The sequence below is a fragment of the Lepisma saccharinum genome, chromosome 23 (genome assembly GCF_977018435.1).
Source record: "Lepisma saccharinum chromosome 23, izLepSacc3.1, whole genome shotgun sequence".
Taxonomy (NCBI): domain Eukaryota; kingdom Metazoa; phylum Arthropoda; class Insecta; order Zygentoma; family Lepismatidae; genus Lepisma; species Lepisma saccharinum.
The window spans coordinates 42,280,932-42,390,931 of NC_139251.1; the positions used below are offsets into that span (position 1 = coordinate 42,280,932).

The following is a 110,000-nucleotide window of genomic DNA, read 5'->3' on the forward strand; positions in this document are numbered from 1 at the left end:
TTTGACAAATAATTATGTCAACTCTTCTTCTATGGAGTGGACTCTCCTAATTTTATTCGTATATCTTAAGCCATTCTGTGACTGGCAGAAATCAGTATCAGCATAAAGAAAAACCCTGATATTTGGGGTTTGTACGCTTCTGCTCAAAAAGTGATGGCGATAAGCGGCCCAGAGACCTTGTGCCGCGGAAATGGGGTAAGGTGAAGGAGACCTCTTATATCGTTCGGTTTCGTACCATAGCCATTATGGAAGATTTTTTCATAATGTAAAGAGGGTACAACATTTCCTTCTATAAAACTTGATATAAAATATTAATGATGACACTGTAATCCAAGAAGTCATTGATCAATCAAGGGATTCCTATTTGTTTTTCGGGTGTCAAACACATGTATTTCAACAACACAATATTTTGCAAAATGATTAACGTAACCAGTAGGCAAACATTGTCTGTATTGATGCAAGAGTCTTTCATTTGAAGCAAATAGAATCCATGGTGGAGTAAGGGACCCATGTTTTTAATGTTTTAGCAAGTAGGCCTACAAAAAATGTATTACAAATTTTTACACAATTCATCAAAGTGTAGATAATATGTAACCATTATTATTTACGTAATTTGATTTTTCTTGCATAACACAACACAATGGTGTTGTTGGATTCTTGTTAGATTCCTTTGTGAATAAAAATCTTCATACTGAAAACTAGAGGGAATCATTATGAAGCATGATATATAAAGGGCTCCCTTAATCAGTTCTGCGGAGAGGCCCAAAGCTGTTGGTACATATTAATGTCTATTGACATTATCCACCTGTAAATATCAAGTAGATACAGTCCCTATTAGCCTATTTATGTTAAACTTTATATTCCCTGGCAATCTGGAAAGGTCATTATCGAAATATTGCTTTTTGATGTTGCCCGAAGTTTTTTTGTTCGTTGGAGTTTCAAGATATCATTCCTTTTCTGTTCCTTATCTCTTTTGGGGGAGGGGCAAGTGTGTAACCTGCTATACTGCCAATGCGACACAATATATTAAAATTTTGCCCCCTCTAGGATTGACTTCGCCCCCCCCTACAAAGAAATCCTGGCTTCGGGCCTGGGGGGAGGGGGTTAATTGTACTTTTTAGTAGTCATTCCTGAAATCCTCATTTTGCAATCTTTTCCTGCCTTGTCTTTCTTTTTCAAAGAATATTGAGCATAAGCAGAATTATGATACTCACCACCCCTCCTTGAGCATGCCACTGGTTCAATCGCCTCAGGCAGCTGGTTTCCCATCATCCATAGCGGCAGCGTGGCCGACTTGAGATTGGGTGAGCTTCGGCTATACTTCGGCTGTGCTCGGAACTGGAATGTTTTGAAAATGTATGATTTTCTTACTCCGGTTATTCTTAACCTTATGCTCTGTAAGATATGTGTGATATATAGTCGTATTATCAAAAAATCTCATCTTTTCATTGATGTACGATACGCACCATAATTTTGTTTCATAACTGCTGTCTCAATAATTAAAGCTACCCCTTCCAAAGCAAAATAGCATTGAGTTGGATACCAAGAAAACAAGTTCTCTCTCTGCGAGGACTCAGTCCTAGCGCGTCGTCTGCTGTGATGTCACCACTAATGGACTCCATTTGTTCTGACTGAATTCTAATGCATCTTAATAAATACCTAACAAGAACTCTTTCTTAAGAACCAAGTCGACCTTAAAGGAGCTAGCAGTTGGAATAAATGTTCATATTAGTTCTTCTTTTTTGCAATATGAAATTTCCATGGTTATTCTTATGTGTATGTAATGCAATTGGAAAATTGAGCATTCTTTTGATCAACTAACCTTTGACAGTGTTTTGTTTGTTTATCACTTTTTCAAGTGGTGTGGATCAGATTCTCTGTTTAACCTAATTTGATGCTGTTTTTGCATGTATAAAGGAAGAACATGATGTCAATTTATGACTGAAGCAGCATATTTTTTCATTTTCTATAAGTGTGTTAATCACAATGAAGCTATAGAGTTAAAAACGTGTTCATATATTTGAAAAAGTTTTGTATGTGAAAATTTTTCTAAGTTACAAATTCCACGTGCTTTACCAGAGATTTATTTTAGTTGTTTTATATGATTTATCCATTGCATTTACAGTTGTATAGATAAGAATTTTTCATAAGCAATATATTGAAAACAATAAAATACTTTCCAATAGAAACCAATTCATTACAATTGACCAATTAGTTCTGATAGACCAATCGGTTCCGATAGAGTGTCTAAAAACTCATATTGGCTATCAGAACCAATTGGAAAAATTTCCAGCTGGGAAACTTTAGGGAAAGATTATGAAAACTATACATCACTAATTAAAGAGAATTTGAACAGATCTACAATTCCCCGTCAACGTGACTTGAAAAGAAAGATTGCTCCGGGGTGGACGACAAACTTCCAGCAATTGATAAACGATAAACAAAATGCATTTCTCAAATATAAAGATAACCCACCAATGAACCATTTCTTGAAGTACAAATAACAGCAGCCAAAACTCAAAGGTACTTAAGGCAAATTAAGGCAGAGTTTTGAAAAAAGTTTTGTTCCTCATTAACAAATGAATCATCCTTAACCACAACATGGAAAGTTATTAACAGAATGTCTAATGCCAATAATATTAGTAGATAATAATAATAATAATAATATCATCTTTATTGAGAGGGTGTGTTTCAGCTTCGCGGGCCGTTCTTAGAACAAACCCTTAAAAAAAACATATTACAATTGAGACTTTCCACTTCTTGAAAATCATTGTTGCAGTAGAAAGAATAAAAAAAACAAAAATAAAATAAAAAACATTCCTACTTATAATGTAAACAATTAATGTACTGAAGGTACAGAGTTAAATCTAAAACCACAATTAGAATACAATTATTACAGCTAAAACTACAACCAATACCTCATTCCCATTCATTACAGAAAAGACAAATCCAGGCACTATTGTTTGGACAGTAGATGCTTCTTTAGATTTATTTTGTGTGTTGCAGGGTGGAGCTCCCCTGAGGTCAGGAGGGGACGTAAGCAGTAAATGGATAACAGAATTTCATCAAACTCCAGCGACTGTGATTTTAACGCCATATTTAATTTAATGAATGAATCTACACCATCAAAATTAGAATGTCCATATTCCAGCGCAGAATTAAGAAAAGTTATAAGTAGGGCTAGTATTTTGATGACCTTAAAAATGCCAAAAAATTACCTTTAAAAACTGCATTTATGACCTAACACATGCAAGAAAATGCCCTATAAACTTATAAAAATTACCTAAAAATTCTGAAAGATTTGAAACAAATTTATAAACTATCAAGAGAAATTCTAATTACAAATTAACGTTACAGTATCTATCACATGTTCATTGCGCATGGTAGTACAAGTGAGAAAGTTCACTTTTTGTCATCTTTTACACTTTTACACTTTAAGTTGCAGTACACAACAAAAATCATATGCAAATTTTCAAAAGTGAATGATTGTCGGTTGTCGGACAAGAATTCCCTGTACATGGAAAAATTTATCTCAACTTCCACCAACACAAGAGGAGCATACTTGAAATGAACAATATCACTTGCTGTTAAGTCACTTTTAATTCCATGGAGTGCAACTAAAGAGGAATTTTGAACAATAATCCGTTCGGCGACAATGTATTTACTGATGGAGGGGGAAATCGAATTGTTTGAGCTGAACTGTTACACAACAGCTTGTATCAACAATACTGCATAGAATTTATTTGTTTCTTCAAATACAATCGTTCAGAACTGCGCTGAAGGTAATGAGACGAGAGTCGGGAACCTTTCTCTTACAAAGGGTTACATTTGCATGTAAAATGCCCCTTCTTTCAACAAAATGTAGAAAAATGCATAAGATGACTTTTAAAAGACCGAAAAATGACAAACGGTTCAAAAAGTTTAAAAAATGACCTTTACTCCAAAAAGGGTCAAAAAATTCAAAAACTGCCCTAACAAAGGCATCCCAATTTATTCAATAACATGTAAAACACGTTCCTATCTACTTATGCAACGTTTCTGCCTTACCAAAAAGAAGATGCATTTGCATCAAAATCCTAGCCCTAGTTATAAGTGAAAGGACACCTTCGTCGTCACCAGGAACGGATGGCATATCATATGAATGTATACAAAACTTACCACAACTGGGAATAGATAAATTATTAGAACTTTATAATGTGATATGGACTAGTGGGAAAGTTCCCCTTCAATGGAAGGAAATTGTTATAATTCCAATCCTTAAACCAGGAAAAACACCAGGATGTTCTAAAAATTATTGGCCAATAGCACTAGAGCCATGCTTATCAAAAATTTATGAATATCTTATACTTAATAGAATTACTTGGTGGATTGAATATAACAATATATTACCAAAATATCAAATGGGATTCAGAAGAGGAATGGGGACAATAGATGTTTTGATATTTTGGACATATGGTGTCAATTGTTCGTCGCAAATTCTGTAAAGTTGTTTTTCTGGATCTTTCTAGTGCATATGATGCAGTCCTTATAGATTTGCTTGTTAAAAAACCAAAAAATCTTAATCTTCCTAGCCAATTTATTAGAAGTATAGTGGGATTATTACTACAGAGAAAAATATATGTTCCTTTCGAATGTTCGCACAACTAGTCAAGGACTTCCGCAAGGTGCAGTGTTAGTCCATTATTAATTTGTATACTTATGATCTTGGTAAGCCAAGTATTGAAGTATGCTAGATTATTGCAATATGCAGATGATATTGTTTTATACAAAATCAACAAGAATCTATCTGATGGTATAGAGAAAACACAACTGGCTCTAAACGAATTATGCACATGGTGTGATAACAATGGCATAAACATTAATGTAGAAAAATCATCTGTAATTATGTTCCATAGAAGAAGATTACAAACTCCAGTTGTGTTAGACATTAATGGATCACACATAAAACAAACTAGGACACACAAATTTCTTGGCATTATGTTGGATGATAAATTGAAATGGAAAGCCTAGAACACATGGAAGAAAAGGCGCTTAAGGTGTTTAACATTATAAAATGCCTCACAGTCAAGAAAAAGTAGGGAGCAGATCCTACAGTACTCCACATTGTTCACAAGCAAATGCTAAACTCAAGATTAGAATATGGCTCTTTCTTGATTAACAATAATCTAAATTGGGCATTTGAGAAAATATCTTCAATACAATATCATAGTTTATTTAGAATCTTTGGTCTATGGAAAGGAACATCGAAACAGGCTACGTTTGTTGAAGCAGGAGAACCACCATTTCATCTACGGGCACAATATCTTGCGAGAAAATTCTTAATGAAAAAGGTGTCTTCCATATCCAGCCCGATAATACCGAAATTATCACTTTTACAATCCTTAATGTCATCAACCCGTGCAGCTAAATATAAATTAAATTTTCCAATCTTATTCATAGCATACAAGTCCATTAAGGATTTCATACCAAAAGTTATTAGAATTTCAACGTCTCCGTGCTTTACAACAAACTATTTTAAATTAGCAACAATACTTCCCATCCACTTTCCTCCATATCCAGATAAAGATACACGAATGTCAATGCCAAGTATAGTGAATAACATATTCATGGAATATGTACACTCTGTAGGGAATGAAGATTTTTATATATATACAGATGCATCAAAGTACGCAGCTGGCAACACTGGAGCTGCAATATATTGCAATAATCTAATGGAATACAAAATCTACCCCTTACCAGCAGAATTTTCAATATTCACGGCGGAAGCGTTTGCTATTCGTCAAGCATTGTTGAATATACAGGAGAAAAACCTCAAGAGGGTAGTGATCACCACTGATTCAGCGTCAGTCTCACACTCCCTGGGGTCGATAACAGCTGATTACTATGTACACCGGTATATTGTTAACATTGTATCACAAACTAACCAACTCGGGTTACAGTATTTCTTTTGTATGGACTCCTGGGCATACATCCATAGAAGGAAACCACATAGCAGATGCATTAGCCAAGTACGCAGCTGAAGAATCAAGTCACTGATCGCTTGATTAAATTTTCTGCAAAAATGCTAGAGTCACATGCTAAAACAGAATTGTTGAAAAGTTGGCAGAAACAATAGACAATTACAGGGAAGACTAATGGGAAAAAATACTATTCAATTGAACCACTTATACCTAAAGAACCTTGGTATCAAGATATAAATATTTCAAGAAATTATTTAACAAGCCTTCTTAACTAGATGTCGGCTAAATTACACTCTAGCCCCTAAAGACTTGTACACTAGGAAGATTGTGCAATCCCCGATCTGTCAGTGTGGTGCAACTGAAGGAACACCTGATCACATTATATTTGAATGTCGCCTTAATGTAACTACATGTGAGTATTTCTTAAGAGAACTAAAAGAAGCAGGATATAATGAGGTATACGCCTTGTCAACACTTTTCAGGAACCCGACTAAGAAAATAATATATGTACTTACCAACTATATTGTAAGAGAAAATATTGTATTATAAATTTATGATTGTAAAATTATGAAATGTAAAACAAATGTAACTGGTGTATAGCTGAAAAGCTACAACCAAATATACATTTATTTATATATGGGGGCTAAAGGTGCATCTACCTCAAAGTCCAAAAAAGGAGTGCTTACTACCCTTTAATCAATTTCCCCAAACAGTATTTATACATGTGTATTATATGTAAACTATTTTTTTAAAAAAATGTTTCGAGTAAAAAATACAAATGACCACGAATAAAATATTTGACTGTGTGAAGCCTCTTCCAAAAAATTATCCTGTCTGTGCCACTGCAATGAAGCAAGAGAAAATATTTCTAATTCCTTCATATGGTTATTGATCAGAAATTTAGATCATTCTGTTTTTGTTTCGAGAAACTACTTCACTGATAGCCTATGTCGTTAGTTAATTTGATTTGAACTGGGTGGGGTAGCTAACTATTGTGCATCTCGATATTTTTTCTTTTCACTAAGGCTTGCAAGGGAAGGGGGAAAGGAGGGCATGCCACTGACTGGCAATAAGATGCGAGGGAACCTTTGTCCCCAGATTCCCAATATGAACCAAAGACAAGTAGATGTTCTAATATACCTCGCTTTTCTGCCACTATTGGGTAATCACGAAGAGGATGAATTGTGATAAGATGCCAGAGCCTTGTTCGTCTGCAAAATGTCATTCATAGTGCACTTGAACACAAGTAAAACCAGATAAATAGAGATTTTATATGATTTTTCTCCTTTGTGGTATATTTAGTGAGACTATGGGCCTCCTTGATAGAGTAGTGGTAACACTGTCACCTCATAATCAAAGGTTCCCAGATTCGATCCCTGATCGATGCACATAGTGGTTTCAACACCACTTTAAACTGTAGGTCCAGTTCCAATTAGCCTCTGTGCATTAAGGGGAATGTTGGTTCATTACTGGGATATGTACAAAAACCATTCAGATGTCTGGGAAATTAATTTATGGGAATCTCTCGCAATTTTTTCCCCTTTCTACTATTCCACCCAATTTATATCACATTACAATTCACAGGGTTTTCTACATGCAAGAGGAAATATTACACAGAAGTCAGTGTTCCCAGCCCTTCTGGCTCACCTTCATTTCACTATCATCTATATGCAACATTTATTTGTCTCTATCCCGGTGGAGGCACATAGTGATTCGGATCTCACTTCAAACTGTAGGTCCAGTTCCTTTTAGTCTTACTGTGCATAAAGTAGACTTAAAACACCAAATCAATTAACAAATTATTTGTGTGTGTCTTTTACATCATATATTTATATATACTACAAGGCCATGTGTGAATTTATTCAATGAAGATACCAATACTTCGTGCTCAATGAACCTTTCCATTAGATTAGTGTCACCATGTAATCATAGGTTCCCTGGCTCACTTCCACGTGGGGACGAAGATAGTCGTTTGGATTCCATTTTAAGATGTAGAACAAGTTCTAATTAGTCTATTAGAACATAGAAGTGGACTTAACAAATCTCTTACTGAACTCTGTGATTGGCTACTTTCATTCTTTCTTCCCCTCTCCCTGCAAAAGAAAAAAAATCCATTTTTATTTGTTTTTGTACTTAAAACTTCGCTTATTATTGAATATTTAATATAATTGCTTCAATGGTAGTGTGGTTTGAAGCCAGCGATCACTGGTTTGTACTTCATCATTAATCCTCATCCTTGTGATTAACCTACAAGGTATGCAAAGTAAGAAAATTATTACACAGGTAAAATGGAAGCAAATAATCAGACGAAACCAAGACTGGCCCTGTAACTCAATTGGTAGAAGGATGAGACACTGGCTTATGCAGCGGGGATGCGGGGAGGCTCTCTCTACGGTGTAGATATACTAGGTACTGTCGACATCATCTGTGTTTCAAAGGCAACAGATCCCGTTGTGATACCACTGACAGGCAAATCAAGGTAAACCTGGGCACACTCTGTAGCTTAGTTGGCAGAGCAATGGCACAGTATGCCAGATTTGAGTCCGGGTTGAGGCTGAATTTTTCACTTTTCAGTGTAATACATACACCTACACCTCCTGCATGTGCCAAATTATAAAGTTCTCTCTCCTAGTTTGGGGATGGTAAGTGGGTAAAGATGTTTATGTGGTAATTGTTGAATGCTTTTTAAAATAGCACCAATACATAAAACATGAAACCTACAATACAATCTACTACTCAGAATGAAAGATTGAATTGTTGTTTCAAGTCCTCTTTATGCACAGTAAGGCTAATCTGGACTAGACCTTTAGTTTAATGTAGAAACCGAACCACTACGTGACTCCACCAGGTATCGAACCCAGGACCGCTTGGGGTGAAGGTAGTATTGCATTCACTGCCTTGTTTAGTTTCCAAGGGGGGGGGGGGGGTCCAATTTATGTTCACCATTTTTAAGGCACATCACAAAAATAGTACATGTTGGGTCCATAAGTCCAAGGTCAACTAAGTTATACCTGCCGCAAAATTAGTTTGGTATTGACGCTTGAGAAGCACGTGGAAAAAATTGGATCTACGTCACTGCGGGAGGGTGGGTTGCTGGCATGCGAGCCAATCGAAATCTTCCAAGTGCTTCACCCAAGCCCTGGTTACCTAGCAACAGTAAACATTTATCTCGGTGTTGCCGCTTATCGGCGATTCTTCCTGCGATCAGTTTTCATGTTGTTTGTTTGTTGCTTTGCATTGCTGTGATATTTTAACCGGTCAGTTTGTTTAGTGTTTATTGAATTTAGAGTATTCTTTGTTGTATATAGCGTGTTGTTTTAGTGTTTTATTTTTTGTACATAATTTTCTGTTCTGCTTGAGTGTGTCGTGTGCTTGTGGGAATAATGCCAAGCACAGGAGGCAATACTCGAGATGAGAATGTACCAAAGAGGCCATGCACTAAAAGAAAAAGGAATTCTCTCAAAGGCCTAATGCGGGAGATGGTTTGTTCCGAGCGCAAATAATTTGAGCAAGAGAAAAACAATGGGGGTCCAATCATTTCTGTAAATAAAGTTCTGGACAGGACTGCTGCTGCTGTCGGCGTGTCTAAGAACAATCATAGGGAAATAAAAATATAATGTGGTAGAAATATATAAATAAATTAATGCGAGGCTTCAAAACTGCAAACCCCAGGAAAGAGGATATCAGTAAACGTGTGACAAATTTAGATACCTTTCAGCAAGATGCTATCCTTCGCCATATTTACTCTTATTATATCATCCCACTGTTGGGAAACTGCGCGTTTCGTTGAAAGATTCGGGACTTTTTCAAGGCGGGGAAACATCTTTAAGGACAGTTATAAAACCTCTGGGATTCTCATACAAAAAAATTAATGGACGCAAAATAAAGTAAAGTATGGAGGCATATGGGGATGTGGAGGTAGGGCTCCACACATTCTCGACCTCAGCCATATTATGGAGGTGATGTGGTTCACCAACCACCTTTACCTCAGGTACTCACTTGGGCTGAGTCGAGCCCGGAGCCGCTCGGGATATTTGAAAAAGTTCCACAAACCACCGCGGATCTCCCGCGTGAAAGTAGGATGCCCCAACAACTGGACTTTGTGCAATTCAGTTGCGGTATAATTGAAAGATTAGCAGACTTTAACGGCGACTTCGGAAGGAAATGATTATTGAAAATGTATATATTCAATATTTTCAGAATGGATTGAAAAGGTAACCTGTAAACAATGCTCGTTTCGTTAATTCGTTCATGTTGGAAGGGAAATGGAAATGAAGAGAGAACAATAACACATTTCACCATTGTTGTTGCATCCAGTTTTCCTCGAAAAAGAATAACACATTTCATCACTGTTGTTCCTTTCATAACACATGTTCCTCGACACAGCGTCAGATGGCTGCACTGCATACCATACCGTACCGTATCGCATGATATGGCAACACCGTGACCCGTGTTCCTTCAGCTCTCAATAACAAACCAATTTTGCGGCAGGTATAGTAGTAAGGTGTGTTTTATACAGAGTACGAGGGTCACACTGAAAGTTTTGAGAATGGAAGCCTTAAAATGAAAAATATATATTCTTTCCATTACATCTTCTCAAAGTACTCTCCACCACACACTATACAACGTGCCATCCGTTCAAATCACTTTTTGAATGCTGAATGCCATGCATCATGCTACAAAGACACTGTTCATATGCAGCCACCGCAGCTTCAGGTGAGTCAAATCAACGACCACAAATGTTTTCTTTCACTCTAGGAAAAAGAAAAATCACATGGGGCCAGATCTGGGCTGTATGGGGGGATTGTGTAATGTTTTGACTCGTGACTTGTTCAGAAAATCTGTTGTCTCCCTTGCTGTATGAGCAGAGGCTTTGTCATGATTAGAGCCCGGAAGTTTGGCAAAATGCCTCTTTTTATCTACTGCATATATTGATAAAAAATTTTCCGGATATACGGTTTTTATGTTGTTTCAAATGTTTTAGAAGCCTTTTCATTTTGCCTATTTGGGACCCCACTGCCTATTTTCAATTATAATGCCTTTTTTTGCCTTTTTCAATGAAATTTGACCATTTTTGTAACACTGTATCGACGGACGGGTCTTTTAGGCCAGGTTTCAATTTTTATACCAGTTTAATTTTTTAATGCTGCAAATGAATGTGTTCTCCTTCCGTGACTTTTCGTCAATTTCAAAGGCCTTTGAAATCATTTATTGTAATCTTTGGTTATTTTTTAAGTTTGGTCAGAAATTGTATTATTTGCGTTGCGGGCGGACAGATGGGTCCTTTAGGCCCGATTCTAATTAAATATATAGGCCTATTTGTTTCTACTACAGAAATATCCCTCTTCGCCTCTGTGACTTTTCAAGAATAGTCACAATCTTTAAAAGCGTATTCCTGTACCCCGTGGCTGACTAGTTAGCACATCGCATTGTGGCGTCAATGGTCCCGGGTTCGATTCCCCCTTGGGCAAAGTTCTTTGTAAATGTCCATTCAACAATTTCATCATTGATCCCCATCTTCGCAAATTAGCCAAGAAACACAAACCGCGAAGTAAAATAAAACAAATCAATCAATTGATATCGTATACAGTACCATTTGCCTGTTCAGTTTACCCAGGAAAAAGAAATATCCTAAGTTGCAGATGGATACTGCAGAAAAGGATTTTTTTTTGTTTGTCGACAACAGTCTGCATAACCATCGTTGGTTATTTCAGTTTGTTGGTTTCAAAGCACAGGTGCTGCAATTTTCAGGAAGTTTCTGAACGAATCTGCATGCACAGTTTGTTTGGTGCAGAGCATCTGTGTAGTTTGGACGACGAATTTGTTCTACGAGTTCTTGTGTATAATTGAAGAAATACAATGGCTCGCGTACCAAATACACGAGAACTTAGGTCTCGTGTCTCGTCTCCAGATAAGCTCGAACCTATAAGAGATGTATTCGAGACTTGCACTGTTTACCTCCGAGGAGCGTACATTTCTGGTTGCAGCATGACTGTAGACGAACAACTGGTCACTTTTAGAGGGCGATGCCCCTTTAGACAGTGCATGCCGTCGAAACCTGGTAAATACGGAATCAAGCTGTAGCTGATTTGTGATTCTCAAACAGCTTCTGTTTGGAAAGCTCAAATCTACAAGGGAAAGGAAGCTGGAGTTAATAGGGAGAAAAATCAAGTAGAGAGAATAGTGAAGGACTTAGTGAAGGAAATCGAAGGTAGTGAAAGAAACATCACGTGCCATAATTTCTTCACAAGTGTATCTCTTGCAAGGGATCTACTTGTCAAGAAACTTACTCTGGTCGGCACTATGCGAAAGAACAAAGGAGAGCTGCCGCCAGAGTTTACTGCCACAAATCAGCGAGTGTGTTGCTCCAGTTTGTTTGGATTACAAGATGATCTCATGATAGCATCATATTGCCCCAAGAAGAAAAAGATGGTGATTCTACTTTCTAAGTTCCATGAACAGCCGAAAATCGACGCTTCCACAGCACATCTAATAATACAAAATGGTAAGAAACTACAGTGTGAAACGAAAAGCTCAGAGATGGCCATGGTTATATTTCATAACATGATCGACTTCCGTGGACTAAATTAATTTGTAACATACTGGTAAGGTGCGGATTACTCACAATTAAATATAAACTTTAAGCTAAAAGATTAAAAAATCGGCAACTTACGTGTGTGAGTATGAGGTATTTTTCGTACTACGTTTCGGAGGTTACACTACCCCCTTCTTCAGGTTGAAACGTTGTTATTCAGACACCTGACATGGTGCCTCGTCGTGAAAGTGAAGGTTAAGGATTTAGGTTAAAAAGTTGCTAGAAGGACACTTTCTAAAAAAGAGTATAAATTACACATCTAAAACCGCGCAATACTATAAAAACAAAGGAACATCCAAGGCTGAAGTCGGCGAACTGCCGACCAATGCACAGGGTAGACGAATGCACAGTGTCAGCCCGTACCTGGGGAAAAGGAACTCCCCTCCTCAAACCTTCCAAACTGGGGCTCGGGAGTCACCAATCCAAGGAGAAGTCGACCTCCACCTCGGCGGCTTTCCTAACCTCAGGAGTAACATGGAAGCCCATTTCGTCCCTAAACATTGCGGCTTTATCCCATTTTTTAAAGAAATTAACCCAGCCGTCTTCTAAATTCCCATCGTCCCTATTAAGCTTATTCCAATTTTCCGCGCATATATAAGCAGCTTCATATACGTTCCTGTCCAATTTATTGTTAACCTCCCTAATAATTTCCCTTTTAGCAATCCTATGTCGGTTAACCAATATATGTTCAGACAATCCGGTTTTGGGTATGCCTTCCTTTACGTCCTTATCATGCTCTCCCCACCTGACTTGCATACTTCTCCCCGTTTGTCCCACATATTCCTTTCCGCATTCACACACTATCCTGTACACCCCTTTCCGCTCCTCAGGGTTATTGCGTCTATCCCCCCTCCCTTTCTTATATGAAGTAAAGTGCTTTTCAATACTCCGGGGCGCTCTTACCCCACATTTTATTCCGTAACCCCTCACGGACTTTTCAATTTTCTCTGAGACCCCCTTAAAATACGGGATCCCCACGAAACATGCGTCTTTTTCGCCGTTTTCTGTCCCAGTTTTTTTACCCTCTATGTCATATTGCGATGTTTCTTGCCTAACAATCCTTTTGGCTCTCCTAGCTACTTTTTCCAGGTCGCGGATAGTGTACCCATTCTTTACCCCCACTCTCCTTATCCATTCCCCTTCTTTCCGTTTCTCTTTCTCGTCATTGCACAGTCTTTCGGCGCGAATGTAAAAGTTAAGAAAAACATTTAATTTGGTCCTATTCGAATGTTGGGATCTCTTATGGAGGTACAGCTCTCCAGCTAACGGTTTATAACCGTTAACCGTATAGCGTCAAAAACTCTCTTATGGTCAAAGAAACCATCGAGAAACTCACCATAGGAGAACGGGACGTAATTTGTAGTTTCGACGTTATTAATCTGTACCCCAGTGTCCCCCGGGACAAAGCTGGGGATTGTTTATATAGATGGTTGATTGACCAAAACGTTGAAATCTTGGTCGCCTGGGAGTACGTCCGGTGGTTTTTTCTCATTACGGGGTACAACTACTTCTACGTTAACGATAAAATCTTCCGACAAAAAGAAGGGTTGGCCATGGGCAATCCCATCTCTGGTCTTGTGGCCAACATCTTCATGCACTACGTCGAAAAAACCGCTATGGAGCATGTAGGGGGGAGGGGGGAGGTAAAATATTATGGGAGATATGTAGATGACATCCTCATCATAGGGGATGAAATCAAACTTGACAACATTTTCGACCAATTGGGGAAGCAGGACCCCAGGATTGGGTTTACTAGGGAAGATATGGTCAACGGAAAGATCCACTTTCTTGACTTATGCCTTACTAAAACCGGACAACGGATCGTTACGGGGGTCTTTCATAACCGTTAGCTGGAGAGCTGTACCTCCATAAGAGATCCCAACATTCGAATAGGACCAAATTAAATGTTTTTCTTAACTTTTACATTCGCGCCGAAAGACTGTGCAATGACGAGAAAGAGAAACGGAAAGAAGGGGAATGGATAAGGAGAGTGGGGGTAAAGAATGGGTACACTATCCGCGACCTGGAAAAAGTAGCTAGGAGAGCCAAAAGGATTGTTAGGCAAGAAACATCGCAATATGACATAGAGGGTAAAAAAACTGGGACAGAAAACGGCGAAAAAGACGCATGTTTCGTGGGGATCCCGTATTTTAAGGGGGTCTCAGAGAAAATTGAAAAGTCCGTGAGGGGTTACGGAATAAAATGTGGGGTAAGAGCGCCCCGGAGTATTGAAAAGCACTTTACTTCATATAAGAAAGGGAGGGGGGATAGACGCAATAACCCTGAGGAGCGGAAAGGGGTGTACAGGATAGTGTGTGAATGCGGAAAGGAATATGTGGGACAAACGGGGAGAAGTATGCAAGTCAGGTGGGGAGAGCATGATAAGGACGTAAAGGAAGGCATACCCAAAACCGGATTGTCTGAACATATATTGGTTAACCGACATAGGATTGCTAAAAGGGAAATTATTAGGGAGGTTAACAATAAATTGGACAGGAACGTATATGAAGCTGCTTATATATGCGCGGAAAATTGGAATAAGCTTAATAGGGACGATGGGAATTTAGAAGACGGCTGGGTTAATTTCTTTAAAAAATGGGATAAAGCCGCAATGTTTAGGGACGAAATGGGCTTCCATGTTACTCCTGAGGTTAGGAAAGCCGCCGAGGTGGAGGTCGACTTCTCCTTGGATTGGTGACTCCCGAGCCCCAGTTTGGAAGGTTTGAGGAGGGGAAGTTCCTTTTCCCCAGGTACGGGCTGACACTGTGCATTCGTCTACCCTGTGCATTGGTCGGCAGTTCGCCGACTTCAGCCTTGGATGTTCCTTTGTTTTTATAGTATTGCGCGGTTTTAGATGTGTAATTTATACTCTTTTTTAGAAAGTGTCCTTCTAGCAACTTTTTAACCTAAATCCTTAACCTTCACTTTCACGACGAGGCACCATGTCAGGTGTCTGAATAACAACGTTTCAACCTGAAGAAGGGGGTAGTGTAACCTCCGAAACGTAGTACGAAAAATACCTCATACTCACACACGTAAGTTGCCGATTTTTTAATCTTTTAGCTTAAAGTTTATAAATTAATTTGTTTTGCCAAACAGTACATCCGTAAGAATTGGGATCCAAATCGTGTAGACGAAGAAGGTTCTTGCAGTACCTGGGAAAGGAGCTCAGTGGCAAACTAGTAATGGACGAGCAAACCTACGGATGTTCAAATGAAGAGCAAGGTGTACAGAAGCAATCTATGATAGAAGGAGACGTCATAATAATTGTCCATCAAAAATCGATCGGAAAACAAGAACAGTGTGCTCGGAATGTATGCAAACGTTTGTACTCAGCATTCACGTGTTCTATATAACACATGTTAATCGATGTTGTAAGTTATTTTTTACAAAAAGTAGATAATAGAAATATGTAAATTCTTACAAATCATTAATGATAACTGGACGTATGATAGAAATGTTCCAAATGTAAGAAAACTATTATACTCAAAACCCAAGGGTTTCTTTGTAACATAGCATGTTACTCAATGTTTAAAGTTCTTTTGTAAAACATGTTACATATTAGAAACATGTAAATGGTTAAATGTCATTAATAAATAAGCTGAAACATTATTTTCTGTCACTGATATACAATAGAAAATTTGAACGCCTGAAAAAAAGTATAATATTTCCCCGGGTCTAATAGACCCGATCCGACAATAACGTATAGTCATTGTAGCCGTCGTTATAGTGTTAAAAAAAATGTATATAAATTATTTTTCTCCCAAAAAAACGTTGGCATTTATTTTTCTTCCGTTGATTAAGTGAATAATTTTCGCCTTATTTAATTAATATTGAACTCACACATGTTTCAACATTGCTGAAGGAGAAAAGTGTGAGAAAAAAGTATTTTCTGCTGAGTTAAGATATTGCCTTTCGGTTACAATTTCATTGTGCATGATTGACTGCTGAAAACCTGTTGCAGAACACCTGCACAATTGCGTCATCACGTCCAGCACCCATGTCAGGAGGTTATTGACAAGAAAGACAGCACTAATGCCCAAGGGCCTTTGCATGGATTCCAAAATCAAGTTCTCTATCTTTAGTTTAGTTCTGCACTTTGGAGGGAAAGGATTTGTAGTTGTCATCATGCCGAAATTTAGTGTGCCATTAAGTGGTAAGTTACATGGTTACGTGCGTGAATTTGGTGAAAGCACATTTTCGACAGACTGTACTATTCTTCTCTGCAAGATATGTGAAGAAACAACCAACCATGAGAAAAAATACTTTATATCTCAGCATGTGTCAACAGCCAAGCATAAATCTGCAGCTGCTAAAATGATCGGACAGAAGAAGATATCCCTAACTTCAAAAGTGGGTACTTCATCCAACAGGCAATCTCAGTTTTCTCTTGAATTGTGCAAAGCTTTCATGGAAGCAGGAACACCTTTCTGGAAAGTGGAAAACAAGTCACAGAGGAAATTCCTGGAGAAATACACTAAAGAAACGGTGCCGTCGAAATCTATGCTGCAGAAAACATATTTAAGCGTCTACTACGAAGAAGCTCTGCAAAGAATTCGTGCTGAAGTTGGTGAAAAGAAGAACTGGATTTCAATAGACGAAAGTACTGACTGTATGGGACGCTACATAGCCAACGTCATCATAGGAACTATGGAACCAACATACGGAGAACCCTCGTCATTTCTTCTCACGTCGGAACAACTAGAGAGAGCCAATGGTTCGTCAATAGCTCAGTTATTCTCAAATTCCTTACTTCTGCTCTGGCCACATGATGTACATCATGATGACGTGTTACTTTTTATTAGTGATGCAGCTCCCTATATGAAGAAGGCTGCCATAGCAATGAAAATTCTCTTCCCGAACATGCTTCATATCACATGTGTAGCCCACGCAGTGCACAGAATCGCCGAAGAAGTTAGTGTGTTGCATCCAGAAGTGGACAGGTTGATTTCAAACACAAAGAAAATATTTATGAAGTCTCCATCTCGAACCCGAAAATTTCAGGAAGTTGCGCCTGAGCTTAGTTTACCTTCACAACCAGTCTTGACGAGATGGGGAACCTGGATATCAGCAGCTATATATTATGCTAACAACCTTGAAAAAATCAGTGAGGTCATCGATGCTCTTCCAGAAAATGAAGTAGCTTCAATTCGTGAAGTGGAAAGAAAAAAAAAAACTCCTGTGCTATTCAGAACTGAAGAATGAACTGTCGTTTATTTTTGCACATTATGGTGCATTGCCAGAGACATCCATGAAAATCTTCGAGGAATCTATACAGCAGATGATGGACGTGCCAAGAGAAAAGGGGTCAGGTGTTGCGGAAAAGTGCAAACGGGTAGTGAGTGCAAATAAGGACTTGAAACAATTGAAAACAATTTGTGATATTCTAAAAGGTGAAAATGCTGTTACCGAAATGAGTCCAGCTACATTAGCTTATTTTATGTATGCTCCAATAACTTCTGTCGAAGTAGAAAAATCATTTTCTATTATGAAAAACATTCTCTCTGACAGACGACTATTAATGAATGTTGAGAACTTAAAAAAACACCTTGTAGTTATGTGCAATCAAGACGGAGAAAATTGAAATGGTCTTCCCAATGTAGATTTTAACATTTTGCCAGAAATTTTTTTAAAAAAAAGTGACTTCCAAATCTGCCTTTTTTCGGTTTATTTTGCTTTTTTCATTTTTAGTGCCTATTTTCCACATTATAAATGCCTTTTTGCCTGCCTATTTTAACGAAAATAAATGCCTTAACTTCCGGGCTCTAGTCATGATGCAGCATGATTCAGTGCAGGCCTGTCTTTGGATGGTTCCTCCTCAACGCATCGAACACTTTGGGCAGACATTTTGTCGTGTACCATCTGGCAGTGACTTTTTTGTTCTTCAAGTGGAACTGTCACAATGTGCCCACTAGCAGGGAAAAAAGAACATATCTTTTTGCCAACACTTCTTGATCTCTTCACTTTTGTTGGAGGATCCTCCCCAGGGAAAACCCAGACTGTTGACTGCCGCTTCGTTTCAGTATCATATTGGTATATCCAGCTTTCGTCACCTGTTATGATGTTAAAAATGTTTCTCGATCTTCCTCCACTGAATTTGTCCAACATATCCTGGCACCAATCTACTCTTGTCCTTTTCTGCTCATTTGTTAGGTTGTGGGGGTTCCAGACACTGCAAATCTTCCCGAAATGAATTTTTTCATCCAGGATCTGTCTAACTGCTGCCGATCCAATATTTAGGCTTGTCTGAATCTGTACATAGTTGATCTTCTCTAAACATTTGTTCAACTTTTGCATCTACACATTTTCATCTGTTGTGGCTGTTGCAGGTTGCCCTGAACGATCTTCATCGAGTCCCTTCCTTTCTTAAATTCTGCAAACCAGCGATAGATGGTGGCTTGCCAAGGGTAAAGATCCCCAAATGCACGGTACAATCTTTCACGACATTCACTCTTGCCTAAACCAACTTTGAAGTCATAAAAAATCATAGCGTGGAAATGCTCTTGTTTCAGATCCATCCTTGCTCGAAACGAAACCTCAACTGCTGCTGTGTAAACTATCATGCGCAGAGTTTGCTATTGAAATGCCAATCTAAATATAGAAACACCAGCAGTGTGTTGCATTGGATTATTCTTGTAGATTCTCAAAACTTTCAGTGTGACCCTCTTATATTGATACACGTGTAGGTAGGTTGAATTATATCTTTTGCAAATATTTTGTATAAAGAAAAACTACCGGAGTTAAAAATTAATTGATATTAAAAATTTTCACTAAACATTTGTGAGTAGTTCCTTACACATCTTACTTGATTTTTTATTCAATACTATGAGGGAGAAAACAAGAATGAAAACCAACATTCTATTAGGTAAGACAGTTTTATTATTCCATACAGTACAATGGTCTCTTACACATCAGAGGTCAGTACATTTAAAAAAAAATGAAATGATGCAAAAACCATTACTCAGTTTTTGAAATGGAAATAAATTATAATAAGGATGTTTTGGGAAAGGTCAAAAAGTAACATTGTAAGGATCTTTAGAAACTAAGCATCAATGATTAATAAATGTGCAACTGGAATGACAAAGATACACATGTACAATAAAATGTGCTTGAATTCACTGTAACAAAATAAAATGTGCTTGAATTCACTGTAACAAGATCAAGTGCAAATCAAATCTGTCACACAATTATGCCTGGTGAATACCTTTGCTCATTCACGTTCCAATGAAACAAAGCAAATGGACAACTACTGTCCTAAAAAATATTATGCATATTGTCTAACATATCAGTATTTCAAAACTACAATTCAGAACAACCACTGAGGTGGTGAATACATGGACTACATTATCAAGACAAAATTTCACACCATTACACCAAGTTGCTGCATTATTCTCATTTTGCATGGACATTTATATTTTTAACTTCTTTACATGATTTATATTCAGTCAGCCTCTGCTTCTACTTCCTCAGTAGTTTTTACCACCGCAGCTTCATCAACTTCCGGTTCAACATCTTCTCCCCCCTCCTCCATAACAACATCACCTTCCTCCTTTGCTGCTCGGAAACGATCATACCTACCACCCTCAGCACGGGAATCCTCATCTTCATCAGATGATTTGTTTCCATCTGTGGGCTCTACCTCGCGTAACAATTCACCAAGGTCCTTGTCAACATCTGCCCAAATTTTATCATCCACTCCTCCAGATTCATCATGTTCTCCATCCATGGATACATCATGTTCGCCTTCTTCGGCTGCACCTTCAGTCTTGACTGGTACATCACCTTCAGTCTTCTCACTCTCTTTATTTTCATTATCCTAGTTGGAAAAACAGCAACAGTCAAGTTACTTGTTAAAATTAACTCTCCTTAAAGTTTAAACAAAACAACCACTGCTCCCATAACATCCACCACTTCTTAATGCATTAACTGACAAATACACATAAAACTAGAACTGGCCCGATACAAATATCGATGCCAATGTATCGGTATACGAAAGTATGAGTTGGAATTTACTGATACTGGTCAACAGTTTTCCTGCACTTTTTGTGATTGCGAAGCATGCATTTTAATATTCCGATGTACCGTATTTATTCATGTATAATGTGCACTTTTTTCCAAACTTTTTGCCTCCAAAAACTGTGATGCGTATTATGCACGGAATAATTCGGACAGCCAACTTGAAACCGTACAGGGCCATTCCATGATTTTGGGTGACTTGCAATTGATTTTCCATGATTACAGAACCGTATCATGTTATATATCATTGTAAAGCTTAAATCCTACAGTTTCTGAATATGCAACAGGTGGTGACACTAATGTGAAATGTTGTAGAAATAAGTTCATCACAAAATGAAGGAATGTTCTGATTTTTATGGTACTTTGGATGCAAGAAAACAATGATAACACACCTATGATTCAAAAGAGTTATCTATTTAGCTTCCTCTGAAAAACCACCACAAGGTCAACATGATACATCCTCATATATCGGGCACTCACTCGCAGGCTGTAATGCCCCTGAGCACTGCAATTTGAGATTTTCTACTCTTGAATTGTTATCTCAATGTTAATTACTTAAAAAAATACTAATTAGGCAACTTTACATAGAAAAAATCTGTTATTTAAACAAGTTACATGAAATAGAATAATTAAGTTTCCTTAATTGCAGTGTACTACTGGTGGTTGAAATGGATATACATTTATACAGAAGCAATGTGAATGTGAAAGTTGTATAGATAGCTAGCTCAGTTGGTAAAACATTAGCATGGAATTTCAGGTACCTAGGTTCAATCCCTGCTGAGTTACAATTCCTTTTCAATAAGGTATACTAAATAACAGTGTTTGTAAAAGAGAGACCTCCTGAGCACTTTAAACCAAGTATAATAAAAATTTAAATTAACAGAAAATACTGGATTGATTGCCAGTTCATATAAACATTTTGGTTTAACTGAAACTGCACAAGCAGGTCTCTCTTCTATCTACAAATATATTTCTGAAGGGGCTCTCACAGGCTTCATAAGTTATCACATTATTATTATTACATGAAGATCTTAAACGACAGTAAAAATAAAGATTTAACAGCAAGACATTTTCATATATCTAGCTTATGCTACAATTTTGAATATAAAAACAGCTGTTCTGCAGGAGAAATTAACACCAAACCCAACAGAAAAATTCAAGGCATGCAGAATAACAAAAACAACGTTGGTGCCAGTTGTCAAAAAGTAACGCCCTGCTGATTATGCAGTAACTTCCATAATATAGAACTCAAGTCATCCCAATCCAAATCTTTATGGAAGTTGAACTTTATGTTACAAAAGTAATGTCTAATTTTGGTACTTGGTAACAATTCCTCAGTATCAGACAACCCCTTCTCGTTTAAATACACTTTACAGTGCAAGGAAAATATACACAAAAAAAAAAGATTATCCACTGACCTTTTCACCTTCTTGCTTCTCTTTCTCCTTTAACTCCTTTTCTTCCTTCTCCTGGACTTCTTTGCGATGTATTCTCTCTGCCTCTCTTCGAAGAGCCCGATCATCCTTGTGTCGGACATAGCGCTGCAAGTGGAATCTAGTACGGCAATGTATAGAGAGCACCTTCTCTGGTGGTTGGTCCCGAAGAGGCAGGTATCGACGGCACAACTCGCAAAAGTACACCTCCACCTTCTTCACATAATCAGCACCTGCAAGAGAAACAAAATATGGAGTATAACAACAATAAAATGTATTGTTTGGAGCGCACAAAAAAACTACATGACGTCAAAATGTTTCAAGACAACCCAGTGTATAATGAATTATAATTAACTGTACAATATTAATAAAATCATCAAAATTACATAAACTGCACTTTAGAAGGGGGACGGACATCTTACTTATAAAATTAGGGTCTGTACAATCTCTTTAAAAAAGTGAAGGTTTTCCAGAGAAAATTATTAGGGGAATTATTGTACATGGACATGTCTGGAAGAAAGTTACTATATTTAAGCTCAACACTCACACTTGACCAAGTTTTAGAATATTAACTTCACATGTAAACTTAATAACGAGAAGGAAAACTGAACTGTAATTGACTGTAGGGTAGAGGGAGGGAGTTTCTATGTAACACTTGGAACATATTGACTAATAACAAATTATTCCCCCCCATAACAATTACAGAGTAAATAATATGTAGTAAAATTTGGTTAATATATTACCCTACCACACAGTCTCGAAAAATTTGCAACAAGAAATTGGTAAATGGCAGTAGTCACTTATTGTACATAATAAAGGGTTCAAAACATGACCCCCTTTCCTCAAGTATTTAATACAGTTTCTGCTCTATTACTAGTAATACTCAGTACGTCAAACCAATGTATAGTATTTGTCCAAAAAACATTTAGAATTTTTTGCTTGTCCTATTACTACTACTTTTAACGCACTACTAGAAAAAGTTTTATGATGGATGCGGTAAATGTGGTTTTACTATTAATTAGAAAACACATCAAATTAGGAATGTGGAAACGCAAAATTTGTCATATACAATACAAAATGTTTATTTCTTCCAGAAAAAGAGTACATTTCCAGATATCCCCAGAAAAAGTAAATTCCATGGTTTGTACAGGATTTTCAGACTGATAGACATCATGATTAATGGGAGGACGTGTAAGGCATGAACTTTCACTATTACAGAGCATGTTACAACAAACACCAGTTTCAATAATACCACTACCAATAGGTTATTTCTAGGAATGTTCTTTTCAATTATAGACAAGATAGATATGGTAAAAGTATAACAACCTGGACTTACCTAACTGTACCTCTGTGCGTTTTGTTTTCTCTGCTTCGCCTTCTTTCTGCTCACCTTTGGCACTGTCTGTATCATCATCTTCACCTACAATACACAATTCAATTTATTTACAGTTGGGACAAGAAAAAAATGCTGCTTCAGAACACCTCAATAAAATTGTGATACTACACACTGATCAATCTGTAACATTCATTTATCCTGCAGAGAACAATTCAGGTGCTGTCCACTTCTTAAAACAGACAATGTTATATATTGTAAGGCAGAGAAAATAAAGGTAAAGTTCCCTGTGCATATAACACAGTGCCATGAGAAGGTCCATTTACAGGCTATGGGGGTAGGGTCCAACATATTCTCAATCTGTCATTTTGGAGGTGATGTGATCAGCACCACACTCTGGCCACCTTTACTTCCAAGGGTTGCGCCGGATACCCATTGATTAGAGGGTGGGTGAGCCACAGAGCTGTTTTATGCAGGGACGAGACAAATTCTGACCTTAGATCAGCCACCCTGGGAATCAAACCTGAAACTCCTACACGATAGATGCCCTTCGCACTAGGACTAGACAATAGTTATTTTACATCACACACAAAGTACAATAATACTTTCATTATTTTACTGAATTCGACTTTCATATGCATATCACTTTGAGAAGGAAATCTCCCAGTTTGCTTTCATATCATGTTACACATTCGATACGTAACGCACATGTAGGGCAACACACATTGATACTAATCTCCCGCTTCCCTTCTTAGCACATCCTCTGTTATCATGGATGCCACTTAATGTAAGAGTTCCTTCCTTTTTGTGACCGACACATCAGTCATTTGCAGAGAGCCAAATATGATTACTAGAGGCTTTCGTGGGGTACTTGTCTTGTTTCCCAGCACATGTATTCAGGTGAATATGAACAGACATTTAGACAGAAATGTTTGTGTATTTAATACCTAACATAACTTTTAAACATTTTAAGTAATTTTAAATAATTTGTGAATTCTTACGACGTAATGAGGATTAATAGAAATGAAGTGGTTATCCATCTTTACAAGTAATGTCAACCATGGTGAATGGCAGAAATATGAACTTTCAATGTAAAACAAGAACCCCATTTGAGTTTCTCTTTCACAAAGTTATATCATTTGAAGGCTTTGTGCAATACATTTAAGTGTTAGTGGACTTTATGTTCATAAGTCTTGGAATAAAATATCATTTAATGAAGAGATTTGAATTATATGTCTCCTGCTTGCTAGATAGAAAAGTGACTTACTTTATAATTTTTTAATAAATATTAGAAATCTAATATATCTTATAATAACATATTATAAGATATTATCTGAAGATACAATAACAATGCTAGTACTGAGTTAACTAAAAGTTATTTTCCACATCTTTGTATTTTTCACGCTAATCTATAATCAAGTTTTCAAAGTATTAAAGTAATTAATTTTTTTCACTATAGAAATTTTATAGTACTCTAATCTGTTGGCTAACAATATAAAGACCATGCACAACCACTCTCACAAGAGTATATACTATGGACCTACACAAATATTATTTGTATCTACTGTGAATTTACTGTCTAAATTGTTTCAGCATAAGTACTGCACTGTGGGTGTGTTCTAAAGTCATTTCAACAAGTTGCAGCAATTGGCTGTTCCTTGCATCATTGCACGAACATTGCGAAAGTTTATGATGGCATTTCTAAAGCAGAATTTTTACAAAATAAAATCTGAGCAGTTCGTTTTCGTACAATGTGTACAGGTCGGGAGACTGGTGTGTATTACTCAATTTGGAAAACAAAGTTTAAGAGGACTTTTGTTCAAATCAAACTTTCGTTATGACTTAAGGAAGACACCCTTTGTGAAGAACACTGAAAGAAATAGTAATAAAATCTACGCTTGTCGCAAAATAAAGGCATGCAAATATTAAATTCTTTGTGGACTGAAGATGAGAGCTTCACGAAACAAGATAAATTCCGATCTAACCTGGATAATCGCCCAAGACCACCTGTGTTATCAGCTCCTTGCAAATATGCTCAGGAAGAAAACTACTATCAATACTATTAGCAAAAAAATTGATTACTTTTCGACAAACCATCTACATCTCCAACAGAATCCAATGTCATGAAGTTCTCCATGTTGACTTCCTTCCCTTCATCACTGCCTTCTTCATTCTCATCTTTTTCCATGAAGCGTTCTTCTTGACGAGCTCTCCGCTGAAATAAATCATTAATACTTATATAAAATTACTGGATGGGAGAAGACTAATTGAAGCTAATCATACTAGGCAGGGATCTGATAACATTGATTGCTTGTTGATAATGGATGGAACATCCCTGTTCACAATCAACACAACTCTTTCCACTTCAATGGAGATAGGGACAGAAACGAGACAAAGGATTATAATTAATTAACATGCACATACTAATTACTGGCCAATTCAATTATAGCCTACCAATAACGTAGCATTTTAAAAGTTGCACTTCCTACTTCATTAAAAAAAACGTTTTGCAGTATGTAACATCCCCACAGCCAACCATGACATATTGAAAACACCAAACAAATACAGTACAAACTCCAATTTTATATCCCCTTTTATCAACCTTGATGGTCCCAACATGGCTAAATAGTATAAAATTTTCCTAGATTTGGCATTTTCCTGCTTTTTAAATTTCACCAGCTTGGTCATCTCGAAAAAGTAAAAATCTAGACTCCACTGTAGTTTTCCAAATATTATCCTCCAATTCAAAATTGGGAAATGAGAGACATGGTAATAGATAAATACAGAGAAAATAGTACAGTAGTGTCTCCCTTATCAGACATAAACGGGTCGGAAAAAAAGTCTGAAAAGCGAAAATGTCTGATAATAGGGAGGTGTTAAGAAAAAGCCTATTAAACGCATACAATGATAAACTGCACTGCACTGAGTAGCGAATGACACACACATGAGTCATAGTGTAGGCGGTTGCGCCACGCGGTAGAGTCTGGAGGAACTCAAAATAGACTACGCTCACAACTTGCAGTTCTTGTTGCCGATTGATGATTTCTTTTTTCCGGTGGTATGTCTGATAATACAGAATGAAGGATAAACGAGACTCTACTGTTCTAACTTTTTCTGCTAAACTGTTTTCTTTGTAGTTCTATTAATTTCAGTGCCCACTGCCACCATCCTCGGAATTTGTTGCACTGTTGCTTGCCGTGCTTCTATTGCTCATAGTTCCCTGGCTGCCGCTAGGTGCACTGTTGTTAACCGTTCATCTCCATCCGTGTCGTCTGCTATTGTCCCCACGTTAACTATTGTAGTAGTAGTAACATCGATAGAGGGCAGGCACCCACCCTTAGATTCGCCTACTACAATAGTTAATGCCGGGCAATAGCAGAAGACACGGATGCAGATGAAGGGTTGACAACAGCGCACCTAGCGGCAGCCAGGGAACTATGAACAATAGAAGCACAGTAAGCAACAATGCAACAAATCCAGAGGATGGTAGCAGTGGCCACTGAAATTAATAGAACTACAAATAAAACAGTTTCACGGAAAAAGTGAGTACTATTTTCTTGGTATTTATTGTACTCCAAGTTTTTATTTTATTCTACAAATTTCAAGATTAACACAGTGAACAATGATTATAGTGTTACCAAAAAGTGATGAACAAGATAATAGGAGGACAAGAAGAAAGAAGTCTTCAAACTGTTACATTTAATCATTTTCAGTATTTACAGAAAGCCAACAATTAAGAAATGCTATCATAACAGGGCTACTTTGTCAGAAAAATGATATTTACTTAATGAGGGGGGGCAAATGTCTTATCTTTACGGATCCGCTAAACCTTTGGCCAATGACAGGGCAGCTGTTTTAAATTTTCTCTCCTTTTCAAAAGGTGCTATCACTTTAGAAAATCTGAAAAATTACATGTGCTTAGAATTCCTTCTAGAGCATTCATGTAAATTATTTTGTGGTTTGTTTTAACCGGTGCCTAGATACTCTCATTTCTTTTGTTTTTCCCCATTTATTTTTAATTAACTACTTTTGATTCAGTTTCAATGTCTTTCAATTTGTTTTCCATATCCTTGAAGGACTCGAAAAGGAGGCAAACATCATCAGCAAATTCGAGGTCCTCGAGTCTATCCTAAGAGTTCCTTCTAGAGCACGTAACGGCGATGACTTGAACCTGTCATTTGTAGTCCCGCTTTACGTCATCCCATTACATTATGTGAAAAATTCCCACCAGAAATTTCGCATTCATAAAATTCCCTTAGAGGTTATTTTCCTCATTGCTATTTATACCGATATGTGTCTCCAGTCACCTTTCACTTTTCCTCCTTCACAAGCAACGAAAAATTTGCCAACAAAGTAAGTCTAGTTTCTTTCAAGGTTCAACGTCATATTAGTATTTCCTTCTCAACTAGGTCAAGCTTTTATATTGTATCGTGTGCAACCTTTTATAATCGTTAGTTGAGACATTGTGAACTTTTGGCATGTATTATAAAAGTTACGTGTTGCTAGTATGAACTAAAATTGATAATTGCAACACAGAATCGTGCTGTGAAATATTAGTAAGAAAATTGTGCATTTGATCAATTTCGAGAACCAACTAACTTCCATTTTTAAAACTTGCGATCGACATTTTGTTGAAATTTGCCACGCCCAGTTATTTTAATCTTGTGGTACCATTTTAAAAATAATTTGCATGACCAGTATTTTATTTAATATAATTATGTGAGAAGTATTTGGTGTCAAGTGAACTTAAGATTTGAACTTTTTGGCATTGAACCTTGAACAATTTTTGCTCAGATACGCTCGCTGGAGTTTCCGCACGAGCACGTGTCTACAAGGAAGTAACAGAAAAATATTACGTAAATGCGATGCTTGAATTTGACTATCTATTCGACGAGCAGAACATTACAAGCAATCAGGCTATACACTACAAGAACTTATCAAAGGTATGTAAGAATACATGTCTCATGGTGAAATTGAACTTAAGTAACGAACTCAAATTCATACGTGCCTATTCACCGCAAAAAAGAGGTTTTTGAACAGTACATACTTTTACTATTCATGTGAATTCTTTGATACTCGTGCTACTTAATGACTGATAAATTGTGAACTTTAATATACCAGCAATTTGCAGAAGTGATTTAACATTAATAAAAGATGTGATAACTGTTGGTGCATTTTGAATGTACCATACAAATAAATAAATATCGTGAGTGAAACATAGAAATGCACTTGTTGTGTGTACTTTGTAATAGTGCGGAAGTGCGTTACCAGAGCAAGCAAATTGTAATCAATCCAAGTTTAACCTTGATTGCAATTCAGTGAATAACCGCTAGACTTAAAAATTGTGAAGAAAGATTTATTGCAACGTCAACGATAAACGAGACGTATAAACTCCCAATAGCTTTATCTAGAAATTCCAGAGCATCTAATTCTCTTAATACAGGCAGAAATCTAATTTTTAAGTAATTGCAATTTTACGTATTTGATAATTTATCAAAATTCATGTGTTAAACACTAAAATGATGAAAACATTGAAATGAAGTAAATTTTATCGTGCAATATTGCCGAAGGTAAAAAGGCGTGTTAATTGAATTGTAATTTTGATGATATATTCTGGCTAATACCAAAAATGAGAAAATTTGTCTGTACGAACATGAACTAGAATTTTATTGTTAAGAGTTACTGAAACTAGGAAATCACTGAATGAATGTTGAAGCACAAAATTACGAAATAAACTTATATAATTGAACGTGATACTTTTCATTGGTGTGAGGCACGATTGGCAAGGGTAGAAAATATAATAGTTTGTTGTATAACTTACTAATTTTTGGAAGGGCAAAAAGGGTGCGGACATATACATGTATGTTCAAACTGTTGTTATTGTGGGGATTATTCCATATATCGGCGAACCCCGTAACAAGTTGGAATTGTAATTGTGGTTCCTCGAATTATCACTGTCCACGTTAACTATTCCTCTGCGCGTATTGGTCTATGTTTGTTTCTTGCTTCCATTTTTTCGAGACATCGAGGAATGGCATTACAAGCAGCTGCATTGAGTATTGAACTATTGATAATATGCAGACAACGAAAACAAGGCACACGAAGATTCTCGTGAATATTCTAGAAGGAATTCTAAGCATATAGAATTCTTTCTAGAATATTCACGAGAATCTTCGTGAATATGTAATTTTTCAGATTGTGTAAAATCATAGCAGCTTTTCGAAAGGAGAGACTAATATACAGATTACAGATGAAACTAAATAACGCAGCTTACCTTGATATGATCCAGTGAAGCAATATGATTTTCATACAGCATTGGAGCCTTGAAAGCATAACGACAGATTTTGCAAAATGGCAGCAGGAACTTCTTCATGAGCTACAAACAGAATATATATATTAATGCACATGGTTTATATTTGTCAACAAGCCTAGATAAAATTGAACTATTACTCTTTATGATTATTCCATAATTTACTTAATATTTAATTTTAAGAATATGTATTACTGTGTCAAGTTTTAAAAAACTTAGAAAAAGGCATTAGGACCAAGGCATAGACTTTTAACCTTTACTAGACAAGAGCCTATCCCGCATATATAGCATCTTTGCTGTTCAAACTTGCCAGAAAAAAGAAAAAAAAATTGTGCACAGATGAAATTTGTTTCTCTTTCAGGCTTTCTGTAATGACAGGGCTTTTACCATAGGTAAAACTTAAACACTGTACCTCCCAAGTTAAAGGAAGCAGAAAAATTAACTACATTAAAAAAAAAAAAAAAAACCTCTGAATGCCCCTTTGGCCAGCACAATGGACCAAAGTCAATGAAAAAATCTAGTATGACTACAACCATGCAAAGTTGTGTTGAAAAAATAAGCTGATATTCCTGACAATGTATAAGAAAACCGTGTTGCCAGCTTGTGGAAAAATCCAGAAAACCACTTCTGGCATTGGCCATATGGATGCTGGATGCCCCAAATTTGCAGGGAAGCACCACAAAAGACCATTTTTTGAAGACATGTAATGTGTTTCTGCCATGTTTGGAGGGGAAAAAATTAAATCAGCAAAACTTAGAAGAAGTCCACAGGAAATTTTGAAAATTGGACATTTCCCGTTGGATCCTAATTGTCACAAGTTGTGAACAAGTTCTTTTATGGGCCATTAAAAGAATAAAATATGAAGATCCCATTCTTTTTATATGTACAAAAAATAACCTTGTTCCCATCCCCCTTTAGATACAGCTGGTGTGTGGACCTATTGATCGATTGATTTAGTTTATTTTACTTCGCATTTTGTGCCTCTTGGCTAATTTGCGAAGATTGGGAAGAGTGATGAAATTGATGAATGTACATTCACAAATAACCAAGCTCGAGCAGGATTCGAACCCGGGACCCTTAGCATCGCAGCGCGATGTGCTAACAACTCGACCACAGGGAATATGGACATGTTATCTACTATATGGTTCAGTCAAGTACAAGAAATTAGCACTTGGTACTTCTAGAAGAAAATATTTTTTGACGAAAGAATTCATTCCTTGCCTACAGCACTTTGCCTCCAGCTCCCATGGTCACTACTACAATCAATACTAAATTAGTATAAAATTGGACTTGCTTACGTGAGTGAGAATGAAGTTTTGAAAAGGACGTTTCGGGGTACAACTGCCCCCTTCTTCAGGTTCTTATTTTCTGTAGGCACCAATCATTATGCCGTGTCACGAAGTGTTAAAAAGGATTAGGTTAGAGGTTGGATGAAGGAACACTTAAAATAATCACTGCCTACATTCCTGTCTAAAAACCACCAGTTAAAAATAAAGTTTTAAAAAAAGTTCCCATTTCCTGTGAGACCTCTTAAAACCGGAGTCCTATAAAATCGGTAAAACACGTTCTGTTGCCCAGCCAGCACTGCCGATTAACTCCAGTTCGAGAAGTCGTGAAGGTTATTTCCCTTCCTTTGATGTTCCACTTTCCCCTCCATTACATCATCATTCCAGCTTGAACTCTCGTTCCACCCCGACTGCTCGGACCACTTCCACTACTCACGTAAGTCTAATTTTATATTAATTTAGTATTGATTATACCGTGCGTTCATTTCGATCTTCAGCCGAGAGATCGGGAGAAGCATGGCGGGCGGCGCTGACGGAGATGCCGACATTTGCAGCCTGTAATGCCTGCTTATTTTTATGGACATATGCATACATTCATATAAATATTGCAAAACGAGCACTAACCTGTGTTATAAGGGTACGGTTTTAATTTTAGTAGCTTAGTAGCTGTATGTGCTGATGATTTTGGCACGTCCATCTCACGGCGTAGAGGTTTGTTTGGAGTACGTTCTAACGCTGCACCAATTTCATCGAGTTTTGCTTCAGTTAGAATACGTCGTTTTTGCTTAGGTGTTTTAAAATTTAACAATCCAGTTTCTCGTAATTTAAGGACAAGATGTCTAACAGTATCTCTATGTGGAGGTGAAACGCCTAGGAATTTCTGTACAAATTGCCTACACACGTCTCGACTCGAGTCTGTTTTCACGTAAGTGTCATACATAAGAATTCTTTGTTCTAACGTGAACCTTGTGGCTGGCATTCCAATCATCTCGCTGACACAACACACATACACACTGCAATAACACAAACAACAGCAAGTAACCAAGAATATCACTCTTCCGCACAGTACGAAATTAACATGCTCTTGGTTTACATCTGCTCGCCACTATATTCACAGCTCTGTCTTCATCTAGTCACGAAGGAACAAAAAACTCTAGCTCTGAGATTTCGGATTGCAAGGAAGCTCACGAAAACCATTGACTTAACGGTTTTGTCTGCAGCGTAATCTTGATACAGTGTTGCACATTCGAAACCTCCAAACGATCGACACAAAACTCTTTCAAGTTTATAAACTTAAGCAGGATGTTACTGGTCAAAACTATGATTAAAATGTTTCATTATCTGTGGCTCTTAACATCGTTTCTAAAGAGTATTTTTTTGTGTATATAAGGGCAGAACTTGGATGAATTACAGATGATGAATTATAACACAGGTTAGCGCTCATTTTGCAATATTTATATGAATGTATGCATATGTCCATAAAAATAAGCAGTCATTACAGGATGCAAATGTCGGCATCTCCGTCAGCGCCGCCCGCCACGCTTCTCCCGATCTCTCGGCTGAAGATCGAAATGGACGCACGGTATTATATAGTGAGTAACACACACCACACAAAAATATATATTTCACTACTACAAATAAAATTAAAGATCTCAGAAGCGTGGATCAGGTAACAAGGAAGGCTGCGCTCATTACACACATTTCAGTAATTAGAAAAAGAAATTATGAATGTTATTCTTTGACAAAAAGAAATTAACTGACTTGGGACAGGGCATTTAAGGGTTAACCTGAAGGATCAAGAAATGTGTATATGTTAGGTTTTCTCAAAGTTACTGTTATAACTAGGGAACGGATTTTGAGGTGAAGTACCTTTCCAAAAATATAGCTGTTTACATAACAATCCTTTGATATTTATTTTAGGACATGAAATCAAGTAAAATGAACACACTTTGTTGCACCTTTTTGTGAGATTAGCACATTTATCCCCTCTTTGATGTTTCAGCACCTTTTATTTCCCTTTTATTTCATGTTTTGTTAAAAAAAATTGGGACAAAAAAATATTTCCACTCTCCTTGAGCAGCTACATAAAACCTATAGTCTCATTTTGTAGAGCAAGAGCTATAAAATGGTACTGACGCTTCAATAATGTAGCAAAACCCGTGAGAAAAAACTCAGACTTCAACAAAACCTATTCGGCAGAACCACAGTTCTCTATGCGATGTATATAGGGAAGGTGCAGAAAGAGAGAGCATTGAATAAAGCCATTTTAATCAGAATCTTTTATTTTCATCTTTTTTAAAACATTTTCAGAACCATTTCCCCCCCCCCTTCCTGACCATAATTTTGCACCTTAAAATCCCTTCTAGTTATAATACTGACAACATATGGTGTTATTCCCTTACTAATATCCATGCATCTGGCTTCAAATTGAGACTTATGCTTACCATGTGCATATCTGATCCAATGTGAGTGGTCCTTGGCTGACGATAATTGAGCTTGCAGATATTACAGAAGTTTGCACGCATCTGTAGGGATTCTTCCCCTTCCTCCATTTCCTTCTGCATTTGCCTCTGCTTAGTTCGCATCCGTGTCAGCGACTGCTTATGCTTCAGTGCTAACCTCCTCATAGAACTGTTGTGTTTTGAGCCAAACAAATGAATTGCATATTCCTAAAATGAAATTTAAAAAAAGCTCTGCAATTACCCGCTGCATTTCTCTTAACAGAATGTTCCTAATACAGAGCCATAATTTCAAATAAAATTTGATAAGTTTTCTCAAATTTAAAACCACATTATAAGGGAAGGCAAATGATTGAAGTAAACTTAACCACGATCAGCGGTTGGTGGAAATTGCTAGCTTGGGGGATGCTTGCTCCTATGGTTTAACATGGTGACACGAAAGCTGGGGGGATGCTTTGCAAAAATTTTGCTAGCTGGGGGATACCATCCCATACTGGCAACGATAAATTATTATGGTATATTTACTGGGATGTCTTCGACACGTTGACACCATACAAAGAGTATTCCTTTATCTGCAGCTGAATAAAGCTAGCCAAAAACTAACTTTAATTCTCTATGCCAAGCTGTCACCAATAATAGAATATTTAAAAACATTTCTGTGCATTTGAAAAGCCCTCGCTTTAAAATTTATACTGCCTAAATAATGAAACCAGATGACGACAAACTTCCAATGTTCATACAGAATTTTAATTTGAGTATGTGTTACACCTTCATATGTATTTGAATGAAGGCTAAACACACAATTGAAATTTTGTCTAGTTTTGGAGAAATGACATTTGTTAAATAAAAAAAATTAAAATAAAGGTTAAACAAAGATTTGAACAACTGTGCAATGTGTATCCACTAGGTAATAACCTGGGATCCTTTGCATTGTTAACAATTATAATGAAAGTCAATTTAGTTGCAACAACCTGGAAGTTTTCATTACTGAATATGGGTACAATTAAATATGCTATAATTAAAAATCAATGTACAGAGCTTAGCCGAGTTATAAGTAGATATTTCAAAGCTCTGTTTATATAGTAATTCACCTGTAATATCTTAATTTCGGGGGTTCTACATGTGATTAACAGTGATTAATAATATAATTCTACAAATTTTAATGCTTGTTACACAAAAATCATTTCAAATTTTACTATTGAAAATTAGTTCCCTTTCACTTATAAACACACACCTTGAAGGTTGGGTATGTTATCCTACAATGTGGACAACGTAAGCGAATGAAGCGTCTTCCTCCAAAGTGAGAGGTTTTTGGACCTTCGCTTCCAGCTCTTCCTTCAGATTCAACTTTAATTTTGACCTGCAAAGAAAGATTGAAAGATGTAGCAATATGCAACGTAACCCTTCAGATAACATGACTTTAAAATCAAGGTACATAATAGATATTCACATCTTTGTAAAATTAACATGCCATAATTAAGTTTTTACGTACAATATATGAGGGCATGTCAAATATGAATTTATTTTAGCTGCATGGGAAATATTATTGAAGGGTAGGTGGGACCACGTAAGGTCATTCAATTCATGTTTGGCACTACACAATTAGTATGTAGTAAAAAAAGTGAGCGACACAAAGTGCATCTCAGCATGGGAACAGCACATTATATGCAACACAGAAGAATGCAAATGGTCAGAAATCTGTTCCAGATTGAAAAGATAGTACAGTGATGAAAGAATATAAAATGTCAAGTGCGGATGCGTGCACTGCAACCATGTTGACTGCAACCATAAATGATGGTATTCCTCCAGTGGCATTGATGATGATTCTGATTAGCTACAAATTCCTTTTTAACACTATTTCTTTCTTTTAAACATTATAAATTCACATTAGTACTTGTGTCCCATCTATTGACATCCATTTGCATAAAGGAACAGCCCATAGCACCAATAGCAATCATTGCTTTCATCATCACAATTACTATGTTAATATAAGGTTGCTATTCTTTGCTTTCAAATTTGATGTGTTGCTCACTGATGCAGTTGTTCGTTTGCAGTGTATATCAGCCTGTGTATTTACAACAAAAAATAATCTTATTCCATTCCTACTACAGAGCATTCGAAAAGTAGCCATTCACACTTTCACAGTTTGCTAACAGTGTCTTTTGTGCACGCACAGCCAATCGCTTTGTTGGAAGCATATCTTGAGTTTGTCATGTGAAAGATGTGTGGAGAAATTGAAAAGTATTTCACAATGATCCAGCACCAGGTAAAAGTGCAGCGTATCATCTTGTATGCTGATTTCGTGATTTGGTTAGGTGCAAGATAGACAACAAAAGTGGAAGACCGAAAGCAGTAACACAGGAATTCCTTCACAACTTTCAGCAGCAAATGGTTCGATCTTCATAAAAACATTTAGAAAAGTGGCACGTAACATGTGTACTTGTCTACACCCTGTCTGTTATCTCTGTAGCAAGAGAACGAAAACGAGTATCTGTGCACAGCAGTGAAGCAAGATGGCTCCACCAATGAACATGCGAGAGGGAACGATATTGCATGTAGGATGCGGAAGGGATTAGAGACTGCAGTTACCAGCCTTCAAGCAGTGTATACTGGTTGTCTCTGCCAACTCTATTCCAAGCCTTCTCTGCTGCTATGCGTGGGCTTACTCCAAAGATTCACAGGACAGGGTATACACACCATGCGTGTGGACCTAAGTTTACAAGAAAATGGCAGCCATCTTCAGCAACTACTGTGAACAGGAACTCTAAGAAAACGTGCCAAAAGTGGTTTGCCATATTGCAGCGTTACTCACATTTAGCTTATAAATTATATTGTGTAATTCAAGATACAGTTAACAAATGTTGTATTCATTACGTTGACAAGTTCAATAAATTACAAGCAAAAAATTCAACTTTGAGTGCGGGAAATTTTCAAACGCTCTGTATAAAAATACATGACAAGTCACATTTCTCTTGATACTAAAATTATCTATTTATTACCTTCTCCCCAGTTTTGTCTTCACTTTTCTCATTTTCATCTTCATCCTTTTCTTCATCCTCTGCTAGGTTTCCATCGGCTGCCTCTTCACCATCTTCCTTTTCCTTGTCATCTTTTGGCTTCTCCTTCTTTATCTTCTTTTCTTCTACTTTTCCACTTCGATCCTTCTCTTCAATTTCCTGAAATAGTATTTACAAGCATTTCAGAAATATGAAACGTGAAACTACCATGTTAGGACTAATATAAATACAGTGTGGATCAAAAAGAATAACCTGGATGACACAATGTATAGGAATGTGTTTCATTTATTCTTGTTTTCATTATTTGGTTTTGATGATAGGAGTTAAATTATTTTTGTTGTCAAGAGATGGCGTATGTAGTCCATGTATCAGCTGTTTGCGTGGGCACCAAGCAGAGAGAACAGTTAGAGAGAGAGAAGCAACATGGCGCGAATCGCGGTGACATGCAGTTGGACATTAATAAGAACAATCGTCGTCTGATGCGATCAGTATTGCTTTTCAGTTATTCTTCAATGTAGTGCTTTACAGGTAGAATATAGATATCTTAAAAGAATCAGTGTGTACATTTGTGATTGTGTTTTCTTCAGAGAATCAACGCAACTCCCTACACACAACAAGGCACAACAAGGAGTCAAAGAGTGCGGACGTGTTTTCTTTAGGTCCTAGCTGCGGGGTGCACTACCTGACATTCGCGGAAATGGATGTGTCATTGGCCGTCTACCGAGCATGGATCGGACTCTTCTGTGCATCGAGACCTTTCCTCAAGACCCGACAAGAATCCTCCAGTGACAGTGTTAAACCGTCGAAATGCTATCAAACTCATGGCTTGGTGATACTGTCGATATTAATTGTTGGCGGCGTCGAGGTAAACCCCGGTCCCCCGAAAGTAGACAGAAGCGAGTTAAGTGAAATCCGTGATATCCTCAAGTCTCTCCAAAGTTCGAACGAGGCTATTATGAATGAAATCAAGGAAATGAAAGATACTGTCACAAAGCTGGTGGACAGAGTCACAAGCATGGAACAGGATATGGATAAGTGGGCAAACGAAGTGAGTGACTTACAGGGATATTGTAAGTTTATAGAATGGCATGTTGAGGACCAAGAAAACAGGGCAAAATCTCATGTTTCATGGCATCGAGGAAGAAGATCGCGAATCGTATGCCATGACAGAGGCAAAAATCCGGGAACTGATCGAAGGAAAGCTCAAAGTGTCCCTCGGTGAGCTCGATCTCGATCGTGTGCATCGTCTCTGGAAGAAGCAAGGAAACAAGAACAGACCTGTGATATGCAAATTTCTGTTGGACAAAAAGAAAGAAGAAGTGTAACGCAACAGCAAAGAAGTGAAAGGAAGCCGTGTTTATTTGGAGCAGGACTACTCTGCAAAGGTTCGAGAAGAACGGAAGAAGCTGCAGTACCACATGATCGAGGCCAAGAAACAAGGAAAGTATGCGTACCTGCAGTTTCGGTATCTGTTCATCGACGGGAGGCGTTACACACTCTGCGACCTGGAGAGTATACAACCGGACGAAGTGCCTGTCTCTCATCAACGTGACAAAGGAATTCCACCTACCCCTTCTGCGCCTCCGTTGGAGGCCACGACGGCAGCTGGAGCAGCAGGAGGGCAGGGACCGAAGCAACGTTTGCCATCCACATCCACCCTCTCCTCCCGTCGGGACCCGAGGGTAAGGAACAACAATAGGGAGAGAGGTCATTCCACCCAATGATGGACAGGCAGTCAACGGTCATCCCCAGAAAAAGGGAAAGAGCTGGTGAGTAAAGCATTATTTAATCTAGCATTTCAAAATACCCGAGGACTCCATACGAAAATCAGGACTTTCTCTCAAAGCGTTTTTGCCAACTATACTGCAGTGGTTGTAGTCGAAAGCTGGCTGGTATCTGGCATCAGGGACAGTGAACTGTTTGATGACAGATATGACATAACTAGATGTGACCGGAAAATGAAAACCTTGGGGAAAAAAGAATGGAGGGGGGGGGGGTTATTTTAGGAATACAAAAATTCAGATCAACCACCATAGAATTAGCTGACCTATCAATTGAATGTGTCCTCGGAAAATCTGTAAATAACGATATTATGTCTCTGTTTATATGCATAGTATATTTCCCACCCTTGTGTACTATTTCAATTTATGAAGCAATTTATTCTGTGTCTTCCCAGTTCACGTATACTCCTCGTAGGTGATTTTAACTTGCCATAAGTAACAGGTTCTAATTATGATTTCAGCAAAGGCTCGCAAAAATCTAAAACTCTCTCCAACTTTATGTCTTACTATAATTTAAGTAGTGTAAACAATGTGTTAAACACCAACAACAAAACACTAGATTTAGTTCTGACTTAACAACCAAAACGTGTGTGTCTGTAAAGAAACTGAAACGTTAGTAACGGAGGATGTACATCATCCCCAACTTAGCATCGAATTCTTTGTTTCGAAACATGTTAAAGCAAATAAAGAGAAAACAATTAGCATGTGTAATTTCCAAAAAGCAAACTTTGAAGTAATGTACCGTGAAATTGCTACCATCAACTGGGAAGAAATATCCAATCAAAAGAATGTAAATGATGCGCTTGATATCTTTTACGAAAATCTTGATCAAGTTTTCGAAGTCACCGTCCCGTACAGAAAGAAATCCATAACATCACGATATCCTAGTTGGTTCACCAGTGGCATAATTAAAAACATTAAAAGCAAATCGCACCACCATAAGAAATGGAAAAGCGGAATTGGTAATACAAACTTTCATCTTGCACAGTTTGAAACTCTCCTCAAAATAACCAAAAGGCAAATTGAAAAAGCTTACAGGAATTACATATCAGAAACAGAAAATTATATAAAACTTGATTTTAGACAGTTTTGGTCCTTTGTCCAAAATAAAGGGAGGAAAAATACGTCCATGACCCTCAAATATAATGAGACTACACTAGACGATGACGAGGCAATTGCTAATGCCTTTGTTCAGCATTTCCTTTCCACCTATAAGAGCACGCCCACGAATTACGACTGCAATTTAATCGAAGACCACGAAAAGATAGATGTAGGTGAAGCATTTGTACTAAATGCAGTCAGTATTGATGATGTTGAAAAGGCAATAAAAAGTTAAAACCAAAGAAATCCTGTGGCCCTGACGGCATTCCGCCCTACGTGTTAAAAGGTTGTGCAAGCTTATTAGCCCTACCCTTAATGAAAATATTCAATATTTCCCTAGCTACGTCTGTATTTCCCAGGAAATGGAAAACATCTACAGTGCGTCCCGTACACAAAAATAGTGGCACCGGTAACATTGAAGAGCATAGGCCCATATCTTTGTCTAATCAATGAATTACCAAAGTACCTGTGTGACTCATTCAGACTCTTATACGCGGATGACTTAAAATTTGGTAGGACTATTTGTAATATTGATGACTGCAAATAGTTACAAAATGAAATCAATACAGTAACAAAATGGTGCAGAATAAATGATCTTAATCTGAACATAGAAAAATGCTGTGCGATGACATACTCACGCAACAGAAAGCAAATTGAATTCAATTACAAAATAAATAACACAAAAATTAAAAGGGTTAACGAGATGAGAGATCTAGGAATTACATTTGATTCAAAACTTACATTTGGAACACATGTTGAAAGGGTCGTAAATGAGGCACACAGGAACCTAGGGTACGCAATTAGAATGAGTAAAGAGTTTATGAACAAAGAAATAATGAAAATAATATTTAACGCTTTAGTCCGAAACAAAGTAGAATATGCAGCAGAAATATGGGCTCCTCAGGACAAAAAATACTACATGCATAAAATAGAAATGCTACAGTCTAAATTCGTAAGGTACGCCACTTATAAAGAAACAGGCATATATCCCCCATACGAATCATACACTTCCCTCTGTAAACACCACAACCTGTCTTGTCTCAGCAAAAGAAGGAAGATGCAATTGCTCTGTTTCTTATACAAAATCATGAACAATAATATTCAAGCGCAACATCTTCTAGAACAAATACACATACGTGTTCCTATCTCCAAGACACGATCCAAAGGGGGCCTCTTTTACTGTAGTAACAGAAGATCGAACATTATAAATAAATCACCTATCAGGAGAATGTGAGAACTCTACAACAGATGTTCCGAAAGGGAACCAAAATTAGATATATTTCACATGCATATTGGGACATTTAAAAAAGTTATTCAAGGAATGGAAGAATAAATGTCAACAATGTAAACAAACGCAATTTTTGTAAATATATATTTCTTTTGTAGTTTATACTCAATTACATATATGTACGTACTTTCTAGTGTGTCAATTATTTACAGGTCATTTATTACACACATAATTAATATATTTCTTTAATGTAAATAGCTTCTATCCTTGATTTATACTGTGTTTATTTTAATTCCATATTTTATGTAATTTATAATATATTATATTAGTATATATATTGTACATGGTGGTAAAGATCTGAAATACTGAGTGTAAAGATAAATACGTTGTGCATTGTACTTAATAATTGAAATATTGTATTCATGTAGGCTATTTTTGTAGATAATAGTTAGATATTTTATTCTAATCTCTTCAATTAACATGTATTATTATAACTCTGTTAACTGTTGTATACACATATAATATAGTGTTGACATGTTTTATGTTTATTTACATTTCTGCACAATAATATTTCTTACCAAACAGTAAATTTACAAACTCAAAGCAAGAAATGTAGAACACTGTAATTGGGCATTCGCATGTTGTGTTTACATAATAAATAAATAAATAAAAATAATAAAAACCTTATATCTGTGCAAACCATGCACTACCCATGAATGAAACTTGTACTACTTCAACTGCCACGGCCTCGAGTTTAAAGATACCAGTATTAAATAGATGCTAACATTAGTTGTTCACAAGATGGCATTTATGTAACAAAAGGGGAAAAGACAGGGTGACTACGCTGATGCATTTGGAACAAATTCAGCTATCGTCTTGATGTTAACCGTGCAGCAGCAGGTGGAGGACACACAAAAATATGGTGAAAGTCTTGACTTAATAGTTTGTAATTTGTAAGGTAACTCTACACACTCATTAAATATAATTATTTGAAATTGGGCCCATTCTATTTTTAAACACCCTGTACTTTGTACTGGATGCCATTGAAGCAAATCAAGTTTTCATCACTAAGGCTGAACCGAGCTGATGCTCTTACCACATCCCACCAATACTGATACATGAAAATTGTAACAATTGAAAGTAGTTCAGATATTTATGAATTTTAATATACAAAATTTCCATTGCAACTACACCATAAACAACCTACCGGAGGTCTGCTTTAAAAATTCAACCAAGTTAAACAATCAGAAAACCCATTTCACCACAAAGTTCTTGCAGGATATGTATACTGTGTGTCACGTGGCATTTTTGCAGACACACATCCACCACCACTCCCTCCACCTCAGTATGGCCAATGTAGAGAAGACTTAACTTCAATTGACACAAACTGCAGTCTTTCAGGTCCTGGAGGATCCTCCCCTGTAGAGAGAGCTTGGAAGTACTGTGAAATAATTATGAACCTATCCCAAAATTAATAAACATTTTAAAAGAAACCTATTCCAATTTTCCACCTACTTATACATGTTCAAGAAGTCAACATGAAGAACTGCAGCTTCAGTATAAAGATTTTAACAGATACTTGCTTTAATATTAAAATGCATTCATAGTATTTTTGGTAAAGTGTTGTTCAATTGCAGAGTTCAGAACCACATGTGATATCCTTATTCTTAAATGGTTTAAATTCCATGTTGAGCAAGCAGTAATAAAACTGCACATGGTACTAGAAGTGAAGTATATTTGTGAGAATGTTCAGAAAGTTCTGTCAGACTGTTAAATACAAATAAAAAGAACACGCATTTATCACAAATTGATTATGGTCAGCATACTTACACAAATCTGCCTGTTTTTTTTAACATTTTAACAAGTTCTCTTGGACCTGTTGAAATACCTTCAGTTTCCCCAAATTGAAGAGAAAAACAGCCATATATCTTTAGTAGTAGTACACACAAAGGACAGACTAGTTCCAAGTTGAGAAGCACCTTGCCCCCCCCCCCCCCAAGGACGGGGGGAAGATGGGAGTTCTTGCCTTGAACATTCTTTTCTCAAACGGTCACTAATCATTCAGTAAAGTCCTTTCTTTCCTCTATGTTGGCCGATGCACTGACCATACCCCGAGGAAAGCTGAATACTTCATAACAAAAACAATATGACATATTCAATCTCTGTTAGTTTTCTGAAGATTCATGTATGCAGTGTTATGTGGCAATACTAACTTCATTCCTGTACTGGTCATATAACTTACTAGGATATAAGGGGCCAATCTATGCAGAATAAAATGCGGTACAATTTCTAATATATAAATTCACATTTAGAGATAACATTTCCGGTGTTCAAAGTGTTCATTCCGCGAAGAACAGCTCCGGTGTTCAAAGTCTTCGTTCTACGAAGAACAGCTCCGATGTTCAAAGTCTTCGTTCCACGAAGAACAGCTCCGATGTTCAAAGTCTTCGTTCCACGAAGAGCAGCTCCGATGTTCAAAGTCTTCACTCCATGAAGAGCAGCTCCGATGATCAAAGTCTTCACTCCGTGAAGAACAGCTCCGGTGTTTCATGTCTTCATCCGCGAAGAACAGCTCAGGTGTTCAAAAACTTGATTCAGTGGAGATCAGCACCAGTTTTCAATGTCCTGGTTATGTGTCAAACAGCCTCGGAGTTTAGCTGATGCCGTGTCAAACAGCCTCGGAGTTTAGCTGATGCCGTGTAAAACAGCCTCGGAGTTTAGCTGATGCCGTGTAAAACAGCCTCGGAGTTTAGCTGATGCCGTGTAAAACAGCCTCGGAGTTTAGCTGATGCCGTGTAAAACAGCCTCCGAGTTTAGCTGATGCCGTGTAAAACAGCCTCCGAGTTTAGCTGATGCCGTGTAAAACAGCCTCCAAGTTTAGCTGATGCCATGTAAAACAGCCTCCGAGTTTAGCTGATGCCGTGTAAAACAGCCTCAGAGTTTAGCTGATGCCGTGTAAAACAGCCTCAGAGTTTAGGTGATGCCGTGTAAAACAGCCTCTGAATTTAGCTGATGCCGTGTAAAACAACCTCTGAGTTTAGCTGATGCCTTGGAAAACAGCCCCATTGTTTAGATGATCCGGTGTTGCTACTTTTAAATTTACAACACACACATGATCAGCACTATGCTCCAGCAGCCTCAAAGTAAATAATATGGTTAGCACAGAAACTACAGAAAAAACAAATTCTATGCAACGCTAACTATATATTCTTACCTTCTCTTCCAGTTCCTTATCCCAGTCCTCTTTCTCTTCAGCTCCACTTTCTTCCATATCTTCATCTTTCGGCTCTTTTCCAGGTTCCTTCTTACCAGCTGCAGTTGCTTCCCTAATCCTACTACAAACATTCAATGATTACATAACCACAAACATGAAATTATAAGCACAATTATAAATACCCACGCATTCATTCAACACTCACTTCACCGATCCACTTTTTCCTTCATACAAACATAGAAATGTGGAATAAAATAATATAGCAACTTCCCCAAAAAAGTAACTATTTACTCGTTACAAATTAGGGGATTGTGGCTCTTAGGCCCGAATTTTGAAAATGTTTGCACATGTCAGGTTTTCTTTTTATTCTTTCTTTCTCAAATTAATCCTTTAAAAAATTTCCTTCTGTTCAAATTATGCATGCAAATAGAGATTTTCTCATGTGAATTTTTTTAAACTGCTTTTCTTTTCTCAACAAGCAGTTGCAAAATTCTCTGCATCTTATGCAGTAGAATGCTTGGATTTTATTAGAGGAGATTTCATTTGCAGTGTCATTTTGCCCTTTGCAATCTCTTTTATGTTGAGAAGGTTCCCAACACATTGTCTTCATCTTTTCTTGGGCAAGAACCTTAAACTATGTGACACCAAGTGCAAAAACCATTTCCAGCCTTGTGATATTTTTTCACTGGATATTAGTACCCTGGCAGCACATAGTTTCATCTTTCTATGTCTCAAGTGCTCTTTTTTGCTTGTTTACAAAGTAAGTCTAGAACTATATACTCTTTTCTTAATCCCTTCAATATTTCAAATATTAATAGCTTTTTATTAATATTACCTCCGTAGTTTCTGCAGCCTTAATCTTCTTAAATAATCTTGCTTGTTAGAGAGAATCTTTTTGCGAACAGCAAATGAATCCATGATTCTCTTCTTCACAAGAATTCCATCAGCTCTTCTGACAAGTACCATTCTTGACGTTCCCCTGATAACTCTACGAATTCGTCCTCTATCTGAAACTCTTCCTCTGAAGGATGAACGAGGAGATGAACGTCTTGGCGACATTATAACTTCTGCCTGGACTCTATCTGAATCAAGCGGGTCCTTCCTGTGCGAATAGTCATCTCTGGAAAAAGCATTGCGATCTCCATGACCGCTATGATCCCTATACCCTCGCCTGTCATCACGGTATGCTTTTCTTTCTTCTCCATATCCCTTATCCTCTTGGTAACTGTAGCGATTGTAATCGCCATAGCTTCCTTCATGACTGCGACGGCTAGAGGAGGCCTGCATGCAGAAATGCAAAGACACCATTACCATTATTCATTTGTTATTTACAGCCATGTACATAATAATAATTTTCCTTGGACATGTCTTTAAATGAAACAAAAATCAATTGTCACATGATGTTTGATACTTACATGTCAACTGTGGTCTGCCCATCATTCTTATAAATCCGTACTATGTGAAGATTGTCAAAAATCCATAATCTTAGTGTATCCTAAGGTTTAATCATTCTGATCAAAATTCCACAAGATAAACCAAACATCAACTGCAGATTTTGTTAAAAAGCTTCACACATACCAAATGATTATCAGAGTACATCAAAATTCCATCTGTGTGTATGTTAACCTCTGATGGTCATTATTTCTTGTGTGTTTTCAATTACTTCGATACACTTAAGGAAACATCGTATGTAGAGTACACGCACATGAAACAAATTCTACCTTTTTGTATGAGGAAATTATTCTAGATTCCAACTTCTGTGTGTTAGAAGTACATAACTTAAATGTGTATCTAAACTTACATTTCTTGTTCCAATGTTTTATATTTTGCATTCTGCACTTTGCTCCGTTTGGGAGACGTAAGATAAAACATGGTGAATTTGCTCCATCTGCATAAAGGCAGGCAGGTTTCTTTTAAATAACTGCATATAGGTAACTGAACAGTCTTCAGCAATAAATTTAGACACACAAAGAAGTGTTTTCTTATCACTGAAAATGTAGTATATTCAATTCTACAAGTAAGCATAGCATATAATCAGTACTTAAATTATTCATGAACTTTTAAAAAGTTCTACTACATTCAGGAGAAGGATGGACAATCCATGTATCTTATGGATTTTTAAAAAAACTAAGTTCTATGCATCCAGCATAACAGTACTTTAGCATGATAGATCCAATAGATGTAATTTATCTTAATACTAAGTGCTGTTGTTTCAGTAAGAAAATTTATCACCATCTGGATTAGGATAAAACTATATACATCAGATAGAATTTTCCAAATCTATAATTTAAGTTCTCATACATGTCTTGCCTGTATTCAGAATCAGTTATATTTTTTCTGGCATAGTATATTTAAGCCTGCTGAGCAAGGGAAATAAAAATTAGTGTTCACTCTCAAAATCATAAATATTACTCTCAAGCTCAGGCAATTTCATTATCCTCCATTTTTTCATCTGCTCTCAAGTTAAATATTGAAAAATATGTTATCATATAACATGAAAGTAATTTCCAATTACATGCGTTATTCCTGTATCAAATTTCAAAATTCAGATATCTCCAATGGATGCCCACATATCATGCCATTTTAAAATTAATGCTCTCACTTAATTTTAATTTAAACTAGACAGGTTTACAGTAGGCTAGCAGGCTAGCCAAACATATTTCGTGTACTTTCCATTCTCTTCCTATAATCCAAAACATTTATGGATGCATTTCAGTTTTGTGATACACACTCTTACAAACCAGTAATCATACAGTCTGTACTTCAATTTCAAAGCCTCCTCATATGTTATCATTGAACAATTTGCATCTGTCATTCTTAACTAGTTACGTTAACAAAATGATTCTCTCTCTCTGTCAATATCCTTGTGCACATGCTTTCGTGTGGGTAACATTTTTGTTACTTGGGATTAATTCACCATCCTTCTAGGATTAAAAAACATGCAGAATCATTTAAGACTATCATTCTGCATATTTCTAACGTTGTGCAAGTTAAGGCTCTGGTACAAGTTGACCTGCACAGTGAAACGTTAGTTTCCATTTTCCTACCATTACTATTGGTAGCTTATGATGTCTGACCACACACAATGTCCATGCACAGAAATTCATTTTAGAGACCCTGTTAACTAGGAAGGCAGGTAGCAAAAAGGTTCCTGTTAATCCACGTGGAAAAGAGGTGAATAGCAATTGAACAAAGGCACTGCATTACATTCTTCATATGTCCTCAAAGCCTACGAAAAGTAACATTTAGTAGACCGAATTCTCAGACTATTTGTTTGGTAACAGTGTGATTATTCTCCAATTGGATGGCAGAAAGCTCAACTACTTTCCTACTTGACAGTGGCTCTAAATCAATAAGTGCTTTAGGTATTTGCAATTGAGGGTGGTGGTGGTGGTGGAGGGGGGGGGGGGGCAGGTGGTTGAACATTCCCCCTTCACATTTCAGACTGCAGTGACCATTATAGATCAACTCTCCCTAAGCATTAACATTCCTAATAATGATATAAGTCTGGGTATTTTGAAATCTTCATGTTTGTTTATATGAACTTTTGACCTTATATTCTACCTATACAAAAAGAGGGGGAGGGATAGACAAATGCATATGGTACAGTCATGGACACTTCTGGATTGTAATAATCTCATTGAAAGTTAATGGGATTGTTACAACCCAGAAGTGTGACTGTACAAGCCATTTTTCTGAATGGATGACTGAAGCAATGATTCTCAAACTTTTTCTTTTTTGCCAATTTCAGGACTTTTTCATTCCCCTTTAATCTGTATTAATTCAAAAATAATATAAATTTGGGATTGATAGATATTAAATTTTTGCTAATACAGATCAAATACCAATATAAAATCACAAGTATTGTATTAGCTCTTTAGTATGTTTCAATATCCGAACACTGAGCATATTAGTAAAATTATAAATGTTACATGAAGAGCCACTTTAATTAATGTAAGTAACCAAGAGACTGGCATGAATTTTAGAGAAAGCATTTCCAAATTTATACATTTACTTTACAAAACCATGGTGAATATATATTTATTACTTTTCCAGTTCAGAATTTTGCACACATTTGTAGAGCTGCGGTGGTCTAGTTGTTCGGGTGTCTTGACTGCCCCATGGGATATTCAGGTCCGATTCCTGGGGTGGGTGATCTAAGGTCTGAATTTTTCAGTCCTGTCTGCACATAAAGCAGCTCTAGGGCTCACCCAGCCTCAAATCAATGGTTGCCTGGGAATAACCCTGGAGGGTAAAGACAATCTGATCATACACCACCTCCAAAGTGGTAGAGATCCAGAATATGTGGGGCCATACTCCCACATCCCCTTAATTTGTTATATGCACAGGAAACTTTGCCTTACATTTAAAATTATCGGTACTACTTTACTATACCGGAAACACCTATCAATGATTTATTTCGCAATTTTTTATATTGCTAATGTACTATTCTGCATTGCGGAACATTTCTTTAGGTGAAATAATGAATTTCTAATGAAAATAATGTCTATTTCTTACAATAACGAGTACTTACTGTTGTTCCTTACTTCCCACAAACCATCCACGGGTAGCCCCAAAAATTCACGATAGCCCCACGAACCATCACGTGGACGAGGTATGCCTACTAGGTTAGGTTCCATTAGCACTCCTTTCGTTCAATTTAGCATATACGGACAATACGAGAGCGTATTGTGCTCTCGTTCAGAAAGCAAATGGCGGCAGCAGCAATAGCACGTCGGAAATAGATTATCGCAGAAAACCACATGCATTCGCATTAAAATGGATCAAAACTACATTCCCGAACATCACCAACGCTACAGAAAATGATTTGCGTAAGTACCTTCTCCTGTAAATTTGAAGAAATCCGTCTCCGGTATAGTAAAGTGTTACCAAATTATGTTTGTATATATTCATTAATTTATAGATTAATTCAGGACAAAATAGATAACAGAACAATCAAAAAATTTAGAAAAGCATTAGTAAGAAAAAAACCAACAATCATTTCACATTCCTGAAGCAATATTCTTTAAAAATCTTCCCAGTCTCTTTCCCAGTTTGACAAATTAACATTGAAAGCAGCCTTAATGATCTGAAGAACACCTTATAACCTGAATTTCTGTTTTTCCTTCTTGTTTATTACACTTATTGTTTGAGAAACACTGCACTCTTACACTAGAATAGTTCACAATTACTTACATATCTATCTACAACTTTGGTGGTGTGGAGAAAATTAGCAAAAATGGCATTATGAATTAATCTTAATTCATTTCATGGTGGAATTCAATGACAGCACAATGATTTCCTTCACGGTTAATTCACTATTCAGGGAATATCTGAATGTTAGTGTTGTGAGGTATATTGGATTTTAGAAACAGTTTAGCTAACCTAATGTAACTCAATTTAATTTCCTGAACTTCAAAAAATCAGCTTTAAACTTTAGAATCTTCAAAAAATATTTATCATTTAAGTTTAAAATTGTCAAATATACATGCATATATCTGTAATGTTCAACTAGAGTAAATATAACTATATTGCACTTAATCTAGTTGCACGATAGTATTTCAATTGGAGCATAACTGCCCATCTCACATATTCTTATGCTACAGATTTATTAGTAGGCTGAAATAAATTCTTCGCTGAAACTAACTACAGTACTATGTTTACATACAGATAAAAAAAATATTTCGTCCACATATGTAAGCTGTTAATCACATATAAAGTGACTTCTACAAATAAAAAAATATATATCAGACTGCAACTAATTGTATTTGCAATAGAAAATATAATTTGGTGACAGTTCATACATAAAAATGACCAAGAATCAAGTGTAATGACCCAATATAAAATAGCAAATTTGATGCAAATAAACATAACAATATGCTGGGTCCTTTAATTATTACATGGGAGATAATCACTTAATTTTGTGACAATAACAATATGGAGAAAGTGTTCACTGAATCACACATTATTAATATAAGAGATTTGTAAAATTATCATCAATTTACTGATGCCTGTATTATTAGCCCAAAGAGAGTAAAGGTTTCTAAACAATTCAATCCCTACTATGTATTTATATGAAAATACAGCGATTACACACTACTAGAATAAAGAAAACAGTCCAGAATTTAGTTTCCCTACTGTACAAATGCTTTAGAAACTCAAACATAAAATTTCAAGTTTATTTATTCTATGGTCTGAAAAATCCCAGAACACTGATAATTTCTGTTGCAAAAAAATGGGACTTCTGCAAAGTTGTATAAGAATATATATAAGAAATAAATTCCTATGAAATTGCCAAACTAAATATTCCAAAATTTACATACTGTAGTTTCATGCTATAGAAAGTCAGATTATTTGAGTATTGCAGCAACTGGCGCCCTTACATTTTGTGATATGTATATATTATTAAGTACATCATACAGTTTTGTAATACATCAATATTGTGCTAAAATTGCAAATAAATCCATATATATATATATATATATATATATATATATATATATATATATTTAGTAGTAATAATCCCTTACTTGGTAGAATGAATCAATCATTGGTGTAAAGTTATGTTAATTATTTAGACATGCACAGCATGACACATTTCTACTTGCAATAATGAGGTATATGGCATAAGCTTATTATTACAATGCTATAAGTTTGAGTTTCAGCTTCTGTTTTAAATCCACTTTATGCACAGATAGGCTAATTGGGACTGGACCTAGAGTACGATTCGAACCATTATTTCCTTCCACTGGGTATCAACATTACCACTATGGCATCAGGGATATAAATTTATATTTACCGAGTGATAAAAGTCTATGTAGTTTGTAGAGGCAGTGACTATAAAAGTGATGTTCTAAGTACATGTTAAGTAACGAGAAAATTATTTTACTCCCCTAATGATTTTCTCCATGAATGCAACAGAATTGCATGTAACAGTTGCGGCAGTGAAACGAGCGATTTGGCAACCCTGGAAATAGCAAGTTATGTAAGGAATCAGATAACGGGAGTGGTGCCATCTGGACAACAAACCTTTGCCATTGACACTGATATTGTTGTTCAGTCGAGATGGCGTCGTGGACCGGTGAACAACGTGCTTTTGCCGTAAAGATGTTTCACAAAAACAACGACAGCAACGTGGCCGCGCAGCGTTTTTGTAAAATGCCTTTACTGGAAAAGCGCATTGTTCACAGGTCCACGACGCCATCTCGACTGAACAACTATATCAGTGTCAATGGCAAAGGTTTGTTGTCCAGATGGCACCACTCCCGTTATCTGATTCCTTACGTAACTTGCTATTTCCAGGGTTGCCAAATTGCCAGTTTCACTGCCGCACCTGTTATTATATTGTTAATACAAGGGTTGCCAAATCGCCAGTTTCACTGCCGCACCTGTTATTATATTGTTAATACAAATTTTGTCATTTAGTGGATTTCATGCTGAGCAAATGAATGTCAAAGCTAATTTCAGGCTTTATACTCCAAGCATTATTGTTAATGACACGATCTCCAATGGGTAATCATATATATCATGTATCACTGCACACAGCACAGATAAAGGTTAGGTACTAAGTATAGAACAAGCGTGACTAACTTAAAAGTTAAAGCTCACTATACTTTTCCTGTGGACCAGTAACATTTTGAGGATGCAAAATCCTTCGATGTGTTTGAATTTTTTTTCTGTTAAATCAATAGAGAAAGAAGCTGGAGAAACTTGTAGAAAAAAGTTTAAGGAGAATGCATCCTAAATAACAGATAGAAAAAGACTGGAGGGTTACTGTACACTCTGCCAATCTCCTACAAACAATATCAACACAGTCATGCACATACATAATCACCACAGCAATCACTGAAAGTAAGTTTTAGAATTAAAGCTGCTATGCTGTTGATATTCCACTTTCAGTGGCAACATGATAACCATTTCATCACATTTTATGAAATCAATTCATGAAGTCTTCAACTTTAGGCAAATCTCAAAGATGAGAATGAGTGATATGATATAAAATGATGAAAGGACACTCTCAAAGAACAACCATGACGTGGGAATCCTGGCATCATGAAGTGATGTGCTAACCCACTTTGAAATAAATTTCAAATATAGTGTCTCTTGAGTCAGGTCAATGCACTTTTATATTTTATATTTTACAGTACACTGTTTATCTTATATAAATGTTACTTGTATATGAATGTACCTTAGAAAGTTAGCATTTGCTTTTATGATTGAATGATTCAAGTAAATATGATATTAAAATATTTACGTATTTATTATTAGTATCTTATTTCATAATATTGGACATTAACTTCACTGAGTGAGAGATTAATGACTAGGGAACGGAACTTTAGGTAAATAAATGTTCTTTTCTGCGATAAGATACACACTCGTTTTTGCCAAAATTCTGATCATAGCCTTGTGTGTCAACACAGCAAATTTTATTTTACATAAAAACACATTTTCCAGTTTTCTGTATGTAAATACATATTTTGCGAATTTTCATTTTAAATACATAAAATCGCTCATTGGTTTCAGCTACCTCGAAATCCTCGACGGAAAAATGTTTATTCTCCGCACCTCTTTCACATCTAGTGTGTTAGGTTTGTTTTGTCTTTGAACATGCTCTCTGGCAGACTTCTGGCACCTCGCCTAATATCCTATTGGGAAAATATTACCCCCACTGAATCTAACGCACAAGTGCTAATGTCTAAATGTACAGAAATTTTTGGGAAAACACAAGGTTTTCAAACTTTGTGCCAAATTGCACGTGTTTTGGAAAACTTCAGCGTTAGTGGCATTTCGTGCTTCAAATATGCAAGAATTGTTTCTTGTGATGTGGAGCGATCTTTCTCACAATATAAGATACTTTTTAGATATAATCGTCACAGATTTACAATGGAGAATTTGAAAAATACTATGGTGATCCATTGCAATTCTTCCAAAAAATAGCTCGCTAAGAGGAAAGCATTTAGAAACTGATTTCAGGTGTTTAAAATGCATGTAATATTTTGTTTTTGTTACCAAATGTTTTTTTATTTTTGTCACATATTTTCCTGTTTTTATCACATATTTTCAACATTTATGACAAAAAATATTTCTGAGTTTTTTTAGTACATAAAGTTCCGTTCCCTATTAATGACCATCTCTCACGAGTTTAAACAGACAGGACAGAGAGTGGCGTTAATTTCATTGCAATACTAGTGTTGCAGTAAATTTGAGGTTGGGAGTATGCACTTGCCAATTTTTGTAACGTTCACCAATGCAGATTTATGTTTCACTTTTTCGTGATAGTATTCAATATATATTCTGTTTTGTTGGATTCTTCTTGATATCTAAGAATAGTGCAATGTCATTGTAAAAGTTTGTTAACTTGTGCGAAACCAGTAATACGTCAGGATGATGAAAGAAAACCTTCGTAAGCACTGCTACATTAAATAAGGTGAAGTGAGCCAGAAGAGTAATAAAATTCCAGGAGCAAATTTGCGATATTAGACAAAAATCGTATGTATAAATGGAGCCTATTTGTTTTCATGTTCCTTCAGTTTGTCTAACAAAATGCCTTACTTCGACGTCCGACAACTATCGGACGGCGACATCTGCTCCCATCCCCTCCATCTGTTGACAGTTCTGTTCCCTTACTACTCCCATACAGACAAGATAAAATTATAATTCAATGCATTTTTCAAGTAATATTTAGAGGCTTAACACATTCTGCTGCCCCTCCGGAACACTAATAGTTGAGGACGAAACTTAGCAACAAGATTTCCTGTTCCCATGCAGTTCCATAATGAAGAAAAAAAAAGTCAATCAAGACAAAATTTCCTGACTTTTTTTGACACCTAAAATTCCCTGACTTCTCCCAGTTTTCCAGGTCTGTCGCCACCCTGATGTATTACTGCCTCTCACCCCCCTCCCACACACACACACACAAATATATTAACAATATAAAGGGTATATGTGATTCAAATTTATAAAAAAATATAATTCAATTCAATTAAACAATGTGTGCATATAATATTTTAATCTAAATTGCGGAGTTTACATTTGCCATTTCACATACTCAAGACTCTAAATACATTCACAAACATAAGTCACAAATGTTACGGGATATAGTAACCTACGAAAAATTGTTAATTGCATAAAAAATTCAAATTGAAATTTACATAATCAACTTCAAGATATCTTGCAATAATCTTCCGTTTGTTCAGCAAAGGACACTAACAAAGCAAACTAGTTGAGAGAATTAAGTTTGATTTTTCATTCAGCTTTCTTATCTTTTGTTTTCCTTCCTCGGTAAAAATAAAAGCTAAAATAAAATCTTGCCTCAAGGCATTAATAAATATGTATAAATTCAGTGGGATTTGTATTAATGAAAGTTGCAATTTTTCACGTCTACGGAGAAAAAATCACGTAGAATTCATGCATAATTCCAGGAGCCAACAATTCACGCATAATTCCCAGAATTCAAGGAATTCCCGGTGAGTAGCCACCCTGCTATTATGACCAGATTTTTATAAAACATGCATTTTGCAATTTACAGCATCCTCCATGATTAGCACTTACTTAATAAAAAAAAGAAACACTGTAAAGAAGAGCAATCTGAAAATACTTATATAGGATTTTTTTTTTTTTTGCAGCAACTCAAAATATAGTAGAAGGTTGAACTCATATTGTGTTGTAATGGTTACCACAAGAGGGAAGAAAGTGGAAACTCAAAAGCATCCTATAAGTTTCAGTTATAAATTTCAAACTCATTGACACCTACAAAAATGCATCAGAACTCCCAATCTTTAAATTTACACCAACACCCTTACACCAATTGTTTAGCCAAGAAATTAGCTGGTTGGGTTCATGACAGTAGCATGTTATACTAAATAAACTACAACTTTGATCTCATGCTGTTGTACTATTATAAGGAGACTAATTGCTACAAATTTAGAATGTACATTCCCAACTGTCTTTACAGCCACCCAAGCAATATCCAATATGAACACATAATGACTAACATGCCGTTTACAATTACTCCAAAACTACCCCCCCCCCCCAACCTTTTTTCTGGACCTAGGATTCAATCACGTGACAATACAGGACAACAGGGGGGGGTGAGGAAACAAAAGCGATTGAAACCAAGAACATAGGACCATCCCACACAGAGGCACAAGTTCTACAAAAGGTAAACATTATCGGGGAACCCATCCTCTACGCTACAAGCAAACTTTACGTAACTGCGGTGACAACTAAAAAGAAAGACAGCCCCTGTACCTGGTCATAGCCAGTCCTCATTCTCTTGCGTGGGGAATCAGAAGGTGATCTGTGATGATTATGTTCCCGAATAGGGTATCCTCCGGAATCCTGCAAAGGCAGAAAGGGACGTGTTGCTATTCTTGAAAAGCCTAATGCTGAAACTAACATTATTACTTTTTTGATAAAAAGAAAGCATGCCTGTTTCCATTATGACAGCCTTCAACAAGGACATTTTCACAATATCCATGCATGAACTTAGTACATCTCTTCACTTTATGAATTGTACCTGATTGGAAAAGACTGGCCTAAAAACTTGCAATATTTACTATAAACAAATAAATGAAAAAAATCAGGTCCTTTTGATTTATTTTTGGGGGAGCTCGTAAGTGGAAACTTGTGATAAATGTTACTATTTCCTCCCCACACACAACAGGCTGACAAATGATACTGAAGAATAACAATATGGAAAGTTTCAAGTATTGATAAGTATTATCAATCTGTAAAACTTGAAAGCATCAAGTTTTCCCAAAACTTCACCAATTCATATGCATTACTATTACTGCCTATATTAACATTAAATCGCGATCACTCAAAAGTAGTAACTAAAGAACATAATTCTTAATCTTTCAGATTAAAAAAAAATTAAAATGTTACAAGATTTGCACTACAACTGCACTAACCTGACGATATCTTCTAAAACTTGAATCTTCACCACCACGGCCACCTCTGCTACCATATCTTTCATTGCCTGTAAATAAACACAACATAGTTTGCTTATTGGGACTTATGTAGAAGGATAAGCACTACAGATTAAGTATCATCACAATCTATTCAACATTTCATATTGATCAAGTTTGAGTACCATTATGCATTTATGTTGAAATATTATTCGTACATTCAGAAATTAAGGACACGAGAACCAACGGGCATTTTATCTATTCAGACATCATGCCTTCATGCCAGCTTATTCAAGTTCCTTTAATAGATTAATGAAACTTTTGTGCAGTGAATAAGTTTGTTTTAGCCTCAGATCGGCTAACCAAGGCTGCACCTACAGTTTAAAGTGAGATCCACACTACTGTGCAACGTGCTTCTACTGGGGATTTAATGTGGGACTCCTTGATTTCAAGGCAAACATGTTAACACTACACCTAAAGGAAGATCTTTGGTGGGATAGTAATAGTCACATTTATTATATTGCTACACATCACATGAAACGTGAATATTTGGAGTAAGTTTGTTATTTGTTTGGTGCTTGCCGATTGGTTGGATGAAGGACTACCCTCACGGTGTTTCTACCTTCTTGAATTGTTTTCTGGTATAGCATATGAACAACTTTGAAGATGGTGCAGTCTGATGCTTAAATAGCACAAAAGCACTCTTAGAAGCTAGCAACTTATTTTTCTGAGAATTTGGACACAAAGGAGAAATTGGAATGAATCTAGCACTGTTTCACAATTATTAACTTTAAAAAAAATTAAATCATCAATATGAAAAGATAATTCAGTAATCATTTCAGACAAAAAATCAAGACAGCAATATTATGATACATGAAATAATTCTTGAAGCTTTCCTGGCAGCAAATATTGAAGAGGTTTACTCGGGCAATCAGCCAGGGATTTCCAGATAAGACTTCTGGCCTTTTGAGAGCTAACGTCACTCATCTTTGGGATGTTCAATCCTGAAATCACCTGGCTAATTCCCTGAGAAAACCTCTTCATTATGATACTTGTTTGACAACACACTGATCATCATCTCAGTTTAATTTCCTAATAACACAGGGTTAGGGTTCTTTTGATTTTTTCCAAATTCTCCTAGGCAGAAAGACTAATTATCATAGAATTTTGGCAATCATTGTCACACAAAATTTGAACCTTCCTTAAAGTAATTAGCGGATTTTACCTTATGCAAGCATGCGTGCTACCAATGGAAAAGGCATTCTCCGTTGATAGAAGGTTGAATTCAAAACTTTTGGCCACGATCAGTAGTAGAAAGCATTTACCGATCTTATTTTAATGCTAAGAGAACTAAATCTGACCCACCCAACTACGAAAGCATGTATTGGGAAGTGACAAACCAGTGTCAAGGAAACATGCAGTAAGTAATCGCTAAAACTCCGCAGTATGTGTTAACAGACTTAAATCGAAATTGAACCATGTAAAAGTTGATTACGTAGCACAATGAACTTGCAGTAAAACAAAAGGAACATGGGCCGAACACAGTATCAAACCATGGATTGAAAACAGGATTCTTCCTGGATTTCAGTCTGCACTCCTCTCCAGCTACATATTCAAAAGTCATGTTAAGGTCTAAAGGCTTTGGTGATGAACTACTGCACTAATTAAACTTGTACTTTTCTTCTGTAGTGGCTAAACTTATCATTACTTAGCTATGAAATGTGATCTTAGAACATTTTATTAATAAAGATTGGATTGAAGGTAATTAATTCTTGGATGGAAGTGAGCTTGCTAAACAAGGCTTAACTGGTAACAACATGAATAAGTATGCAATATATTTTAATATATAGCTGTCTCTACCATACTCCTGCAGATTTTAAAATTCGGCTAGCATACTTACATTATATCATGATATACATGATTCAGAAAATAGACCAACACTATAAAACACATACTGTACTTGTTATGTAAAAAAAATGTAATGGAAACTTCTGTAATCCAAACTCTACATTTCAATTTTTTTTTTTTTAGAACTGGAGTTAAAAAATTCAGCCACGAGGTGAAAAATTTCTACCCCTCGTTGTAGCAGTCTTTTTTCTTCTTTCCACCAGATCAGGGCTAAACTATGTAGAATTTCTGAAGAAAAGATTAGTGATGAGTCCAGATAAAATTTACTGAAACTGAAAACTAATACGAATATGAGGCTTTACTTTCTTGGAATACAGAAAACAGATTCTGTTCCATGTTGGGATATATTCCAGTTTGCAATTGGCATTATGTAGATGAATATTGCTCCATTGCATTGAGAGTCCTAATTAGGATGTCAGAGGGAGACTTACAATTCTCCAAAAGTTATTTGATAGCCCTGAAAGATTTCTAAGTAAGAAATTGTTGTTAATGTTACAACATATCAAACTTTATAACTGATTCCTTTGACAGACAAGATTTACATTCTTGATTATCACATTAAGTCACAAACTATACTAATCCAATATATTAATAGAGAACCAGGTGTAAAACTCAAATATGAGGAATACTGTTACAGAATATTTATGATTCTGCATGTTGAAATTGGAAGCAGAGAAACTTTGCTTCTCAGAGATCATATCGAGTTATTTTATTGCGAATATTTTTGAGTGATAATATGATGAACGGACACTCACAAACACCCACGCCCAAGCCGGGATTAGAACCTGGGACCCCTGGCATTGTAGCGTTGTGTGCTAAGCACTCCACCACAGGGGCTGGCTTAACTTTTAGTATGACATTGAGATTTGGTATAGTGGTAATATCATGGAGTTCCTTTCACAAAAAGGACCAGGCCTTTGATAAAATGCTTATTCATGTCCCTGGGAAATGTAGTGTATTTCTTTCAAGAGATTGTAAGGTTAAAATTCTAGACATATACTGCAATGATAGCAATCAGATAGCATGCAAAAGGCACATAAACCAGACAGGTAGCATAGTGAACACATTCCTTATTTGACCAATTACTTTGTTAGATTCTGACAACCACTTTACATACAAACTTAGCAAACATAAATGATAATTACTTCTCCATTTGAAAACCCACGTAACCAGCAAGTGCAAGGTACAGTACTTTGGTAGTTCCACGAGATCCATTAATGAAAATACAGAAGCACATAACAGGTGGAAAAAAATCTCAGCCCACCACCAGAATTGTTGAACACATCAAATAAAACTGTCGCACAAATACAAATGCAACCACCAGAAAGTCAGGTGGAAAGTCGGGATAAACCCAGGGTCGTCTTCCGCTGCCCCCCCAACATCAAAAACATCTTGGTCCGGAACACTCCCACCCCATCCACACCACTCCCCACAGCTCACAGGTGCAACAAACCCAGATGCAAGACCTGCCCCATACTCATCACCTCCCCCACCCTCCCGATCCCCACAGTGGCAGGCGAGTTCACCCTTCACCCTAAGGGTTCAACCGTTTTATTTTTTATTTTTTTTGTTACTTACTTGTTTTCTGATTTTACTTCTGCTTTGAATATAGTACCCTGCTTCGGCTTGCGAGCTCTGGGTTTATGGTACCAGACCGACCAGTCACTCGTAAGTCTTAAGTTAGCTAATTTGTGAAACAAGAAATAAACCACTGATATCTAATTTTACCTTGTATTGGAAAAAATACACCTTAAAATCCAATAGTCACTACATTTTACAAAACCGTGATATCAACTTTTCTTCTAATGCTGTTCTTGTGCCAGAGAATGTGATGAGGGATTAAAAAAAATATTTTAGCGACGCTCGTATCAAGTTTTAACAATCGCGGGAAACTCGCAACGCGAAGTCCGACGGCACTACTCCAAACCGAGGAAATCTCTTTCGCGCCGAGAAAGTTAATGTTACTCCTTTTCTGTTACCCACCGCACTGTTCTCGTCCTTTTAGCATCACTCGCCCCATTGCAACTTTAAGACTGTGATTGGTCTTAGCATAATCACACCAGGCAATGTTGACCAATAGCATTCAAGTTCTTACCCGCCTAGCGACAGCTTCTATTGCGCCACTATGCAAAACCCGCTCACTGAAATCCAACACTCTTCCTACGCACTATTCCTGTTCCTTCAAATCACCCTTTCGTCCTACGTGTGCGTTATTTTACGTGACCCAAAGTAATCGGTCACAATCTGCCCCTCCCTGGGCAAAAATAAAAATTTCGAGTCAAATGAGGAATTTTTATTTCTGTAGGTTGGTCCTAAATGATCAGCTCTATTTACTTTGGTCACTTGACTTCCTCGGTTGGTCATTCACTTTTTGAACATTCCTCGTATAATCACTACACACGCATCATCATTCTCTATCACCACATTGTGTTGGCAAAGTTTATATTTAAATTTGACATTTATTTTATACAGCACAAAATATAAAAGTATAAGCGATAATATAAAAGTACAAGAGATTATACAATATTAGGTAAATCCCTTATTTTCCACCATCCTTTATCCTTTGAAGTAGTACATTGTTTACCTAATAAGAATTAATACATAATAATATATCAAGTTCTTATGAAACACATTTCTCTAAATACATCAATAATATAACAAATACATAGGAACCTATATTCCAATTTTTATCTAAAATATAAAATTATCTTCTTCTTCTTTTTTTTTTACATACAATAAGTCGACAACACCCTTCCTTTCATTACACTTAAAAAAAGCATTTCACATTTTTATCCTAAAAATTAACCTTTAAACATATTAACATTTATTCAAGCAACTACACTACACTTTTCTAATCAACTACTTACTAAATATTCTTCGAATTCTCATTGAAAGCTCTAAAACTTAGTACCTTCTAAATTCAAATGAAAAGTATGTTTTGGTTTTTAAAACCTAGCCTATTACATTGGTAACATTCAATTTTTTACAGTACTCAATTTTCTTTTCCCTTGAACATCTCCATAACTTCAGGTTTTCTACATGTTGGTCAGTTACCAACTCCTCAGTATCACAATCTAATAGATCAAAAACTCCATTTCTAGTTTGTTTCATACAATAATAAGGCCCTCTAAACAAGTCAAAATATTTAGCAATCTTTTTATCAATTAATGAACTATGCTTATGAGTCTTCAAAAATACTAAATCACCTTCTACAATTTCAGTTCTACCTACTTCTTTTTCAGCATGTCTATCTACAAATTTCTGTCTTTTTTCACAAGTTTTGACTTTCACCATTTTTAGTTTATTACTCCAGTTGACATTAATTTCATTTTCCATTCCAAATGTAGCTTTCAAATTTCCATCAATCTGTTCATTTAAATGTACTGAGACAGGAGCTTCTCCTAAAGTTTCATTTATGGAATAATTCAATAAGTTAACAATTTTACTAACATACAACGGCCAATCTTTATGCATGTCTTCACAATATATTCTCATGAGTCGGTTAATCTCCTGGTGAGCACGTTCTACTAAATTGCTTTTAGGATGATAACTGCTACAGTAATATATCTCAACACCAAACTCTTTCATTTTCTGTTTGAACTGTTTACTAATAAAACAAGACCCTCTATCGCAAATCAATCTTTTCGGTATGCCCAAATGAACAAAGTAACAATTAACCAGCTTATCCAGAACTTTTTCTGTAGTAGCGTTTGGTATAGCGTAAGCAACTAAATACCTAGAAAACCCATCCAACACTGTTAACAAAAATTTCTCTCTACGAGGCCCAGTAGGCAACTGGCTTTGCAAATCTACAAATACTTGCTCCCTTACGGTATTAATGACATGCATACCCAATTTGGCTTTAACAGGGTGTTTATCTGGTTTAGTTTTAGCACAGATAACACAAGTCATTTATCCAATTTCTCACATCCTTTCTCATCCCTCTCCAAACAAATGATTTTATCAGTCTATTTACTACTTTATCAACACCAAAATGTCCACATTGATCATGATAAACCTTTATCACATTAGCTACAAAAAATTTTGGCAAACACAATCTCCAATTTTCCAGAAAATGGTAATTTCTAGTCAACAGAACACCCTCTTCTAGTTTATAAAATTTATTTACATTTATTATTCTTGATCTCATAACATTTCCCTCTACATTTTCCAAAATACTAATGATTTCCCTCAATCTCTCATCTTCCCGTTGCGCCTGTTTTAATTGTTCCTTAGAAAAAGGTAAATTTTCAAGTTTCAAGTTACCAATTGTGTTAACAAACACTTTTTCTATTTCAAATTCCGGGTTGTTTCTTGACAATAAATCAGATAAATTATTTTCCACTCTTCTAACATAAGTTACTTTAAATTTGTGTTTTCCTAATTCTAACGACCATCTACACAATCGCAGATTCCAGTGTTTAGCGGAATTCAGCCATTGTAGTGCTTTGTGATCAGTTAAAACCTCAAACTCCAGACCTGATATATACATTTCAAATTTCTTGATGAAAAATAACACTGCTAGACATTCTAATTCAGTAATGCTGTAATTTTGTTCAGCTTTAGTCAATTTTCTACTTACATAGTGTATCACCTTCTTACATTCACCCTCCATTTGAAACAAATAACCGCCAATAGCGACTGAAGATGCATCACAACTAATATAGAATTTTTTGTTAAAGTTAGGGTGACATAACATGGTTTCATTAGCAATTACCTCTTTCATTTTATCGAAACTTGCTTGTTCTATGGCTCCCCATTGCCATTTCTTATTTTTATGCAACAAATCAGCTATAGGAGCTATAATATTGGAAAAATTAGGTACAAATCTCTTCAACCATGTGAAACTTCCCAGTAACTTCTGTATCTCCTTTTTGTTTCTAGGTTCTTGCAATTCTAAAATGCTTTTTACTTTTTCAGGATTGGCCCTCACACCAGAACCAGAGATAAGGTGTCCTAAGAACATAACTTCCTTCTTACAAAATTCTGTTTTTCTTAACTTAACTGTCATTCCAGCTTCGTGCAATTTTTTCAATACAATTTGCAAATGTTTTACATGATCTTCAAAAGTACTATCAAAAATTAATAAATCGTCAACATATATTATACAAAATTCTAACACATTTCCCAAAACATGATTCAAAGCACTAGTAAAGGCAGAAACGCCTGTCGTAATTCCAAAAGGTAATTTCTTAAATTTGTACATTTTCCCCTCAAAAATAAATGCCGTACATGCCTTACTATTTTCTGTAAGTGGTATCTGAAAATAACCTGCCGACAGATCAAGGGAGGTAAAATACGTCTTTCCATTGAAATTTAACAAAATCTCGTCTAATTTAACTACTCTGTTTTGTTCTAGTCTTATCTTTTGATTGGTTGCACGAAAATCTACCACAACTCTTTTTTCATCACTTCGAGGCTTAGGCACTACCAAAAGTGGATTTAAATATGGTGAGTGACCCAATTCTACAATATCATCTTTCTGCCACTGCTCAATTTGTCCTCTCACTTCATTTTTCAATGCATAAGGTACAGAATAGAATTTTCCCACAACTGGTTCATCGTCTATTAACTTGATATTATATGTAAACTTATTACAAGTGCCAGGTCTATCAGAAAAAAACATCTATTAGAAGAGACAACGCATCCAATAACTCCATCTTTTGTTTACTAGTTAATTCTTCAGAAAATTGTATTCGTTCACGCAAATCATTCATTGTAGCATCTCTTTGGTCTTTAACTTTCGTAGTTAGCAACACTTCAGCTCTCTCAGTATATTTCAAACAATCATCTGTCTCCACTTGTACGCGACTCACGTTGGCTTCCTTTTCACATTCTTCTTCATATTGTGTGGGTAAAAACTTAATAACGTTTCTTCCAACTTCTGTATTAAAAAAACATCTTCTTTTCTTGAAAGTCTAACACCCCTTCTATTGTAAACAAAAAATCGCTTCCTAATATCACTGGTAGATTAAGATCTTTAACCACTACAAACTCCATCAATAATTCAGCTCCTCCCAGGTTAAGTATAGTCACTGTTTTTCCTAGAACTCTAGACTTCTTTTTTCCTGTGTAGTCAATCAAAATTAAATTATCTACTTTTGTTAATGAAGGTCTTGTCACCTCAGATGTGACCTTTTTCCATGTCTTCTCGGACATTATCGAAATCATACTTCCGGTGTCTAGTAAGCATGTCACTTGAAGTTTATTGACCTTAGCTTTCACGCAGACTGAATGTTTAATCTTTCTTCTGTTAGCCGAACTATTCAAAATTTCTTCATTAAATGCACTATCTTCATCCACTAAATCTTCATACCACCTCACGTCAATTTCACACACTTGTAATAAACTCTTTTCTAAAAGCATTACAAATTCTCTCATTGCTAGTTCATTCCAATGCACCAAGTCTTGTCGATAATTATAACCATTTCCCATCGTCTTCTCATATTTATCTAAGTTAATTTCTCCATTATCCTTCAAAAACAAACTATCTAGGCTGAGCACTTGAACTTTTTCTCTTTTTCCCAACTCTTTAATCACTCTGTTAAAGAATGTAAGTTTTTTCCAATGATCATAACTGCTATCATTCGCCACTGCAGGCACAGGAGGAACCGTACACAAAACAATCTCTTCACTCTTATTCTCCAATAAGTCTACTAACTCTACGTAGGATTTCTTAAAATCTTCCTTTTTTCCTCGTTTTAAGACATCATTTGTACCTATTAAAACTAACACTTTATCGAACTTAATGCTATGTTCTATTTTCCTTAATTTTTGTAACAAGTCATCAACTTTACACCCACTCTCACACAAACCGACATATCTTCTTCCTTCTCCGTTAAATTTCACTGATCTGTTTAACACAACGTTCGCAAATCTCACTAATTGACTGTCTCCCATCAATTCATAATCTTCAAGTACACAATTTTTCTCAACTTTCTCCACTGCTGTTCTTTGTATACTATTCTTGCACTGATTAGCACTAAAACTCACTTTATTATCTTCTTTCTTAAACTTATTCAGAGTTTCATCTTCCACTGATTTTTTTGATTCGAAGTCAACTATAGTTGGTGAGGTGCAACTTTTTCTTTTACCAGGCTGTCCCAGAAGTCCTGCACCATCAGCACACTGAGCTACAAGAGGTGAAGTTTGCGAGGGTAGGTAGCGCCACTGGTGAAAGGCTGTTGGCAGGCATAGAGGACAGGTTCGTGGGATCAAGTGAAGGCACGCACACCATGTGTAGCGAGTGTTCCCGTGAAGTTAAAGTGGGCACGATGAGTGAGGACCAAATTGCACTTCGTGCAGTGCTACGTTTTCTATGGAAAAAATGACTAACAGCAAAAGCGGCAGCGGAGAAAATTTGTCGTGTGGAGATCGAAGAAGTGGTGAATCGATTGACAGCTTCCCGTTGGTTTAAAAAATTCGCTTCAGGTGATCTACGCCTTGCGGACAAGGCCCGCACGGGGTAACCTCCGATGGACATTAACAAGTCTCTGCAGGATGCTGTGAATGCTACACCACAATCCAGCACACGTGTGTTAGCAAGACTGGTTGGGGCATCCAAATCGACAGTAAACCGTCGCTTGCATGACATGGATTACACCAATAAACAGCCCCGACAAAGTCCGCAGAGCTGACAGAGGTGCAGGCCCAGCGCAGAGTTGCAATTTGCCAGACATTGTTACAAAACCCGCATGATCTTCGTTTTTGGAGGAGGATTGTGACAGGAGACGAGAAGTGGGTGTCTCTGAAAACCCTGATACACGTAAACGGTGGGTGAAAAGAAGACAGGAGGCCATCGCCCATGCGAAACTGGACAGATTTGGGAAAAAGGTCGTGCTGAGTGTGTGGTGGAATATTGACGGGATTGTCCATTATGAGTTTGTTCCAGAAGGTCATGCTGTAACAGGTGAACTGTATTCTGAACAATTACGCCGAGTGTATGCCATTCGGAACGGGAAATACCTGGCATTAACTAGGAGGAAGAGGTTACTGCTGCAAAATGACATTGCTCCCAGTCACCGGTCTCGAAGAGTGACCAACACACTAGCTGAGCTTGACGGATTTGAGTTGTTACCTCATCCCACCTATAGTCTGGAAGTTGAACCATCGGATTACGGTTTGTTTTGCTCTCTCTCACATTTCCTGTGTGGTTGGCACTTCAATTCATGTGATGAGGTAAATTCTGCCTGTTCTGAGTTTTTCAATTCTAAACCTGCCACCTGGTATCGCCATCAGATTGAACTGTTTACGCAGAGATGGGTGAAGGTAATTGAACATGGAGGCCTGTACTTTGCTGAATAAAGTCTGTCTTTGTTTCTGATATTCTGTGTTTCATTTTCGCCAATGTATGGTGCAGGACTTCTGGGACAGCCTGGTACTTCCATTTTCCAGTTTATTTAGTAAAATACGAAGACTATTCCCGACTTTCTCAAAATTAGGAACACATTCACTACACAAATCACTAGGAGACAATTCCTTATTGTTAACTTCCTCCAAAAATGTTTTCAACTCGCCTACTTTAGTTACTAACTTCTCCTTCAATGGAGGCTCATGAACTTCAGCTTTCACAACTAATATATCATTCATTTCTTTCTCGGGGTTATTTTTACTATTTTTCACTACATCACTGTAAATAAACTTTTGATTTACTATCGTCTGTCCGTTATCAGTTCTATTTTCGGTTCTTATTTTATTAGCCACTATCCGAGAACAATCACGTGACTCTTCCATTACTCGTTTTTTGAACTAGTACGGCTTGCGGTAGAGTTATTAAAACCTTGGCCATTAACCGGTACATTTCTAGAAATTTCCTTTCCTTCCCTATTTGCTAAACTATTTCTAGTTTGATCTTCCTGTCTTCTCTCAAAGTATTCATTTCTTCGAGGTGTCGGCGAGAAACGAGCTTGCTGTGCAAATCGCCCTTGGTCAGGAAATGGCGCTGTTCTAACATTAGTAGTTACACTTCCATTATTTCCCAGTGGAGTTATTCTATTTTGCCCATAAAAATTTCTAGCGTTTCTTTTGACTTCTACGTTCCTCACAGCATATCTCCCTTCATTCTGCCTGGCTCCTCTCACTTCCCCTCTTCTTTCTTCTGTCATTCTTTGTCCTGAGTTTTTCTGTCCAGCCCACAAAATTTCATGCCTTCTTATAACGTCTGCGGCCGAATTCAAAGTTTTGCATTTTGCTGCCAGCAACATTTCTCTTAGTCTAAAAGGTAACTGATTAGCGACCAAACTAACACACTTGTCTTCTGAAAGTGAAGATTGTAGCAATTTCAACTGTCTCACATTATCCCAGTAAAATTCTTCGATCGCTTTTCCGCGTCCAGGTATAAATTTTTGCGTTAATATCTGTCAATTTTGTAGATTTCACATCTTCAGATTCAAACTTCCTTAAGAACTTCTTTTTGAAGTGCTCATAATCACTGTACTTAGACTTAGTTTCTAAGAACCATAACTTTGCTGTCTTAGTTAACACAAAAGGAAGTACATGTAAATACTGATATTCCTTCACTCCCATTAAAGTTAAACTTTCCTCGAGATCTTGCAAGAATTCAGACGGTAGCAAGTCGTCCATTTCACCCGAGAACTTTTTCAACTTTGTTATATCACTATATTTGATAGGGCTTTCTTTTACTTTCTCTTGCTTTCTCTTTTCCTTTCTTCTATTACTTTGTTTCTTCCTTCGATACGTTTTATTATAGGAATCGGAGTCTTCTGAGCTGGCACTCGTGGAAATATGTATCTTACTCCTAGCACCTTTCTTCAAACTTTTTTCATCACTTTCATCACTACGAGACGACTCGCTTTCTTCGTCAATATCACTCACTCTTTCTTTCTTAATCACCCTTCGTACTGGTAGTTTAACTACACTTCCGCTAGACTTTTCTACACTACGTCTATCTCTACGACCCCTACTTTCACCGGCAAATTTCAAAACTTTCTCTACACTTTCATCCGTCATTTCTTCATTTCTTTCAAAAACTAACCCTTTAAAACGCTTCACTTCTTCCTTAAGAGCATCGATTCTGTTATGTATTTCTCTCTCACTTTCTTTCAATTTCTTTTCAAACACTTCAACACTTTCTTCGTTATTCCTTTCTAACAAAAGTATTCTTCTTGAAATAACCTGAACCTCATTCTCTATCTCTCTTTGTTGCACTTTCGACAATTCATTTTCACTTCGCAGATTATCACATTTCAATTCAAGGTCACCTCGATTTATTTTACACTTATTTTTAACATTACTCAATTCTTCCACTTCTATCTCTAATTTTCCTTCTGACTTTCCCACTGCAATTCCAATTTCTTTCTTCATCTCTTCATGCGCCTCGTTACACCATTCACGATGCAACCGCAACTCTTCCCTAACACTTTCCACACTAACTATTTTACTTTCTAACACTTGAAAATGCTCGATCATTTCATTCTTATCTTCTTCACTTTGTTTCACCATACATTCTAACTTCTCGTTTTGTTTTTCAAATTTCGCATCCATTTTCTCGGAGTTCACTAACAACCGTCGGAGCATTTCCATCACATTTGCATTAGTCATATCATCCCTTTTCTGATCTTCCGACACTACATCCTCCCCCACGGATTCATTTTTCTCCGCGCCACTGCACTTTGCACATGTAAACACTTTTCCCTTCTCATTCACAAAAGACTCGAACTCAACATCAGTCATACTTTCACATGATTTATGCTTCCAAAGTTTACACTCGCTACATTCTATGCTTCCATCTTCGCTCAGCATCTTGCCACAACACTCTAAAGTAATGTCCCAGTTAACTTCAGGGCAACAGACTTTCTTCTAGCCATTTCTTTTTAATTAAAACACAGCACCACAACACGCAGGACAAAAAACATATCGCTCTCCTGGCTAGTCGATGCACAACGTCACTTTTCCTCCAGCTGTGATCGAGCACAACAAGGTCAACAAATATAAACAATCAAAACTATCTGCCTCCTCTCAAACACTGACAGTTTATCCAACTCACTAGGAAATGTAAGGCTCTTCCCCGATGAATTTAGGAAATTTAGAAGTACATTTTGGATAATTTAGAAATTTAGTGAGATTAAAACTAACTTTCCCGGGTTTCGAAGGCACCAATTTCAACAGTTTTTTTTTTTTTTTTTTTTTACTATTTTTTTTTTTACTTCTGCTTTGAATATAGTACCCTGCTTCGGCTTGCGAGCTCTGGGTTTATGGTACCAGACCGACCAGTCACTCGTAAGTCTTAAGTTAGCTAATTTGTGAAACAAGAAATAAACCACTGATATCTAATTTTACCTTGTATTGGAAAAAATACACCTTAAAATCCAATAGTCACTACATTTTACAAAACCGTGATATCAACTTTTCTTCTAATGCTGTTCTTGTGCCAGAGAATGTGATGAGGGATTAAAAAAAATATTTTAGCGACGCTCGTATCAAGTTTTAACAATCGCGGGAAACTCGCAACGCGAAGTCCGACGGCACTACTCCAAACCGAGGAAATCTCTTTCGCGCCGAGAAAGTTAATGTTACTCCTTTTCTGTTACCCACCGCACTGTTCTCGTCCTTTTAGCATCACTCGCCCCATTGCAACTTTAAGACTGTGATTGGTCTTAGCATAATCACACCAGGCAATGTTGACCAATAGCATTCAAGTTCTTACCCGCCTAGCGACAGCTTCTATTGCGCCACTATGCAAAACCCGCTCACTGAAATCCAACACTCTTCCTACGCACTATTCCTGTTCCTTCAAATCACCCTTTCGTCCTACGTGTGCGTTATTTTACGTGACCCAAAGTAATCGGTCACAAGGGCACCTGCCACTCATCCAACCTAATTTACACCCTCATCTGTCAAATCTGCGGAAACTTCTACATAGGCGAAACCTCCACCCCCTTGAACCTAAGGATTAATAATCACCGTTCCTCCACCCAAAACTCCGATTTCACTGTTGCCATCCACACCAACAGCCATAACACCACCTTCAATAACTGCTTCCGTGTTGCCATCATCCATCTTTTACCCCCCCCCCCCCCCCGCTCTGACACATCTTTCCGCAGGCGCTGGGAAAGGGCCTACATCAGGCATGCACGCCACTATACCCCCCGGACTCAACCTAGCCAACCAGTAACACTTTCCTCTCCTCCCCAAAATTACCCACCCACCTTACAGTAAACACTGGTGAAAGTACTTCTCGTGATCTATCAACTGTTTCTGGCAAAACACTGATCGTAGAGACGCTACGGTCAGTATTCTGTGCCTCTTCTCGTAGCGATCTTTCTTCTTCAACTTGAAAATGCGACATAGATCGCGAAATATAGAATAATTTCTCTTCGTGTGGTAAGTGTTTACTGTCTCCTTCATTAGTGCTTATCCGCCCTTCTGGCACCTTTTCTGATCCTATTCCTGTGTTTTATATATATATAAGGAGGGCCAAAAGGGCTAAGTAAAAATCAAATAAGGTAAAAGGAAACACTCACCGGACAGTAGGAAAATTCAACATTTTCGCTAATTTATAGCATCATCGGTGTGAGAAGAAACAGAAGACGGAACCGGAAGTTGGGGTCCTGCAGAGTTGCCAGGTCCCCATTGAAGAAGAAGCGGTGCGTAGAACGAAAAAAACACTGTTTCGTCACCAGGCTCGTCGTAAACTGTGAGTGTGTAGGATGAGTTGGGAGGGAGGGCGGGAGGGTGGGTGAGGGTTGGGCATTACTGGGTGGCCTTGTTCAGGCCAGGTGGAGTGGTTGCACTCATGGCCGATATATAGGCCCTCTCCCATCTTTTGCGAACAGAGGTGTTGGCTGGTTGGGGGTAGGAGGTGGATGATCGCTACCCGGAAGCAGTCGTTGAAACTGATGTTGTGGTGGTTGGTGTGGACGGCGACAGTGAAGTCCAGGTTGTGGGTGGAGGAGCGGTGGTTATTGATGCGGAGGTTGAGGGCCGTTGATGTTTCCCCCAGGTAAAAATCACCACAGATGTTGCAGGTGAGGATGTAGATAAGGTTTGAGGCATGGCAGGTCCCTTTGGGATTTGCCAGTGGCCGTGTGCACCTGGAGGGTGTGAGAAGTGATGAGGATGGGACAGGTCTTGCACCTGGGTCGGTTGCATTTATGGAAAGGGGGGTGTTGGATGTGTGGTGAAGGAGTGTTGTGGAGGTTAGGGGGGCGTTTGGGTTTGTCGGGAAATATGTTTTTGGTTTCGGGATCACTGTGGAGGATTGCCCAGGGTGGTTTTCAAACGCCCCCCTAACCTCCAAAACATCCTGGTCCACAACACTCCTTCACCACACATCCAACACCCCCCTGCCCATAAATGCAAGACCTGTCCCATCCTCATCACATCCTCAGAATGTTGAATAAATATTTCAAGCACTTTATGATGACTAATTTTAAGTTGTGGTCTGGGGATCTGCAAAAACTATACGGTACTTAAAGAGGATCCAAGATAAATAAAAGGTTAAAGAACTGCTGTTATAGCTAATTTGAGGAACGCATATTAGTACTATAATCCATGCGGTCTTAGAAAGATCGTTTCGCGGGCTTGCAGCAGACGACAATATGGGGGTGTGTCAGCGAGAACCAATCAGGTCCGCGAATGAGCGAGCCCGGTTGCCACAGCTAACTCGCTGCGCCCTTCTGGAAGGGTGAATGACCTCTGCCTTTTGCTACCTCGGCCTGTTTGTTCGGCTGAGGAGCAGACGACACGAGAGTATCGGCAATAGTGTGCGAGCGACGTCTGCTGTTAGCCCGCGAAACGCTCTTTCTAAGACCGCATGGATTATAATGCATTGAACACAGGCATTGATGATTCAATTGAACATGTACTTCAAGTTTACATAGTTAACTTTGTGGGTTAAAGGAAAATGTAAGTACAATGATTAATTCATTGATTGATTGAGTTGGTGTTTTAAGTCCACTTCACGCACAGTAAGGCTAATGGGGACTGGACCTACAGTTTAAAGTGGGATCTGAACCACTATGTGCCTCCACCGGGTATCGAACTTGGAACCCCTTGATTACAAGGCGGCGATGCTAACAATGCACCATCGAGGTAAGTATAATGAAAAAAATAATTTTGTGTGTTTGTGGGTACAAGGTAAATGCATCTCAACATTCTTCACAAAACAATAATATTTTGATTTAGTTTGTTTTAAGTCCACTTTATACACAGTAAGACTAATCTGACCTGGACCTACAGTGTAAAGTTGAATCTGAACCACTATGTGACTCCACCCGGTATCGAACCTGGGACCCCTTGATTTACAGGGTGACAATGGTACCATTGCACCATTAATAATAATAATTCTTGGACTGTTTTTAACAAAGTAAATATTTCTGCTATTAATAAAGCAGCATTCAAATGGTGACCAAGACAAAATTTATTGCGTAAGAAATACACTAAAAACTTATGTTTCCATCCTCCAACAGGGTCTTTTTCAGACAAATTCATTGTGAATCTTTGTCTGAAGAAGACCGTTATAGGGTGCAAACAATAAAATTTGTCTTTGTCAGCATCTGAATGTTTTATTAAACACGGAAACAAGGTTTAACACTTAATAAAAGCAGTACCGAAAATCAGTATCGGCAGCACCAGCAATAAATAAAACTCCCATTGTTCTGCGAGCATTACTAAATCTAAACACTTACCAGAAGCATATCTATTTCTTCCATCAAACCCCGCAGAATCTTTGTACCAGTTGTATCGGCCTCTTGAGGGCCCACTAAAGCCACCCCTGGATCTTCCACCACCACCACCTCCGACCCAGGTTGAACCACTTCCCCTGTAGGAACCTCTCATGCCGAAGCCTCTACCTCGTGTCATTAAGGAATCTGGAAATAAAAAACATGTATTCCTTATGCTTGCATGTGTTTCATTTAGTCTCATTTATAAATTCAACTAATTTTTTTTAATAAGATTTTCTCCAAAACATGTATTCTTGTCAGAGATATTGAGAGTAGAAATACAAATTCTATGGAAGAGGAAAATGTAATTGAATGATCTTGTTTTAGTTTTGTTGGCATTGGGAATGCTTATTTAAGTGCTGCCTATTCCTTATTTATATTCTTCTACTCAAAGTGGTATTATTCTGGTTTGTATTCTTGTTGCTGCCCTTGTCATTTCATTTACTTATTTTTTTGCCCAGCATTATCTTGAATTTAAAATTAGGCTTGAGTAGTTTAAGGCCCGACTGCATAAAGCAGTTGATCCTCGATTAGCCAGTAAAATTGATCTGCAGTCACGCTGAACTCTGATTTTGTGTTCTATAAAAGTTGAACTCAGATTAAGTCCTTGCGATCTGCGGTCAAAGTTGACCAACGACTTTTCTCCGATTAGCAGACATTGACCGTAGTTCTGAAAGTTCTGTATATGTTCTGAAAGTGAAGCAATGGGACCATGCAAAACAAAGTGCCATGTTTCCTTACAAAATCAATCGAACTTCTTCAGTACAATATCAGACAAAAATGTCGTACCATGAAATCTGAAAAAATAGGTTGCATTTCAAGCCCTCATTGGTTTCAATTTTACTTCAGAATGTTTGACAAAATGCCATACTTTGGTGTTGGACATCTGTCCGATGGAGCCTTAGTGGGTACACCCCCCACCCCCAGAACTTCTCTGGTTGACAACTACAGCGCATTTGGTTTAGCCTGAGCGCTGGCATGCTCAAAGCGGGAAAGGTTTGTCCTCTGCAGAGGATGTCACGTGACTCATAGGAGCAGTGTTGCAATACGCAGAGGTTAGAATTCTACTAGACAAAAACTGGCAAAGCTATATGCGGTTGTCTCATTAAAAAAATACTAATCTAAAGTAGCACGCTCTCCTTCACGATCGTGAAATTCATCAATTGCTCTACAAATAACACATTGTCAAATTTGTCCACATCACTTTCAAATGTCTTTCTTCTGCGCGGTTTTTTTAGGCGTTACTTATCCCTTCCCAGTTACTTTGTAGCGATCATTTTAGTTTCCAAGTTCTTACTGACATATCAGTAGCTGCGGAAACACGCTTTTGCACTTGTTTCATGTTCAACGCAAGACTACCGTTGAGAGGAAGAGGGGGAGGAGGAGGATTCCTCTTTCGCCAAGGAGTTTAATCAATGGGGGTTTCACCGACAAAAAGAATCTCTGGCATTCTTTTCCTTGAACTATCACCTTCTCAAATATAAGTGCCGTAAGTACAGAACACACCTACCAATAAGCTCTTAAGTCAGATTATGGATATAGGTAATTGTTAAGGCAGTTAGCAACTCTGCTCGCAGTGGAACTCTTGCATCGTCAGGCTGATGGCAGGCTTCTGTGCAACCGAAGGCCAGAACTCGAGCTAAACCGAACGGCCTGTACACTCCCTCATTACTCCCATACAAACAAGAGAAAATTATAATTCAGTACATTTTTAAATGTGATAATTAGAGATTCGTTAAATGTGCCAGTCCTGCCTGGCAGGTTCAATGCATCGCATCTACAGTTCAAAGTAACATTTGTCGATAAAGACAAAATTCCCTGGTTTTCCAGGTCTGTCGCAACCCTGGTTTTCTTGTTGATATCATTGTAAAACTTGCATTTGGATGAAGAGGGAGTATACAAATATTACCATTCCGTTTTACCGCATCCAGCCAAGTGTCATTGCAATTCAATTTTGTCCGCAGAATGGAACAGAGCATGTAACTTTGACTGTAGTCTATATATCTACTGCTTTATGAACCGAGCAAGTTGCATTTTAGTTAGTAAAGCTTTCTCTCCTCTTGATATATAAATACATATCTAATGTTATTTCAAATATTATTTGTTTTGGGCATAATTTACATCAGAGAGGACAAACGCCATTGTTTTTTCAATATTTCTTTCCATTCGGGGAAAGTGCAAACACATTTTACATTTCACAATGTAGGCTATTCAATTAAGTGCAAGGAAAATTCCGTATACTACTTACAGGAACTAATGGTCCACCTGTAACACGTTATCATAAATATAATAAACATCTCACATGAACAATAGATCCAAATCAGAGTATAAGAAAGTTGTTATATCTTTTTCTAGCATTAAAAAGAAATACAACTTTCTTTTAAAAAATCTACTTATGCAAGCATATTTTCTCCCCTTTGCAACCGAGAACCGATAGTTGCTTTTGTTGTCAATGACAAATCATCCACGTGGAACTTGCACAAGCAATAAATGGCCGTTGAGTATCTAATTTACGTGATTTTACTAAATTTGCAACATTTTCGTCTATTTACTACATCCAGCACCTCAGATTTATTCTTTATTCAAATATTAAATACATGCATTTTCCGAAACAGACAGTAAAATGTTTGCTGTTCAGTGTTGGACCATTGGCAACATGACAGGCACACTAGCGACATGTCTGGATTTGCCACGTTGCCAAACGGATTTCTTTGACCCAAGATCAGGATTTGATCCAAGATCGACAGCTTTATACGTGATAGAAGCTTCAACTTTGTTCACTACCAGATCGTGTAGGTCAAATCTGATCTCCAGTTAGTGATGTTTATACAACCAGCCCTAAGTAGAACATTAAGTTGTAGATTTAATAGTGATATATGTAAGTTTCCTATTACAATCATACCGACCGGTTGTATAAACATCACAACCTGGAGATCAGATTTCATCTATGATTCGGGAATGAATAAGTTCAAGCTTCTATGATGTTGTATAAAGGTAACTTGATTTGTTGATCTTAGGTCAATTTTTTTTTTTTGGCAACATGGCAAAACATTCATAAATCTAGATATATATCGCTAGTATGCCTGGGAAGTTACCAACTGTTCAACACTGAAAAGCAAATGATTTAAAGTTGTTTTCGATAAATGCGTGTATTTACTATTTGAATAAAGAATAAATCTGAGCTGCTTGATGTAGTAAATTTTCATACATACTGCAAATTTGTAAAATCATTTAAAGGCAAAATTTTCATGCCTGTCAAACTTATTTCTTCAATTTTACAGGAGAAAGTACTGACCGAAATGAGTTTCTGTATACTTTATGAAGGTCTCTGAAGTGTTTTTTCCACTATACCTGCCGCAAAATTAGTTTGGTATTGAGAGCTGAAGGAACACGCGTCACGGTGTTGCCATATCATGCGGTACGGTACGCAGTGCAGCCTTCTGATGCCGTGTCGAGGAAAACTTATGAAAAAGAACAACAATGATGAAATGTGTTATTGTTTTTCGAGGAAATGATGACAACAATGATGAATGTGTTATTGTTTTCTCTCTTCATTTCCATCTCCCTTACAACATGAACGAATTAACGAAACAAGCATTGTTTACAGGTTACCTTTTCAATCCATTCTGAAAATATTGAATATATACACTTTCAATAATCATTTCTTTCCGAAGTCGCTGTTAAAGTCTGCCCATCTTTCAATTATACCGCAACTGAATTGCACAAAGTCCAGTTGGTGAGGCGTCTGACTTTTACGCGGGAGACCCACGGTGGTGTGTGGAACTCTTTCAAATATCCTTAGCAGGCCTCCCCGATGGGGTAGTGGTAACGTAGTCGCCTTGTAATCAAGGGGTTCGATACCCGGTGGAGGCACATGGCACAGTGGTTCGGATCCCACTTTAAACTGTAGGTCCAGTCCCGATTAGCCTTCCCGTGCATAAAGTGAACTTAAAACAACAAATGAATCAATCAATGAAATATCCCTAGCGGCTCCGGAGTCGACTCAGCCCAAATGAGTACCTGGGGCAAACCTGGGATAAAGGCAGTTGGTGAACCACATCACCGCATCACCTCCATAATATGGTCGAGGTCGAGAACGTGTGGAGCCCTACCTCCACATCCCCATATGCCTCCATACTTTATTTTGCGTCCATTATTTGTTTTTGTATGAGAATCCCAGATATTTTATGACTGTCCTTAAAGATGTTTTCCCACAATAATCACTCGATATGTTGAAAATTGAAGATATTGTCATGAAAAAAACGAAATGCCACCTTCAAGAATCCTTAGCAATGCAGAATACGTAGGTACCAATGTGAAAAAGAAGAAAATAAACGAATTTCGGACGTTTGGCGGTTACTGAAATTTTAATAAATTAAATACAAGGCTATTTATTGCTGATGCGAGTTCCATGTGGATGATTCGTCATTCAGGACGAAAGCTACTAACGGTTGCAAAAGGTGGGACATTCGTCCCTGTAAGTAACCTACGGAATTTTCCTTCGTAGAGGTTTCTGTGGAATATGCAGGAATTCTTCTTGTACTTAACTGAATAACCTACGTTTTGTAATGAAAATGAGTGCATTTTTCCCGAATGAAAAAATATCTAATAGTTTACTATCCTTCGGACAGATTTCTACAGAAGAAACTACTTACCATAATATGTTCCTGTAGTACTGTCTAACATCCGGAAGGTGTTTTCTGTGATGTGGGAATGTTTCATAGCGGAAATTCAACCATTGACACATAGCCCCACGAACCATTTCCGGGAAGGTTAGGTTACGTAGGGTCACAATAGGTTACAATAGTTAAAAATTGGTTTCGAAAAAAATATGCCTAGCCCCACATACCATTCTCGCATAGCCCCACATACCATTTGCAGAAACGTACGTTCTTCAGTTACAAAACACTTTTTTTAAAAAAAAAAATTATCAAAAAAACGTGAATACACGTTAAAAATGATCCGCGAAGCAGATAGGTAAGTACAAAATACACGTTAAAAATGATCCGCGAAACAGATAAGTAAGTACAAATGTCAAAAATTGACGAAACTCAGAAGTTATAGATGTCCGAAGGATAGTAAACATTTACCAAAATATCGATATGGAAATAAATTTGTTCACCTCATTGTGCATGATCTTTATTATTATGGAAACGGGATTTATGAATTGATTCTCCTACTTTGAATCTTTCAGCGTATATTTACTTGCAACACTTTGCTCTTCATATATTTCCATTGTGGATTTTTCGCCAACAGGCTTGTGCTTCCGAAGAAATTACGTTTAATACCATAAAGTACAACACATTTACCTGGCGTGCACACAACCATCAGACATTCAAGATTAAAAGTAGTTCATTGCATTTCTAGTCTATGTTTTGAGAAGCAGTGAATGGGCTTTACGATAGGCCTACATTCCCTCTTTGCAGCGTGACAATTGCAACAATTCAACTTCAAGTAAGAAACTACACGCCCTTTTTGTACTGATTGCAGACTACTGATCTTGCTGTTAAAAACAATAGAACATTTTGCGAGAACTGTATAAGGCATACAATTTCTTACAAAGTAAATAATTAATTTCTGATTTATCGTAGCTACTGTATATGGCTGTGTAGAGTTCGGCTTTTTCGAGCCTAACAAATCCATTTGTTACAAAGCAATCATACGGAACAATTAAATTGATACATGTCCAATTGAGATAACTTTGGGAATAATTTTCTCTCCTACCTGTATAATGTACAAATAATTGCAGTGTGATGCAAATAATACGAAATTTATTTTGGGAAATTTCCAATGGCGACAGACGCCATCTCAATCACTTTGCCATTTCTGAAACTTACCGTTTCACTTGCAGAAAGTTGCGAAATATAAGCAGAATCAATTACTGCTATACACAATCTTCTTACGCACTCACGTTTAACTTCGTAAGTTATATACTCAAGACAAATATTAAACACGCATTGAATTGAGAAAACACGAAAAGTGAACCGGCGACACAAAAGCAACTGCAACTGTTACCAGGTCTCACGACAGATATCAACTGCAAATCACGTGGAATGATATTCCTGCCTGCCCTCTTCAGAAGGAAATATTTTTTATGGAAAAAATAGTGCTAATATGAATTTCCTACAAGAAAAGTGTCACTATGGAACACTCACACTCGTCTGCTTCACTGGCTTCACCGACGTGATTCAATCATCAACATATGGATTCGGTGGAGATGTCAAAGGGGTGTGGGAGATATCCTCAGTGGCGTGCCCAAGAGGGGGTGATGGGGTATATATCCCCATTTCGCCCAGTATTCCTAAAAAAAAGAACGTCAAAGATAGGAAAATATGACAAAATGAGGGCTGGCTACCAATAAAAAGTATACATAACCACCCGTTTCGAAAATCCTGGGCACGCCACTGGATATCCTGATTGATGTGAACATTCCTCACTTTTAGCTGATTTGTTTTGTCCTCTTGTATCGTGTTGAAGGATGTTGTAGTAGCAGTGATTTATCCACATACACCCATTATCCAACCACAGCTCGAAGTGAGGGGGCTGGTAATTCGCACCTTAGCAGAATTTTCGCTTAGAACCCCCGTAATAAAAGAAAATAAGTTTTGCGGGTTAAGTGATAGAGCAGCCACAGGCTGAACTTCTACCACGAGGACTTCACCAACTTATTTGACAAAAACTGTGTTGATCTTTTAGTTTTTAATGCACATCGCTGTTCGGGCGATAAATTATACAATGCAGTGACCATTAAGAAGTGCTATATTTCAGTTTGGTAAAGTTACGTCAGTTAATATTGCGCATTGTAGCAACTGGTAGCACGAGTGGCTTGAGCGCGAAGAACTGGGTAGGAATTCTACCGCTGTCGTCTGCTTCAGAAGGTAGGAAGGGTCACATGAACCAATCACGTAGCCCTCTGCTCCATACGCTGGTATACGAGAGAGCATTTGCGCGCGTGCTGTAGAGATCCAAGGTTTTTCTCCAGAAAGGCAGTAAGGAATATAGAGTCCTTTACGCCGAACCTGCCCGGCGTCCGGCAAGGGAAGGCAATGAAAAAAAAATGCTAGAACGAGTGTTGTTAGTGGAGCGTTGCAAGCGGATCGCGAAAAATAGCTATTATAATGCCATGAAGGTCAGACATATATCTATGAAATTAGTCAAGATTTACTTTATATTTACAGCATTTACGCATTTTTTAAATTTTAAATCGGGGAACGCCGGGCGTACGGGCGTACTATAACGCTACGCCACTGACACACACACACACACATATACGCCTAAAATTACACTAAGGGAATTGTCGATGTTTCCTGACGCTTTTTACGCCCCAGTTTTGTACCCACCAATACAATAAAACAGTGAGATGGAATGGGGTTTTTTCTTTACCGACTGGACATTTATCGAAGCTTTTGGCCCCCCTAATCCACTCTACCTCTCCCCTCCATGTTCAAGTAAGATGAGTAGGAAACGTGTTTTTGAGCAGGCCATTGGAGGTTCCGTAGCAATAGTTTATCAAGGAATTCTCCCGAGAAATCAATAAGTCTGGCAACACTGCCGTGGCCGCGCTGAAAAGCTCCTTCCCCCTGTCCTTTCCCCCACCCGCCAGCGCGATGAGGTTCTGAGCAGGTTTCTTTCCTTGTGGTTCCTCTATACTGAACAGCCCCTGGGTCTCCACCTGCAAAGGGGCTTTCACTAGGAAGGAAGGTTTTGCCTTTTTTCTTGTGAAACCTTGCAAGAAAAAAAACTGCTATAGGTATAACCAGCAGGGGGGTTCCCAATTTTTTGTTTTGTTTCACGGCACCCTTAGTGTTTCAAGATTTTTCCGTGGTGGCCAAGTCAGAATGTAGGGTTTGACCATTCCTCTGAACTGACATACGTATATGAAAATAATTTGTACACAGGGATCAAACATCCTAGACTCTAGGTCATTCTGCAAAATATCTACTCAGGAAGAAGTATATTGATCATCGGGCCCGTAGCCAAGATTTTATTTCGGGAGGGGCTCATCCCTCATCAGCAGCCACCATCTAAAGACTAAAAAGTGTGTGTGGAGGAGTAGAAGCCCTGAAGATGAATTTCTCAGTATATTACAAATTATTATACAAAATATTTAAATCCTGATAAGGAAATAAAATTAATTACCACTATACACTATTTATATTAGATATTTGTAGGATTTGGCGGGGGGCTTCAGCCCACTTTGCCCTCCCCCTGGCTACGTGCCTGTTGATCATGTAAATAACATAACATTTAACTGCCATTGTGCTGGATTTTAGGCCCTACTGGAATTCCAACAATTATCCTTAACAAAACTGATGACTCCTTGGTTCATCCTTTTTTTTTTTTACTAAATAAATGTTTTTCTCCAGGTATTTTTCACAAACTGTTCCAAGAATGCCAATATGACACCCATCTATAAACCTTGAGACAAATTCTGCGAAATCTTATACACCAACTTCCATTTGGCCATCACTCTCAGCTGTCTGCGAGAAAATAATGAAAGTCGAGTTGCTAAGGTTCATATCCCCTCACATATATGGAACTAGTCTAGCCATAAATAGTGACAAACTTTTGGCTCAGACTGTAGATCTGGTTGTCAAGCTCATAAACCATGCATGGATGTAGTTATAATTACTTTGCGTAAGGTTGGAGAGTAAAGGTTTGTGTAGCTGACATTCCAGAGATTGAGACTGGTAACGTGAAAGACTTGGTTGATTGAGGGTTGGTCGACTTCACATTATACTTAGAGCAGCTATTAATGCAGTGGCAGCTCACATCTCCCAAAATCTCATCCGGAAGCAGGTGATAATGGCATGGGAGCTGAACATTTCACAACGATCCATGTCCTAGGTACTTAATGAAGATCTTGGACTTAGAGCTTACCAGTGGAGTACTGGATATTTCCTGATGCCACAAGTAAACAAGCAGAGGGAACTAAAATTGAAATGGCTCCTGTAGCGGTATGGTGATTGGCATCATTGGGCATCGTAGAATTCTCTTCACTGATGAGTGTGTTCCCCATTGAAGAGAGTTTTAACCATCAAAATGACAGGGTATGTGCTACAAGCTCTCAAGAAGTTTGTGAGAGCTCCAAAAGTTCAGAGAGATCACCACCCTTACTGTCATGGTTAGGGGTTCCACAAAGCTTAATATTATTTTTTTTTATTATTATTATTTTTTTTTTTAAGGCTTTAAAAACCAGCGCTAAAGCGTATCTGGAAAGTGTCATGGACCCTGTCGTGATAACGGTGAACCAAACCCTCCCAGAAAGATTCATGATTGATTGATTTAGTTATTTTACTTCGCTTTTCTGCCACTTTTGGCTAATTGCAAAGATGGGGATGGATGATATTGATGAATGGACACTCACAAACACCTATCCCCAGGCCAGAATTCGAACCCGAGACCCTTGGTGTCGTAGTGCGATGTGCTAACCACTCTGCCATGGGGGCTGGCCCAGAAAGATTCTACCCAGCTCATAAGGAAAGGATGCAACAATGACTGAAGGCCAATGTACCAGATTTCATTTAAAAAAAATTGGAATTGTACTGCTGATTGGCCATCTGCTAGCCATGATCTCAATCCCGTGGATTGATTTAGTTTATTTTACTTCGTGTTTTGTGCCTCTTGGCTAACTTGCGAAATTGATGAATGGACATTCACAAACAACCAAGCCCGAGCGGGATTCAAACCCGGGACCCTTGGCATCACAGCACAATGTGCTAACCACTCGGCTACAGGGTCCGGAAATCCCGTGGACTACAAACTGTGGTCAGTGCTAGAGAGGACTGTCTACAAGAGACACCCTACAATTGAAAGTTTAAAGCAGTCCTTCATGGCAGCAGTGGCAGATTTTCCCCATGAAGATCATCCATGCTGCAATAGATCCCTGGCCAGAGACTTCAAGCCTGTGTGAGTACAAGTGGATATTTAAAAAAAAAAAAAAACTGATTGGTGTCATTTGTATACATGTGTTACAAACTAAAAGGAAATGTTCAAAATCTCAAACCATAATCAACTTATTCACAAAATAGTGGTGTGGTAAGGTAAAGATCCCCGTGCATATAGCAACGTGTCATGAAGGCACATTTAGGGGATGTGGGGGTAGGGTCCCACACAACAGCACCACACTCTGGACACCTTATTTACCACGGTTGCCCCAGGCACCCATTGTTTTGAGGGTGGGTAATACCCAGAGCCACTTTATGCAGAGACAAGGCTGGAAAAAGTCCAACCTTAGATCACCCACCCTGGGTCTCCTGCGTGGCAGTCAAATGCCCTACCAAGTAGACCACTGTGGCTCTTACAAAATAGTGTGCGGCAGTATTTATGGCTAGACTAGGTATACACCTCATCATAGTTTTCTTCCATGCAGCTTCCGTTGGACCAATCTTAGTACTATTATTTGAAACAATTCACAGTTTGACGTTACATATTAACATTGTTAACCCGCTTTTACTAGTACACACAACGGCGAAAGTAACAGTAGGCGAATTGTCCACCACCATTTTCATTCGGTCTGAATTACACAATGTGATGACAATGAACTGAAATAAAACAACACAGGATGTAGAATATAAAAGTAATGAAAAATAGCGGTGGACAATTTGCCTATCATTATATTTGCCGTTGACTGTACATGGAACACTGTTGTCCACTACAAAAAGAAACTATGTGCTGTAGAAAGAATGTCAAACCATTCATTGCCTTGTATATTGTTGATAAGATGTGCAGAAAAGCAGCAGGGTGAAATAGGGTTGGTTGTGCTACCTTCCAAGAGTTCAGTAGCTTGTACATCCAAATTGGTAGTGTTCCAAGAGTTGCACAACTATTGTGCCGAATAGATGTGGCCATACAGTTCCCTCATTTTTCCAGACAAATTCAAAAACTTTTGCATGCATTTTTCAAATAAATTTTCAGGCCATATGGTAGTATTTCATCCAGTGGCATAGCACAGTTATCTGGGGCCACTCTGCAAGTAAAATATTGGGGGCCCCTTAGTGAAAAAAAAAATGTCGAGAAGATGCCAGAGTGGAACGGATGGATGCAGAATGGTTAGCTAGCTCCCCTCAGTTGTAAAATATATTAACTTTTACCGCAAATACTCTGCCTTCCCATTTTTTGTCATCGACTCAGGATATAGTATATCAGTGTGGTAGCTTCTCAGAACTAAATAAGGATGGTCTGAATCTCTGTTAAATAACTGGAAGAAGAAAACAGAAATATTTTCTCTTACTTCAACGGAGTGGCACAGCCAGGATCCTTTTTTTTTTATTATTATTATTTTTTTTGGAGTAGTGGGGAGGCTTCACACAGCCAAATATTTTGTTCGTGATCCTTTGTATTCTTTGTTCGAAACATTTTTTACAAATCAGGTTACATAATACATACATTAAAAAAATTCTGTTTGGGGAAATTGTTTAAAGAGTACTAACACTCCTCTTTTGGACTTTGAGGTGTATGCACCTTCATTCAATGTAAGAGTCGCTCATATTAGCCTTATAATACTAATAGTGAGTTATATACTCACACAAACTTAGAATTTCAGTCATGGGGGTTGAACTGGACCTGTAGATAGTGGCTTATCATCAAAAGGTAAATTTCAATCTGCTACGAAGAAATAGCAGCGGACTCCAGTCTTGAGATAGATAATAAAGCGGCGATGGGACTTTATTCACTGAAAATGTGTCACCCATTGAAATGTTGATTGGAAAGACTGGACAACCCCCCCCCCCCCAACCCTTTCCTCCCAAAGGAAAAAAGGTTGTTGCCGCACAGGCACTATATCATATTGGTGTTAGTGGACCTCTATATTATAATTCATAATTTTAACCATGCCATTTCTTTTCGATAGACCACTGACATTTATTACAGACTTTTCATGAAACAAGAACCATTTTGTTAATAGATCATCAGTGCTCGAAGAGTGTGTGTGAGATGGCGGGGGGAGTATAAGGGACATGGGGGATGCTATTCCTCCAGCTAAGAAAAAAATCATGAAGCATCCCCCCCCCCCCATGGATAATTTGCATAAGCATCCTCTTCCCCTAACTCGAACAAGGAAATTCGCCTCTAGGAATTTTCACTTCAAGCACTGTATCCGCTGTATACCCCGCGTAGCGAAGTAGGGGCTACTGGACATAAGAGCAAAGGGATAATTATCCCTGGGCTCCACCTCCTGAAGTAAAACGTAACAGGCATGGACAATGTGAGAAATTTATCTCAGATCTTATTTCAATTTCATATTGAGGCTTGGGGCCCCTTTGAAAATATTTGGTGGGAAGTTAAATTTTAAATATCACGTGTAAAACTAATATTACTGGTAAAAAAAGGTCATGAATTATCAAGCTTGTTTTTTTACGTATTGCATAGCAATAAGGCAGCGCCTGGTTGAGCATCTGAATCTCTCTACTGGATTCATAACTGTCCTACACTACACTATGTTTACGACAAACTGCGTAGCTATAAAGGTATGAGATGAGAGAATTTTCCTATCTATTGCCATCTCTGAGGAAGTAAGTTAATTCTGCATTTCGGATGACAGCCATATGTCAAGTTGGCCGGACCCCTCTGGCTGAGACAATACGCCACTGCTTATTATTGCAGACGTCATCATATGATATGTTAATGGGAACCAGATTTCTGATTCGCGAACATTTTTCTTAAATAAGCGACACTATGTGTTGAACTTTTTCAATTATGTACAATTTCAGGAGCACACAGAGAGAAAATTGCGGGGATTGCCGGGGTGGCCGCTACGCCACTGATTTCATCCCACTTGAACTGTGTTTACAGTAACATGTTTGAACTGGAAATATGATAGCAATGGTTCAAGTTACAAGATTTCTTAAAGTACTTCATTAGTACTTACGGCAATCTGTTGTACCAAATTAGTGTTTACAAATATAGAAATAAACAATTTTTACTGCAAATATAAGAATTAGATTCAATATTTCTACTCTTACAGTTTCTTGTTAATATTTCTATGAAATTCTCAAACTTTTTAGTAATAGGTCAAGTTCCTTGAATTTTCTGATCCTAATACAAAATATTATGACTATAACGATAAACAAAATGGAAAATAATAAGATTCATTTTTACTAAGTATGTTGTTTTTATTATAAACAATCTTTAGATTTAGTAATGACTGTGGTTTTGAATCACTGGATGAGAGCAATTTAATTACAAAATTTCTTATTGGACTTTACAGTGGAATTGATTACAGAACGAAACAACAAAAACATTACTAACCAAATATATTTTTCATTGTAATAACAATAAATTTTATACAGACATTCAAAAGATTAAAATATCCCCATATTTCTGGATAAGTATGTAATGACATAAAAAAATATGTAAAAGAAATATATGTATATCCCATTATATTTAATGAATATAAATTTAAAAAACCTAAATATGAGGAATACTTTGATTCAAAGATTACACTCACCATTGGTAACACTAAAAGAGAACATTTTAAAATTGCTATACAAAGGACTATTACAATTTCTCAAATAAATTTCATGTAAGACAATTCAAATATACACAATATAACAAAAAACAACAATAACCTTACAATTTCATTTTCATTGTATATTACAGTCTTCTGTTTGGAATCATTAAATTTACTCACAAAGAAAAAGAAGAACTTGCTCTTAAATACGGAGAAACTAGTACTCACTTTTATCCGCGAAGCTGTTTTTTCTTCTTTTTCGATTAATTTCATAATGCACTTCCCGCACGAACTAAACATCGATAGCGGGCAAGCGCACCATACTTGGATTCCACTACTGCAGCAGTTATCGCCCGGAAATAGCAGACGACGTACCAAGACGCACAGCGCACCTAACGGCAGCCAGAGAACTACGAACAAAAGACGCACGCCAAGCAACAGCGCAGCAAGTTCCAACGAGGATGGTGGCAGTGGCCACTGAAATTAATCGAAAAAGAAGAAAAAACAGCTTCGCGGATAAAAGTGAGTACTAGTTTCTCCGTATTTATATACTACCGCGTCTCTCTTTTCCCAATCATGAACTTGCTCTTCATGAAAGAAAGGTAAATTTGGTTCAACACTTAGTTCACTATCATACAGGTGTAGCTCTATTCTTCAATACTTCTTTTAAAATCTAAAACCATACATATATTTGTAATTTGTCAGTGAAATATAGCAAATTCAGTCATAATTTACAAAAAAAGTGCTTCACTGTTTTAGCACTTTCTTCGAGAATAAATAGACAAAAATTATATCTGCAGTTTTCTTCAAATCCTTCTCCTCTGACAGTGACTTAAATCAAGTTACAAAAATAGCAATTAAAAACACAAAAATATTTCTCAAGTTCAACACAAATCAGGTAAAAGTTCTGGTATACTTTGCTTTACAGTTATGGAAGTAACTTCCACAATCAACATAAATGTATTGTACTGAAACTTATATTCCATCTTTCCCTATGTCCAGTATACATATGATCCAAGTTTTAAAAAATTCACACACATGAAGATGTTGCTACATCTAAGTGAACATACACAGGTTCAAAATCTAAACATATACTGAATTTTAAGTATATACAATATACAGAAAAAGTATGCTCATGTAGTGCTAACACTGACATTGAATAACAAGCTTACGTCAAATACATAAATTTTCTTAATCACAAGTTAATTTCTGGAAGTAGCGATATTTCATTTGTAAACAATATTTTCATACACACACACATTTTCTCAAACTCAAATATTTTCGCTGTAACAAAAGAAGATTGGATAAAGCATAACTTACACATGACATCATTTCACTAAGCAGTTGAATTTTTGTTAAGCATGTACTTAGTTCTTTAGTAACTCAAGCTTTCACCATATCATGTGGGTTCTTAACGAGTTAAGAAAAGTTCAGAACAAGGGAATGTGATTTGGATTAAAAAGGTTCAACTTAGAAGCAAAAAGTCAGTGCAGATTGCCTTGTCACTGTTCCCTATTCTACCCCAGGCTGGCAACAGACTCTAGAGTTATGTTACAGAGGGAATTGAAGGTAAGAGTCAGCATGGAGGCAGGTGTACAAGGAAAATAAAACGTGCACATTGGAATGAAGATTCATCTGTTTCTTGGGATGATTTGGTGCCAGATGTGTGAAATGCCTTTCCCGAGACCTCAGAGAAAAAAAGTGTAGTGCTGAACAGGACAAGTGCCATCCGTATCTCTCGGCGTGGGACCCACCTTTCTGGCAGTGAAACAGCCAATTAGACCTACTGCTGCCCCTTCTTTGGGCAACTAGCAGCAACCTTTGAAACCCTCCTCCCCAAAGCAGCCAGCAGGAAAATATAATTTTGTCAAAATAGCAGTTGTGCGCTGGGTTTGGGGGCCAGTTCATACAGCGGCACTACTACAGGAAGTCATGGCAATTACTCAAGTAACACCTCTTTAAAAAGTTGACTCCAAACACCCACAAGTTTGGTCTAACAGAAGAGGAGCAAACTATGTTCCTTCTGTGGATTCCTCTGGACCAAGTTGTTGCTTTAACTCAAAGCAAACAGAAGAGAAGGCAGCCTACCAAAAGAAAGAAAATAAGACGAAAATCAGTGGTTTTCCAAACGCAAATAGGAAAATACCAGAAAAGATGACTGCAAATAAAAGAAGCAGAAGTCTTGAGAAGACTTAAGTAAATCTTTTATCATGCAGTACTCCCTGCATTTCAAGGTGGTAAGACAACCACGATTGTGTTTAGTTTGCGAAAAGTTTTACATTTTAAAGGTACACCATGTCAGAGTTTGGATGATATAATGTTGCTAACTTCTTCAGATTTTGTATAGTACACTAAATGTGCAATGCATATTGGATTGGTGCTGTAGATAGTATACAAAAATAATGTTTTAAATACAATTGCTGTACAATAAATAGCAGGTCTAGTCATTCGCCAGCCAGAGGTTGAGAAGGAAGCAATGACAGGACACACTGCATTGTCCCATGTTTTAAACTTTGACTATTCTTGTCTCAACTCCTGAAGAAGCCACATGTGGTGAAAGCTTGAGTTACTGAAAACTACATGCCTAAACTGAACTTCAGCTGGTTAGTAAAATGAGACTGACTGTGAAACCAACTCCTTTGTGAAGAGATCTGATCAACGTAGTTTGCATTCAGTTGCAAAGCAAGGTACATTGCATAAAAAAAATATGTATGTTGTCAATGTATTAAAACACCATAGCCATACTGCATGATTGGCAAAATATTTAAACGACAAAAGCCAAATAAATTTAGTTTTATTCAAGTAAGCTACATGTTCATGTGCATGTTTGTTCTGTGGCAAATCAATTTGTATTTTTCTTTCACATGTTATAGGAGTGCATGTGCAAAAACAGACCTTTCAAAGTGTGATGCATGTTTGCTTTGGCCATAATCACTCCTCACCACGTACAGAAAACATAAAATTCAATGTGCGTTGGACATAATTAAGAGAATACCTAACTATGGCAACATGACTTAAAAAAAGCTCCACACAGAATTGTTCACACTTTGCCTAGTAGATCATATAAATAATGCTTCTTCTTGTATCTCTTTTTCATTATAAATTTAATATACACTAAAATTAGAATAGCGGCTGAACATATATATAATATTACACACAAACTAATGTCTGTTAAATTGAAATCCCATCCAGATTTTCTTTTCATTTCCTGACCAACATTCTGATCCACTATGAGAGCTGCATCATTAACACTAAGAGAGTTGATATTTTTTATGTTTCCACTCACAGCATCCTGGTTTGCTGGCGGCAGTTTATTTCCAACATGCCACGTCCTCTTTCGCCTTCCCACAACTTTCAGTCCTTCATAATTTACATTGTCCTTACTGTACATTTTCTTCAAGTATTTTAGCACTTCCCTTGTATTCCACGTTCGATCCCTATTTCGGCAAGTTGGGCAGTTGACTTCAGAAGGAAACTGAATCTTAGGGTGTTCTGGATCTTCAGTCTCATCCCCCTTAAGCCTTGCATTCACTTTGTTGTGTGATTTCCAGAGCCACATTACACCGTCATAACCCTTCATCACTTCAGCATGCATGCTCTCCGCGGCCATTTCTTGGAAGTGTTCCGAGCAATTGGCACAACCAAAAAAATATTTTATGTACCCCAGCATAGCGGTGAGGACTTCTAAGGGATTGTAAACTGAAGCTACATCCTTCTGAAGTGCATGGTTTACAGTTAACGTGTGGAACATGGTCCACAGACCACAAGGGTAGCCACGAAAGCGAGATTGGCTTCCTTTACAACTGACCCAATCTTGCGAGTTGATAGCATCTGTCCTTGTTTCCTTTTCTAGTGCATTCACTTGATCCATGAACGTTTCTCCTTTGATAGCATCATCCTTGTCAAGTACCCATCTCCTCAACTTCTCCAAAAACAAAGATCCTTGCGCATCGGAAGGAAAATACTTAGCCAAAACGGTTACAAAATTTTGTAATGCAGTCAACGTGTCACCTGTGATAACTTTGTGCAATGGAATCTCATGCTTCAAGGTATACATCATGGCCTTTACCAAATCTGCTTGGTATACCACATCCTGCTTTGTCGCATCCGGACTGTCTAGAAACTTCTCGGACCTTTTCCCCTCAGACACAACCCGCAATTCTCCGTACTCCGCACCTGCATCGCCCTTCTGAGTTTCTTCTCCGTTCAATAGAAACGCCCTGATGGCTTCACGGAATGCCTTCCTCTCACCTTCCACCACATTGAGATGCACAATGCTATGATCCCTGTGCATTACCACAAGACTAGGAACTTCCCTAACTTCAAGAAGTTTCATGAAAACTTCATTGTTGGATGTTACACGTCTAATTTGAATTTCTGAAGAATCACTGAAGTCTAGGATCACTTCTCTGCCCACGTAAGAATCAGGTGATTCACAGATTAAAAAAGTGAACTTCACGGAAGGTGATGCTTCTTTCCACAAATTATTGGAATCACTACTCCTAGAAATAAAGTACGCAGTTGTAGTAATTGTTATGCAAGCAAACAAGGCATGGATTATTTGCATTTAAACAATTTAACACTGAATTATATTGCATAAAGATGAGTAGCAAAATTTTTTTTTTTTTTGAAAAACTAAAACAAAAGGAACAAAAAGTTTTTAAAAAATAATTTACCAACATCTTACAAATTGCAACACCATGTTTAAAGGAAAGTTTAAATTTGACGGCACAAGTTCTACTCAAATACACAAACTTACCCACATACCCTGCTGAAGCAAATATGAGATCCATGAAGTGTTACAAAAAGTATTTATCAGTGTGGAATTTAAAATGTACCACAGTTGTGGCTGTGTTCTAGAATAAAAAACTACTGCATCCTATGTTATCCTTCCCAAGTTGTATGGCAGAAAGAGAAAAGTGTCCATAACATTGGAATGGAGTTGTAAATGATCATAGGAAGCTTGGTTTATTTTAGTCATGTAGCTGCATAGAGCTACATGCATGCAAAGGAAGAGAGGGCAGAATCTGAATACAGTGTAATGTAGTGCTATAAGAGACAGGAAAAAGTTAAAATACTGGAGGGAGAACACACGTACAGAAAATGTCACAGAAAAGTATACACAGTCACTCAAAAACTCTGACAATTGCCGACTCTCAGATACTTGGATACAAGGTCCGATGGATTAAGACAGTTTTTTACAGAGTTACACAGAGCCAGATGGATGCATAGAGATACACAGAGAGTGAGCGCTGTATGTATAGGCACCTCAGCATGATAAACTACGGGGGCAGGTTAGCGCTATGCTAAATAGTGCGCTCGTAGCTCAAATAAGATGTACTGTGCACTTAATGAGAGGATGGTGTAGGGACTCCTGTGTGATAAACTGCGGAGGCAGGTGAATGCTATGCTAAATAGTGCACTTGTAGAGTGAAGTCCTGATAAGTGCATTGATCTGTGATGGGGCAAAAGGCAACCAGGGGAGGTTGTTAATGGAATGTAACGAAAAGATGTATATACGGAGCAGGGGATGTATGTGTAAATAAAATATACATACAAGAGATATACGTGAGACACAATTTTAAGTACATCGATACTATTATATAATGAAACCCAATTGATCTAACCTCCTCTAAATGGATACATGTTAAACCTTCTGCCACTTCCTAATACCACATTTTTGCAATCATCTAGGAATGGAAATTGTCTACCATGTAAATAGCAGTGACATTTGGAATTAGGGAAGGGGCTGAGTATATTTCCATGTATTAACCCATCCGCATAACTAGTCGTCGAATCGACGGCCTGTCTGGACGTTCGCTTCCCATACCTAGTCGTCGAATCGACAGGTTCCCGATTTTCATCACATAGTTTCTTTCTCTGCCAATAGATGGCAGAGGTTGTATGATCTTTCAAATCTATGACGTGTATGTTTGTGCTGCTAAGTTTTTCATACAATTTCAAGCGTCTTTTGTTCCGTAATTTCTCATGTAAACAAACCTTCATTTGTTACATCTTGCCAACATATCGCGTAAGAATGTTGTAGAAGATTCTGCGATTGAAAAGTTGCTTTTCGATAGCGATGAAGAGGAAAATGTGGATTTTGGAAGTGGAGATGAACACAGCGATTCATTTTGTGAAAGTGAAGAAGGTAGTGAAATTAGTGAAAGTGTGGCAGGAAAAAAACGAAATGTTGAGGAATGGAAATGGACAGATTTGTGTGATCAAAACGAAATTCCTAAGCAAATAGTATTCTCAGGCTGTGGCGGCTGGCAGCTAGTATGATGGGTAGTGCCAACGTGATCAAGAAATCGAAAAATTTTCACTAGCATACGTCATAGAAATCTAATGAAAGAGGTAATTTTAATGGAACTTTGATTACCAAAATTGCAGACAAAAATTCAGACTTCCTAAGATTGGTTTATTTTACTTTGCATTTGTACTACTTTTGGCTAATCGCCAAGATAAGGATGAGTGAACACTCACAAAGAACACCGATGTCCAGGCCGAGATTCGAACCCGCAATCCCTGGCATCGTAGCATGTTGTGCGGAGGTCAGCCCGAGTTTCTAGGAAATAAATGCAACTATTAAAATTTCGACGCCTGTCACCTTTACCATTTTTTTGATATTTTCAAATAGAATTGATGTTTAAATCTGGCGTGGGACAGCCAAGTTGTTTAACTTTTAATTTAATATCGTACATAGTACCTTGGAAAACGGTGTATGTAATAATGCTCTAATCTGACTCATCTTGACTAACTACCCTTCCTTTCACACACCATCGGACACTTTTACTTCACTAAAAAGAAAAACACTGAACAATTAGAGACTCCGTGTCGATCCCTGTATTCTCGCCTTGCTTTGTTTATAATTTGCAACCCAAGCACGGCAGACGGTACATCAACGATCGGTGTTACTAACAACTGAAATATGATTATCTTCTATATGAACTGTAGATCTACAATTTTTAGAATTCAATGCAAGAAATTGAATTATATCTCCAAGTGAAATTCTTATACTGATAGATTTTCCATGTGATTTTTTACAAATATTAAAGTAAAAAATCCTCTGATGATGCGAATTCCCTTTGATATTTAGGCAATTCTTTTGTACAGTAAATGTCTTCAATGTTGTCAACGTCAGTTGCAACACATGAGTGTTTGTGTGCGTGAGAGCAAGGGATATATCTTTTCTTAAGGAAGAAATCTATAACAAAAAAGTCCGAATGGCTCTTTAGACGCATCTATCTAAATATTTATATAAATATACGTTTGAAAACCTCCAATACTAAGCATTAAAAAACCATTAGAATAACGTAGTGGTCATTCAGGCTGTATTTTTTGGTCTGTTTAAAGTTAGCAAAAAACAGAGTCAGTAGCCTAAAAAACAAAAGCATTAATAAGATGAACTTTTTATCGATAACACTGTGAAGAACAAAAATTAATGCCCAATTGATAAAAACTGACATTCTCGTCAACACACTGAAGAACAAATATCACTATGCCATAGATAAAAATTTATATCCTTATCAAGAACACATCTAGGACTAAAATTTATCATTTATATGTCATTTAAACTGAACAATTGAAATATGGTTTAGCACAAAGACTGACAACACACAGGCTTTACAGATGTTTATGCTGGCTGCCTCAAGAATGTGGTTCTCAGGTGTCCTATGTGAATGGGTTACTCCGCATACCTGTGGAGAAGGTCACAAATGATGATGATGCAAGTACCCATCTCCTTAACTTCTCCAAAACAAAGATCCCTGTGCATCAGTAGGAAAATACTTAGCCAAAATGGTTACATAATTTTGTACATGCAGCGCAATCTGATCAACTGTTGTGGCTGGGAAGTGCTTTACCATACTCCATACTTCCTGGACATCAACCCCTGTGACTTTGACATATTCCTACGATGAAAAGAACAACTTTGTGGCTGTCGTTTCCAAACTGCTGGTGACTACATCGACGGACGGCGTAGGAATTAGGCAAGGGCTGAGTATATTTCCATGTATTAAAAGATGATGATTGGAAAATTTTAATTTACGCCTAAGCTTTGAAACATGTATCTCTTTTGTATTACTTGTAAATAAATGGTCACCACTACTGAAATTCCATCCCACGTACTTTCGTTATGTCTACTTTACTAGACAAATCAAGATGATGATAAATTGTGGTACTTTGATGAAATAGTTGAAACAAAACAATCATTCCTTCTCCAAAATTTAAAATTAATAAATATATATATATATATATATATATATCTGCATTTGTATATATTTTTACGTCGTTTTCCTCCCTCTCCAGGTTAATCCAGATGACAAGAATATTGTTTACATTCAATTGGGGATCATAAAATGAAGCAGGAACACATAATAATCCACAGACTTTTTGTGTAACTGCAACACATTAAAAAGGCTTGCATTGAAACATTTAAAAAAAATATCTTTTTTTGCACATTCTGGGTGTGGAAAGAAATTCGTCACAAGACATTTTAAAGTGCAATAATTCTACACGAGAATAATTTGGGAGTTAATTGATGTCATTAACAGAATGTGATGTGATGAGTTTTATGACTCGGCAACTAGCCTTTGTTATTTTAAACTGCAATTATACAAGTATCAGTATCGGTTGGGGCTGTGCTCTAATAGATACGTAATCAAGGGGTCCCAGGTTAGAACCCGGTGGAGGCACATAGTGGTTTGAATCCCACTTTAAACTGTAGGTCCAAACCTGATTAGCCTTACTGTGAATAAAGTGGACTTAAAACACCAAATCAAACAAACAAACATGTATATCGACGTAACACCAATTACATTCTGGTAAAATTTAGGTGACTTGATATCAGAATTTTGAGTTCATTTTCAAAATGAAGCAAATAAAACATTTGACAGCCATCTAAAAGTCTTACCTATATGGGGTTAAATTGGGCCATTGACTACCCCTACCCTCTACTTGTTCCTTTTCCAGAAGGTCTACCACTCCCTGCCGTATCTCATTCACAGTCTTTTCTTTGGTCAATGCCGTTCCCAACTCCTTGGGGTGTGTTTGCTGTGGAAACAATTTCAGAGTGGGGTACCTCATCACATCATAATTCCTGCACAATGGGTTATTTTCGTCATTGGCACAATCAACCACACCAACAGTCACAACTTTCCTCCAGTCTGCAATATACATATTAAGCATACATTAGAAACATACACAGTACTTCAACGAATGAGTGTAAAGAGCTGTATCCAAAATATAATAATATATCTTTATTGAGCGGGCGAGGTTCAGCATACGCTGTTCTCCCACCTAACCCTTGTCAGAATACAGTCTACAGTTACAAACAGTATATATATATCCAATAAGAGAAAAGAAAACATGATATAAAGAAAAGTAACCACTTGTTACACTTATTAATGTGAAACCAGCTGCCAGAATGTATGAGGTGAGCATGGTTTAGTGTAATGGATTTCTCTTGTAAGTGGTGAAGAAATAACAATGTTGCCACTCTTATTGTCAAAACAAAATTCTGAAATTTCAAATAGATTTTTAAAAGCTGAGCTCATGTCAATCTCAATCAGTGTGACACTTACAGATTGGGCATAAAAAAAATCCCCTAACTATGTAATAAGTGCAACTTGGAAAAATTGAAAACAATTTGTGATATTCTAAAAGGTGGAAATTCTGATCTTGATGATATGAATCCAGCTACAATAGCCTGTTTCATGTATGCTCCATGCATATTACAATCATTTTCTGTTATAAAAAGCATCCTTTCTGACACATGGTAATCTATGAATGGGTTTTGGTGTCTATTTTCCACATTATAAATGACTTTCTGCCTGCCTATTTTAGCCTTAATAAATGCCTGAACTTCGAGGCACAATATATGATTTAGCACACACAGATGTACAAGGAAATTAAGCGAAAAATGCAGGCTCAACCAGGACTCAAAACCCTTATCTCTGGCATACTGAGTCATTGCTCTGCCAACCAAGCAAGCCAATTTTTCACTTCTGCTGTTTATGTGTGGAATTGCCTCCGTCAATGATACCATAATGCAATGTGTCACCTTTCAAATACTGATCACATCTGAGTTGCTTGATCTCCTACAGTGTGAAGCTGTATATTACCTTGTGATTGGCACACACATCTCCCTGTTGTATCACTGTTAGAGGCAATTTCACACAGGTATAACAGCAGAAGTGTTAATCAGATACCCTTGACCCTTGTACCCTCTTGAGAAAGTGAAATATCTTGCATTATTTTTGGAGATTATGTTGTTTACGATGTTTTGCTCATGGAGATGTCGTATTGTAAAGTAAACTAAGTTTGTTTCCTTAGCGTGAAGCAGCACTGGCCGAAGGCTTTGTGCAAATGAATATAGCACCCAACATGTGATTCCACAACAGCAGCAGACTGGACATTGCCTACCGTTTCATAAACGTATTATAAAATAAAGTAAATCAAACACAATGGACTGAAAACTTATGAAACCAAAATATAATGAAATTATCATTAGGAGCATTAGGTTTATTGGTGTTTATAATTTTACGTCGTTAGGTTAGGAGTGCTAAGCATTATCTTTGCACATTTTTTCGATATTTGAGTGTGCATACAACCGGTTTTTATTAATAAAAAGTGGCAAATACTCCAAGATGTCAGGGTTTTACTTACACAAGCCATACTTTGGGATCAAATATCTCTGTTATTTGTTTTCGTCGTGCAGGAACAAATTTTATATTACGTAAAACATTTAAGTCTGATCATTAAACAAAATTCATTGTAATTCTCGAGGAGGTACAGTGCGTTAACGGCCCTGAAAATCAGGTAAAACCAGGGCCTAGTAGCTCAATTGGTGGGGCAATGGTACAGTATTCCAGAGACCCAGGTTTGAGTTCAGGGCACACCTGCATTTATTATATAATTTCTATCTAATCTTAGAAAATTTTTCCTTATCTCAGTAACTGTAAATATTCATGGTCAATCCATTTGCAACTTTGTTACAATGCAACACAACACAGTTGAGACCAGAATTGGCTCATGTTGATGTGGTGTCAACATACGAAACCCCCGTCAAAGGAAAAATTCAGTTTACAAACCGAAAAATGTATTCACCACAAGTACTAAAAACAAAGAGATTTAATACGACACACGATTTTAAAATGTTTTTTTACAAATTTCCTATTTTTTCCCATTATATGCTATATGTGAATAAAATATAAACTGTCTGACATGCAGATGGCAGTCCTACACACAAGCCCCGTCTAGTTGGCTGCACTTTTTGACACTCGGTGCAGTGCAGGTGTATCCAGTATCAGAGTGGTGCAAGGAAATTATGTTCAACCAACTAGATGGAGAGCTGTGTTCAAGTTCAGAAGATTCAACAAATCCCTGTCTGCTGCTTTAAACGGTAATTTGATTAGTTAGCACGCACCAAGTGACCATACACCGGTCCAGAAGGTAGTGCGGACACCAAATACACTACTTGACTCCAAATCAACAAACTAGACGACTCGGTGTTGTATCGTGCAACCAACTGGATGCTTAGGTGCGAAGAGAGTCAAAGCGAGTCAAAAAGTGCACTGAAAATAAGATTACCTCTTTGGTACAGAACAGTATTGGGTACATACATGTGTCTATAGGCATGTGCAGGGCTCGAAAAATCCCTGTCGCCAGGTCGCATGGCGACTGTGATGTTTTGCTGCAATGTTGCAGTTTTTTTTAATTTGCATGTACGAAATTTTGAAGATTATAAGTTCAAATTGCAGTACAGTGTAAACTTTTCTTTTTATCAATGTTGTGAACATTCCACAGAATCAGTAACAATTTCTTACTCTTTGTCCCCCACCCCCATCTTCCCGCTTTGTCTTGGCAAGCACTTCGTAATTAAATGCTCACATGATTCAGTCATATTTTGAATTCGGTGATGCTCAGCTTCTTATAGTATGATAATAATAATAATAATGTACAACACACAATTACTAGTAGCTGGTTTCCTGGCGCTTGATTTTCAGAGCTGGCGCCTAGCTCTGAAGAAGATTTTTCGAGCACTGGTCATGTGGAAAATTCGTATAATGTAGAATTGCAATCCCATTATGTGAAAAATCGTGACATGACATGTGGAAGTAGGGCTGTGTTTGTTTTTAAGGTATTGCCTCCTCCCCCGGGAATCTGGTACCAGGGGCGCCGACTTGTCAAAATTATTGGAGGGGCTCTGATCACTGAAATAAATAAATGAATGACACATTCCCTCCCTTTTTTAAAAATAAAAATTACATCTTCATATAGCAGTTTTTAAGCAGCTATTATATTCCTCATGCGAATGAAATGGAACATGAAAAACTTTTAGAAAATGTTTCAAAGTCTTTTTATGTCTTTTGTGTCTGCTCATTTGTTTTTAGATAACAATTAACATTTTTTTGAAAAGTAGGCCATGTATTTACATTAAGAGGCCAACAGTTTCATGCCGGCCTCGGTAGCCGAGCATGTTGGGTGGTCGACTCAACTCGCTTTGATCGGGAGGTCTTGGGTTCGAGTCCCGGCGAGGGCATTGGTGTATTTTAATGTCCGCAACAGACTTGTAAAGAAAGGACATGTGACAGGTGCAAATAACCTTAGTGTTGACGTACCCATAAAAATTACGAATATTTACAATATTTAACAGTTTTACTTAATTATTTACATAAATGCTAACACAAATCGCAGGAAAATAGTTTTACTTTTTTGTTCTTGCTACAATATTTTACTTCTTAAATTTAATTTTGCAATTATAAAAAAACGCATAGCACGCCGTGCTTTAGCAAAAATTCATTTGATCATAGCCGTTCCCACTTTCGCAATACAGACTTTTCATAAGCTTTCCTTGCGTACTTTACTGCAAGCCAGTGTTAAATAAACTCAAAGAATTTAGAATTATTTTCCCCTTATTCCTTGGACTAGAGGAAGAGATTTCGAGATTTACGACCTCAAATTGTTCAGAATTCATTAAACAACATACTGGTATAATTGTCATATCACCTCGTTATTTAGAAACTCCTTTTAGTAAAAATGTTAACAATACTCATAATTACATATTTAGCATATAGTAACAATTCATGTGTTTACTGTCTCCGGTCATAGACCCCAAAAAGTTGATGGTTTAGCGGTCTCAGCCCCCAAAGTTGATGGTCTAGAACAATTCAAATGTGTATTTAAAGTTAAGTTCATGTGGCACAATACAGAGTAAACTTTACAAGAGAAGCAAAATTATACATTAGATCCTCTTAAGCAAAATTATTGGAGGGGCTCTGCCCCAACATCATTAACATGGGGGGGGGGGCTCGAGCCCCCCCCAAGCCCCATGGAGTCGGCGCCTATGTCTGGTACCTTCTCTGGCCTTAAGTATCAAGGTCCTGTCTCAAATTTACAAGGCCTCCCCGATGGCGTAGTGGCATCGTCGCTGCATTGTAATCAAGGGGTCCCTGGTTCGATACACGGTGGGGCACATAGTGATTCGGGTCCCACTTTAAACTGTAGGCCCAATCCCGATTAGCATACCTGTGCATAAAGTGAACTTAAAACACACAAACTCAAATAGACAGGACCACCCACCACGGCTCCTTATTTCAAAGCCATAGCACTAAAATATAGGGTAAACTTGGTTCCAGAACAACGCCTTTGTTGCACTGCCATGTAATTTTTTGTTACTCACTTGTGCTGACACATTTCTGTTAGAGTCTGTCACTTCAAACAATTTGGAGTCTGGCTAGTAACAAATAGTTATGAAACTTCTTTCAGGAAATGCAATAGCAAATCAGTATATGAAAACATTACGCTAAAAAAACTACGTGATAATAATTTTCAATAGACAAAAGCGTTGAAACATATATTTCACCTATGTGATATTACTCACCATAAATATCTGCAGCAAGCTCTTTCCACGTCGGGGCAAAACGAATACAATAACCGCACCAGCTGTTGTAAAATTCAATTAGCCAGGCGTTTACTGTTCCGAACACTTTTCTCTCAAAATTCGTAACGTTTAGAATCGTGAGTTTGTCGTTTACATCGTACAATCCTTGCTGTTCGGGTGAAACTACACCGCCAATCACATTATGTATTATCAATCCTGTCATAAGTATAAAATATAATGTCACTTTCTCATCCATTCTCAGCTATTCACACACAACATTCAATATCTATCACAACCGGACTCCAGTTCACAGAAGAGTGCTACACGAAGTGCATAAATGTCACACAGCACGCACACACACAGATTACACACACACACATCGGAGCAGAGTTGCCAACTGCGTACTCAAGAATAATCACAAACTTTGTTGTGTCCTTGATGGATTGCATGTGAGGTTGGGTTGCCTATCAAAACAGGTAAATTACGTGATAAAAATAATGTGAACGTATTTAGATAATGATGCATATGGTGATAATCTTTCTTGTTTGCCAAGATGTTTGGATCACTTAAAACGATGTGAATATCAAAATATATTTTTATTTGAAGACATTGGCCCACTCAAATCTTTGACGTCATCCAGTGGCCTCCGAACAGTTCCGTACCCAGGGGAGGGGCCATGCCTCCCCCTGGAGCCATGACATTTTTAAATGTGAACCTATAAAAAGTTACGAAAATAACATCGACGATTTTTCAAACTTGTAAAAATTTCAATTTTGTCCTTGCATAAATGAATGTGTTTGTTGTGTAGAGACTAGAGAGGCAGTCTGCCATATTGGGTACAGTGGGATCCATGAGTATTACCGTGCAAATTGTCCATCACCATGTTCGTGCATTTTATTTGACCCAATAACAGCTTCAAGAATGAAAAGAAAACTCAAAACAAGCTGTTGACAACGTCTGCACCAGCATACATAAAAATCCGTCGCTTTAAAATACACAGGATGAAAGAGAAAAAAATAATGAAAATAGTCGTGGACAATTTGCACGGTAATACTCATAGATCCCACTGTACATATCGCGATTAATATTACCACCTGAGCGCTAGTGTCGCTTCCAATATGGCCGCTCTACGTAGGATAGATCTTTGTAGTACGTAATAGCAGCGTGTTGTCATTGCTGGTATGGAAGAAACGTTTAAATTACGCATTCTATTTAAATATTGCGAATGCGATGTGAATTCCATTAACTATAACGTAGGCGAGGCTGTGCTGAGAGCGAAGCGTTTAATTATGATAAAAATAACACGGGAAACGCACACGAAACTAATGTATACGCACCAGGCGCGGAGCGTCCATGTAAGCCGTGTGAACCGGGCTTACACTTTGTTAGTTCTAGTAAAATGCATGTAATTTTATGGCAAAATTAGTAAAAACTTCAAAGTTCAACTCGGCCCGATACCAGTCTTCGAGATCCTGTTTGTTAGATTGCAACACTTCAGCACCAGGGGACACATGGAAACCCCCGCCTTTTGCTTGCGGAAAGTTGTAAGCCGTCTGAATGTTGCCTTACAAATTTCTGACCGCGAAGGAGCAGTGCCTACCGTGGAGAAGAGCAAGAAATATAGGGAGAAGAGCGGGCCAAACCCTAGGTTTGTAAACCTACGGCTACAGGCTTACAGCAGCGTTGCAAACCCCATGTTTAGAGAAAGTGCTGTTCATGGACGTCCGTGGTATTTCTTTCCACCAGGGAGGATTAAGCAAAGTATTTCTTTTTCAGGGGTTGGGGTATACTAGGTATATTTCCCTTCTCAACATATACTAATTCAATTTGAAGTTAACATTTTTCTGCAACGCCCTTACAATAATTAACAATTTGATGTGACTGAAATGAAATTGTATGTGTAAAAATGGTTTACATTCATTTTTCAGGAAGTGTCTCCTTGCCTTGCCCCTTCTGGACATCCATGGTGTCGTTTAAACTCCGAAATTATGCTACATACTACTAAATTGTTCTGTGATTTTCATATTATTAATATTAATTTATAACAAAAATATAAATATAAATTCGAATGGTTCAACCAACGGCATGGGTTCGACGTTATACGTGAAAAGTTTGAGAGAATTCAAGTGGCCCTCTTGTTTTATTTATATCCCCAACTTGTGCGAAATTTAGCGCCATTATGCTTGGGTTGGCTTCACTGAATACGCGCCAGCGAGACACAGGTCCTGCAAAAGGAGGGGCTCCAGCGTTGTCGGGTATGAATGGTTGACTGCAAAGGAAATTTGAGCCGCCGGTGCTTCAAGGAGGTTTTTTCCAGGAACAGGGAATTCTGAAGCAAAAATCTAACAGGAAGGGGAAAAAGAAGAAACCTAAAAATGAGCGGGATACGTTAAAAGTAGATACACATTGATGTGCTAAATTCTTGTTTCTGTTTTTAGCTTATAGGAGAGCATAAACATCAGAAATATTAAGATCTCTGTTTTCCGTTTATGTATGAACCCAGCTGGTAATAATTGAGCTAAAAAGTGCAAAAATAAATAAATAAATGTTAATGAAAGCAGAAGATTGAACCAATTTTACAAATCTCATGCCAAATGTGAACAAAATATTATTTATTACGTAGTCCGTGATTCAAACACTCTTCGAACAGCGTTCAAAAAGCCTGTTTATGATCTTTTAGGTGCTAGATTTCAGTGGCGTAGCATGGACATTTCGGATGGGAACGCCAAGTCCGAAGGAAGAGTCGGCCTTTTCTTGCTTAATAATTTACTTATGGTATTAGTCGCCACAGGTATTATTTGCCTGAAGTAAGCTGGGTTTTCAATAAAACATCATCATTGCATGTTTTAGCTAGAAAATTAGATGCCTCACTATACCACAGATGTTTTGAACTCTGGTGTTCTATACCTTTTTTTATATCTTTCTGCATGACGCAAGTCATTAAAAACCTACCTGAATCACAAGCGCCTCTGCACAACAGTAGACGTCATTGTTGTGGGCGATCCAACTACTGATTGATTTGGTTTATTTTACTTCGCTTTTCTACCAGTTTTGGTTAATTGCGAAAATGAATATGAGTGATGATATTGATGAAGGGACACTGACAAAGAACACCCGTGCTCACGCTGGGATTCGAACCAGGGACCTCTGTCGTCTTGGCGCACTGTGAAAAGCAGAGTGGATGATCCAAATATCGTACACTCTACTGACGTAACAGTGCCGATTAGTAATTCAGACCACTGTTTATTACATCTTGAGAATGCTGATAAACATTTTAAAATAATTTTGTCCAGAGACCATTCGATGTTAAGAGATTTCAAATGAATGCTAAACATTTCCATTCACACAATATTAAGTAGTTAGATAATAACGAAAAAAATACAATAAAAAAATAATAGTTTTGCGGGTTAAGTGGTAGAGCAGCCACAGGCTGAATTTCTGTAACGAGGACTTCACCAACTTATTTGACAAAAACTGTGTTGATGTTTTAGTTTCTAATACACATCGCTGTTCGTGCGATAAATTATACAATGCAGTGGCCATTAAGAAGTGGTATATTTGAGATTGGTAAAGTTACGTCAGTCAATATTGCGTATTGTAGCATCACACAGCACGAGTTGCATGAGCGCGAAGAGCGAAGAACCGGGTAGGAATTCTTCCGCTGTCGTCTGCTTTAGAAGGCAGGAAGGGTCACATGAACCAATCACGGTAGACCTCTCGTACGCTGGCGTAAGAGAGCCCATTTACGCGCGTGCTGTAGAAATGGAAGCTTTCCCTCCATAAAGGCAGCAAGGAATATAGGAGTCCTGTACGCCGAACCTGCTCGGCGTCCGGCCGGGAAAGGCATTGAAAAGAGATGCTAGAACGAGTGTTGAGAGTGGAGCGTTGCAAGCGGATCGCGAAAAATAGCCATTATAATGCCATGAAGGTCAAACATATATGAAATTAGTCACGTTTTACTTTATAATCACAGCATTTAAGCATTTTTGAAATTTTAAATCTGGGAACGCCGGGCGTACTATAACGCTACGCCACTGCTAGATTTGCTTTTACAGTATCCTAAGAAAGCACTTACATGTTCTTTGATAGAAATTTCTGGATATGTCCCTACAATTAGTGAGCATTTCTTTTATAATTAATATTGTATTTTTTTTTTTTTTTTTACTAAATATGGGGAATTTTATGCCAAGAGAGGGAATTTTTTTATATCCGAAAGGGATATTCCGCTCACAGTCCGAAAGATCACTGCTTTGAGAAGTGACCAATTTTGGATCTGGTTTCTTTTTGTTTCCCCGTTCTTGTTGTCGAGGTATTCGCGATTAAAATTAACCGATATGCCATCTGCCGGGATTTTCAGGAAGTACTCTAAGTAGGATACGTTGTGTTGAAATCGTTTAAAGCATGGTGAATATGCGAGAGAGTAAGGTCTACTGTTCAGTTTTTTTTTCTCTCTAAATAGTTTTATGGGTCAGAACAAATTAAAAGCTTTCATGTGTTTCCACCCCGTGGAATCAACAAAATGAAATTTGTTAATAAATCAGGGAAAACGTAATTGATAGAAGATTGGGATATAACACTGTAATTCGGCAAGGAAATTACGAAGAATGCACGAGTCTGCTTACTTTATTTTTCGAGAGATAAATATATATTACCATGAAAGTAAAGTCTTAAATTGTACTTTATAAATAAAGATTTTTTTTCGAAAAATCATGAGGCGTCTTACCCAATGCGCCCATGTATTACCGGTGTTACGTATGTGTGAAATTTGGAACAGGTGCAAGTGGATTACGAGGGAAGATGAAAATAGTTTGAGAATGAATTAATGTCAAATGTAACCAGAAAAAAAGTGGATATGCTAATGTTACTGTTTCATTCAGTACGATGTCCTTTTTCAGTGAGTATAGCCTGGTCATGAAATCGTGAATATTATTATTAAACCAGCCTTTCTCTTTCGAGAAAGAACTGCAACGATATGTTCGCAATTTTCTCCTGTCCCAGCTTTTCAAGTACAGGTCAATTTCAATTCCATTATTTTCAAATAATTTCCGAAAACCCCAGTTACATGACGTGCAGATGATACAGCACTGCTTTGGACAACCAGTGCGTATACATAGTTTCGTCTGCATTTTCCGTGTTATTTTTGCCTATCATAATTAAATGCTTCGTTCTTAGTACAGCTTCACGTTTGTTAGATTACCTGGAATTCACATCGCATTCGCAATATTTGAAAATAATGCGTAATTTAAACGTTTTCTACCATACCAGTCATGACAACACGCTGCTCTTTTGTACTACTACTGAATGTAAACAAAGATGTATCCTAGAGTGCCACACACGTAAATTTGCCGTTGCGTAGAAACGAATTTTCGTTTCGTCTCCCTCTCTCTTAGCATCACGTGTTCTACCCTGCTCGAAAACCTTCGCTATTGTTGCCATATTGTCATTCCATTCCTGGACACACTCGCGCAAACTTCATTGAAAACAATTGAACAGCGCTCCAGCTCGCGGTTCCCACCGGTCAGCAGGGACGGCAATGTGGCAATATAGCACGGCGTAGTCGTTGCTTCTTTTATGCAGTGCATGTTCATTGGCTAGCTAGTAACTAGTGTTGCCAACTGTAATAATGAAGCACTATTTCTGTCACGGAAGGGGAAAGCAGGTAAAGTGGCGGTGAGTTTTGTTGGATTGGAAGCACCATATTTTTATTTTATACTAAGTATTTGACCGGTTTGACGTTGTGTGCGTGTATTGTGTGTGTGTATGTAAAAGTGTGTGTTTGCTAATGAACGTTAAATTCCATAATGCCTCCAGTTCTGTCGAAGTTGAAATCAAAAACCTTGCATAGCCAAGCTCGGGAAATTCTAAGCAATTCAACTCTGGCTCCGGCAGGTGTTCTTGTAGAAATTGCATAGAGGAGGCTGTCATTTTTGCTGCTTAATGCGATACATATTGTTTTCTGTGTTAAAATTGCCATGCTTTGATGGGTGACCAAGTTCATAGCAGGGCCGGCGGAAGGGGAGGGCGAACCGAGCGGCAAAATTTGAAGAGAAGAAAAAATAAGCCTATTGAAAACTGTGATCGAGCGAGATATTCTTTTGCGCTGAATAGTATTGAAATAGCATAAGAAGTCTCATTATTTATTTTATATTTGATGTTTTAGTTTGGAATATATTGATTTTCAATTTTCCGTTGCTGCGTAATGACCGGGGGGGGGGGGGGGTCGAAATAGAGCGGCATCTACTGCCACCTCCCAGGGAGGCAAAATGACTAGCGCCGGCCCTGGTTCATAACAAAAGAAAAAGCCGCGCAGCTTATCATCTAGTGGCAGTATATGTACTTGTTATTGTTGTCGAAGCCGGCATCCTTTGTAAATGTACAACAAAGGCAACCGACTGTCGCAGATCTCAGAGAGGAAATAATAATACTGTTTGAGGAGGAGTGTTATGGTGCAATTGTAGCGGTTTAACACGTTGGCATGTTATTATCTGCCGTTGCAGTTCCATACCAGTGTATACGGGTTTTGGGAGTGAAAAGTTAGAACGCCACCAGTGCATTAATGCAATGAAAAATAATATATACGTATATATTTTTTTTATTTTGTTTGAAATCACTCAAATAAGGAATCGTATGAAGAAGTCTTCTTTGCAGAATTTTTGGTAATTGTACTTATGTGTTAGTTCATATTTTGCGAATTTTTAGTCCATATGTATGTAGCTACATACAAAGCCACTTGTTAGTATATATTAATCCTAGTCCTGGTATAATGCATGACGTTTAAAACTCAACGTTAGATAGACCTGAATTCTCTAATTTTATTGTTGTACGTAACAGCTGTGCATCGGCGCACCGCAGCGATTTTTCTATCTGCTCCATTAGCAACACTGCTTCTTTAGTTCTGTCGCGCATTGCACGGCAGAATTATCTGCGCTGGACTCTACTTAGAGCGGCCATATTGGAAGCGACACTAGCGCTCAGGTGGTAATTTTAATCGCGAATTGCTTTTGCGAATTCCATCTATTCAAAGTGGACTGTCGTGTGATGGTGAAGTGCATTATGGAATAAAACGAGTGTGATTGTGCGGTGGGGTGGAGAACTTGGTGCAGACGCCGTTATCCAGCAAGGATTTTGCTGCCAAGAAGAAACGTGTGGATGTAGGTAGGCCCACCCCTTCCTTCTCTAGCAGGCATAGTAACAGAAACGAAAAATAAAGTTCGCCGATTTTGTGATTCAGGGTTTGAAGCTGATACTTGGTTATGCGGTTGTAAAAAGTATTCTGCACTTTTCTGTTTCCTTCTGTTTTCGTTTCTTTATTATTATTATTATTATTATTATTATTATTATTATTCATTTTATCTAACTTTGCATATTTGTTATCGTTACGTTACTCATTGTGATAGGAATAAGACTGACTTAATTATCAATTGAAATGTAGGAGATACACAGCCTAGCAAAGAAAACACCAATCCCAGAGATTTATCCAGAATTTTTAATTTGGTGAAAAATTCCAGGGAAGTGTTCTGAAAAAATGGGGGGGGGGGTCGATGTGTGTGGATAAATCACTAACCATGTCAGCCCAAAAATAAGCACAACGGGAAATAACCTTCATCATGATAGGCTTACACTGTTGGAAAGGTCACGCTCCGCCACTGATACGCACTGGTTTTTCAAAGCGGTGCTGTTTCATCTGACTGCACCTCGGTTGTAACTGCCTAACTGGGGCTCTCAGAAATGATTTGAAAGTAAAGCAATTCACCTGTATTGCAAAGCTTGGGAGGAAATAAATGAAAACATGCTGTTGCAGTTTTTTTTTTTGCCAAAAGAGGCAGGCTGGTTTAATAACAACACCGGATAATGATAATAATAATAACAATAACAACAATTTCATTGAGGCTATTTTCAGTCTTCACTGAAAATTGACATACTGAATGAAACAGCAACATTAGCATGTCAATTATGTTCTTCTGACTTACCTTTATGATTACGGACATTAATTATTTCTCAAACTATTTTCATTTTTGCACTTAATCGACTTGCACCTGTTCCAAATTACATACGTACATAATACATTGGTTTCGAAAAAAATGTTATACTCATAAAGAACAATTTAAAACTTACTTTCATGGCAATAAAATCATCTTTCCGAAAGATTATTTCGGAACATAGTGTGAACAGACTCGTACATTCTTCGTAATTTCCTTGCCGCATTTCAGTTATGCCAATCTTGTCAATCAGTTCTGTTTTCCCTGATTTTCATTTTGTTGATTCCACGGGGTGAAAAAAACACTTGTAAGCTTTTCACTTGTCCTGAACCACAAAAATATTTAGAGCAAAAAACTGAACAGTATACGCTAATTTTTCGCATGTTCCCCATGCTTTGAACGGCTTCAACACGGCGAAGCGCAGCGAGGTGTCGTACGTGGAGTGGTTCCTGAAAATCTCACCAGATGGTATATCGGATAATTTTAATCGCGAATAACCAATGTCTCTCTCTCTCCCTTGGTTAACCATAGCCCGCTAGCCTTCGTAGCGGGCTATGGGTTAACTCACATTTAGAATTCTTTATTGTAATAATAATAATTGCAAATGCGTATAATTTAATTCATAAATATATTTCGAGCTAAACATACTGTAGAATTATCGTGGCTGTTCAATGGTTCTGGTATAAGAAAATAAAGGAAGGGCCTGCCTCCGAACATCACGGCAGATTAATTGCGACTGGCCTACGGTTTCAAGAGGGATCCGAACCACTGTGCAATGCGTCTCCACCGGGGATCGAAGCCGAGACCTCTGGTTACAAGGCAACAGAGTTACCACCGTTACCACTGCACATCGGTGAGGTTCTATTGATTGCAGAAGGGAGTTAACTGGCTAATCTTATTTGACTTTATATTTCAAATTTATAATAATAAATATTTAGGTAATTAAACTTACTGTATACTACTTACTGTAGCAGCCGGTCTCAGTGGCGGAATGGTTAGCACAGCGCGCTACGACGCCAGGGATCCCGGATTCGAATCCCAGTCCACGCATGGGTGTTGTGGGTGTCCCTTCATCAATTCCATCATATCATCACTCATCCTCATTTTCGCGATTAGCCAAAAGTGGCAGAAAAGCAAAGTAAAATAAAACAAATCAATCACTCAATCAATGAAAAACTTATTATTCCCATTACTACATAGGAACGAAGAATTTGATTTTTACAAACGTACATGCATGCATTAATATGGTATTGGCAAGTAACGTCTACGTGATGTCCTTGTCCCTGCCCCCAGACAAAATTTTGAAGTTGTGCCTCCGGCTGAGACCAGATATTTTACTGGCTTTAGGAATATCCACTAGGCAAAAGCATCGGTCGCAGTTGTTCGTTTATGAAAAGTTTACACATAGTGTCTAGCGGGAGGTCGGTTCTTGTGACAGAAATAAACTCTTTTGTAGACGTTCTTACTTATTTTATGGGCCAAAAAGGTAAAATTTGTCGTAACTGCATCGGCTCCCCGCCAGTTCGCGTTAAGTCACGCTCACGAGGATGCTGTTGCCGATACACTCGTGTCGTCTGCTTCATTGGAAACAGCAAATAAATGTCTCGTTTCGAAAGACGAAGAAGTAGTAAGCAAAGCTAATAAAAAAATGCGTCAAGGTTTTATTTTCAAGGTGGCGTATTGGTTCATCAGGCAGATTGTTCGCTAGATTTAATCCGACAGTTTTTTTTAATGTGATTGAAGGATTGTGTAGTAAAACTAAGTAGTGTTAGAATATAATCTATTGTGCAAGATAATGCCATAAGTTGTTTAATATTATTCAAAACAATTGAAATTTGGAAAGTCTAATATTCCATTGGATTGTATGTACGTAGTACAAGAGAAGTGCTTAAAATGAATAGATTTAATTGTCATATTGGATAAAAAGGAAGTAATATTGTTAAGGACGAAAATAATGAGGTCCGCATTAATATTATAACCAGTGAAAATATTGAGGATACAATAACACCAGGTTTGAAACATAAATGATCTTATGAACATTTCGTGCAGTAAGATCGTACTCATCACTCTTAATTTCGCTTGATGCTATACTCGTGCGTGCCCCATTTCTCTCTGTATTTCTCCATCTCACCTCTTCTGCATCTCACTACCTCTCTCTCGCCATATCATTCTGTAACTCTCTATATCTCTTCACCTCTCCCTTTCACTGTGTCCTACCTTTCTCCCCTCCGTGTCCCTTCTTTATATCTCTTTATCTCTCCCTTCATCTTTCTACCTCTCTCCCTTCAAGGGGCCCGGAATCGGATCCCCCGAAAGACATTAAGTACTAAAATTAAATAATAAAATAACAACACCGAACTTATTGGAAGGCAAGGATTATTTTGGGATCACACGACTTTGAATGACAGTACCAAAGAAGTATTATTGCAAGATCAAGATTTTTAACTACTTA

General features: G+C 37.5%; 2 protein-coding genes across 5 annotated transcripts; both read right to left on the reverse strand.

The window, feature by feature from the left end:
• Positions 1–19,411: 19,411 nt before the first annotated feature.
• Positions 19,412–78,257, reverse strand: LOC146005192 (uncharacterized). 4 transcript variants are annotated; one of them, XM_083144231.1, is made up of 14 exons: positions 78,072–78,257; positions 72,199–72,381; positions 55,646–55,713; positions 54,984–55,073; positions 44,569–45,014; positions 43,734–43,851; positions 36,392–36,568; positions 34,627–34,752; positions 33,378–33,602; positions 29,612–29,713; positions 25,420–25,552; positions 23,341–23,424; positions 21,990–22,237; positions 19,412–20,371 (listed from the first exon to the last, which is right to left on the reverse strand). In XM_083144231.1, exons 2-14 carry the CDS (start codon positions 72,371–72,373, stop codon positions 19,997–19,999), a joined length of 2,367 nt encoding a protein of 788 aa, XP_083000357.1. In that variant the 5' UTR covers positions 72,374–72,381; positions 78,072–78,257; the 3' UTR covers positions 19,412–19,996. The 4 variants fall into 4 exon arrangements, with proteins under 4 accessions (XP_083000357.1, XP_083000358.1, XP_083000356.1 ...); XM_083144232.1 differs by having other exon boundaries at positions 25,432–25,552; positions 43,734–43,854; XM_083144230.1 differs by having other exon boundaries at positions 43,734–43,854.
• A 7,108-nt stretch (positions 78,258–85,365) lies between these two features.
• LOC145977812 (sulfhydryl oxidase 2-like) lies at positions 85,366–99,912 on the reverse strand. Its single transcript, XM_083110126.1, has 3 exons — positions 99,570–99,912; positions 94,599–94,851; positions 85,366–90,186 (listed from the first exon to the last, which is right to left on the reverse strand). The coding sequence occupies exons 1-3, from the start codon at positions 99,823–99,825 to the stop codon at positions 88,725–88,727; spliced, it is 1,971 nt and encodes a 656-aa protein (XP_082966252.1). The 5' UTR covers positions 99,826–99,912; the 3' UTR covers positions 85,366–88,724.
• Between the last annotated feature and the right edge of the window lie 10,088 nt (positions 99,913–110,000).

Excerpts from the sequence above, each read along its gene's own strand:
- LOC146005192 (XM_083144230.1), bottom strand. The coding sequence starts at position 72,373 with ATGACACGAGGTAGAGGCTTCGGCATGAGAGGTTCCTACAGGGGAAGT. Across the intron at positions 45,015-54,983 it reads TGAGGACTGGCTATGACCAG|GCCTCCTCTAGCCGTCGCAG; the intron begins GTACAGGGGCTG and ends TTCTGCATGCAG. Across the intron at positions 33,603-34,626 it reads TAACATACCCAACCTTCAAG|GAATATGCAATTCATTTGTT; the intron begins GTGTGTGTTTAT and ends ATTTCATTTTAG.
- LOC145977812 (XM_083110126.1), bottom strand. The coding sequence starts at position 99,825 with ATGGATGAGAAAGTGACATTATATTTTATACTTATGACAGGATTGATA. Across the intron at positions 94,852-99,569 it reads GCTTGCTGCAGATATTTATG|ACTGGAGGAAAGTTGTGACT; the intron begins GTGAGTAATATC and ends TGTATATTGCAG. Across the intron at positions 90,187-94,598 it reads CCCAATTTAACCCCATATAG|GAGTAGTGATTCCAATAATT; the intron begins GTAAGACTTTTA and ends CTTTATTTCTAG.